This window comes from Typha angustifolia, chromosome 5 (assembly GCF_048772165.1).
Source record: "Typha angustifolia cultivar Huaian chromosome 5, ASM4877216v1, whole genome shotgun sequence".
Lineage (NCBI taxonomy): Eukaryota > Viridiplantae > Streptophyta > Magnoliopsida > Poales > Typhaceae > Typha > Typha angustifolia.
The window spans coordinates 2275010-2419188 of NC_133243.1; the positions used below are offsets into that span (position 1 = coordinate 2275010).

Genomic DNA, 144179 nt, shown 5'->3' on the forward strand with positions numbered 1-144179 from the left:
TATGGACGGAGTTTGTACTACCACCAAAGAAACAATAAAGTGCCTTCAAGTACATTATTCAAAGAACTCGTTGTAAATCCAGCAAGCCACAATTTCATAACATCAGCAAAGAGTAATAATTAACATGAAAAGAGAAGTGATACAGTTAGTATGAGAAAGAGAAGATTGACCATCAGGAGTGGGGCATAGAATGCGGATTCCCATTCGAAACAAAAAGGAAAAAGGAATATTTTTAGCATTACTATAACAAAGACCAAGGGACCAACATAGTAAAAATTGTATTGAAATTGTGATAACAATTTATCCAAGAAATGTAAGGCGACATAATTAAATTGACATTTGATGTACAAAGTACATAAAAATCTTACAGATAAAGCTCAAAATATGGATCACATGACAAAATTGGTAAGGACCTTGCGAACTAGATGCTCTCCATATACAACCTTTTCATATCGTAATATACCACCTGTCTTTTGTTTACAGAAATCCAAGGGCTCTATGCTTGCATCAAAGTTTGGCTGCATAATGTTATTCAAAACAATGAGGAAATTAACAATATCGAACAACGAAAAAGTTGCAGGGTTTAATTACCTCATAGAAGAATGCAACAGAAACTCTATACTTGGGAGAATTGTTGATTACTCTGTGTAAGGTTGGCTCATAGAGTCCATTGGACCACACCTAAAATTTCTAAAACCGATCAATGGGCATCCAAGTTAATAGAGAGAAAAACAGGAATGTATGATGAATAATAACCTTTAACATATCCCCAATATTACAAACAAAGGTACCAGGGATCGGCACAGCATAAATCCATTCACCAGATCGATTTCTTACCTGCAATTGAGCTCACACAACCAAGAACAATTTTTATAATCTGAGATATTCTGACTAATGCGTACCATGTACTGTTAATTCACACCATGGTTTCACACATAGAATCAGATGCAAGAAGTAATCTACTTTATGACAAATTAACAATTTCAATTAAACCTTGGGGACAATAATTTCTGAATCCCTTGGGTTCTGAGCTTTATGTTGTAGAAGATAACAGGAAGAATACAGCTACTACCATCTTCCTTGTAACTTCTAGGTGAAAGGTCTTTCTAGTGGCACACTACTAGATAATCAGATTTGATCAGTCTGCTTGCGCCTACCAAGATTTTGTTCCAGAATGGGGAGAATAAATTAGTGTTAACACTGTACTGGTTAATGCTATGATAATGGTATTGAAAAGAAAGGGTAAACTCACATGGGCACCACATGTTGCACTGTTAACTTGCACAAATTTTCCTACTAATGCTAGAAAGTGACTGAAGAGTTACATGCAAAAATGGATTCCACATTAAAAAAAAGGATGGGTGTCAATCATAAGGAATAGGTCCATGAATTCTAGATGTCGGCCTTTTGCTTGTAATCATAGTTCCTAAAATCAGTCGATCCCAAGTTAGATTGTGAGAACCGAAAAAAAAAAGGTTTGAGAGAGAAGAGGGTGCACGTGCAACCCCCTCCCCTCTCCCTTTTTGGCATGTGACGAGGCGCATTGGAGATCTCGCCGAATCCAAATCAAATTAGATTTGAATTTTTAACCAATAAATTAAACCCTAATTCTCTCTCTCTCTCTCTCTCTCTCTCCTTAACCCCCAGCCTCCTTTTCCACTTCTTCGTCTCCTTTGTTTTCTTCTTCCTTACCGTCGGATTCACAACGTGGGTTTGGTCTGTCGGAGCATCGCCGGAGTAAATAGGGACCCTTACGCTCCTCCTCGGTAAGCCCTCTCTCATCTCTCTAATTTAATTTCAATTTAATGGAGAAAATTAGAAGTACCTAATTTCGGTGTTGCAGCCTCATCGGTGAACCTTGTCAGCCGGCAGCTTCGGGTTGCTGCCGCTCCACCACTGGAGGCCTCTTACCGTTGGTCTCGTGCCGTCGGTATTCGCCTTTTGAGCCCTCGTGGCTCCAGTCGCCGTCAGCCATTGAATCGATCGTCTTTTATAATTTCTCCTCCACCTCATGAGGACGGCAACGTCGCGAGAGAGTCGAGGGGCTTGAGGTGCAGTTGTTGAACCATCAACGACGGACACTCTCTCCCTCTATCTTCTCTTCATCGCGTTGGTCATGTGAGGGGAAGGATTTGGTTGGGCTCAGGTTTAACCTGAGCCAACCATTTTTCTTATGATTTCGTGTTCAGATTCGGGTCTGGATTTCGGATCCAAAGACCCGACCTGAACCACTTAAATGGAGGGTGGGTTGCGGGCTAACCCACAGCCTAGTCCTTTATTTTTGGTTGGGCCTTGGCCCAACCCGATTAGTTTATTGGAGTGGGCCGGGCTAGGAGCAGCCCAGCCTAATCCAATAGATAATTTAACCCATTTTTTTTAGTTTTAAATTTTAGAAATATTGATATTATTCAAATTAAAAATTTTATTATTATTTATTATTAAAGGTGGTGATTTTTAGCACGTGAGCTAGAGATTTAAGATTTCAGTTGTCTTGCCTAGACTCAGGTGAGTGGGTTCACTCACATATTTATTTATTATACTTCGTATCTTTGTCAGACTATGTAATTTGCTATGTGCAAATTTATTTATTTTATTCTTACATGCACATTTTATTATTACATTTTCTGTGTGCATTTAATTATTACACTCAAAGCATCGCTATACCTTGTGCAAATTATAAGAAAAATAAAATTAGTATTGGTCTGACTTAGAGAATCAAAGGGCAAATTTCTACAGGATATTTTTTTAATAATGATATTGAAATCTTACTGGGAGTTAGAAAAATAATTAGTAGTTTAGAGCCTAACATTCATAAGTAAATCCTTTGCGATAGAAAGTTAAGTTATTATTCAATTAAATAATTTTATTATTATTTGTTTCAAATTTTAATATAATCAATTTCTTATAAAATGTATTCAATAATATATTTCAGATAGAGAAGTATAGATTGAGAGTTGGCCAATTCAGTACTGCTAAAGTTGCTGTTACTATATCTCATAACAGTCCAATTGAATGATAGTCCATTTATAGATGGAAGGATACACTAAATTTGACACTAATTGCAAAGAAAATCTTAAGTCAAACCGTCTTCATCATTGTGTGAAAGATATTTTACTAACTTTTTCTTGATACACACTAAAACACGTAATTAATTAACAATGGAGAGATTAGAAAAATTAGTGCTCTGCCATTATAATATGAGATAAAGGGAGAAGTTTAAAAAGAAAAATAGAAAATGATCAACTAATTGATTTAAATCATGTTTTTGATGAAGACCCCCTAACTCTATAGATCAGGAAAGTAAGATTATTAGATGATTAAGATAACCCATGGTTAGATGAGGCATTGGGTGAGACCACGACTAGAATAGAGACCGGTACGAGTCGTTCAGCAGCGAGAGATAGTATAGCTACCAATACCAGTGATAATCCTGATGATCTTAATAATACACCTAGTGATGAGATTGTTCCTTCCACATTTGATGAAGGAAGTCAAGGTATAGGGATTGAAAACAAAGAAACTGCGAATGTACATACATATCAATGATGTCGTTATCAAGATGTTGCTGTTTATGACTATGGTTATCAAGTATTTATTATTTGGAGCCATCACATTATCCATATGCTGGTTATTTTCCTCCTCAATATTCTCAAACACAAAATCCACATATAAATTATTATCCTCCTTCGAGACAATAAAATCTATTTAATATGAATAATATAATACAACCACTCTTTGGAACACTAGGCCTTAGACATCATTATTTTTCAAATTTATGGTGATTATGATGATGACACCACAAGATTTACAAGAGTCAGCTCAATATTCATCGAAGTTTTGACTTTCGAGTAAGTACCTTTTTTAATTTTTAGGGCTCATATGTGAATAAATTATTATTTTCTAAACTTTTAAAAAATCTTCTTGAATTTTTAAATAATATTTAAAATTTTATATAATTAAAAAAAGTCCGATCTAATTCGGGCGACTGATACGATTGACACGTATCGTTTTCTGGAAGGCCGATCCTTACACACAACAAAGATGGCATTCCGAATACACGACGGGCATTATGAGTTTTTATCGATGTTATTTGGCCTAACAAATGTGCTAATCACTTTTCAAGCCTTGATTAACATAGTATTCAAATCGGTCCTCCGAAAGTTCGTTCTTGTATTTTTTTTGACATTTTTATATATAGGACCTAGGAGTATGTACAATACTTGCATTTGGTCTTTGTTACTATGCAAGATCATGCACTTTTGTAAACAAGAAATGCTCTTTTGGTCACACCAAAATGGAGAATCTGAGTAAGGTAAAGACCAACCCAAGTAAGATTACATGCATGCTGGAGTGGACGACGACAAGGAATGTCCACGAACTACGAAGGTTTTTGGGGCTGACAAGTTACTACAAGTTCATTCAGCACTACGAACGGATAGCAGCTACCCTAAACAAATTACTACGGAAGGATAAGTTCCGATCAAAAGAGGCAACGGAGGCAACTGAGGAGTTGACGAAGGCAATGAGTACAACACTAGTCTTGACGCTTCCGAATTGTGAGCAACTATTCGTGGTAAAGGCTAAAGCGTTCGAATGCCCCTTTCTAGCATTCAAACACCTGATGATGAAGATTTATGTTATTTTTATTAGTTTGTGTTGGGTAAGGACTTGTTTTAGTTTGTTTCTTTTCTTAAGTGATTTAGTCCAATTGGGAGACTATTTATAGGTTGTTTAACTCTAAAAATCGTCACCTAAGTTGTGCGCATTGAGCTAAGCGAAATAAATAAGGGAAATAGCGAGAAAACGGCCCCCCACCCCCCAAAAAAAGAGAGTTTGGAAAGCAATTGAAGTATTTTTTTTTCTCTTTCCTTTTCTTTTTCAAGTCTAGCAAGAGGGCTAGGGTTTATAATTTCTTGTTGTGGTATTGTTTGATAGGATTCATTAGGTCAGATGCTATCAGTAGATAACAAGAAGAAAATCCAAAGGAAAAACCACTCTCAACCAAACTGAATAACTCTCATTCTCTCTTCTTTTCTCTCTACAAGATACACTCCGCTATATTTGGACTACCCCTCATATTTATAGGCTCTCATAGAGGGGAGACAAGGGAGTATAAATAGACTTGGGATAAACATCTTAGGTAGGTTTTCCTTTTCCTAAGGACAACCTCTAAAGGAAAGTCCTTAAAAGACAATCCTTAATAGAAAAGGCCTCAAAAGAAAACTAATGGTAATAGGAAAACTTCCCCAGTAAAAATCTTAAATAGATTAGGATGCCCAAATATTCCTAAAACCTAGGAATTATTACAACTTGGTAGGGCCGAGTCCAATTTGGTAAAATTTACATTTCTGGCTTCAAACTAAATGCGTTCATTTTTTATACTAGATGCGTGCCTTTTTATAATGAAATACACAAAATTTACATAAGAAATGCATACAAAGGTCTAATTCTCCTATTTTGAAAGTTAAAGAGCTTTTCTGTGCACATAGCCTAGCAATTAGCAATCTGATAGTGCACCTTTCATAGTGATATGAAAACAGACAAGAAAGCTGCAACAATAAATTGCAAAATAGATACCCAATAGAAAGAAGAGAGATCATGAACAGTCTAATTAATTATTTATAAGTACTAACTACTTTTAGTTGTTCTCTACACTAAATACCGATTAAATAAAATAGATAAATGAGAGGATAATAGGGTTTAATCTTTTCTTCAAAAAGGGCTTCCTAGTGCATGATGCTCCAACAATCTCAAAGTACAGGGAGTGCAAGACATACCCAGAGTGATGTGAACATCACTAACAGGACATAATGGTGTGTGTACTAGCATAGGTGACATCGACATTTGATGATCCCTCTGTATAGATTTGGTTCTAGTCGAGAGTTTATATAATTTTATTTCTGTGATATTTATGTTATTTTTGTATTTTTTATTTGTGTCGGGTGTCTTTTGTTTATTCTCATTATAAGTCTATATACAGACTAAGGTTCTCAGTTTCAGCCGATCCTAATGCTGGCCGAAACTGTTGGGAACGGGTCAGATCTAACCTAGATCAAACCCAAGGGATATCAATAATTAATTTTCCCCCACCTGCCTCTCTTTCTCCCTTTTCTCTTTCTCTTTTCTTTCTTTCTCTCTTTCTCTCTTTCTCACCAGCGGCCTCGACCTCTGGCGATGTTCTTTGACGACGATCCAATGACCTCAACCTCCGACGACTTTAGGTGAGCTTTTTCTTTTAGTTTCTAATTCCTCTCATTCTCTTTTTTTCTCTTCCTTTTGGTGGTGAAGCAACAGCACCTGCTGCTGCTAAGAACCTGAGCGAGAGAGGAGAGGAAAGTGGAAAGTGGAAACTAGAAACTAGAAAGAAGTAAAGAAAGAAAATTAGAAAAAATATTAAATTATTTTATATTTTATTTTGATTTTTGTTTTCTTTTTTTAGTTACAAAGTTACAGTTAAAAATATAAAATAAAAGTGGCTCCAAAAGAGAAGTCATATGATACCAACATTGGGTGGCAACATTGCAGCACTACTAGGAAAGATAAAAGATGTATTAAATGCAACTAGTGTCGAAAGAAAATAAGTGGTGGTGTCAACCGTTTAAAAGAACATTTAGCTGGAAAGGAAAGAAATGTAACAACTTACACTCAGATGTACTTAAAAGTTAGAAAACAGATGTTAGTTTATCTGATTGGCAAAAAGAAGGATAAACAATCTAAATAGCAGAGATAGTAAATTGTTCGTGAAGAATTGATGCATAATCATGTATACATTGATAATGATAGCAGTGAGCAAAGTGGGGAAGATAAGGAGGGCAATGAAAGAGAGCAGAATTATACAAAGAAGAGAGAAAGAGATGAGAAGAAGCACTGGTGATAACTTTTAAAGATCTAGATCAGTTTATATACAGGGAGAGAGAATATGGGAGTAGTAGTTCTACCTCTAGGACTCTTGATGTTATAGCAATTTAAAAATATTTGACCAATGGATATATATCTTCAGAAAAGAAAATGTCATATACAGACTTTTATCAAAATAGCTCTTAAAGAAATTAAAAATGGAAGAAACACATTGATAAAGTTATACATTAATAGGGCTATCTCTAAATTTTTCTTCTACAATCATATTCCTTTTAATGTAACCAATAACCTTTATTATCACACTATGATGGATGCTATACAATTAGTAGGACATAATGCTTCATCTCCTAGTTTAAATAATATTGCTACTATATATCTTGACTCAGAGGTAGATGAGCTTCATATTTACATTGAAATATTTAAATGGTATTGGGATGAATTTAGTTATACACTGATGTGTGATGAGTGGAGTATACAAAACAGAAAAAATATAATTAATTTCTTAGTGTACTTGGGCATGGGGACTATTCTTGATGTTTGTGGATGCTACTGCTTATTTCAAAAATACAAATTATATTTGTCAATTGATGCATGAGGTGGTATAAAAAATTGGTGAAAAAAAATAGTCCAAGTGGTTACTGATAATGAACCAATTATAAAGCTATTAGCAATTTACTTATGATAAAAAAACCTCATTTATATTAGACGTCATGTGCTGTACATTGTATTGATCTAATATTAGAAAATATTACAAAAGAGCTTAAAATTAACATAGTCATATATGAAGGTCAGAGGTTGACAAATTTTATATATAACTATGGTTGGGTTCTTAATTTACTTAGGTAGATGATTGGTGGTTCTTAATTTACTTAGGTAGATGATTGGTGGTAGGAAGATCGTCAAACTTGGTCGTCACTAGATTTGTCACTCATTTTTTAGACTTGAAGAGCATCATGCATTGTAAGGATGATATTATATGAATATTTACATCATAGGAGTGATCTATAAAAATTAAGAATATGATACCTAAAGATAAATTTAGGTGAAACTTTGAATATAGCTCTTGAAAATATAGTTTGGGATGATATTACAGTTGCCACTGTAGTATTTGAGCCTCTTGTTAAAATATTATAACTTGTAAATAGTGATGATAAGTATGAGATAAGTTTTTTATAAGAGGTAATTGACAAAATAAAAGAATCGATCAAAAAAAATATGGGCTAAAGTTATAGGAAATGGTGAAAGATAATTTATTCTAGATGGAACAGACAACTATATAGAGATATACACGATGTTGATAGGTATGCTTTTAAGTTTTAATTTACTAATTTACTTTTATTTATGAATATTTAAAATTTAAATATTTACAAATTTTAAATTGCTATAGGGTATTTTAAATTTCCACAGAATATAAAGAAGTGAGTTATGATTCAATTAAATAATTTTAGTATTATTTGTTTCAAGTTTTAACTTTCAATATAATCAGTATGCAATAATATATTTCTAATTTCAAATGGAGAGATATAGATTAAGAGCTGGGCAATATAATCTTACTAAAGTTGCTGTAGCTATATCTTATAACACTCCAGTCGAATAGTGGTCTATGAATGGGAGGAGACACCAAATTTAATATTAATAGCAAAAAAGATTTTAAATCAAACTATGTCTTCATCATAGTGTGAAAAAAATTTGACTACTTTCTTCTTAATTCATACCAAAACATGCAACCGATTGACAATGAAAAGATTAGAGAAGTTAATTTTTTATCATTATAATATAAGATTGAGGGAAAGAAATTTAAGAAGAAAGCCAGAAAATGAACTGATTGATTTAAATCATGTTTTTTATGAAGAAAATCCCTTTGACTCTATGGATCAAAGAAATAGAAGACAGATTATTAGATGATAGAAATAACCCATAGTTAGATGAGATACTAGGGGAGATCACAACGAGGGCAGAGGCTGGTACGAATTGTTCAACAGTAAGAGATAGTATACCTATCAGTATTAGTCATAATCCTGATGATATACCTGGTAGTGAGATTGTCTCATCTACATTTATTGAGGAAAATCAAAGAGGCATAAGGATTGAAGACAAAGAAATTAAGGATGTATATACATATCAGCAATGTCGTCATGAGAATGTTACTTTCTGTGATTATAGTACATTGAGTATTTATTGTTTGAAGCCATCACAAAATCCATATGCTAATTACTATCCTCAATATCCTCAGTATTCTCAAACACAAGATCCATATGCTGGTTATTATTCTCCTTAGACAAGTCACACAACAAAATTCATTATTTACAAACTTGGGTTTTATTGCTTCGTCTGAAGGAACCTCTGTCGGCCTAAGAAGCTCAAAGCTATTAATGAATGGCTTATGCTCTGTAATATAAGAGATGCAAGAAATTTTTATGGGATCGCTACCTTCCATTGTCGGTTTATTAGAGGTTTAGTACCATCATGGCTCTAATAACTGATTGCCTCAAGAAGAGTGAATTTGAGTGATTAAAGAGTGCTACCAAAGCTGTCAGAACCAGAAATAAAAAAAAATAAAAATTAAAAAAAGAATAAAAAAAAATATGGGTTAAGAGAGGAGGGTGCACATGCTCTGCACGTGCAGCCCCTCCCCTCTCCCTCTCCGGTCAGCGATGAAGCGCAGATACGGGTGGATTTCGTCTAATCCGAATCGGATTAGATTTGATCCTCTCCTAATCTATAAATTAGAACCATAATCTCTTCTCTCTCTCTCTCTGCTTAACCATCTCAGCCCTCTTCTCTCTCTTCTTCCTCCCTTTTTCTGCTTCTTCCTCACCGTCGAAATCGTCGCTGTGGGATCGGTCCGCCGGAGCGCCGCCTGAGCCATCAGAGACCACCACGCGACTCGTCGGTAAGCCCTCTCCCACCCATAAAATTTAATTAAAGTTTAATAGGGTAAATCAAAAATACCTAATTTGGGATTTCGGCTCCACCGGCAAATCTGGCCGGCCGGCGGCTTCGGGTCGCAGCCGCTCCGTCTTGAAGCATCTTGCCGTTGGCCTCGTGCTGTGGGCATTCACCGTTGGAGCTCTCGTGGCACCGGTCGCCGTCGATCATGGGATCGACCGCCGTATGCGGGTTTTCCCCCACCTCGCGATGATGGCGGCACCGTATGGAGGGGCTGGGAGGGGGGGGGAGAGCTAGAGTTGGCTAGCAACTGCCGACGACGGTGGTTGCCGATGGACTCTCCTTTTCTCTCTCTCTATCTCTCTCTCTCTCTTTTCCTTTCTCTCTCTTTTCCTCTCTTTTTCCCTCTCTCTTCGGCTTGGAGAAGACAGACTCGGGTTGCCCGAGTCTGATCTTCTCCCTTTTAGTGTTTGGATTCGGGTCGGGTTGGATCCGAATCCAACGAACCAGACCCGGTTCCATTAGCTAATTGGATTGGGCCTTGGCCCAATCCATTTAAGTTATAGTTGGGTGGGCTGTGGCCTGCGGGCCAACTACAGCCTAGCCCAACTGATTTGGGCTTATTTTAGCCCAAATTAATTATTCTTGGGTTAAATTAAAGAAAGATTTTTAATAATTGTTTTAATTAAAAATGTTATTGTTATTTATTAAGGTGGTGATTTTTAATACGTGAGGTATAGATTTGAGATTTCGGTTGTCTTGCCTAGACTCAGGTGAGTGGGTTCACTCACATGTTTATTTTATTGTATTTCGTATCTTTGTCAGACCATGTAAATTTTCTGTGTGCAATTTACTTATTTCACCCTTACGTGTAAAAATTAAATTGTTGCAATTTCTATATGCAAATTTATTTATTTCATCCGTACGTGCGAAAATTTAATTGTTATATTTTCTGTGTACATTTAATTATTATATTCAGTGCATCACCATACTTCATGCAAATATTGAAATTTGTGAAAAGAAAAATGAGACTAGTATTGATACGACTTAGAGAACAGTCCCGGTATAAATCGTTCGCGATTTTCCGTGGTGACTCAAGTCTATCTGGAAGCCCAGGGGAAAGTCCTAAATTAGATCACTGCGGTGACTTTCTTAGGTGACTCTAGCGGGGTTAGGGAACAGTCCTAGGATGAATGAGAAAATTTTCTAGGTGACTAACTTCTCTCAACAGTTAGAAGAAAAGACAGAGTGTGTTGATCACAAGGTGAAACCCTCTGATGACCCTAACCGGATCAACTATGAAGAAAAGTCCCGAGCGTCATCTCGAGGTGACTTTTAGTTGATGTGGATCCACAGGGTTTAGACCCATTGAGACATATGACAGTATAAATATCAAAAGATGTTAATATGTTGAAAACGTGCAAGGTTACAAGTTGTGACATCTCTCTATTATTATCATCGTTATTATTTAGAGAGCATGCCTATTGCATATTGTTATGGATATTGTTGCTTTTAGTTTAATTTATTCAGTATTAATATGAATTAAAATTTATTTGGTTTTCGAGTGGATTCCACTCACTGAGCTATAGTTGTTGGCTCATGGGTTCTATTGTTTTTGTATTGTTATTTATTTCAGGTAATAGTCAGCGAGGCGACTGAGCGAGATGTACCCGGACTCCACCTCCACTTAGGATTCACCTATTTACCTTTCCGCTCTTTTAGATTTTGTGCTTTAGATTAGAAGTTTTATTTATTTAATTTAGATTTTTATTTTTATTGCAATTAGTTATAAAATTTAATAAAGCACATTCTCATTTTATTTATTTATTTTGTCATCGTACACGTAGAGAGTATTAATAAGGCTTCGTGCATCTCAAGCATATTGAGATGCATGGCCAGTCATGATTCCTATTTTGGGTCGTGACAAGCTTTCGTTGAAATCAAGAGGAAAATGGTGAAAAAACCTGTCATGCAACTCTCGATTTTTCTAAAGTATTTGAGGTTGCATGTGATGCATCAGGAATTAGTATATCTGGAGCCCTGAGCCAAGAGGGTCATCTGATTGCTTATTTTAGTGAAAAATTGAATGAAACCAATCAGCAATACACCACCTATGATAAGAAATTTTTTATGGTGGTTCAATCTCTTCATCACTGGAGGCATTACTCCCTTAATAATTTGTTATTTTCTCTGACCATGAGGCCCTTCGCAATATCAACTCCCAGAATAAGCTTAAAGCCAGACAAGTTAGGTGGGTTGAATTTCACCAAGATTATACATACCCTGCGCCACAAATCTGGAAATAAGAACAAAGCCGTCGCATGACCTTTCTTTCAAAATTAAGTGTGGAGGTTAGGCTTTGACAAAATCAAAATTGAATACGAGTGTGTTCGGATTTTCATGAAGTTCACAAGCTGTTAAGCAGAGTGACTCAAGAAATAAATGGTTTCATCATGTAGGATGGCTCTATTTAAGTGTCAAAAGTCATGCATTTCTGAGACCTCATTAAGAGAATTATAAATTTAGGAATTGCATGCTGGAGGTCTAGTAGGACATTTTAGGCATGCAAAAAGCATTGAAGCCATTGAACGTTAATTTTTCTGGCCAAGTCTTAATAGAGATGTTATGAGACTTTTTGGTCAATGACACATATGTCAACTTACTTGTTACTATTGCTTTTGGTGAAGATGATTTTCTATCTGATTTGATAATCTGGATAGATCTCAACACAAAACTTGCGAAGACAATTGAGATCGATCCAACCGTTGGAACAACCTGAGATTCAGATATGTTGTTCCTCTAGAAGTTAGAAATCCAACGCAATCGGAATCTCGTCGATCAAGCTAGTAGATCGAGAGTTATATAGGAAACAATGACCAAAGGTTAGGAGATGGCGGGATGGACATAGATTATATGGTATTAGGGTTATAGAAGATGTCGATGGGTATGGTGGATAGATTAGTGTTTTGAACAAGATGAGATGGGAGAAGGGAGCTTCCAGGTATAGCTGGTTGTTAGATGGAGGATTAACCTCGGTTGTAGACGAGACCTCGAGTTGGATACTAAGGGGGAGGAAGGAGAAAGAAGTTGACTCAAGCCTAGACACAAAACAAGTTCCAATAATTAATAATCCAAAGAGGTTGTTTTTCTACATATTTGGAGGCTAGCAAATTATCTAAAAACCCTAAACAAATCCTATTACGACTCAACTTATCCATCATGTTCAAACACCCCCCAATTGCGTTCGAACGCCCAAAAACAGGGCTCTGAATGTACGAACGCGAGAATTATCTTATTTGCCTAAAACATAAATATAAAATGTGATACAACTAGGGCTAGATCAAGTTATATCGAAAGAAATAAATTTATTGGAAGAAAATGAGGCTTTTTGTCAAGGGGCGTTCGAACACCTGCACGCATTCAAAAAAATAGATAACGGGATTTGTGCGTTCGAACAGCCTTGGGCCCATTCAAACGCGCCTGTTCGAATGCCTGCGCGTATTCACAAAGACAAAGAACGGGAATTTCGCGTTCAAATGTGCTGCAACGAGAACACTTTGTTTTTAGGGCTTTATTTTTGTTGTTTGAGTCCAAGGGGTAGCCTCTAAGTATTGTAGAGTGCACCCTAGTTGAGTTATATTATAAAATCTATCTTCTTCTCCTATCTCTCTCTCTCTCTCTCTCTCTCTCTCTCTCTCTCTCTCTCTTTCTCTTCTTCTCTTCTTGCCCTAACTTCTTATCATCCCCTAGTCTACATTGGTTGGATCCTTTTCCTCTATCGTGGCTCTACTTCTTCTAAGAGCGACCTTTTCTTTCCCTTCGTCTTATTTCCTTCTCTAATCGCAAATATCCCTATCCACATATCATCTTCTTCCACCCCTTCCATCACCATCAAGAACTCCCTTCAATCCAAATACCCTACCTATCCCTCATCAGTCCGGTTTTGTAATAGTGGTATCAGAGCCACCGGTTCTCAGACTATGACTAACACAAAATCGATGGCAAAGTTTGTGACGAAGGATGCCAACTCAAAACCAGACCCAAACGCTTCGGTCACCGTGAGTCGCAATAGCAAAGCCAGCACCAGCGCCACGCCGAGTGCGCCTCTTTCCATGGCGCTCGATCCTAATGTGGCAACGGTCATTCAGCAAATGATGGATCAACAATAAACGATGATGGACCACCAGCAACAAATGTAAGAAGCCCTTGTGCAATCCCTACGAGAGGAGATTCGTATGATATTACGTGGAGGGCTGACACTGGAAGAACCCATCGTAACTACACCAGCAGCCAATCAAACTCCGCCAACAACGAGAGTTTTCCTAAGGCAGATAGACTCATTACTGTCCAACCCTCCTAGACCAACGATACCTTACTCGGCCCTACCAAGAGTGAACCATAGCATAAATGGAGGAAGAAATGAACACCATTAGGGTAGCGGCAAACTAGGAGCAGCGTGGCCATATGATGATGAACATGTGATTGCTCGTGAGAAAGAGGAAAGGAGACGATGTGGACCGGAGATTCACATCCTTTATCCACCTGTTGTCAGAATGGATCCTCTAATGGACAATGGACGCGATTATGGCCTCCGCGGACAATCCGCTCGGCTGGAATTTCCAAAGTTCAATAGAGGTAATCCTATTGATTGGATTTTTCGTGCCGAACAATACTTTTCATGTCATGGCACTCCGAAAGAAGCTAAGGTACCTATTGCGAGCTTTCATTTGGAAGATGCGGCTTTACATTGGCACCAATCAATGCGTGCTTGCCAATCGTTCGACAATTGGACAGCATTCAACTTTGTATTAGCTCGACTCTTTGGGACTATTGGATATGAAGATTATGGTGCTACGCTCTACAAATTAACACAAAAGACTATTGTGGTAACATATCAAAAAGACATTAAGCGTCTCAGCAGCCGTTGTTTTCCAAGGTGGTCACAAGAAGCATTGAAGAGCACATTTTTGGCAGGGCTACGCGAAAAGATAAAAGCCGATGTCTATTCAATGCAACTACGAACTTTGATGGAGGCTTTTGAAATTGCTACAAGAATAGACAGAAGTATACTGCTTTGAAAGAAGTTATGAAGACGAATTGGACGTCGAGGGACAGCCGATATATGCCATGGACAGCGTCCATAACCGGCGGTTCTGACAAAACCACCGGTACCCTCTTTTGTATAGTGGGGTACCCCAAGACCAACAACCGGATTCAACAGCTATGACGAAGAGGCTGAGGGAGACGTCAAAGAGGAGATAGTCGGAGAGGAGCTTGAGGAGATGTGGAGGATATGTAGGCCAAGATCTCAATGTATGCATACTCTGGTACTAGCGCCCAAAAAGACCCTACGGGTGGATGGGCTCATTCAGAAGCAATGTGTAAACATCCTCATTGACACGGGGAGCACAGAACTTTTTAAATGAGAGATTGTTACGGAGTATAGGACTCACGGCCGAGCCCACTATTAGATTTGATGTGACCATTGGTGATGATATCCGTCTTAGAGCCGACAGCGTTTGTCGAGGCATGGTGGTCCGAGTGCAAGGACATAGCTTCACCTTGGACTTGTACCCGCTAGCACTGCGAGGAGCTAACATCGTGCTAGGCACCCAATATCTACAGAGTCTCGGTCCCGTCACATTTAATTTTTCATAGATGACTCACATCTCGAAGAGATGGACGTGTGATATGACTTGAGGGATTTCGTACACAAATGAGCCCCTTTTTACAGCCGTTGGTTGGAGCTCCATGGATAGGCGAGGTTACCTACTTCTTTCAGCTGGCACCTACAGAGCCCGAAGTCATCTCTGACTTAGGTACTCATCATGACTTGGATTGCTTATTAGCTGACTTTTCTAGACTTTTTGAGGTTCCACGAGGGCTACCACCTACCAGGCATGCTGATCACAGGATCAAGATCGTACCGAGGGCCGAGCCGGCAAATGTACGGCCCTATCGCTATCCACACATCCAAAAGGAAAAAATATTGAGCCTGGCTGCGGAGATGTTGGAGCAAGGCATTATTCAACCAAACCGGAGTTCCTATTCATCACCAATTCTGTTAGTAAGAAAGAAGGATGGCAGTTGGCGTTTCTACGTGAATTACTGCGCGCTGAACGCCATAATCGTCAAAAATAGATACCCGATACCAGTCATTAAAGAGTTGCTGGACAAGCTAACCGGAGCATCATACTTGAGCAAGCTGGACCTTCGTGCAGGGTAACACTAGATCCGAGTGCATGTTGAGGACGTCCAGAAAACGACATCCTAAACTCATGACGAGCACTATGAGTTTCGAGTGATGCCGTTTGGGTTAACGAATGCTCCGGCGACCTTCCAAGGGCTGATGAACAACATTCTGTCCACTCTTACGACGGTATGTGTTAGTATTCTTCGATGACATTTTGGTATACAAAAAGAGTTGGGAGGAGCACTTGAATCATCTACGATCCGTGTTGGCGCTCTTAAGTGACCATTTCTTCAAGGTGAAGCAAAGTAAATGCCTATGGGGCGAACGACAAGTGGAGTACTTAGGGCACATCATTTCAGTAGAGGGAGTCGTGGCCAACGCAAGCAAGGTGGCGTGCATGCTCAGCTGGACACAACCGAGGACGATAGGGGAGCTATGCGGTTTCCTTAGTTTAACAGACTACTATCGCAGATTTGTGGCCAACTATGGGAAGATTGCAACACCACTGACAGCCTTGCTGAAGAAGGATGCCTTTGAATGGACTGATGCAGCGACAAAAGGCATTCGAGGAGCTGAAGATAGCAATGGCGTCCGCATCGGTATTGGTACTACCCGACTTCACTGAGCAATTTGTGATCGAATGTGATGCGTCGGGAGCAAGTATAGGAGCTGTATTGATGCAGACCAGGAGGCCCATTGCTTACCTTAGCAAAGCTTTGACTGGGAGGTCATAGTAGCTATCCACCTACGAGCGGAAGATGCTCGCTATCTTGCATGCTATGACGAGGTGAAGACCATAATTAATTGGGAGGCGATTTGTGATCTAGACAGATTAGAGGAGCTTACTTATTTTATGAGGCAGCGGATTCACATGCCCATGCAACAGAGGTGGGTCACCAAGCTATTAGGGTATGACTATGAGCAGTAATATAAGGAAGGAGCGGAGAACAAGGCAGCAAACGTGCTATCCAACCCGAACTGGCCGAACTGACGGCCCTGTCCGTGCCTGTCTTTCCTTTCATAGATGACATACGAGCCACAAGAACTAACAATCCAGATATCTTGAGAATCTTATAGGAGGAGGATGACCCCACGAGTCATCCTAGAATGGTGAGCCGAGGCGGATTGCTATTGGACCATGGGCGCATTCGGATACCTGCGGACCTACGACGAAGAGTGATGGAACATTTTTATTCCATCCCTGAGGCAGGAAACGAGGGACTCCTACGGACTCACAAGAGACTACTACAAAGCTATACGTGGTCGGGAGTATGACAGGAGCAAAGGGCGTTCGTACGTGCTTGCGAGGTATGCCAAAGGGCAAGGACCGACTCATTGAGGCCAACTGGACTACTCCGGTCATTGCCCGTGCCAAAGAGGATTTAGGAGGACATCTCTATGGACTTTATTGATGGCTTACCTTCTGTAAGGGGGTACTCGGTCATATTCGTTGTGGTAGACAAACTGAGTAAGTATACTAACTTATCAGCCTTAGCGCACCCATATTCAGCAAGGATGGTGGCAGAGGTGTTTATGCGCGACATTGCCAACCTTCACAGCATGCGGTGTTTGATTGTATCCGACCGATATCAAGTCTTCATCAGTGACTTTTGGACCGAGTATTTCACACTCTAGGGTATTCGGTTGAACCTTAATTCAACCTATCACCCACAAACAGATGGCCAAACGGAAGTGGTGAACCGGGTCATAGAGCAGTACCTGCAATTTTTTATGGGCGAAAGACCGAGGAGATGGCTCCACTACTTACCCTGGGTGGAGTAGTCCTATAATACTGCATTTTATAGCACCATTGAGATGACACCATTCAAGGCAGTGTATTGTAGACCGCCACCTACTTTGAGAACATACGACCCCGAGGCATCAACAGTGAGGATGGAGACAGAGATGGAGCTAGCAAATCGGGATGTAGTTCTATAGAGATTACGGGAGCACATGACAATGGCCCAGAACCACATGAAACAAGTGTATGATCACCGGCATTGGGAGTTGGAGTTTGAGGTCGAGGACCTTGTATTCGTGTAAGCCCAACCATATCGACAAGTTACCCTATGTCCTATATGCAATCCCAAGTTAGTGCATTGGTATTTTGGACCGTTCCGCATATTGGAACAAATGGTACCTATTGCGTACAGATTGGAGTTGCCAGAGGGATCTCGGGTTCATCCCATGTTTCATGTAGCGCTACTACGAGCGAGAGTAGGGGCGGATCAGGCAGTAAGCACACAGATACCCGATCTAGTGGAGGAGATACAGACATATGAGCCAGTGCATGTGTTGGCGAGACGGAGGCATCGTCGGGAAGGTCGACTAGAGATCGAGATCTTGGGGGAGTGGCTCGGACGGCATTCCGACGAGGCGACATGGGAGTCTGAGGAGGACATTATGGAGCTTTGTAGATTGATACAACTAGAGCTAGATCAAGTTGTATCGGAAGAAATATATTTATTTTGGAAGAAAATAAGGCTTTTTGTCGGGGGGCGTTCGAACACCTGGGACTGTGTTTAAACACACTATGCGAACGCTTGCATGCGTTCACAAAAACAAAGAACCGGATTTGTGCATTCGAAAGGCCTCGGACCCATTCAAACACGCCCGTTCGAACGCTTGCATGCGTTCACAAAGACAGAGAATGAGAATTTCACGTTTGAACGGCCTCAGGCGCGTTCGAACCCGCCACAACGAGAACACTTTATTTTTAGGGCTTTATTTCTGTTGTTTGAGTCCAAAGGGTAGCCTCTAAGTATTGTGAAATACATCCTAGTTGGGTTATATTATGAAATCTATCTTCTTCTCCTATCTCTCTCTCTCTCTTTCTCTTCTTCTCTTCTTGCCCTAACTTCTTATCGTCCCCTAGCCTACATTGGTTAGATCCTTCTCGTCTGTCGCGGCCCTACTTCTTCTAGGAGCGACCTTTTCTTTCTCTTCATCCTATTCCCTTCTCTAATCGCAAATATCCCTATTCATATATCATGTTCTTCCACCCCTTCCATCACCATCAAGAACTCCCTTCAATCCAAATACCCTACCTATCCCTCATCAGTCCGGTTTCGTACAAAATAATACAATTTGAAACGGTTTAATCTTATCTAATATGTATCTAAATCAAGAACTACAACAACCCACCACACTTTGCTCACCTTGTTCTCAAGGTGCAAAGTGAGAAAAACAATCTATCAAGTCATCCTTCATCTCCAACGTCATCTCGTCGATGATCCGTCCAAGCCACTCCACTAGAACCTCCTTCACGCTTTGGTGGTAATCCCTTAGGCTTCTCGGTCTCTCCATCAATTAGCATCACCGTACCGGTCGACCGTGCACAACAGTGTCCTAGGTTAAACTTCTCGTCACCTGAAGCACAACCCCTTGGCTCTTCACTCCTCTACCTCAGTAGGTGTTAGAGTTTGCATAGGGATCCTAGGGGTTATTTTCACATCATTAGAAATGCGAAAATGTGGCCGCTGTCCAACTGCATGCAGGTAATCCAAGCCATCAAGTCCATGCGTGAACATTGGATGTAGCTTGCTACTTAATGGTTGTCTCGAGTGCCCTCTAAGTGCTTGATATTATTTCTCCATGAGTAGAGCATCCTCTATGGCTTGCCCTAGATCTGTAGGTCGTAGCGCTCGTACATCAGCTTGAATGTCCTCCCGCGCAAACCGGCGATAAATATAGATTTGAGCTAAATATCCGATCATAGTGGTGTGCATAGGCTAGACACTCATTCAATTTCCTCTTGGTGGATCTCACCGTCGTCTTCTGGATCGTCTTTGTTAAGATAGCATGGAAGTCTTTGTAGCCTGACAATCCAAACCGTTTGTAGACCAAACGATGAAACTCCACCCATATTTTGGTCGGCCTATGGGTGGTAACCAACCAAAACCACCGTAGCGCTACATCCTCGAGGTGGAAAGAAGAAAGGAGAACTTTTGATCCTCTTTCGTGCCTTGGATACTAAAAAATTGTTCGGCACGTTAGAGCCAATCTACTGGATCTCCACCTCGAAAAATCGTAAACTCCAACTGAATAGTGCGCCCACGAATGCCAGTATCGCGGTTGGGATCAAATCTTGCTTCAACTCTAATCGAAGACGGGTGCTCCTCTAGCCATACATAATTCCTCCGACGTCCTCCATCAGCTTCTCAATCTTGCTCTTCATCCCTCTCAATCCAAGGATCATCATCATCTTCATCTACAAGTTGCGCTCGTCGGCAAGGCCCACCTTGCCTCCGCTTGGACGTGGTCTCTCTTTTGTTCTTGGCCAACTAGTGGAACCATCATGGGAGGTTCTAGTGTAGAAGATCTGGGTGCCTCATGTCCTCGGATCAACCATTCTCAAATTGCCTGCAACAAACTAGCATTCTGTTATGTGCTTGTTTGACTCAAGATTCCGATGGTTTGGGCAAGCAATGGTGGAGAAGGTCTGTCCCAAAACTTCAATAGACCTTGATACCATCTCTATGTTTAGATCTGTGAAGGAGGACGAAGAAGGCAGCGTTGTATGTGTATGATCCTCTTGCCCTTGGGTGCCCGTGCATGGAGGTGTAGAGTTCCTCTCTCTCGCGCGCGCATGGATGTCTACCCTTCTCTTCTTCGCGTTGCTATGGATCTAGTGGTTGACGTCATTATAGATGGGTGCCAAGGAAAGCTGGCTCTAGTACCAACTTATTACAGTCGCTTTTGGTGAAGATGATTTTCTATCTGATTCGATAATGTGGACATAACTCAGCACCGTACTTACAAAGACAATTGGGATCGATCCAATTGTTGAACGATCTAAGATTTAGATATGTTGTTCCTCTGAAAGTTAGGAATCCAACGCAACCGAAATCTCGTCGATTAGGTTAGTAGATCAAGAGTTATATAGGAAATAATAACCGAAGGTTAGGAGGTGGCGGGATGGACATGGATTATGTGGTTAGGGTTATGGAAGATGTTGATAGGTATGGTGGTTGGATTAGTGCTTTGAAACAAGATAGGTGAGAGAAGAGAGCTTCTAGGTATGGCTGGTCGCTAGAGGGAGGAGGGAGAAGCGATGGAGGATTAATCTCGGTCGTAGACAAGAGCTCGAGTTGGATATCGAAAGAGAAGAAGGAAAAGGAAGAAGTTAACTCAAGCCTAAATACAAAACAAGTTCCAAGAATAAATAATCCAAAGAGGCAACTTTTCCACATATTTGGAGGCTAGCTAATCATTCAAAAATCCTAAACAAATCCTATTACAATTTGTAGCGGCTTAATCTTGTCCAATATGTATCTAAATTAAGAACCACAATATTGCTTAGTGAAAGCAGAATACGAGATTGTACACACCTTTGCCTATTCCTGTCTTTGGCAAGATGTTAGTACGGATTTTGTACTTGGACCAAGGTTCCCAGTATCGGGATCGGGATCGGTATCAGCCGTCCAGAAAAACGATACGTATCGGCCGTTCGTATCGGATCGGACTATTTTTTAATTATATAAAATTCTAAATATTATTTAAAAATGCAGAAAAATTTAGAAAAATAACAAAAAATAAGAAAACAAAAATTACTCACATATGAAGTCTAAAAACTTAAAAAAATGTATTAACTTACTCAAAATTTAAAACTTTGTTGAATACCGAGCTGGTTCTCGTAAATTTCTATAGTCTTCATCATCATAATCACCATAAGTTTGTAAATATTGATGTCTGGGACCTGATGCTCCAAAAAGTGATTCCATCATACTAGTCATATTGTATGGATCTTGTTGTGTGACTTGTGTTTGAGGAGGATAATAACCAACATTTGGATCTTGTTGTGTGACTTGCGTTTGAGGAGGATAATAACCAGCATTTGGATCTTGTATCTGAGAATACTGAGTATACTGAGGATAATAACTAGCATATGGATCTTGTGATGGCTCCAAACAATAAATACTCGATGTACCATAATCATAGGAACCAAAATGCATCTCATGACGACGTCGCTTGTATGTATATATATCCTCAGTTTCTCTGTCTTCACTCCTTATGCCTCCTTGACTTTCTTCAACAAATTTAGATGGAACGATCTCACCACCATATGTATCATCAAGACTATGACTCGTACCAGCCTCTGCCCTCGTCGTGGTCTCTCCCAATATTTTATCTAACCATGGGTTATCTCTGTCATCTAATAACTTGTCCTCCATTTCTCTGATCCATGGAGTCAAGGGGTCTTCTTTATCAAAAACATGATTTAAATCAATCAGTTGTTCATTTTCTACCTTTCTTCTTAAATTTCTCTCCCTCAATCTCATATTATAATGACAAAAAACTAACTTCTCCAATCTTTCCATTGTCAATCGGTTGCGTGTTTTTGTGTGGATTAAGGAAAAAGTAGTCCAATTTCTTTCACACTGTGATGAAGACACAGTTTGACTTAAAATCTTCTTTACTATTGGCGTCAAATTTGGTGCCTCCTCCCATCCATAAATAGACCACCATTCAGCTGGAGTGTTATGAGATATAGCTGTAGCAACTTTAGCAGTACTGAATTGCCCAGCTCTCAATCTATATCTCTCCATCTGAAATCAGAAATATATTATTAACTTATTGATTATATTGATTATTGAAAGTTAAAACTTGAAACAAATAATAATAAAATTATTTAATTGAATCATAACTTACTTCTTTATCGCACAGGATTTGTTTATGAATATCGGGCTTAAACTTGCTGATTACCTTTCTAACCCCCAACAAGACTTCACTATCATTGACATTTTTAGAGAATTGAAATCTTGGATTAAGAAAATACCCTATAAAAATTTAAAAATTGTAAGCATTCAAATTTTTAAATATTCATAAAAAAATTTCCAGCAGCTTTATAATTTGCCCCATTATCAGTAACCACTTGGACTACTCTTTTTTCACCAATTTCTTGTACTACCTCATCCATCAACTGACAAATATAATCTGCACTTTTAAAATGAGCAGTAGCATCCACAGATGTCCCCATGCCAGAGTACACTAAGAAATTAATTATATTTCTTCTGTTTTGTGTACTCCACCCATCACACATCAGTGTACAACCAAATTCATCCCAATACCGTTTAAATGTCTCAATATAAGTATGAAGTTCATCTACCTCTGAGTCAAGATATTTAGTAGCAATATCATTTGAACTAGGAGGGGGAACACCAGGCCCTACTGATTGTATAGCATCCACCATAGTGTGATAGTAAGGGCTATCAGCTACATTGAAAGGAATATGATTGTAGAAGAAAAATTTAGAGATAGCTCTACCAATGTGTTTCTTTGCATTTTTAATTCCTTTGAGAGCTGTCTTGATTGAAGTCTGTGTACGACCCCTTTTTTCTAAAGATATGTATCCATTGGTCCAATATTTTCAGACTCTGCTGTAACATCAGGAGTCCTATGGGTAGAACTGCTGCCCCCATATTCTCTCTCTCCTCGTATATTAACTGATCTAGATCTCTGAAAGTTACTACCAGTGCTTCTTCTCATCTCTTCCTCTTCTCTATGCATATTTCTGCTCTCTTTCATTGCCCTCCTCATTTGTCTCTCCTCCTCATCCTCCTCACTTTGCTCACTGCTATCATTATCAATCTGTACAGGATTATGCATCAATTCTTTACGAATCATTGACTCTCTTTGTTATGCAGATTGTTTATCCTTCTTTTTGCCAATTAAATGAGCCAACATCTGTTTTCTAACTTCCAAAGACACTTGAGTGCAAGCTGCTACATTTCCTTGTCTTCCAGCTAAATGTTCTTTCAAACGACTGACACCACCACTCATTTCCTTTCCACACCAGTTGCATTTAACGCGCCTTTTATCTTGCCCAATAATGCTACAATGTTGCCACCCAATATCGGTATCATATGACTTCTCTTTTGGAGCCATTGATATTTTAGCTCTGCAAGACTGCAACTAAAAAACATAAACAAAAATCAAAATAAAATATAAAATAATTTAAAATAAGGCATAATTGCATAAAGCCATAAGCAACACCTGCAGCTTGCTGCTGCTGCAGCAGCAAGCAAGGTGCTGCGGCAGCACCTGCTGCTGCAGCAGCAGTGAGCAGCAGCAGGGGAGAAAAAAATTAAAAAACTGAAAAAAAAAACTTACCGAAGGTCGCCGAAGATCGAGGTCGTCGGAGAACGTCGCCGGAGGTCGAGGTCACCGGAGAGATGGAGATCTACTCAGTCGCCGGGGAGAAAGAGAGTAAGAAATCGGTGAGAAAGAGAGAAAGAGACTAAGAGAGGAAAAGAGAGAAAGAGAGAGAGAGAGAAAAGGGAGAGAGGCAGGTGGGGATGGGGACATCAATTATTGATGTCCCCCGGGTCGGATCCGACCCGTTCCCACCCGTTTCGGTCGGGATCGGCCGAAACGGCCGAAACCCCAACCGAAACCAATCAACCGATTGGTTTCGGCTGGGATCGGGATCGGCCGAAACTGAGAACTATGACTTGGACTTCTCAAGACTAATAATTATGTTAATAAGCCGGTAGGTTTAAGTCTAAATGAGGTAGTGTATAAAAAAAAAAGTAACAGAATTAATCAAAATATTGTCAATTATAAAATTTGTGCTAATCTAAGAAGATTTAAGAAATTTAATGTTGGAGACTATATGACGGTCTGAATACGTCCAGAACAGTTCCATCATGGAATTGTCAAAAAGTTGCATGCACGAAATGCTGAACCTCTAAGTGCCCATTTGCTTGAGCAATGAAAAGAACCTTTTGTAATGTGTGGTAAGTCTGTGACTATGTGATGCAAAACATAGTGGAGAAGAAGGTGAAAGAGAATGTAAGAAGACGAGGAATAGGGTTTCATACCTCCACCCTTAAAAATAGTTTCACACTAAATTTCCACAAAGGAGAGTAAGTTAAGTCAAAAAAATCTTTATTAACCTCAAAAGAAAACACAACGGGTCTATATAAAAACCTACAATGAGAATAAGCAAAAAGCAAAAGATACTCTAGACAAATAAAAAATATAAAAACAACCATAAATGTCACATAATAAATACAATGATATGAACTCTCAATCTGAACCATTTTCCTACACAAGGGATCATCAAATGTCAGCGCCTCTTTGTGCTAGTACACACATTATCGCGTCTTGTCAATGATGCCCATATTATTCTCCCCGAGTAGGAGAACTCAAGTCCGTTGAATGTGCCTCTCTGCTGCTCTCATACTACTCCGAGATATCAAGATGGTGCCTCTCAAAGTCATGCCGATCAAACCACATGTCATCAGATATAGGTCGTTCTTTCCAACGTATCAGATATTGTCGGGTTCCACCTTTTCTAGTTGAGATAATCTCATCATCTAAAATTTTATCAATTTCATCTAATGTGTTAGGTAGAATTTTTGGAAGCGGAGGTAAAGAGAGTCTCTCATAGATAGACTCATCGGTAGGCTCACTAGCTAGTGGATTATCTAAAGTAAAATCTGGACCTTTATAAGCTACTAGATCCTCAATATTAAAAATAGAACTGATGGCGAATTCATTTGGTAGATCTGAAACATAAGCATAATCATTAATTTTCTTGTGAATCTTAAAAAGTGCATCTAGGCATATATGAAATTAAGCAATGAGAAGCCTACAAAAGGATATATGCAAATTGCTCCTAGGAAAGTGAAGGTAAAACTAGCACAGCCATATTTACCATCTATTTAATTAATGTATTGCGAAACTTCTACATAAAAATCATTATTAATGTAAATAACCATCCATTATGAACCTAGACATGCCAACTGAAAAGTCTGAAATATGAAGTTACAAAGGAATAGTACCTCAAGAGCACGAATATCATCATCTTGGTTAACTAAGGTCAGCAGACCTATTTCAAATCATGCCATAAGATTCAAAGGGGAAGTTAAGATCTTCACTGAAAAGCATAATACTGAGAACTACTAACCAATCATATGAAGACAATAAAATAATGTCTAAATAACTAAGAGACTTTTATAAATCACACCCTACATTTTACCTATTTTGTTATTCACATCTCGTCTTTGAAGATTTTATAATCCGATTCTTCCTTTTCTTTTATAATTCTTATTTAACACCTTGGGTTAACTTAGATGGTACTAAAAAAGGAATGTTCTATTGTATACAAAATAATTTATAAGTACCTATATTGTCCCCGTCTTCTTTATCCTTTTTCTCTTCCCGAAGAAGAAGAAGAAGAAGAAAAGGAGGAGGGGCGGGTGGGGGGGGGGGGGGCAGATAGGGAAAAGTGGTAGCGGCGGCGACGACGATGGCGACAATGAAGGAGATAGGTGGGGAAGATGGTGGAGGGATATAGAAAATAAGAAAGAAAATTAGAAATATTTTAATAATTTAGTCGACGTTAGTTAGTTAAAATAACGTCAATGTATTAAATGAGAATTATAAGAAAAAAAAAGGGTCGGGTTACAAAATCCTGAAAGACGGAGTGCAAATCATAAAATATATAAAATAGGCTGTGATTTATAAAAATCCTAATAACTAATACCATAGTTTTATCAATATTAATTTGCTTCATTGAAAAAGTATGTCGCAAGCTACTCACCATAATCTGTATGAGCTCCACTGCATTTTCACCCGATGCATCGAGAAAGGCAAAAAAAGAATTTCAGAAATCAAATTGTATTCTTCATAAAAATATAGACCAAAAAGTCCATAGTTAATACCATCCTGTATCCGTGCGTTGTGATTCTGGAATATCAGCTGACACTGGATATCCAATTAATCTCATCACCCAAAAGGAATCTCCTGCTCTTTCACCTTCAAATGCATCAAGAGACCCACCCAATCCTAAAGCAATTCCACGCATAATCTTTCTTGAAAGATCTGCAATTAAATATAAACAGAAAATAGATACATGAAGTACATCAGAAAGGCATACTGCAGAAAGCATGGATACACATTGAAATGCAGACCTCTAACAAGACTGATATAATCTTCCATTAGTTCCTTGAACTTTGGTGGATGATCAGGCCTGTAATCCAAAAATATCTTTCTCGATTAATAAAGTATCTCCAGTGAATATCAGACACCAAAAATTGTCCTGACTAAATACCCTAAGAAACTTGAACAAAAGCATTCTGCAAACCAAAAGAGAACAATGAACTATCTTATGTGTACAAATAATTGAAGATGTAATGTTAGACCTAGTAAGATACCTTGAAACAAGTGATATCCCTGGACTAAAAATAAATACAATATGATCTCTAATGATATTCACTCTGTTTTGAGGACAAAACTTATTCTTATGTTGGTAGAATGTAGTAACCCTTAACACAGATAGTTCTCTATGTACCATGCTCCCAAAGTCACGTATGATCAAACTCATCTTTATGTCAGGCCTGTGCCTAACGAGAATTACTCAGTTTCAAGGATGAAATTTATTTTAACAGTGGTAAAATGTGGAGTCTCTTAATCGTTGATAAATCCTAGACTTACAAGAAGAGTACCTACTTGTTATAATCTCACCATTAAACCCTAAAGAGCTAGCTAAGCTTGGGAAGTGTCCGAAGAAATTGTAATGCTTCTTCTGGTTTCCTTTACACATTCAGTTAGTGTATTTTGCAACAATAAAAGAGAGTGTATTTTTCTAATATTGAAATCACCATATGATGCAAATCTAGTATGAATGCAATGTTTTGGAAAACAATTGACCCAAGCAAGTAACTAAAATAAAATATAGTAAGCAATAACTGACAATAAGTTAATTGATTAAAATGATCATTACTAGATGGAAAAAGAGAAAACTACTCAGATAAGGTAGTAACTTCCTCAACTCTCAAATAGGTATGTTGACACTAGAATGGTCTAAAATATGGTGTAAGGAAAGACTTTAGAGTTTAAGTTTACCAATAAATGGAATAGTAGTGTTTTTACTTTGAAACCAAGTCGTCATCTTCACGTTCGGGCACCCAAAGATTCTCTTTCACTACTGGAATCTTCTGGATAGCAATAATAACCAATGAAAAGTAGAGATTGAAGGAGAGAAATTTAGAGAGAAAATAGAAGAGATTAGAAAAGAATCTTAAAATGAAGTAGGAGAAAGGGAGAGAGAAGAAGAAGACCGCATGGGAGAAAATGAAAGATTTTAAATAAATCTTATTCAATCCTTGTTTCTCATGCAATAACCCTTAAATAGGTTAACAACTTTGATTCCAGTTGATTCTAATAGAAACTTATTTCCTAGTAGGACTCTAATTGATCATCTTACCTAAATTGACAAACCCAATTTAGGTAATAAATCAATGTGGACATCCCTTACATAGAAGCTTACCATAACTATCATTTGAGATTCTAATAGGAATTCATTTCCTAATAGAATCCTAATTGATTAGGTCTTACCTAAATTGACTAACCCAATTTAGGTAATAACTCAATGCGAACATCCCCTGCATATAGGCTTACCATATCTATCAATTAACTAATTCAATTGATCATTTGAATTAAAAATCAACTCAACAAATTAAATGCAAAAATAAGTTGAGCCTAATTAGATCAATTAGACTAAAATTGGACTCAAGCAACTTTATTTTGGTCAAATTGAAGATAATGCCCACATCACCATATTAGACCTAAAGGAATTTGCTAAGCATGATGAGAATCAAAGGAATGGTTATGTTTTCTCAAGAATATCATGTATGAAATTAGATTTTTGATTTAATGACTACATTAACACTAATGATTTGATTAGTGAGTTAATTGGCTTGATATTCTATGACTAAAAATAATCACCTAAGTGAGTGTAGTATTAATCTAGAACTTCATTATTTTATGTTTTAGTGTAGTTTAGTAAACCTAATAAGCTTAATATCTTATAAACTAGGTGTCACCTTACTAGGGTTACATGTGACACCTCATGGTAAATTTAAGGGAGGACAATTATGGTTATAGGAGCTACCATTTTAGAAGAGTTTCTCCTTAGAATAGAGAGAAGAAAAGAGAGATGAGAAGAAAGTAAATTAGGATGCTTCTATGACTTTTGGTTGCTCCTCATAAATTCTCATTTCTCAAAGGTATGTTCTATCATATATTCTTTTACCAAAGGGTGTATTTATAAAGGAAGGTAGAAAGAAAGAAGACTGAAGACTAAATTGGAGGCTCTTAAGCTAAAGGTGTGTTTTCACATATTCCTTTAAATCTCTATAAGATTGGATATATAGAGAATCATGGATAGTCGTGCCAGTCGGCATGCCTTGTATCAATAATGGCACGACACTTGGCACGGGGTTGCCAACGGCACACCCCTGTGCTGGTCGGCATGCATGTCGTGCCGAGCCATGCTGGTCTGACACGACTGCTTGTTGGTCACTGTGTCATGTCGAGTTTTTTAAAAAAATTCTATTTTCATCAATTATTATCAACTAATCATTTGACCATTTACAAGACTTAGATAAAATTAATAATGATGAGACTAGAAATGATAATGATGATGGTGATAGTGATGATGACGAGACTCAATTTGGTGGTAGTAATAATGAAAATGAGGCATGCATCCCTATTACAAAATCTTCTCAAATAGATATTATTTTTATAGAGGACTTGAGTCTACAAATTGTAAGACATTAGGAGAGGTGCACCCATAGGATGATATGAGTTCATTATCATTATCATCATAACAATCATACCCACCAGAGCCATAACACCCTTATTATATTCTATATCCATAATCTGCATATGCTTATAATGTGTTTGTGCCAGTGTCAATTATTCCCGTGCATATTCAATATTCATATCATATCATAAGACAATTATAAGATTCTTATTTGTATGAAGACTATGTGAAACGTTAGAACGAGCAATACTATCAATAGATGAGTTTTGAATATTATCGACATTATTTAATGCAACATTCTCGTGTTATTCTTGTGCCGTCAAATGAAGTCTTTGATCCTCCTCATCAATATACATTCAACTAGATATTAGTTTTAATTATTGAACTATTATCAATTAATATTATGTGTTCAAATTTATTATGGAGTATTCAATTATATTACGGAGTGCTCAATCATTAATATTAGTTTTAATAAATGTATTCAATCATATTATGTGTTGAATAATATGTATATTTTAACTATTGCTTTATCTTAAATAAAAAATGTCATTTACAAAAATAATCTAAAGATAAAAATTTATAATGTAGGTTTTAATACATATATTTAAACTAAAAACCAAAGATTGATATAACGAAAATTCAAAAACATCTCTAAATATCTTTAAAATATTATAAATGCGTGCCAGTGGCATATAGGGGTGTTGGATTTATGGATTCAAGAAGATTCCAATGCTCTTTGGCACTTTTTGTGGAAAACTGCAAGTTATGCGAGGAATTTATTACACAGATAAGTATGCAATGTTTATATTGGAAGTCTAAATTTCTTAGAGATTTCTGAGAACGAGGATCAAAATAAGTGGAGTTGCGGGATACTAAGGGCGGAGAAAGGAGCAGGACTATCACAAAATGTTGATTCTAAGGAGGGTTCTTCTATTATTGACCACAACCCTATGGTCATTACCCAAAATTTAACTTGAGTTTGCCACATCCTAAATCCATTAGACCATTGAGCTTTTCAAGCTTAAGTACCAAAGAATCATTTTTTATTAAACTTCTCAGGTCCATGACAAAGTAAGCTTTGACTACTAATATGTTCTATGATATATTTAAGCTATTCCATGACTTTTCATTTAAGAGAACCGTAAATAAAGCTAATAAGAATTTGCAATTAGAAGTAAAAATTTAATATTCAGGATATGAGGGACTAAAATGTAAATAACAAAAAAATAAAGGTCTATACTATAAAATGACAGAAAAAATGGTATTACTAACAAAGGTACACTATTTTCTTGTGCCGTAGTTCTTTCAGAATATTAGTCCTAGTTCTAAGGCGATTTCCATGAGAAAGTCCCCTGGTTATTGGCTGTTTTGGTCTTGTTAGTTTTCGAATGGTAAATTTGGGATTCTTTTACTCATTTAGCCCTTATTGAAAGCATACATTTAGATGTGTATCTTGGCAAAATGAAAATGTACATTTTGCATACTCTTTGCGTATTATTTACATAGGTACTGCATATCATTTTTTACTATATTTGGAGACGTATCTTAGCAAAACTGAAACCATACTTTTTGCATAGTCTTTACGTACGACACGGCAATCATTTTTTACTTTGTTAGAACCAAAAAAGAATAAAAAATTTGGGGGTTGAGAGAGGAGGGTGCACGTGCAGCCCCTCCCCTCTCCCTCTCCCTCTCCGGCACACAACGAGGCACAGAAGAAAAAAAAAAAGGATTTCATCTAATCCGAATAGGATTAGATTTGATCCTCTTCTAATCTATAAATTTAACCCTAATCCTCTCTCTCTCCTCAACACCCTCCCCAGCCTTCTCCTCCACCGTTTTCTTTCTTTTCTCATCGTCGGAGTCATCGCTGTGGGATCGGATTGCCGGAGCATCGCCGGAGGAAATTGGGACCACCACAACTCCTCCCCGGTGAGCCCTCTCTCATCCCTCTAGTTTAATTTAAATTTAAATAGGTAAATCAGAAATACCTAATTCGCGGAATTCAGCCTCGTCAGCAAATCTGGCTGGCCGGCGGCTTCAGGTTGCAACCGCATCGTCACCGGAAGCTTCGTGCTCCAAGCCGGTGTCAGTGATGTCTTCTAGGGAGCCCTCGTGGCTCCGATTGACGTCGACTTCGATTTCGGCCGTCGGTGGTGAGTTCACCTCGTAAGGACGACGAAGTAAAGAGAGAGAGAGAGAGTGGGAGCCGGTCGTGACCCGCCGCCGGCAGAGTCACCGGCGACCACTCTCTCTAGTTTTCTCCCTTCCTCGTGTCGGATGCGAGAAGAGAGAAGAAGGGGTGGGTTGGGCTCGGGTTTAACCCAAGCCAACCCCTTTTCTTTTAAATTCGAGTTTGGGTTCGGGTTTGGATTTTGGATCCACAGACCCGACCCGAACCAATTAAATTGGATGGGCTGCGGTTTAGCCGCAGCCCAATCCATTTTCTTGGCTGGGCCAAGTTAGTTTCTTTTGGCTGGGCTTTGGCCCAGCCCGATTAGCTTCATTTTTTGGAATGGGCCGGGCCAGCAGTAGCCCAGCCCAATCCAATGGGTAAATTTAAATCCATTTTAATTCTTTTTGGTTTTTAAATTTTAAAAATATTGTTATTATTCAAATTAAAATTTTGATTATTATTTATTATTTAAGGTGGTGATTTTTAGTACGTGAGCTAGAGATTTGAGATTTCGGTTGTCTTACCTAGACTAAGGTGAGTGGGTTCACTCACATGTTTATTTTATTGTATTTCGTATCTTAGTCAGACCAGGTAAATTTTCTATGTGTAATTTATTTATTTCACCCTTACGTGTAAAAATTAAATTGTTGCAATTTCTATGTGTAAATCTATTTATTTCATCCGTACGTGCAAAAGTTTAATTGTTTTATTTTCTGTGCATTTAATTATTATATTCGGTGCATCACCATACTTCGTGCAAATATTGAAATTTGTGAAAAAAAAATGAGACTAGTATTGGTACGACTTAGAGAACAGTTCCGGTATAAATCGTTTGCGATTTTCCGTGGTGACTCAAGTCTATCTGGAAGTCCAGGGGAAAGTCCTAAATTAGATCACTGCGGTGACTTTCTTAGGTGATTCTGGTGGGGTTAGGGAACAGTCCTAGGATGAATGAGAAAATTTCTTAGGTGACTCTAACTTCTCTCAACGGTTAGAGGAAAAGACAGAGTGTGTTGATCATAGGGTGATACCCTCTGATGACCCTAACCGGATCAGTTATGAAGAAAAGTCCTAAGCGTCATCTCGAGGTGACTTCTAGTTGATGTGGATCCACAGGGTTTAGACCCATTGAGACATATGACAGTATAAATATCAAAAAATGTTAATATGTTGAAAACGTGCAAGGTTACAAGTTGTGACATCTCTATTGTTATCATTGTTATTATTTAGAGAGCATGCCTATTGCATATTGTTATGGATATTGTTGCTTTTAGTTTAATTTATTCAGCATTAATATGAATTAAAATTTATTTGGTTTTCGAGTGGATTCCACTCACTGAGCTATAGTTGTTAGCTCATGGGTTCTATTATTTTTTTTTTGTATTTGTTTATTTATTTCAGGTAATAGTCAACGGGACGATTGAGCGAGATGTACCCGGACTCCACCTCCACTTAGGATTCACCTATTTACCTTTCCGCTTTTTTGATTTTATGCTTTAGATTAGAAGTTTTCTTCATTTAGTTTAGAGACTCAAAAACATTAACATTGTTTTATCTTTATTGCAATTAGTTATAAAATTTAATAAAGCACATTCTCATTTTATTTATTTATTTTGCCATCGTACACGTAGAGAGTATTAATAAGGCTTCGTGCATCTCAAGCATATTGAGATGCATGGTCGGTCATGATTCCTATTTTGGGTCGTGACATACTTTGTTAGAGCTAAATGGGTAGAAGATGTCCCAAAGTGTAATTCAAAATCTGAGAAACCCTAAACTGCTAATATCACATAACTAAAGACCCTAGTAAGGATTAGACCAGGACTTGGCTTGGGTTTACGCTTGGGTAAGGCCCGAACACAATTCAGATCAACAGGAGGGCTCTCGGGTTGAACTTTGGTGTGTCTCAGCCTGACAAGAGTGTCCTTAGCAAGTAATGGGCCGACCTGGAAGTGGGAAGGCCTGAGAGAGGTCGAACAAAGGCTCAACCCAATTGTGATAGTAAACCAAGGTTGGATGCCGCTATAAAACCTCCAGTCTAGTCTAGACACCTGCACAAACTAACCGGTTCTCAGGCCAAACAAAGACTTGGCCCACTTGTGCTAGTGGGCCAAGGTTGGATGCCGCTATAAGACCTTGAGTCTAGTCTAGGTTGGGCTTTAGGCTAACAGGTTGGGACTCTAGCTCATTCATGCTATTGTGCGCATCTAGAAGGGTCAAGTAGTTAACTAGGATGTAACCTTGAGAAGGGTTGGACCAAGGCTCTACTAACCTCTAATAAGGCTGCCATAGATCGGTATATTCATCCCATAGACATTGCGCAACTCCGTGACCGTGAGTGCACAATATTTGCCTATGGATGTGTCAGTTGCCTTTTGATTTGGTATGACCTCAATGGTGCTTAGGGTTGTTGTGTGGATGGAGAAGGCATATATCATACAGCAATGGATATAGCAGAATAGAACTACGAATAGACATGGCCTCTATAGCTATAGCCACGATCCAATTGTAGGTCAAAATCTGCTATTGCTTCTCATCTCGTAGAGCACCTTCGTGTTCTCCTCGATGGCCACTCTCACCCCGAAGATGGCAAAGTGAAGCACCGCCTAGTCAGCTGGGTTGACATATTGTATCAAGGAACTCTAATCCATTGTATTTCTCCCCATAGACTTGACTCTAGTGGTGGGCTTGCCAAGAAACATTAGCTCTGACACCAAATTTGATGATACCCGATGAAGGATTGTAATCGACTCGAACCTAGGCAATAAATAAGGTCTTTTGCTGCTATCCGGAAGTGGCGCACAAACCAAGGAGGGTGTGCTCCAATCTTAGTCTGGGCCTCATGCTGCTTACGTATTTTTGGAAGTGGTGCGTACCAAGTGCCGAGTACCGAGGGTGTGCACCGATGAAGGCTAATGAGTGCCTAGACAGGATTTTAAGTGGCACTTCCAGGTATTGTAGGGAGCTACAGGGTGGTGTTTGGACTGAAGAGAAGGTTGTGAAAAAGCTTAGCTAGGAGATAGGATAATACAGGCTATTGTGGATGATGGAGGAACATAGCTAAAGCTGAGGATATGATGCGACTAGTGATAGAGGATAGCCATATAGTGGAGGTGATGATGGAATGGAAGCCAAATAGTTGATAGATATGGCTTGACAAGATGTTGCAGTGATGGCTTGCAGATGTGGTAGATGGCTAAGGGCTATGATTAACCTACAACACGGCAATAGCAAAGAAAAGAACCATACAAGAGGTAGAGATGGTTAAGACAAAGAGAGACAAAGAAGACGGTTAGGGCCAAGAGAAATAGAGAGATAGAGAGAGTTCGAAGAGAAGAGTTGTCTATTAAATAATTCAATGGACACCAAAGATACAAGTTATAGGGCTCTACTTATAGGAAATTAGGGGTGGCAAATCTTGACCCGACCCGATAAACCAACGCAATATTAGGTTTGGGTTTAACTTAATTGGGTTCGGATCATAAACGAATCAACCCGCCTAACCAGATTAATAATCAAATTGCGTTCGGGTTTATATAGCTAACCTGTTTTGACCTGTTTAACCCGTTTAAGTATATGGGTCGATTTGGGTCGGATCAACCCGCTAACCTGCACTATATATTTTAAACTAAATAACCCTAATTCCCACTCTCTCACACACTCTCACACACTCGGACTCCCTCAACTCATCTCCCATTCATTTTCTTCCCCCACGCCACCACCGCCCTTAGCTCTCTAGTCCCCACGCTGCTGAGGCCGCCGGCATCATCTCCCCACGCAGTCGCCGGTGTCATCTTGACATTTCCCCTACTCTAAGGCCTAAGGCTCTCGGCATCTCGACATTTCCCCTACTCTAAGGGCTAAGGCTCTCGGCATCTCCCCACGCTGCCAGCTCCTCTCCTCCCGAGTCCCGACTTCGAACCCTAACAGCCGCCGCACTCATCTCCCTAGTCCCCATGCCGCTGCGGCAGTCGACCATTATCTCCCTAGTCCCCATGCTGTTGCAGCCACCGACCATTATCTCCCTAGTCCCCATGCTGCTGCAGTCGCCGACCATTATCTCCCTAGTCCCCATGCTACTGCAACTGCCGGCGTCATCTCAGCATCTCCCCTACTCTAAGATTATCGGCATCTCCCCACGCCACCGGCTCCTCCCCTTCCGAGTCCCGACTCCAAGCCCTAATAGCCATCGCCTTCATATCCCCAGTCCCCACATCGTTGCGACCACCGCCTCATCTCCCCTACCTCTAACATCCCCTACCGGCTCCTCTAAACTGTGTTAGTTTGTTATAATAATCTAAACTCTAAACTTTGTTAGTTAGTTATATGGATTTTGTTATGATGAATTATTAAAATTGTAATTTTGATGTTGTATGAATTATTGAAAATAGGTTATTTATTTTTATGATAAATCAATAAATATTAAATTTATATAGGATTTATAAAATGAGTTAGATAGATCGTGTTAATGTGTCGGGTTAACATGATCCATTTATTGAACGGGTTAGGCGGATCATGTTAACTTGTGGTGTTAATGTGTCGTGTTAACCCAACCTGTTTATTAAACGGGTTAGGCGGATCATTTTATGTTACCCGTTAAATAATCGGGTCGTGTTCGTGTCTACCAAATGCAACTCATTTATTAATCGGGGCGTGTTCGAGTCAGAGTGAAGTTGACCCGACCGGATTGCCACCCCTGTAGGAAATAAAACAAAGAGTCCTAAGATCGAACAAAAAACAAATTACTAAGCTAATCTAAACAATCTCGAAATCTCCCTTAGATTGGTTTTTTGTTTCGCAAATGGAGTCCGAATCTAAAGATGTCTAAGGAAAAACGTAGATCATGACATCACTGATCTAATATATATAATATCATATTTTTTGGATATGGTATGAAAATTTGCTAATTATTTTTTCAAAACTGAAACTGTAAATTTCAGCAATCTAGGAACTCAGATTAATTCTGACTCAGACTCAATTCAAACTTGGATCATATCATTGTAAGTAAGAGAGACTAGATTCTAGATGAAAACATCATATATCCAAAATGAATATAAATGATGGGGCTTATGGATTAAGTTAGCAAAGCTATTGCAATAATTAAATTAGAAGAAATTAGTTACAGATTTTGAGGTGCATAAAATAGTAGCTTTAGTTATCTTATTGCACTTTTCAGGTATAGAGAATCTTATCCTCCAAATCTAGCATTTAGATGAGTAGGACTACTTATCATATTTATGTAATTAGCTAAAGGGAAATATGTTGCGTACCTTGTGAGTGAATAGAATTGATTTTCATAATGAAATGGTGTGTTTTGTGAAATATTATATGAGCAATAGGATTTGGATTTGACATGATTTCTCTATATCTGCTACTTAGTTACATTTCTTATTTGATGCAAAGATTCACATCTAATTTATGCAAAAGTTCAATTTTGTCGATACCTTGCTTTGATTTGCATGAATGCACTATAAAAAAATTGTTATCTTGAAAGCGCTATATTTGTTGATTTCAGACTCAAAATGAGCTTGATAATTGAAGTTTTTGTGAAGTTATATATTGGACTATAGGCTTAAAAGCCATCATTTGAGCTATTTGACAGGAACCATGCATTATAACGGTTGGTCAGTAGATGAACTAACATGTGATAGCACGGATAGAAATTCGAAAACTCTAGTATTCCGGAGTATAAATGGGATGGATCCTAGTATCTCGGAGGTTAATAAGGGTGGGCTCCATTAGTTGACCTAATTCATTGATACTATATATATATATATATATATATATATATATATATATATATATATACTTGAGATGTTAAGTATATCCTAGTATCCTAGTTATGTGATATATGATGTAGTTTTGTTTATGCTACATGCATTGGATTTATGCATTGAAATTCCATTTGGAATTATGGTTATTTGCGTACTCTGATATGATTTCAATAGCATATTCAGTTTTTAAACTCATTATATTATTCCCCCCATTTCAGATAACACAACACATGTACTTCTTTAACCAACTTGCATCTCCACCTCTGCCAGTGACACAATAATAACAGCACAATGATTGTAAAGCAAAATAAGAAGCCTACTGTTTCATATTTGGACTAGATTTTCATTTAGGGGTTGCTAGATTTTCCTTTAGGGGATTGCATGAGTCCGGACTGGTGATGTTACTCATCATCTATATAAGGACCTCAGCAGGTTTCTCAAGGCATCCAAGTGGTCCCTCAAGTCTAAGGAGTAAAAAACATCAATTGTGAGGAAATCAATTGTTCGAGAGCAAGTCTACATCACCATACATTATCAAGAACCTTAGAGGAGCTTCATTGACTACTATCGGTACTTAAAGTGATCTAAATCAGACCAGCAGTGAAAATTGTAAGTTTTCTTATAATTACGATTTTAGTGTAACAGATTGATCACACATCCATGGTATTTTCTTCTCTACATTGAGTTTTTTTTCACGTTAAAAAATTGTTGGTATTGGTTTTTGATTGGTTTTCCATATCTTGTGGGCCTATGCAGTATTACATGTCCCCTATTCCAGAATTCCATTTGGTATTAAAGCATATTTCTCTTATTTTAGAGAGAAAACTAGATATAGATTTACCTAGAAAGAGACAGTCTACAGTTAAAACCCCCATTTTTAGATGGCACTAATTGTCAGAATTGGAAGCCTAGGATGAGGGCATTTCTCAAATCGATAGATTGTGAGTTTAGCTTGCTATAATTAATGGTTAAACTCCATGTAGGCAAATAGGATAAAATTGACTTCAGCGAGTTCCAGTTCGAACAGAAAAGTTATTATCATAACTTTTAGTCACGTCTCTTAGGATGAACTCCGGAGAAATTCTACATGTGAGGAAGCTAAAGAAGCTTAGGATATTTTTACAGACGACATATGAAAGTGCAGCCACTGTTAAATTGTCAAAACTTCAGAGATGACTGCCCCTTCAGTTGGAAGAAAATGAATAACTTGATGAGTTCAATGCAAAATTGAGTGATACTGCAAATTCATGTTTCAATCCTGATGAGAAAATTTTTGAAAGTAAAACTGTTACAAAAATTATGAGGTCCTTACCCGAGAGATTTCTAAGCTAAGGTTACTACTATAGAGGAAAGTAAAGATATTGATTCTATTAAAGTAAAACAATTATAGCAAATCTTCAAACTTATGGATCTACTCTAAGGTTCCCTAACAAATGAAAATGCATTGCATTGTCATCTGTCAAGAAAGATGATTTTGATTCTGATGATGATATTAATTGTAAGATGTTTGTCTTATATATTAAAAAAATTAAGAAAATTTTTAAGAACACTAACAATTCTGCAGGGAAAATGAAAGGAAAGAGTCTTGAAAAGGGAAAAAATTCTATTAATTCCTAAAATCCTCTACTCCTAAAGGTACCAAGCCTAAGAACAGAACTCAAGGGGAGAAATTCAGTGCTATGAGTGTCATGGTTTTGGGCACATTGCTCAAGAGTGCGTTGGTCACAAGAAAAAAGGCAAAGCTATGAAAGTTACTTGGAATGATTCGGATGATTTTAATGAAGAAGAATCCAAGTCCTACCAAGATAAATATATTGTCTTTATTATTTCTTTGATACCTGTTAATGAATGCTGTGAGATGTCATTTATAGATGAGCAGGTTGAAAGTGAGAATGATGAGGACATTGATATGGAAATCCAAACTGCCTATAACACACTGTTCCAAGAATTCTACAAGATAAAAAGGTCAAACGTGAAACTAGTAGGAAAAATCAAAGCAGCAAGCAATTAAAAGAAGTCCTATTAAACCAAGTTGAAGATCCGAAGGTGGAAATTAAGACAATACTAGACAAGAATAGGACACTTCATGAGAAACTGGATAACTCATTCTCACTCTTTTGACTCATGAAATACTGTTTTTAACTTTTTATTGGATAAAATTCGGCACTTGGAATAAACATACATGAAAAAATGAACCAAAAAGACAATTTACTTAAGAAAATTAATGCTTAATTTTGAATTACACAAGTCTAACATTTGCTTAAAATTGAATCAATTACAAGTTCATGACTTCCTATTTAGGAAAAAGTCGTGTTTAGAGTAAGAGTCTAAGGCTATGTTTTTCTGACCTAAATGATGGATAGACAATATTTGTAGATTAAAAACTACTATAAAACCTCCTGATTGAAAACTATTTTATGATGTTAAAAGATAGTAGGTTGTCTTAATATGACACAACTTGGGTTTATATATTTTGAAAAGATAATACAACTTGAAAGTCATTAATAAAACACCTAACTAGGAAAGGAAAGTTGATGAACTTCTTACATGGTAGACTTGTTATTTATGATGCACTATCTAAATCTCCTAAAACCATGAGGAAATTCTTCAAATGTCTTAAAGCATGAACCTAAAGATCCCAATGGATGAAATTAACATTAAGAAAGTGTAGCATCAATGCAGGGCATGTAACATAAGAACCCATACCAAGTATCATATATAAATCATAGCATAGAATGAAGTTCAAAACAAAAGCAAATGAACCACCAAAATCCTCAGCTGAAGTAGAGAAAGAACAATAGGCAATCAAAGCTACTACTCCACAATACTGCTATAATAACTCAATTTTGGAGCATAATTGACATACCATAAGTTATGCCCTTCTAGAGGTTTACCTAGAACTCCATAAGTTCCAGATTCCACAGGTCTATAGCACTGCATTATTATTTTATTGATGAGTTTCTATATAGATATTTATTAGTAAGATGTTAAAAATGAAAACAAATATATCCAAGTACATGGAGAAACAGAAACTTACATCAATAGCTTCATGCATATCAGGTTTTCCTTTAGTAATATTTTCTCCAACTCCCTGATATCCTCTGATGAGCAAAACCAAGAACAAGTAAACAGCATCAGATTCCACATGCTTTTAACTGATTAGGTATAAGATCTGCCATTTGTTGCAGCTAATCTAATAAATTTGTTTTAGATTAAAGAAGCATTACCTGTATCCACTCTCTGGGGTCATCTTAACCCTAATCTTTTCCTCATAAGGAAGATCAAAGAATTGATGTGTTATATCTCTAACGTCATTGACAAGTGAATCAGGAATGCCATGACCTTTCTGTTAATGATAGGTGGTTAAAAATAGTTGAAACATGAAAAGAACTGTGCATATATTCCTCTATTTAATTTAATATAACATGGAGAACAAAGACACCTATTTCACTAGTCAGTAATGTCGTAGCAGGAGTGAACTACATTTCAGTTTTCGTATGATATAGTACTGTAATATAGCCTTTCTTGTACAACATATTGAGTATGACAGATTGAAGATAAATAGAATCTAGTGAAAGCAAAAATAATCTATCTCAGGGCTCATGCCATGTAAAAGTAACATAAGCTATCCCTTTTGGAGCTTCAGATAACAAAACTATCATGTAGGAGCAATAACAAGGATAAAACAAACTTTCACCAGTGTTTGTGGTCTCAAAACAAACTTTTAGCGGGCATCCGGAACAGATAAAAAATGCATGAAAATATCATAAATGCAGGAAAATTACCAAGGGATTCTTTCATTTGGCTACATGATGTCTTAACTAAGGAAGATACAAATTAGACGTGATGTCATTACAAGAATTGGAGGTTTCGACCGTCTGACATCATAGAAACCTAATGCCGAAGCATAGTGATAAATGTGAATTTTAAATGCTAGAGATCAAGTAGTTGATCTTTGAAGTCAAAATTGAGTCAAGACCAGCTAGACTAAGTTTATTGGGGCCATTCTTCTATTTTTGTCATTTATTTGACATACTTAGATGTATTTTCTTAACTTTTGTATTTAGGTATATTTTAGGCTTAATTTAAAGGTGTATGGGTTAATAAGTTAATAGTTTATTAGGCCTTGTTTGCTTTGAGTTTAGAAACCCCCCCCTGAACTAGTTCAAGGACCCCTAAAGACCTAAACTAGTTTAGTAACCAAACATTTTATTTTTTATTTTTTTCATATCTAATCAAATTTACTCTCCAAAAAATCAAGACTATGAAATGAGACTAACTAATCGAGTTCGGTGCTTAGTCTCAAACCAAACATTAGCTCGCTTGTATCGGGTGGCCATGATAGCATATCCATAACTCAATTCTCCATTCTCTTTGATACAAACTAAATCTGATTGGATCACATCATGGGGATATTAGGCTCGATGGATCAAGTATATTTATCTTTTAATTAATTCATGATGTAAACTTTTGATATAGATCTAGTTAAATCATGTAAGCCCTTAAGGCAAACCTAATTAAGTCATATAAATTCTTAAGATAAATCTGGTTAAGTTAAGTAAGCCTATAAGACAAGTCAAATTAAGTCATATAAGCTTTTAAGATAAATCCTAATTTAAGTTGTGCAAAGTCTTTCGAGCTAGTCTTAATGGGACTTATTGTACCCGACATTTATATAAGAGGAGTTGGACTCCTTTGTTTAATCATTCAATCATTGAGAAATTATTTTAGTCTTAAGTTATCTTAGGAGTAAGGGTAAAATAATCTAGGAGTAAAACTACATTAATCTTCTTTCTCCACCATCACCACCGCTATCATCCCTTCTATAACCTAGATCCACCACCTTCCATCCTCTCCATCAACCATCATTCACTCTAACCGAAGCATAAACTCTCTTGTTGCGAATCAAATAATTGATCCGTAACACTCTTCCTACACACTATTTTATAGTCATATCGAAGTAGCTTAAATACCCATCATTGTTATGCCAATGTATGTATTCACTGACCCAAAAAGTAAGATAAACTTCATTGATCAACGAGAATAGTGAAGCAACGACCAATAAGATATGGGCGCCACTTTGTCACAACATGAATAATGGCCAATATCTCTTGCTCATATGCAAACAGTTGCTGAGATTTGGGTGAGAGCCTTGTTGAGATAGGTCAGGGATCGACCTTCTTGCATGAGCATAACTCCAATGCCAACCCTCGAAGCATCATATTCGATGACGAATGTCTTCAAAAATATCAAAACGGGTAGCCTTCCACTTCTCGAAAGCATCTCGTGTCTTAGCCATCCATATAAACTCATCCTTTTTCAGTAAGGAAGTCAGTAGGGTAATAATCTTATCATGCCCAATAAGATGACAATAGTTGCCCATAAGACCACAAATTCGTCAGTAAAGGTCATCTCACCCAGGGTTCCTAGTTTCGGTCGATCCCGAGTGGGATCGGCCGAAACGGATCGGGATCGGCCAGCCGAAACTAATCGGTTGGGGTTTCGGCCATTTCGGCCAAAATGGGTGGGAACGGGTCGGATCCGACCCGGGGGACATCAATAATCGATGTCCCCATCCCCCACCTGCCTCTCCCTTTTCTCTCTCTCTTTCTCTCTTTTTCTCTCATTCTCTCTTTTCTTTCTTTCTTTCTTTCTCTCTCTCTTTCTCATGGATCTCTTACTCTTTTTCTCACCAGCGACTGAGTAGTGAGTAGATCTCCGTCTCTCCGATGACCTCGACCTCTGGCGACGTTCTTCGACGACCTCGATCCGGCGACCTTCGGTAAGTTTTTTTCAGTTTTTTTTTCCATTGTATAGCAACTGCAACAATGCTGCTGTAGCAGGTGCTGCAGCAGAGACTTCTTTGCTAGCAGAGCAGCAGCAGAAGCAGCAGCAGCTTTTCTACTGCAGCAGCACCTGGTGCTGCTTATGCAATTATGCCTCATAAATTTTAAATTATTTTATATTTATTTTGATTTTTGTTTATGTTTGTTAGTTGCAGTCTTGCAGAGCTAAAATATCAATGGCTCCAAAAGAGAAGTCATATGATACCGACATTGGGTGATAACATTATAGCACTATTGGGCAAGATAAAAGGTGTGTTAAATATAACTGGTATGGAAAGAAAATAAGTGGTGGTATCAGCCGTTTGAAATAACATTTAGCTGGAAGATAAGGAAATGTAGCAGCTTGCACTCAAATGTCTTTGGAAGTTAGAAAGCAGATGTTGGCTCATTTAATTGGCAAAAAGAAGGATAAACAATCTACACAACAAAGAGAGTCAATGATTCGTGAAGAATTGATGCATAATCCTGTACAGATTGATAATGATAGCAGTGAGCAAAGTGAGGAGGAGAGACAGATAAGGAGGGCAATAAAAGAGAGCAGAAATATACATAGAGAAGAGGAAGAGATGAGAAGAAGCACTGGTAGTAACTTTCAGAGATCTAGATCAGTTAATATACGAGGAAATAGAGAATATGGGGGCAGCAGTTCTACCCATAGGACTCCTGGTGTTACAGCAGAGTCTGAAAATATTGGACCAATGGATACATATCTTCAGAAAAAAGTGGTCGTACACAGACTTCAATCAAGACAGCTCTCAAAGGAATTAAAAATGCAAAGAAACACATTGGTAGAGCTATCTCTAAATTTTTCTTCTACAACTATATTCCTTTCAATGTAGCTGATAGTCCTTACTATCACACTATGGTAGATGCTATACAATCAGTAGGGCCTGGTGTTCCCCCTCCTAGTTCAAATGATATTGCTACTAAATATCTTGACTCAGAGGTAGATGAACTTCATACTTATATTGAGACATTTAAACGGTATTGGGATGAATTTGGTTGTACACTGATGTGTGATGGGTGGAGTACACAAAACAGAAGAAATATAATTAATTTTTTAGTGTACTCTGCTTTGGGGACAATATTTTTGAAGTTTGTGGATGCTACTGCTCATTTTAAAAATGCAAATTATATTTGTCAGTTGATGGATGAGGTAGTATAAGAAATTGGTGAAAAAAGAGTAGTCCAAATGGTTACTGATAATGGGGCAAATTATAAAGCTGCTGAAAATTTACTGATGATTAAAAGACCTCATTTATATTGGACGCCATATGCTGCATATTGTATTGATCTGATGTTAGAGGATATTGCAAAAGAGCCTGAAATTGACATGGTCATATGTGAAGGTCAGAGGTTAACAAATTTTATATATAACTATGGTTGGGTTCTTAATTTACTCAGGCAAATGACTGGTGGTAGGGAGATCATCAGACCCGGTTGGGTTCATATGTCATATGTGAAGGTCAGAGGTTAACAAATTTTATATATAACCATGGTTGGGTTCTTAATTTACTCAGACAGATAACTGGTGGTAGAGAGATCATCAAACCCGGCGTCACTAGATTTGCCACTCACTTTTTAGCCTTGGAGAGCATCATGCACTATAAGGATGATATTATGCGGATGTTTACATCATAGGAGTGATCTATGAAAATTAAGAATATGAAACCTAAAGATAAATCTTTAGGTGAAACTTTAAAAAATATGGCTCTTGGAAATACATTTTTGGATAATATTACAATTGCCACCGAAGTATTTGAGCCTCTTGTCAAAGTATTAAGACTTGTAGACAGTGATGACAAGTCTGAGATGGGTTTCTTATATTAGGCAATGGACATAGCTAAATAATCAATAAAAAAATGTGGGCTAAAGTTATAAGAAGTGGAAAATGATTAATTCTAGATGGAACAAACAACTACATAAAGATATACACGCTGCTGGTAAGCATGCTTTTAAATTTTAAGTTTTAATTTACTTTTATTTATGAATATTTAAAAATTTGAATGCTTACAATTTTTAAATTTCTACAGAGTATTTTCTTAATCCAAGATTTCAATTCTCTAAAAATGTCAATAATGATAGTGAAGTCTTATTGGGGGTTAGAAAGGTAATCAGCAAGCTTGAGCCCGATATTCATAAACAAATCCTGTGCGATAAAGAAGTAAGTTATGATTCAATTAAATAATTTTATTATTATTTGTTTCAAGTTTTAACTTTCAATAATCAATATAATCAATAAGTTAATAATATATTTCTGATTTCAGATGGAGAGATATAGATTGAGAGCTGGGCAATTCAGTACTGCTAAAGTTGCTGCATCTATATCTCATAACACTCCAGCTGAATGGTGGTCTATTTATGGATGGGAGAAGGCATCAAATTTGACGTCAATAGCAAAGAAGATTTTAAGTCAAACTGTGTCTTCATTACAGTGTGAAAGAAATTGGACTATTTTCTCCTTAATCCACACAAAAACATGCAACCGATTGACAATGGAAAGATTGGAGAAGTTAGTTTTTTGTCATTATAATATGAGATTGAGGGAGAGAAATTTAAGAAGAAAGACAGAAAATGAACAACTGATTGATTTAAATCATGTTTTTGATGAAGAAGACCCCTTGACTCCATGGATCAGAGAGATAGATGACAGGTTATTAGATGACAGAGATAACCCATGGTTAGATGAAATATTGGGAGAGACCACGACGAGGGCAGAGGCTGGTACGAGCCATTCAGCAGCGAGAGATAGTATACCTACTAGTACTAGTCATAGTCCTGACGATACATATAGTGGTGAGATCATTCCATCTACATTTGTTGAGGAAAGTCAAGGAGGCATAAGGAGTGAAGACAGAAAAACTGAGGATATATATACATATTAGCGACGTCGTCATGAGATGCATTTTGGTTCCTATGATTATGGTACATCGAGTATTTATTGTTTGGAGCCATCACAAAATCCATATGCTAGTTATTATCCTCAGTATCCTCAGTATTCTCAGGCACAAGATCCAAATGCTGGTTATTATCCTCCTCAAACGCAAGTCACATAATAAAATCCATACAATATGACTAGTATGATGGAATCACTTTTTGGAACATTAGGTCTCAGACATCAATATTTACAAACTTATGGTGATTACAAGAACCAGCTCGGTATTCAACAAAGTTTTAAATTTTGAGTAAGTTAATACATTTTTTTAAGTTCTTAGACTTCATATGTGGGTAATTTTTGTTTTCTTATTTTTTGTCATTTTTTTAAATTTTTCTGCATTTTTCTGCATTTTTAAATAATATTTAGAATTTTATATAATTAAAAAATAGTCCGATCAGATACGAACGGCCGATACGACTGATACGTATCGTTTTTTTGGACAACCGATACCGATCCCGATCCCGATCCCGATCCCGATATTGGGAACCTTGATCTCACCAAGTTTGTAATTTTCTCAAGGTCCGCCTCTAGGAAGCACGAATACTCCATTTTGAGCAGAGTATCCATATCTGATACTTATCAGATACGATATGGCCCGAATACATATTCAATATGTTTTTAGAGTATCCGGAATTAAAATAATTAATTTTTGTTTTCGAATATGGGATGGATACAATTGGATATGGTTCGAATACGTTTGGGATACGGCTCGAATATGTTTTGTATACAACCCGGATATATTTTTGGTTTTAATGGGTAATCAATGCAGGTTTAATTTTATAAACTTGTTACCCTACCCGATTACCCATTAAGCTTATTACCCTTTCGTCTCCTGATACGATTCGGACTTCACCGACGTCGTCTCGAGCATGGATTCACTTTAGGAGTGTTTTTGTTTCATGTTTTAGTGTTTAATTTCCATTAAAATAAGTTTTCTATAAGTCGCGTTCAAACGCGGGTGGAGTGAGTTCGAACGCGGTTTGTGAACGGGGTTGTGCACGTGGGTGAAGAGAGTGCACTGTGCGTTCGAACGCCTGCATCACGTTCGCAAATACCGAGAGGCGCGTTCGATCGTGCGTTCGAACGCGGTCAGGCGAGTTCGAACGCGGTCGAAGAAAATTGTATTTTTAGGGTTAATTTTGAGTTGTTGGTTAGCCTTAAAAAGGATGTGAATGGCAACCAAAGTAAGAATTGATTATTGATTATTGAGAATTGAGTTTGCCTTGCCTCCTTCGTCTTCTTCGCTCCCGTTCCCTCAATCCCCGGCGATGTCAACCTCCCTCGACCGGCCAATCACCCTAGTCCCTTAGGGGTGGCCCTCTCCTCCCCCTTCTTCCAATCTATCCAACACTTGCCCTAATCTTTCCATCATCCATAACCTTTCCACCATCACTTTTTCACCGGTGCCACCCCATTAATGCCGGTCCTCCATCAACCACCATTACCTAGGATCTCGTGCCTCCATCCACGGATCCAAAATAGAGCATCCTGACGTTCGTCCACTAAACGGACAATATCTCGAGATCCCCAACTCCAATTCGCCTGAAACTTGATTTGTCGGAAAGCTCTTTTTAAGGCAACAACATATCAAAATTTCACGTCGATCCGATGGCGGTATCTTTCGGGATCTTATTTCAAAGTTCCGTGCCAGATCTAGTCCAAATCAGGAAATTGGAAGAGATCGAACCTTAGCCTAAAGGGGAGATCGTATCAATTTGGTATCAGAGCTCCATAGCCCTAAAGGAGAGATCGTATCATCTCCCCTCCCCCATGCGCCCCTTTTGTTATCCGGCTCTCTAAAAAATAACGTGCCCTAGGCCCTCTCTTCGACAACTGAATGGCATCGCTCCCCCTCTCTCTCGACGAACTAGCTGATGACGACACCATCAACACTGATCTTCCTCTCACTTTGAAATCGACTGAAACTCCAAAAAGTTTCATTTTTTTTCTAGAGGTGAAACTAAAACCAAAACTGAAATGTCGATCCAATTATAGAACAACTAAATAAAACATTAAATGCATGTTCCATAAATTAATGGGACTACTTTCAAGTTTTACATACTAGGAAATATGGGACAACAAACATGTATCGGGATTTATTGCGATGATGCAATATGTGAATGATAAAAGAGCAAGAAGACATGCATAATGCCAACAAACACATAGCTGAAATGTACCATTTAACAACAAGATAACCTGCCTAGATTCCTCAATGCTGACTATCATGATGTATTGTAAAACAGAGAAATTAGTTCATGTAAGATGGTTTCAACATAAATAGTGCACAGGAATTTCAACCATACCACATAAAAGAATCCAGTATCTTTACAAGCCTCATCCAACAATCTAACAACTTCCAACAGATCTTTGTCTTGAACCATATTTGGATCATCAATCTTATTGACAAGTGGACTAACATCTGAAGATAAAAACAAACTACATAAATGAAAATATTATATAAGAGACCGAAATTATTTTGTAGTAGTGAGGTAGAAATTTCATTCAAGTGAAACTCACTGTCATGTCTTAATAATTCCAACTTGTGCCAAGAATTGGGAATTATAAACATTTCACTTAGTTCCATGATTCTAACTTCTTAAACTAATCTTCCCAAACAAAATTTGAGTATTTGACAATGATGCGCAACTTATAACAAAGCTTCTTATGCTACTCCCTTACAGTTTCCAAATGTTCCTTCATGTTCTGTTTAGTATATTATTAATCATTTCTTAGAAAGTACAACTTACTACGGCAAAAGGCATGACACCACTCACTATAGTGTCATGGGCTCCAATAAGAGAACTTTTCCCTTCCCAGTGCCTGCTATAGCGAGAGCATTATGCTCTGGAAGCATTAACCATTCAACCAAAAATATTGACAAAATTTGCACTCATAAGCAACCCATAAAATATTCTGAGAAAAGAATATTCAGACATTCACTTAATTCTATTTTAAAATGTTTTTGCAAAAGCCACAACTGTAAAGAGAATGCTCATACAACAGTGCTTGTTGACTTCTCAGCATCTTGCCTTCACTTAATGTGATATACTGAGATGAAGATTGTTCTTCAAGTTAAGATGGCATTTCCAAGGCTTTCAAAAGTTGTGATGCTCTATAGATTGATGGTCAAGACAGCAAATTCACACATGAGGCTCTGTTGTTTATATTGTTTAGTTATGAACGTAACCAAAACTAAGTTGTATATTATCACCATAAACTTGTTTTTAGATTATGTACTGCAGTATTGTTTAATACCCGATATATGCTCATATCCACTTAATACAACAAGAATAATGACTCTAGAAGAGATTATGTTCGCCAAAATTTAACAAAGTGGGGCTTTAATATGTTGGAAATTATTCTTAGGAAGTGGAAATGAAGAAGAACAAAAACCTAGAAGCAAGCAATTAATCTCCCTCTATATAAATTGCTTACAATAGTAAGAACACAGTGGTATCAAATTCATATCCCAATCTAATTTCACCCCAAAATGGTAATTGGTAATAAAAAGTTGTGTGAATAGCGTAAGATTGCTGCCATGTGATCTATGCAGTCTAACGGATAGAAATCGAAAGAGGATAAATTTCGAGTTGTCTCACTAAATTAAAAACGAATTATTATCAAGAAGATGAAAGAAGAGAAATCTATACCTATTACGGGTATGGCCTTGAAGTCGGAACCCATTGTCGCTGATCAGTAACACTTCGGAGAACAGCCGTGCGATCGAGCAGGAGACAAGTGATCACCGACGCATACGACTTGGAGGCTTTTAGTGAGTCGTTTACGTATATAATAAGGATTAAGGAGCGCTAAAAGACACAGCACTGAGCACTCCGTAAGCCGTAATGACTAACGAGGCATTTAGTAGGACCTGAGACGTGCACGTGACCTGAACGTGGTGGAGAGATGTGATGCCTACTCGATCTGCAGGGCGGTCGTAGAAATCCGAAAGTGACACGAGTAAGTCTTAGCTACTGTGACAGTAGCGAAAAAGAACCGGACGGTGACAACCATTTCCGAGTCTATATTCTTTCCGGGATAAATGTGATTGTTCTCTTACTAGCCTTAGGGCTATACACAACAATATACCTTTAGGAAAGTGAGTTCCTATGATATGATTCGAGTAGATACCTTATGGATATTAGGCTCATGGAATAAAACATTAGTGTAATGCACTCCTGACCCCACCCCTGCCAGGCATGTGCCCGCACGGAGTATGCTATAGGATAGGCAGAGCCCGTCATGCGGACATACACTTATACGTATATAATCTATTTTAAAATAAATCTTGTTATCATCCAAATAAACATGTTAACATATCAATATTATCCATAAAAATTGTTCAGATTACTACATAATTTGACAAGACCCATACATACCACAACAAACGATCAAGATACCACACCGTCCAACCTGTATAATATTTCTTATTATATAAAACACGATCTAATACAATAGAATACAAAAATATATATTGGTACATTTCAAATAAGCTAATTTCTATACTATCTTACATCTAGCCACATCATCTTTGCTCTAAAGATGTCTCTTCATGATATCTCAAATCGCATCATATCTGAAGGGAGGGAGTTAGAAAAGAAAGAAATAGTCATGAGTTAAAGGCTCACTGAATAGACCTTACTCTGAATTAGTGATGTTAAATAGAGAATAAATTATGTATTAGACAACATGAATTAGAAAGAAGTATTATGTCATGAATGAGTATAAACATGTATGGTACATATCATGTCATGACTGATCAATTATATAATTCTTGATAATATATAAATAAATATCAAATCATACCATCATATCATCATCATAACTCTCTCAAATATAATACATATGATATATGTCAATTGACCATGATCATATTATGATATCAAATGCAACTATATATGATGCATGATGACTACTCAATAGTTAGTTAAATCAAAGAATAATGGAATCATATGTATTTCTCAATATCTCAATCATCAACGTTAACTCCAAATAACATAATCATCATACTAGACTATTGTGCACAATCAACATCTGGTACGTAGTCTCAAATTCAGCTCAAATGGTTAGAGCATACCTATTACAAACCAGCTTAATCCGATTCGTAGCAGTTGAGATTCAGATATGCACGAGATCTGAGATCCTTAGGTTGAGGCATGGATTCCTAGGTATAGGATGGAGGTGATGATGGATTGGAGACCGATAATTAATGGAGGTGACTCGACAATAGATGATGGGGATGGTGGCTTGTAGATATGGATGCAATAGATGGTTAAAAGCTATAATTGGCCTATAACTGTGGTAGCGGTAAAGATAAAAATTGTACGGGAGGTAGAGACGATTAAGATAGAGAGATGAAGGGGGAGAAGTAAGTCTGCCATAGAGGACTAGAGGGATCAGTGGAAGAAGGAGATTAGAAGCTAGATGAGAGAGACTATGCCAATGAAAGAGGTGGCGCTAGTTGGTAAAGGAGGAGGAGGGAGATGTAGAGGCCGGTGGCCTAGTTTGAGAGAAATGTCAAAACAAAAGCCAATTAATCTTTCATTCCAAGCATATCTAAATACAAGCCATAATGATACGAACCGAGTCAAATCAGATCACATCAAGGGAGATTGGGCTTAATGGATTGAGTCTAGTTATTTTATTTGCTTTAATTATAGTCTTATTAAATTAGAATTTATTAGTTAACTAATTCAACTATGCGTAGTTTTAGGAAAATGTTCAAAGGATATTCCATAGACGACCAAATATTACAAAATTACTTGGAGAGGATTGAAGATGTCCTGATCTACAACTTCTGTTTACAAAGGTTTCTCCAGATTCAGACTCTATCTATGGCAGAATAAAGAATCAATCCGAGAAGGATAAGGAGTGCTGATTTAGCTAAGTCTAATTAAGTTATGTAAACCACTAAGGCAAGTTCGGTTAATTCATGTAAAGCACTAAGACAAGTTCAATTAAGTCATGAAAGTTTCTAAAGCAAGTCCTAGTTCGAGTTGTATAAGCCTTTAGGGTTAGTTTAAGGCAAGTCATAGTTTGAGTCATATAAGCCTTTAAGGCTAGTCCGAGTAGGACTCATTGTACCCGACTTCTATATATAAAGGGGTCGGGCTTCTTTGTTTAGGCATGGAATTGAATAGAAGGAATATTCAGTTTAAGTTAAGTTATTTTATTTATCTTGGCATTACTTATCATCCTTATCTTTTACCGTAACCATTAGATCATCATTATCTTTTTAGGAGTAGATCTAAGTTAGAAACTCTAATTCTACTTCCAACCCATAGCCACCATCACCTCTAGTAACCACCCTATCTTAGAACTGTCCACCATCACCCTTGGTCGTCCACCACTTTCCGATGACCACCGTAACGTCGGATATTTACTATTCTGACCTTGCTCCACTATTTTAATTATATCTTTCTATGATATCTGATTAACGTGAAACCAAAGCCATTAGAACTTTATCTCGTAAGCTACTACCACCTAAATTTTCATAATCATCCTACGGACGGATCGTTCCAAATCTGATCTACAACACATAAGGCCCTATTTGATAGAAATTAAATCAAAAAGTCTAAAACAAATTTAACTAAACCAGTCTTATCTTCTTGGATTAACTCTTCATTTTTCTATAGATAGATATAGAATTTAGAGAAATCGTGAATACCAAAGTTGTAGATCTAAAGGTTCGTGATCTTATCCAACTAGTTTGATATTATTCAGATTTTTATAGAATATTTTTCCGAAACTACGCAGAGTTAAATTTAGCTAATTAAATAAAATCTTAACCTACTAATGCTCTAACTAAACCAAATAATCAAATAAGATAATTAGACTCAATCCATTAAGGTAATATCTTTTGAGGTGATCCGATCTAGTCTGAATCATATCATTCCACCATGCTTCCGTTCACTTTGTCCTCAAGGTGTCCATAGTGGTTTCCAAACCTTTTGTATTTGCCAAATCATTCCCATCAACATTCAAGCCGAGTCCAAGAGCACAAAACTTGTGGAGGAGGCCATGGCTCGGCCAAGTGTAACATAATGTAGCCCGCTGATTGGTGCTCGACTAATTAGTCCAAGGCTAAGATTTATGTTACAAACCGGACTGATGAGGGATAGGTTGGATATTTGGGTTGAAGGGAGTTCTTGATGGTGATGGAAGGGGGTGGAAGAAGATGATATGTGGATAGGGATATTTGTGATTAGAGAAGGAAATAGGACAAAGAGGAAAAAGAGGTCGCTCCTAGAAGTAGGGCTGTGACAGATGGAAGAGAAGGATCTAACAAATGTAGGCTAGGGGACGATAAGAACTTAGGGCAAGAAGAGAAGATGAAAAGAGAGAGAGAAGGAGAGAGATAGAAGAAGAAGATAAATTTCATAATATAACCCAACTAGGGTGTACTCCACAATATTTAGAGGCTACCCCTTGGACTCAAATAACAAAAATAAAGCCCTAAAAACAAAGTGTTCTCACCACGGCGCATTTGAATGCAAAATTTTCATTCTCTGTCTTTGCAAACGTGTGTAGGCATTTGAACCGGCGCGTTCGAATGGGCTCGAGGCCGTTCAAACGCACAAATCTTGTTCTCTATTTTTGCGAATGCGTGCAGGTGTTCGCATAGTGCGTTCGAATGTGGTCCGAGGTGTTCAAACGCCCCCAACAAAAAGCCTTATTTTCTTCCAAAACAAATTTATTTTTTCCGATACAACTTGATCCAGGTCTAGTTGTATCAATCCACCACGCTTCCGTCACCTTGACCTCAAGGTGAGAAGTTCGGAAAGTGTTCCATGATGTCCTCAGATTCCCATGTCGCCTCGTCGAAATGCCGTCCGAGCCACTCCACCAAGACAACCTTCCCAATGACGCCTCTGTCTCACCAACACACACACCGACTCGTATGCCTGTATCTCCTCCACTTGATCGGGTATCTGTGTGCTCACTGCTTGATCTGCTACTCTCACTCGCAGTAGTGATAGATGAAACATGGGATGAACCTAAGATCCCTCCGGCAACTCCAATTTGTACGCAATAGGTCCCACTTGCTCCAATATGCGGAACGGTCCAAAATACCAATGTGCTAACTTGGGATTGCATATAGGATGTAGGGTAACTCGCTGATATGGCTAAGCTCACACAATATAAGTCCTCGGCCTCAAACTCCAACTCCCAATGCCAGCAATCATACATAGTTTCATGCGGTTCTGGGCCGTTGTCATGTGCTTCCGTAATCTCTATAAAACCACATCCCAATCTGCTAGCTCTATCTCTATCTCCGTCCTCACTGTCCAGTAACTCTTCAATGACTGGTATCGGGTATCTATCCTTGACGATTATGGTGTTCAACGTGTGATAATCTATGGAGAAACGCTAGCTGCCGTCCTTCTTTCTCACTATCAAAACTGGTGATGAATAGGAACTACGGCTCGGTTGAATAATGCCTTGCTCCAACATCTCCGCAACCAGCCTCTATATTTCTTCCTTCTAGATGTGTGGATAGCGGTAGGGTCGTACATTTGCCGGTTCGGCCCTAGGTATAATCTCAATCCTGTGATCAGCGTGCTTGGCAAGTGGCAGGCCTCATGGAGCCTCAAAAAGTCCAGAAAAGTCAGCTAATAAACTATCCAAATCATGACGAGTACCTAAGTCAAAGACGACTCTAGGTAAAACAGCCTAATTCGGAGTTAGCCACCTATAAATTGTGGTGTGCAGCTTTTTTGCTTATTATGAAATGAATCAGCTAGTTTTAGCCCTAGGAGTAGCTATAATCTAAATTGCCTCCTCCAACACCTTCAAAATTTCCCTCTACACCTCCATTGCAGCTCTCCTCCACCGCTTCTCCACCAGGTCGTGGCTACGCTCTCTTGACCCCAAATGAGAGAACTGCCACAACTAAAAGCATCTGCAACTCCTTCAAATCTAGATATGCTTTTCTAGAAATTGGGACACTACAATTGGTATCAGAGCCCTTCCTTCCTTGAAACGTTTCCATGGCGCAAACTAGATCTAGAGCAGCAAGGGCAGCAGCAGATGAAGCTCCCCACACCTCTGAATCATTAGGATTGAAGACACCTCTCCCCTAACATTGACACCATCGAGAGACCACACAACTCTGACCATGGTGGTACCACCTCCGATCGCACCACCAACACCACCTGAGTGGCTGGCCTTCCTTTTGCAAGAGCAGGATATGAGAGAGAAGGAAAGAGAAGCACCATTGGAAAGAAAATTTGAAATAATGTTTTCCCTTATTTTTGGTTGTCAAGGATCTCCTTCCACATTTGCACCAGCAGCAGCAACAGCTGCAACAAATACTCAGGAGCCCCTAGGATTTCGTGCAAACCAAGACCTAGGGTGCACTCCCCAAGGCCCAGCCCAAGATGCACCTGGTTCATCTTATCGTGTAGCCTATGAGCCAGATCCAACCACTAGGGTTCTTAATGAACTAGTTAAGTCTTGGGTTCGCTCTACTGAACTAGACACGCAGATTGAGCCACAAGTTGCATGGTTCAACATCGAACCAGAAGAAGCAGATCTGTGGGCAAGAGGGCCAAAACGACAATCGGGCCAATGGAATCCACACCAAAGAGTTCAACTAGTTCAAGGGTATAGAGCGTAGAACCACCCTTGGGCTCAAGTGGGTCAAGATGAAAACCAGATTCCTGGAGTTCAAGTTCGTACTTTGCAACTTGAATTTCCTACTTTTTCAAGTGGAGATCTGCTGAACTGGTTGCATCGAGTCGAGCAAGTATTTGACTACTAAGGGAGCTTGGCGCACCAACAAGTTAGACTTGTGTTGTTATACTTACAAGATGAGACGTGTGATTAGTTCTGGGTTGCCAATCATACCCAACCATTTCAGACCTGGGCTGAGTTCGCTGATGCCATATGTAGGCGATATGGTCCAATCCACTACAAGAACTTTGATGAGGCTCTACACCGACTCCAGCAGAAAACCACGGTGCAAGTGTACAAAGCTCAGTATGACCGAATTAGCAATTGAACAAGAGGATGGTTTGACTTGCAGCACGCTCAGCTTTAATTGGGGGACTCAAACCTGAAATCCGAACTGAAGTGAGAGCCATGAATCTGATGACCCTCTTGGATACCTATACATGTGCAGAGGTCATGCCGGAGAAGCTGCAAGAAATGGGGTCAACTAGCAGATCACGAATTGCCTCGGATTGGAAGAGCACACGTCCTACATCAAGCTCGACTCCGTTCAGACCTAGCCCTAGGTTTGGAATGGGATCGAGTTGAGGAGCACCGAGTGCACACCTACCATCACCTCGAGCACCCTTGACCGATGGTGAAGGGCAAAGGAGTAGCCAGCGGCGACTTACACTTGCTGAAGTAGCTGATCGCAGATCCAAAGGCATATGCTTCTACTACAAAGAACGGTTCACACTGGGCCATAAGTGCAAGAAGCAACATGCGGCGATCTACTTGATGCCACTGAAGAAGAGGAGGAAACTGAACAATGGGAAGATGAGCATGAAGACCATGAAGAGGCCGCGGAAGAAGAGGAGATGATGCACGCTGAGTTGAGTCCCCATGCCAATTCAGGCTTATGTGCTCCTAGGACACTACGGGTAGAAGTAATGATCAAACGAAGCCAAGTTGAGATTTTGATTGACTCGAGCAGGACCCACAACTTTGTAGAGGAGAAGATGGTGCAGCGATTAGGCTTGACCATAACTCCTATTATTGGATTCAATGTCGCAATTAGAGATGGCACGGTTCTTAGGACTAAAGGAAAATGCGAGCGAGTCAAGGTGCTGGCACAATAGTACGAATTTGAGCTTAATCTATTACTCCTCGCTCTCAAAGGTGAGGATTTGGTCTTAGGAGACCAACGGCTCCAAGTGCTCGGTCCCATCACATTAGACTTTGGTACAATGCGAATGGAGTTCAAATCCAAAGGCAAGAAGGTGCAACTAGAAGGGATCAAACCGAGCCCAAAAGCATCATTTCAGGCCCTAGAAGTACTTCCACAAGCTGGCTGTATGGCTTGTTGATGTTGTTTGTTTCAACCCGAGAAGGACCCAGAGCATTGAGTAATGAAATTAAGGCTGATTTGAATTCTTTCTTGCGTGCCTACCCACGAGTATTTGAAGAACCAAAAAGGGCTGCCCCCTGTTCAAGCTTGTGACCACCACATTGAGATCATACCAAGAGCTGGTCTAGCTAATGTATGGCCCTACCGGTACCCTCATGTTCAGAAGGAGGCAATCACAAGGCTGGTGCATGAGATGCTAGATCAAGGGATCATCCAACTGAGCCATAGTGCATACTCTTCACCAGTACTTCTTATGCGCAAGAAGGATAATTCATGGTGGTTCTGTGTGGACTATCGCACCCTTAACTCGATCACCATTAAAGACCAGTACCCTATTCTGGTCATTGAGGAGCTCTTAGATGAGTTGGCAGGTGCAGCAATCTTCACCAAACTGGATCTGTTCGCAGGATACCACCAGATCCGAGTCCGAGCTAAAGACGTTCACAAGACAGCCTTCTGGATTCATCTGGGCCACATAATCTTAGCCAATGGTGTAGAGGCAGATTCAGAGAAGATAATGGCCATGGTGAGCTGGCCTAAGCCGAGAACACCCAAGGAGCTTGGAGGGTTTCTTGGTTTGACTGGACGGTTTGTTTAGAGATATGGATGGATTGTGGCACCTTTGACTGCACTCCTGCACAAGAACTGGTTCAATTAGAGTGAAAAAGCTGAATTTATATTTTTGGAACTGAAACAAGCTATGATGAGTGCACCAGTCCTTGCCTTACTTGACTTCACTAAGACCTTCGTCGTGGAATGTGATGCATTGGGGACAGTCTAGGAGTGGTTTTAATGCAGGAAGGAAGACCAATGGCATACATGAGCAAGGCTCAATTGGAGAGATCGCGCCATCTCAGCACCTATGAGTGCGAAATGTTAGCTGTGGTTCATGCAATTGAGAAGTGGAGACCTTATCTACTTGGGTGCTGCTTCATTGTGCGCCGCATTGATCAGCGGTCGCTGCCATACCTCCTAGGACAGCGAATCCATACTCCAGCGTAACAAAAATGGTTAACCAAGTTACTCGGGTATGAATACGACTTGGTCTACAAGAAGGGCAATGAAAATGGTGCTGTAGATGCTCTATCAAGGGAATCAGAACCGGCTGAACTAGCAAACTTGTCTGGTCCAACATTTCCTCTCTTGTACAGAATCATGACTGCCATAATTATAAGGGATGGCCTGATTCTGATCCAAGGTCGCATTATGGTGCCTACAAATGCTGAACTTAGAAGAGATTTAATCAGCTATTTCCATGACTCTCTAGCAGCCAGCCATGAAGGTATGTGACTAGAACTTATCTCCGTCTTAAACGCAGCTGTAGATGGACAGGGATGAAGAAGGATACGCGAGCCTATGTCAAGGTTTGTGATACATGCCAATGGGTCAAGATTGAGTCAACCAAGCCCACTAGCTTGCCGCAGCCCCTGCCCATACAAGATCAGATCTGGGAGGACCTCTCACTTGATTTTATCGAAGGCCTGCCAACGGTTCAGAGAAAATCTGTGATCATGGTTGTGGTTGATCGGCTCCGCAAGTACGCGCATTTCATCGCACTAAGTCATCCTTACACGGCTCGGATAGTAGTAGAAGTTTTTATATGCAAAGTGGTTCGTCTCCATGGGGTTCCATGCTCTATTGTGTCCAATTGAGATCCTATCTTCACCAGCAAGTTCTGGACTGAAATGGCATATCTCCAAAGGACAGAGTTGAAGATGAGCTCCACCTACCATCCTCAAATTGATGGGCAAACTGAAAGAGTGCTACACTACTAAGCAACCACGAAGATGGCTGAAATTCCTCCCATGGGTGGAGTGGGCATACAACACGAGCCACCATTCTGCATGTCACGCCTTTTGAAGCTGTCTATGGAAGACAAACCACCCACTCTTGTGGCATATCTTTCAGAACGACGTTTAGAGAGGACAGAAGTAGAAGAAGATCTAATGGAGTGGGATGAGCAACTCAGAATTTTGAAGTTATATCTAACTCGAGCTCAGAATCAGATGCTTGCTTCAAGTTTATGATCACAAACACACGAATCGAGTTTTTGATGTAGGAGATTGGGTCTTTGTCAAACTACAACTATATCAGCAAATCTCAGTTTGACCGGTGCCCCAACCAAAAATTAGTTCACTGTTACTTCGGTCCATACCAGGTTGTGCAGCGAATTTGTGAGGTAGCATACAGATGTGAGGATACATCCTATATTTCATATGTCAGTTCTACGAGCGCGAGTTGGAGCTAAGAAGGTCATGCTAGATCGACTTCCTGAGCCTATCACAGAAGACCATGATCTGGTTCCACTTCGGACTCTAGCCAAGCGAAGAACATGGGTGGGAGGTCGACTTGAGACCCTAGTCCTAGTGGAGTGGATCGATGGGCCAGTTAAGGACCCGACATGGGAGTTGGAGTCAAGCTGATGCAATGCTTTCGAGAATATTCACCTTGAGGACAAGGTGAATGGAAGTGTGGTGGAATCTTATGACCCAAGCCTAAGCTGATCTAGCCTAGCTAAGGAAAATCACTTGATCTACTATTGGACTCACACACTATCCATCTTAGATTTGCTTATTTCCTTTAAGTTGTTCAATTAAGACCTTATTGCTTATTAGACCTAGTTGGTCTAAGTTTGCTTATTGGCATTAGTCGGTCCAGATGAGGGTAAAATAGCCTAATTCGGATATAGCCACCTATAAATTATGGTGTGCAGCTCTTTTGCTCATTACGAAATGAATCACCTAGTTTTAGCCCTAGGAGTAGCCATAATCTAAATAACCTCCACCAACACCTCCGGAATTCCCTCTACACCTCCATTGCAACCCTCCTCCACCAGGTCGTGACCACCCTCTCTCGATCCCAAACGAGAGAGTTACCACACCTAGAAGAATCTGCAACTCCTTCAAATCCAGATCTGCTTTTCTAGAAATTGGGCCACTAGAGAGATAGAGGAGGGAGGAGGATCATTGGCGTCGGTGGAGGTGGCAGCGGTGGGTTCCAAGGACAACAGTAGCAAATCTATAAGAGAGTAAGAGAGAGAGAGAGTAAGAGAGTAAGCGAGAGAAAGAAAGAGAGAGAGACCTAAACAGAGAGGGGATTTATAGAGAAAGAATGCGATACAGGAAGGGGAAAGGCAGCGGCTCTATGGTGGTGCTGGGGCTCGTTGTGGCTAGTTGGCTGCAGCAACGGCATTACGGGGTGCCTGGAACCCCCATGCCCCATGCAAACAGCATGGGCACGAGGTCAGCCATAGTGTGGCCGGCCACATCGTGCCCATAATAATAATAAAAAAAATTTAAAAAATTATTATATTTTTTTAGGTTGGGTTGTTACGGTTGTTTTGGAAGGTATGCCACAAGAGTGGGTGGTGGTCTTCCATAGATTTCGGCTATGGTGAGCTAGCCTAACCCAAGAATAACTGAGGAGCTTAGAGGATTTCTTGGCTTGACTGAATACTACCGGCAGTTCGTTCAGGGATATGGACGGATCGCAGCACCTTTTAACGTGCTATTGCACAAGAACGAATCCAATCGGAGTGAAAAAGCTAACTCTGCATTTTTGGAACTGAAATGAGCTATGACGAATGCACTGGTGCTAACCTTATGACTACACTAAGACCTTTGTGGTGGAATGTGATGCATCAGGGACAGGTCTAAGAGTGATTTTGATGCAGGAAGGAAAACCAATGGCGCATACATGAGTAAGGCTCTATTAGAGAGATCACACCATCTTAGCACTTATGAACGCAAGATGTTAGTGGTGGTCCATGCAATTGAGAAGTGTAGACCTTATCTACTTGGGCGCTGCTTCATTGTGCGCACTGATTCAGTGGTCGCTGCCATACCTCATTAGTGGACTCAGGTCCGACATACAAGCGGAGGTCAAGGCCATGAGGCCTAGGACATTGTTGGAGGCCTTTTCTACAGCGGCCATAATGGAGGAGAAGGTCAAGGAGCTACAAAGAAGCACCAAGATGCCATGGAGCCCTACAGACTGGAGAGGATCTCGGCCCGTTCCATCAAGCAATGCTGGATTTGGTCCTCCCACTCGGTCTCAAGGGAAGTCCCTACCACCTAGTGATCCTCTCATTGACTTCGGAGGGCAACGAAAGAGCTTTCCCGATGGCTAACCCCAACACAAATCAAGGAAAGGAGGGCCAAGGGTTTGTGCTTCTACTACGATGATTATATTCCTCGAAGGGGATGTGGAGAGCGAAATGGAGCCATGGGGTTATGAAGAGGAGGTAGCAGATATGGAGGCCGGGGACCACGAGGATGAGGTGCACGCCGAGTTGAGCTTACATGGCTATTCGGGCTCGTGAGCACCCTGAAACCTATGGGTAGAGGGTTCTATCAAGAAGCACTGAGTTGAGATACTAATTGACTCTAGTTGTGGTCGAGGAAATGGCCTTGCACCCGTTGACCTTGGCGATCCTGGCAGCACATTGTGTGTGCAGTTGCGGTTTGTCAAGGTGCTCCTTGGGCCTCTGTGGTGTTCCAGCCCCCTTTTGCTGTTATCTAAAGCTCCCTAAGCTTCTCTTGCATCACTCGAGCTGTGGTGAAAGCCTCAAGCAAGGTCGCTACCTGAGCAAGATAACCTAGGAGTAGAAGTAAATTAATACCCCTTCATCACCATTGCTGCCCATCATCTTCCTCACCATCATCATCGCCATAATCCCTCCTTCCACCCTCTCCATCTACCATCATTCACTCTAATCAAAGCCTACACTCCCTTTTTGCGGATCATCTCTAGTGGTTCATAACAATTTGATATCAGAGCCATCGTTATCCTCAGACCAGATGACAATCCCCCGAGGGATGGCAGCAAGAATAACTAGTGAGACTTCTATGGTCAGGGATCCACCACCAGCGATGCCTACCTGAGAGCACAAATCCACCATTGGAACCACCGACCCCACCACCCTCGACATCTCAGTCGGAGGTGCTTCAATCCTTGCAATAAATACAAGCATTCATGGCTGAGATGGTGTCCGCTATTCGCGAACTCTGTGATAAATGGACTTCACGAGCACAAATAGAGAGGAGTGTTGCGACTCCCGGACCAATGAACGCGAAACCGATTAAAGAGGAGGATGTCGTAGGGTTTGGGGTGGACCCATCCCTTAGCCATGCACACCAATGGACGAACGCACCAGGGTTAGGCGCACGAGATGGAGTTTGGCGTGCTGAAACTCCATCCCATCCAACAGCTAGCGCTTGGATCGAGCCACCGGCAGCTAGGGTCTTGCCCAAAATAGAGCGAAGTAGACCCAAGCATGAACCGCCTACACCAAGACTAGGGCTTGAGCGACCCGCAACCAGAGATTGGCTCGAGTCACCTATGGCTAGGGTAGGAAATGGTCCGAACCAATGGGTCATGGAGCTGACATGAGCAAGGCCCTCTCACAATGGTCACACCAATTGTCGACGTACAAGCGAGAGATGCTAGTCGCGGTCCATGCTGTTAGCATGTGGCACCCATACTTGATCGGAAGGTGGTTCATAGTGTGCACCGATCAACACTCAAGCGCAACAAAGGTGGCTCTACAAGTTGCTCGGGTATGACTATGACTTGGTTTATTGAAAGGGTTCGGAGAACGACGCAGCCAATGCACTCTCGAGCCAACCTGATGCCACTGCGCTAGCCACCCTATCGATTCCAACCCTCCCCTTGTTGGACCGGATAAGGGATGCCACCTTGAAGGACCCAAGCCTAGTGGAACTTGCGGCTCAGGTGACTCAAGACCCATAAAGTCAAATCGAGTACAGCATAAGAGATGGACTAGTGCTCAAGGGGGACCAGATCATAATCCCAACTAATGCAAACTTGCAAACCACCTTGATTAGCCACTTCCAGGACTCAATCCTCACGGGCCATGAGGGCATCTTTCGGACCCAAAAGCGATTATGTCTCAATTGTTGGTGGACCGGCATGAAGAAAGACGTGTGCAACTACATCCGCACATGTGAAGTCTGCCAACGAGCCAAAGCAGATTCGACTCGACCAGCCGGCCTTCTCCAATCCCTTCCCATGCCCGAGCAGATCTGGGAAGATATTTCAATGGACTTCTTTGAAGGCCTTCCGACTGTCCAAGGGTGATCGGTTATCATGGTGGTGGTCGATCGCCTCTCCAAGTATGCTCACTTATCAGTGCTCGCAACGTGGCTAAACTTCACGGGATTCCACGATCTATTGTGCCCTTTCAAGATCTGGTGTTCACTAGTCAGTTCTGGCAAGAATTATTTCATCTACAGGGCACAACGTTCTGAATGAGCTCAGTATACCATTCACAAACGGATGGACAGACAGAGGTCTTTTTTGCGAGTCTTGTCCTTTTTGCGAGTCTCCTTTAACTCATTGAGTTGTTGTGGGGTGAGTGTCGTCACGTTCTCTGGCTCAGCATAGCCTTTCTCTATGATATCCCATAGATTTTGGGATCCATAGAGAACCTTCATTTGGATACTCCATTGGTTGAAATTCTTCTCAGTGAAGCGAGGAAGTTGAGGTTGCAACAAGCTATTGGAAGCCATCGTATTTTAAGGAAAGCTAACTTTGATACCACTTTGTTAGGAGAAGGTGATGGAAAATTGATACACTTAGTTAGGATATTTTCTTATTGCATTAATTATTTATGTGTTTGGATCAATACCTATGGAGCTATGCCAGAGACCAGCCAAGGCGGTGGCTTGACTTCTTACCATGGCGGAGTGGGCCTACAACACTGCCCACCACTCAGCCATAGACACCATGCCTTTTGAAGCAGTTTATGGTAGGCCGCCTCCTACCTTGGTCTCCTACGCGTTGACTCGACGGACGGAATGCCCGGACATCGAGGGAACCCTTGTGGATAGGGATGCTCAGATCTGACGACTAAAGGCCAACTTTGCAATTGCATAGAATCGGATGAAGCAGATCTACAATTGGCAACACCAAGAGCGGACGTTCGCAATAGGAGATTGGGTCTACATCCAGCCCTAGTGCTAGTCCTTGGTTTGACCCATCATGAACCAAAAGCTAGCACATAGTTACTTTGGGCCATACCAAGTGATTGAATGGGTAGGTGAGGTGGCCTTCCAACTTGATCTTCCAGATGACTAGTGGGTGCACACAGTGTTCCATGTTTCAGCTTTGCAAGCCCAACTTGCAGCGGAAACAGCTGTTGCAGCCAACATATGCGATCCACCCACACATGACTAAGAGCCTATGCCACTTTGGGTTCTAGCCAAGAGAAGGATTCGGGTAGATGGAAGATTGATCACACAAGTACAAGTGGAGTGGTCCAACGGACCAATGGGAGATCCCACTTGGGAGTCTGAGTTTGAGTTGATGCAGCACTTCCCAGACTTTTCACCTTGAGGACAAGGTGGTTGGAAGCGTAGTGGAGCGATATGATCCAAGTCTGATCGGATCAATTCACGGGGACATTGGGCTCGATTGATTGAGTCTATTTATCTTTTAATTATTTCATGATGTATGCCTTTTAGGCAAGTCTAGTTTACTCATGCAAGCATTAAGGTAAGTCGAAATAAGTCATGACAATCCTTAAGGCAAATCCAATTAAGTTATGTAAGCCTATAAAACAAATCCTAATTCGTAACATAGAAAATTATGAAATTAGTTGGGTTCGTTGTATAACTTCCTGTCCTACAATGTTGATATTTACGCCCTTCCAATATTTTGGAATGTAGATTGGGCAAAGATTGGCAAACTTCTGATGGATGTGTTGATGACGGTTGGTGGTGGTGAAAGTGGAGATGGAGTGGATGTGGGATATATGTAGGGTTTTGCATGAGCTGCTGTAGGGTGTAGGAAGAGGAGGGAAGAAGGTATTGGTGTCCCAAGGAATAAGGGTTCGTTCCAACAAACAAAAGAGGGTAGAGGTAACTAGCGGCCAGACGATGTGAGGCAAGGGATTAATGATGGATACTAGATTAATGGTGGCAAAGAGACAACTCGAGGGTTCCCCACCACTAAGAAGGCTCAGCCTCTGACATCCTAAAAGGTGAGACCGAGCACACTGGGTTGGCAATAGCGTGTCCTAGCTGACCAGCATCGATTGGAGCGGATAACGTGACAGATGAGATCTAGGACATGTTTTAAGTATTGATGGTCAATTAGATAGTGTGCAATGTGATCACGCCATGTTGAAGGAGTAGATCATGAACCGATCAACCATATCTACTCTTTGAAAAAGTCTAGAACCACAAGGGAGACCGACAGACACACCACTAGCCCAAGTACAGCATCTTCATGATAATGAACCTATTTTACCTTTTCCACCTCATCCTCCCCTGGTGGTGACCCAAAGGCCAACAGCGGTGGAGCATCATGAGCTACTATGCCAAGTGCCCGTCCGTTATGTTGGTGATGATGATTGGCAAAGCATTGACAACCTTGATCCATTCAGAGATGACCAGGGGCATGTTCGAGAATACCGGAGGGTAGAACAACACCGAAATTTCCCTCTACACCTGCATTTCATCCGTCCTCCACCACTCCTGCATCTTCTTCAAATCCAGATCTGCTTTTCTAGGATTTGGGCTGCTACAGCTAACATATCCACATCTAAATCCACAACAATCATACTACATTAGCAGATCTAATCTGGTAGGGCTAGTGGAAATCACACCAGAACAAGTAGATCCATGGGCTAGAGGGCCAAGATCGCAATCGGGCCAGTGGGAACCCACACCAAAGAGTTCCACCAGTTCAAGGGTATAGGCGCGCGCAAGCAGCCTTGGGCCCAAGTGGGTTGAGATGAAAGGCAGATCCCTGGAGTTCAAGTTCGTACTTTGAGACTTGAATTTCCTAATTTTTCATGTGGAGATCTGGTGAACTGGTTGCATCGAGTCGAGCAGCTATTTAACTACCAAGGCGCAGTAACAAGTCATACTCGCGTTGTTCCACTAACAGGATGAGGCATGTGATTGGTTCTGGGCTTGCAATCGTAGCCAACCATTTCAGACCTGGGCCGAGTTCGGTGACGCCATATGTAGGCAATTTGGTCCAACCCACACTACAAGAACTTCGAGGAGGCTCTACACCTACTCCAACAGAAAACCACAGTGCAAGCATACAAAGCTAATTTGACCGAATCAGCAATCATACCAGAGGATGGTCTGACTCGCAGCTACGCTCAGCTTTCATTAGGGGACAAACCTGAAAGCTGAGTTGAGGTGAGAGCCATGAATCCGATGATCCTCTTGGACACCTATACATGTGTAGAAGTCCTGGAGGAGAAACTGCAAGGGATGGGGCGGACCAATAGATCAGGAATGGCCTCGAATTGGAAGTGCACACATCCTACATCAAGGCTGACTCCATTCAGACATAGCCCTATGTTTGGAGCAGGATCGAGTCGAGGAGCACCTAGTGCACACCTACCACCACCTGGAGCACCCCTGACCGATGGTGAAGTGAGGAGTAGAGCCAGCAGTGACTTACACCTGCTGAAGTAGTCAATCACAGATCCAAAGGCTTATTCTTCTACTGCAACAAATTGTTTACACCGGGCCATAAGTGCAAGAAGCAACCTACAGTGATGATGCTACTTAATGCCACCAAAGAAGAGGAGGAAATTAAACAATGGGAAGATGAGCATGAAACCCATGAAGAGGCTGCGGAACAAGAGGAGGAGATCATGCCTATCCGGGCTCATGTGCTCCTAGGACACTACGGGCAAAAGGAATGATCAAACTAATCTGAGTTGAGATTTTGATTGATTGGGGCAGCACCCACAACTTTGTAGAGGAGAAGATGGTGCGACGATTGGACTTAACCATAACTCCTACTGTTGGGTTCGATGTCGTGATTGGAGATGGCACGATTCTTAGGACTGAAGAAAATGCGAGTGAGTCAATGTGCTGGTACAGGGGTACGAATTTGAGCTCGAACAGTATAGTCATCTCCAATCATCTCTATATATCACCAGTATACTCATATCGAAGATCAGTCATATTGACTGAAAATATCTCTAGATAAGATCATATAATCATGCTGAAGGTCGAAACATGTATATACATTATAAAATAGATACTAAATGCATTAGCAACATAAAATAAAATCGAGTATTACAACTAGGAGAGAGCAACCAAGTAGCGGGGAGAAGAAGAAGAAGAGAAAAAAGAGAATGAGGGGCACCATGCCAGCAGGGAGGGGCTGCTGGCAAGCCAGCGATTGGCCTCTCACCGGCGAGTCCGAGCCCGAGGCAAGAAAAAGAGAGGGAGAGAGAAAGAGAGAAAGAAAGAAAAGAAAGGAGAGAAGAATGAGAGAGAGGAGAGTGAGAGAAATAGACTATTCCCTTGGGTGCATACAAGGCCCAAGCTAAAAACTCATCTCATCTGACAATTAGGGCTTTGACAAAACCACCTACGACTATGATTTGCCCTGAGCCACCCATGGCTAGGGCGGACTATGACTTGACCAGTGGGACCTATAGAAGAAACCACCGGGACCCTCCCCCCTCCATATTGCAGAGGAGACCCAAGCAGACATCGAGGACAAGTAGTTTGGGAGTGATGGAGGGTTTGAAAATCACCATGATCAGCATGAGGATAAGGGGGCCAGAAGCGTGGTAGATTAATATGAACCAAGTCAGATCAGATCAAGTCATAGGGACATTGGGCTCGATGGGTTGAGTCTAATTTACCTTATTTAGTTTAGCCAACTAAATCCAGCTCCGCATAGTTTTGGTAAACTATTCATAGAATATTCATATGACATCCAAATATTAGAATACTAATTGAATATGATTGGAAATGTCATGACCTAAAACTTTCAAATTCACAGTTTCTCTAGATTTGGACATTATCTATGGCGGGACAAAGAAATAATTCGAGAAGGTATAGGGAACACTGGTTTAGCTAAGCTGATTAGTTTGTTTAGGACTCTTTTATTTTATTCTCTATAATGTTCAGAACTGGCTTGATCTGATTCATAACAGTTTCCTGATAGACTTTCGGATGGGACATTGTATCACCTTCCTAACCACGATCACTGCGAGTCCAAATCCAAAGACAGAACTAGATTTTGACTCATTTAGAGAAAGTTAGCGTTATCATGGTTCTCCAAAGTTAAGAGGGTAACTCAAGATCAAATGGTTAGATGGTTGAGTGCTTTTTGGATTGGGATAGATTCAGGATGGAGAATGAGTCTATTAGGATGTATTTTGGAAATGGGAGGCTGAAGATGACAATGGTGGAACACGAGGTAGTCGGTTGGAGAGGGAAAGAGAAGAAGTAGGGTCATTCCTTAGGTCAAGAGGGTTTGCTAGAGGAAAAGGAAGGCAGCAATGAAGATCCTAGATGGTGGCTAGGATTCCAAAGCTCGGCTAAGGCTGTCATGACTTATTTTGTCTTGTCTTAATGGCTCACATGACTAAACTAGATTTACCTAAAAGGCTTAAATCATGAAATAATTAAAATATAAATAGACTCGATCAATCGAGCCCAATGTCCCCATGAATTGATCCAATCAGACCTGGATCACATCAAATATAGATCAGACCAAAGAATACCATATGCCAAGAGGAGCGTCACTGCCCAAGATGACTTCCAATCTAATAATGATCTCGACATTAGAGAGCCCAGGTCCAGATATCAATAAGTTGATAGATGACCTCGACGACACCAAGATAGAGGCCACTCAATCTGTCTATAGTTTCCTAAATACCATGATGGGGATCCTTTAGATTGGATTTTTTGAGTGGAGCAATTCTTTGAATACTTCGGAACACCTGAGGACCAGAAAGTACTCTTATTATCTTTCCACCTAGAAGAAACAGCACTAAGATGGTATCAATCGGTCGTACCAGTCCTTTTATTGGTTGGACCGATTTTGCAGAGTCGTTATGCTGCTATTTTGCTCCCACCGAATATGACAATTTTCAAGTATTAGATGCTTATCAAGAAGACTTTGAAAGAAACAGCAAATGAGCTAAAGGTTGGAGTGATTCTGCAATGAGGAGCACCTACATTAGCTGTCTACTCCCCAATATACAAGCCAAAGTCAAGACGTTGCGGCTTTGATCACTTAAAAAGCCTTTACCAGCCCCTAACAGAGAGGGGGCTGGACTGGGGCCAACGACCATGGGGCGGCACTAGACAATCGGCCCGAGGTTTGATTGTCTGCAGCAGGTTTGACCAGCCCCTAACAGACCTCATGCTCCTTGATCCACCTAACCAGAGGGTCTAACCAAGGACGATTGGATGTCAACTATCACCAGAAGAGTAAGAGGAACGATGCACTAAAGGACTATATTTTTATTGTGACGAGTGCTTTGTTTCCAGGCATAAGTGTGCTAAGCAGCTAGCTGCTATCTTGCTTATGGAAGAAGCAAATGAGGATGATATCGAGGGCGACATTGATTACCAAACGGAGGAAGAAGCATACAATATTGAAGAGGATAGCGACCAATAAGTTCGTGCCGAGTTATCATTGCATACCTTCACTGGCAAAACCAGTCTGAAAACTCTTCGAGTGGAAGGTATGATTAAAAAGCATAAATTTCTAATCCTTATTGATTCAGGTATCACCCATAATTTCATGGATTTGTGGATGGTGAGACACTTAGGATTTGAGTCGCAGAGTTCCATAGGCTTCGATGTGGCAATAAGAGATGAATCGGTACTAAGAACAAAGGGCATATGTTGCAAGGTTCAACTACACATTCATGCCATATCTTCTACAGCAACTTATACCCGCTGTACCTTTAGAGGAGCTGACTTAGTCTTGGGCGTGCAAGAGCTTCAAAAACTTAGACCAGCCACCCTCTACTTCACAACCATGGCTATGGAGTTCATTCATGAAAATGGCCCCATCAACCTGCTTTGAGCACCACAAAGAAACGTCGAAAGCACCATGCTTTCCCTTGAATTGTTGCCAAGAGTCGGGTGCCAAGGATGATGATGTGTTACCTTCTTTACCGACTGATTTGAGAGTTTTTTTTCATCCACGACGGACACTATGAGTTTCTCATTACGCCTTTTGGACTTACTAATGCTCTAGCTATATTTCGGAGCTTAATGAATGATATTTTTAGGACTTTGTTATCGGAAGAGCATTTACAGCTTAATGAATGATATGTTGCGGTAGAACCACTTGAAATAATGAGCCTTCACAAGCTCCAAAAGGAAGAAATAAAAAGAGATTAATAGCCTTTGTTTGATAAGTTTGGAACGCCACAAACAAAATCTGTTAGGATAATTTGCCACAGTCAAGAAGGAGAAGAAGCTAAGTGATAAGAATTGATAGATTCGCCACTCAACCAAGGTTTAGATAAGAATTTCATAACACTTAATCAAGAGAAATTTCTGAACTCCTTTCATGTCCATTCAACTTCCAAAACAAGTCTGTTCAAAGGAACTAAAAAAACACTAAAAGATGAATGAAAATGAAAACTTAATCCATATTCTTCTGGTCCTGAAATGGGCTGAATCATGCACAAATGTAAACCAAGTTAATTACTCTCACAAATGAGCAAAGTGGTCCCTTTAGGCTTTATTTCCACTTCTTTATTTGCTGAGTCTTCTATACGGCCAATTTTCTCTACAAAGAGTTGCTGAAGAGTAGTTTGGAAAGACTTGGACATAGAATGAGTAATTGGCCTAGAACTAGGAGCCAATGATCCAACATGAGGCACATCATCTTCCCCAGGTTGATTTCGATTTGTCCTCAAATCTGAAAAGTCATTATCCTCAAAATATAGAGTTAAATCTCTAACATTGAAAGTTGTAGATATCTTGTAGCCCTCTGGTAATTGAATCTTGTAAGCATTCTCATTTACCTTTTCCAACACCTTGAAAGGTCCTTCGGCTTGGGGCATGAGTTTGGATTTTCTCTTGCTTAGAAATCTTGAAACTAAACTGTATACAAATTAAATTTCCTGGATCATGGCTAACTTGAATCCAAATCTGGAGAAACCTCAAATACGGAAGTTGTAGATCAAGACGTCTTCGATCTTCTCCAAGTGGTTTTATAATATTTGGTCTTCTGTGGAATATCCTTCGAATATTTTCCCGAAACTGCGCAGAACTGAATTAGTTAAGTAACAAATTCTAACCTAATAAGACTCTAATTAAAAGAAAATAAGCAAATAAGATAACTAGACTCAATGCATTGAGCCCCCTTGATGTGATCTGATCAGACCCGGTTCGCATCACAAGTGCTCGGTCCCATCACATTAGACTTTGGTTCGATGCTGGAGTTCAAATCCAAAGGCAAGAAGGTGCAACTAGAAGGGATCAAACGTTGCCCAAAAGCATCATTTCAGGCCCTAGAAGGACTTCCACAAGCTGGCTGCCACGGCTTGTTTCAACCCGAGAAGGACCCAGAGCACTGGATAATGAAAATTAAGGCTGATTTGAATTCTGTCTTGCAAGCCTACCCACGAGTATTTGAAAAACCAGAAGGGCTTTGCCTGGTTGGAGCCTGTGACCACCGCATTGAGATCACACCAGGAGCTGGTCCAACCAATGTACGGCCCTACTGATACCCTCACACTTAGAAGGAGGCAATCACAAGGCTGGTGTGTGAGATGCTAGATCAAGGGATCATCCAACTAAGCCATAGCGCCAACTCTTCATCTGTACTTCTTGTCCGGAAGGACAATTCATGGCGGTTCTATTGCGGACTACTGCACCATCAACTCGATCACCATCAAAGACCACCCTATTTCGATCATTGAGGAGCTCTTAGATGAGTTGGCGGTTGCAGCCTTCCTGGATCTATGTGCGGGATACTAACAAATCTGAGTCTGAGTAGAAGACGTTCACAAGATATCCTTCCGGACTCACGATGGGCATTACAATTTCCTCGTGATGCCTTTCGGCCTCACTAATGCCGTAGTGACATTTCAAGGGCCAATGAGTAATTTGTTTCTTCGCCTACTAAGGCAGTATGTTTTGGTTTTCTTTGACGATATTCTTGTCATAGCAGAACCCAAGAGGAACAAATGGACCTCCTATGCACAATTATGGGGATCTTGGACTAACATGGCCTACGAGTCAAGAGTAGTAAATGCACTTGGTCTCAGCCTCGAGTTGATTATCTAGGCCACATAATCTCAGCCAAAGGTGTAGAGGCAAATTCGGAAAAGATTACGGCCATGGTGAGTTGGCCTAAGCCAAGAACACCCAAGGAGCTTAGAGGGTTTCTAGGATTGACCGGATACTACCGGCTGTTTGTTCAAAGACATACCTCCTAGGACAGCGAATCCATACACCAGCACAGCAGAAATGGTTAGCCAAGTTAATACGACTTAGTCTACAAGAAGGGCAGCGAAAATGGTGCTGCAGATGCTCTATCAAGGCAACTAGAACTGGCTGAACTAGCAACCTTGTCTTGTCCAACATTTCCTCTCTTGGACAGAATCAGGACTGCCACCAAAGAAGACTCAGAGCTCTAGAAGATCAAACTTCAAATTGAGCAAAATCAAGCTGAACCGGACGACACCATGAGGGATGGCCTGATTCTAATCCAAGGCCACATTATGGTGCCTACAAATGCTGAAGTTAGAAGATTTAATCAGCTACTTCAATGGCTCTCGAGTAGCCAGCCGTGAAGGTACGACTAGAACTTATCTCTGTCTTAAACGCAGCTATAGATGGACAGGGATGAAGAACGATACACGAGCCTATGTCAAGGTTTGTGATACATGCCAACAGGTCAAGACTGTCAACCAAGCCCGTTGGCTTGCTGCAGCCCCTCACTTGATTTCATTGAAGGCCTACCAACAGCTCCAAGAAAATCTGTGATCATGGTTGTGGTTGATCACCTCAGCAAGTACACGCATTTCATTGCGCTAAGTCATCCTTACACAGCTTGGACAGTGGTGAAAGCTTATATACATAGAGTGGTTCATCACCATGGGGTTCCACGCTCTATTGTGTTCGACCGAGATCCTATCTTAACCAGCAAGTTTTGGACTGGAATGTCACATCTCCAAAGGACCAAGTTGAAGATAAGCTCTGCCTACCATCCTCAAACTGATGGGCAAATTGAAAGAGTGAATTGTTGCTTGGAGCAATATCTACATTGCTACGTTGGTGAGCTACCACAAAGATGGTTGGAATTCCTTTCATCGGTGGAGTGGGCATACAACACTGGCCACCATTCTGCTATTGGTGTCACACCCTTTGAAGCTCTAATAGAGCGGGATGAGCAACTCAGGAAATTGAAGCTCAATCCAACTCGAGCTCAGAATCGGATGCATCAAGTTAATGATTGCAAACACACAGATCAAGTTTTTGCTGTAGGAGATTGGGTCTTTGTCAAACTACAACTATATCACCAAATTTCAGTTCAATTGGTGTGCCCAACCAAAAATTAGCCCACCGTTGCTTTGGTCTATACTAGGTTGTGGAGCGAATTGCTGAGGTAGCATACATATTGGACTTGCCCAATGACGTGTCGGCTCTACGAGCGTGAGTTCGAGCTGACAAGGTCGTGCTGGATCAACTTCGTGAGCCCATCAAAGAAGACAATGATCCGGTTCTACTTCGGACTCTAGCCAAGAGAAGGACACAGGTGGGAGGTCGACTTGAGGCCCAAGTCCTAGTGGAGTGGATCAGTGGACCAGCTGAACACCCGACATAGGGGTTGGAGTCAGAGCTAATGCAACGCTTTCTAGAATATTCACCTTGAGGACAGGGTTAATGGAAGTGTGGTGGAATGTTATGACCCAAGCCCAAGCTGATCTAGCCTAGCCAAGCAAAATCACTTGATCTACTATTGGACGCATGCACTATCTATCTTACGTTTGCTTATTTCCTTTAAGTTGTTCAATTAAAACCTTGTGGTCTGTTGCATTTACTTATTTGACCTAGTTAGTCTAAGTTTTCTTATTAGCAATAGTCAATCCAGATGAGGGTTAACCAGCCTAATTCGGAGTTAGCCACCTATAAATTATGGTGTGCAGCTCTTTTGCTCATTATGAAATGAATCAGCTAGGTTTAGCCCTAGGAGTAGCCATAATCTAAATAGCCTCCTCCAACACCTCCGAAATTTCCGTCTACACCTCCATTGGAGCCGTCCTCCACCACTCCACCAAGTCGTGGCCACCCTCCCTCAACCCCAAACAAGAGAATTACCACACCTAGAAGCATCTGCATCTTCTTCAAATCCAGATATGCTTTTCTATAATTTAGGCCGTTATAGGGTTTGTTCACCTAAGAATCATTACATTTATTAGTCAAGTAGATTTGGTATATTAATTATAACAATCTGATGCTCTATTACAGTAATCATTATGATCACTATTCCCTTAATAATTATCAATTGATAGTAAATTAAAAATAGAACACATTTAATTAACTTACTTATTGAATATTAAAGCACGTTAATATGATTTATCATTTATTAATATTGATTTATAACAATTATTATAGCTAATCAAACTACCCCCTAAAAATGATAATGAATGAGACTCAAATTGACAAGTAATTAAATTAAGTGAGTAAATTATCGTAAAATAAATTAAAGATCAGCTAATCTATTTGGTTGGCCCAAAGCAATAGTTGGGCTGTAGCTAACCCATTGGTTAGGCCTGACCCAACCAAACCCATGCTGGGCTAGGCCGTACCAAGCCTAGCCCAACCACACAACAACCCCCTTCGTCACCCAAAGTAACCCGAGGAGGGGAGTGGCTGCCGGTGAACACCACCGCCGGCAACCGACCAACACATGCCTAATCCCCTTCTTTCAAGTCAAGGGAGTGTGCATAACCTATAGGCCGGTCCGGGTGGCCGGTGATGAGGAGGAAAGCTCTTCCATGTTCGACGACCATGGAGTTGGCCTACACTATCACTCAGGCTATGAGAGCCCCAAAGCAATGTGCCATCGACTTCCCATTGTGGAGGTGAATCTTCCCAAATGGCCAAGGGGAGGGGAAGCCGGCGGCTGCTGGAAAGAATGGCTCGAAGCCGATGATGGGAGGCTACCACGTGTAGCCTCTACTAGGTAAAGGAACAACCGACCAAGGGCTTCACCAGTAAGAGGCGAACAAGAGGGAAAATTAGGACTGGTGGCCGGAGGCACGAGGCTGCCGATCAGTCAGATTTTCAGCGAAACTAAGAGGAAAGAAAAATGGGAGAAAAACATTAAATACATTATTAAATCCAAAACTATTCATACCTAGTTGAAGAGGACGTTCCGATGCATCATTCCACGTGGTTGGCATCCTCCGGTGGCTCTTTGGTGTGATAAGAGAGAGAGAGAGATGGTTTGGAGGTGGTTACTAGAGAGATAAGCGAGGAAAAGAGAAGAGGGAGGAGGAAGACGACATGGGAGTGTGGCACGTGCCCCTCACGTGCATTATTTTATTTATTATTATTATTATTATTACTATTTTAAACTGGTATGGGATGTTACATAGACAATGTCAAATGTGTGTAGAAGACTATGTTAAAGAGTTTAAAACTTTTACGATGAGGTGTGTAGAGCAAGAACCACAAAAGCAAACCATTGCTACATTCTTGGGAGGATAAAAAAAAGAAATTGCAGGTACATTGCTACATTTTGTTACTTGAAGATGTCATCAAGCTACTTGTGAAGGTGGAGAGACAAAGAAATAGGGTCCAATTAGGGTTGTTCCATCTGGTCCCACGGGGAGTAAATAACCTTCTTCACGAAATTCTAATGGTTGAGTGCCAAGAGAGCAGCAAAGGGGTCTCCAAGTAAACCCCTAGTGGAACCGTTGAGGGAGAAAGAGAAGGTGACCGAAGCAAGACCTCCCAAAAGAAGCCATGATGTTAAGTTATCAATCTGTCGAGATTTGACATTCTCACTTTTTCGTTTTTTTCTTTTCACATTGATTTTAAATTTACGTGAAAACAAAATCATTAAGATCCATATCTCATGATGCTACCACTCATGAAAATCTCATCATTTTCTTATATCCAAATCGGTCTAGATCTGACTCGTAACAGCGGTATTAGAGCCACCATTCCTTGGTCATCGGTGAATATGCAATTACAAGACAAATTCGAGGGAGATCGCTCCAGGGAGGACCAAGATGACGAGCGGCAGTGCCACCACCAGCAACAACCACTGCAGATGACGAGCGACAGGTGTGGACAATGATGATACTTGAATCTGTGGAGGAATACGCAAGATCTGCCAAAGAGAACGCCAAGAGGATCGAAACGGCTATCCAAGCCTTGCCGGCAGCCCTATTAAACCAGCACCACCCATCAGTGCCGCCACTGCCTCCGACCAGTATGGAATAGCCGCCACTATCACTGACCACTTTTGAGTAATGGTCAAGAAGATCTTATGAGAATCGAATATCTTCGCATGGAAGATGTAAAACAGATATTGGACACTCTACAGAAGAATTTCGCAATTGATTTACCTAAGAATAAGTTCTCATTTTAAATCCATTGTAATTTTTAAATCAATTTCGCAATTGATTTACATAAGAATATGTAACAGCCGCCGTCACCACCTTCAAGACCAAGCCCTTCGCTGCAAGAACACCAGAGCAGCCCCAAATGGCAGCCTTGACACCATCTTCCCTACCCGTGGTGGGATCTCGGGCCCAAAACCTGTCTTTCAGTAGTGATCCAAACCCTCTCGGTCCAAGCCACCATTGCCAACCCTGCCCTTTGACCACTCGCACTTGAACAATAGCCGTCATTCGTGCTAGCACTAACTAGAAAGCTGCCTTCAATAACCCTCACGACTATAGTGAAATTATAGCTCGTGGCCTTGAGTCTAAGCCTTGCATGGCTACTGGTGGCCACGACTAGCCTCCCTAGCTTGACTACCATCCAATGGTGGCCGTCATAGCCACCAGCAACCATTGCATAGCAAACTTGATTGCCATGCTCGCGGTGATATCACCCAAGCCAAGCCACATTGCGGTGGCTTTTGCAAGCATCTCTACTGCCACGGCTCTACTACAGTTGGGCCATGGCCACCAACTACAACCAACGGAGGCTAGTGTACTCGTCGGCAACGTGCCATGGCTATCACCATTGTATACCGAGCTCGAGTTTGATTTTGGCTTCCACCACCTCTCACTGCCGCAAGGACCCACCAACCATCGACTGCCACAGGCCAAAAAGCTTGCTCAACTGCCGTCGGTACCAATGAAGCCTATGATGGTGCCTGTAGGCCAAAAAATTATTTTCAGCCCTAGGGTTAGGGTTTGGGCTATTGGGTGGGAGAGATGAAGTAAATGTATCTTAAGGTGTGCTGAAGTTTTGCAAACCGGCTCGACCACATCACGTGAACCAGTTGAAAGCTCATGAGTGCAACTCAGGGCCCAAGTACAAGCCCAAATGACTGGTGGAACAACTCGGTGTACCTGTTCTAGCTAATTGAGCTTGACCTACATGTAGACCCGTGGGCCTACAAGCATGACGTAAGCTAGGAGATCTAGCTTGCATACTAGACACCTTGAGGACTAGATGTTGGAAGCGTGGCAGATTATTATGATCCGACCACATAGGTTGAGTTAATTGAGTCTAGTTAGTCTAATTTGCTTATTGTCTTTAATTTTGAATTAAAATGAATAATTTGCATGATCCGATCATTTATGATTGTATCTACTATCGTGGAATGAATATTGCGTTTAGCTAATTTTATTTTTATCTTTATCTTTAATTGTAGCAGTTAAATCATCCTTATCTTTATATGAATAGATCATAATCCTAGGTCCATTCAAAACGCCCAATCCCTAGCCACAATCGTCCATCATGAACTAACCTATTTAACAGCTTTCTACCACCACCCTTGCTTGGCTGTCTACCATGACTATCGCAATGTTAGATAATTTTCAATATGTCCAAATTCAACCTTCTCTCACTGTTTTATTTTTAACTTTTCATGTCAACCTCAAATTCATGTGAAACTAAAGCCATTAGATCCGTAACTCATAACGCTACCTGTAATGCTCATCCCCCACCTTCGCTCGACTCGAGCACATGCACGCCCACGCACCAAAACGGCGTGCGCGATGTACACGATAGGATGAACGGGGCCGCCACACACAGTACACCCCTGTGCTCACATAATCCATCACAAAATAAATTATGACAACATTAAGTTAAACTTATTAACATATCTATATCTGGCATGTCATAATTTGATAGGGCCCACACAGGCCACAATAAACTATCATGATACAACTAAAACAACTAATACATGAGTACACTATAATTCAACCTGTATTATATCAATTATCGTCTAATACAATGGAGGACAAATATCAAATAATCGTACAACTCAATTTCTATATAAACTATTATCTATACCGCTCACATCTATAGCTCACCTTATCATCGCTCTAAATATCTTATTAAGATATCTTAAGTCGCTATCACATATCACATATTTGAGGAGGTTAGAAAATAGATTAAAGAGAGTCATGAGCTAAAAGGCTTAGTGATGGGCCTTCACAAGCTTCAAACGGAAGAAACAAAAAAAGAACTAACAGCCTTTGGTTAATAAGTTTGGAACACCATAAACAAATCTTGTTAGGGTAATTCGCCACACTCAAGAAGGAGAAGAAGGTGAGAGAAAAGAATTGATAAATTCGCCACTAAACCAAGGTTTAGATGAGAATTTCGTAACTCTTTTGTGAGAGAAAACTTCTCAGTGAATGGAGGGCACTATCTAATCAGAATTTGACTAACTAATGATATATTCAAGTGGTGCAAGGTCTTCTATCATATAATTTATGTCGTGGTTATCAAGATCTACACATATACAACAGATTGATGCATAAGAGTGTTTCATACAAGAGATACACAATAATTAGCAACTAATAAGTAGTAACAAGCACTCACAACTCATATGATATAATAAAGTAGATTATCAAACATTCACATTTTAAAAAAGCAATATATAAGAAATGCAAACTTAATATAAATGATACATTCAAGTTACGAATGTATCAGAGTTTAATTGGTCTTGACGTCAATTAGATACAACTCAGTTGCATTGGATCCATTCGTAGCACATTGGGCTCATAAGGTTGAGCCTATTTATCTCGTTATTTGTTTGCATTCTTCTTGGCAACTGCCTTGTTAGTTGAGCCATGAACTTGTGTACTTGCAAAATGTGGATTCAACTTGTTATATGGATAAATTAATTCTAGTCAAGTCAATTAAAATGTTTTAGTTGAGTCATGAGTTGTATTGGGAACTTGAGCTCAACTCAGGCTAGTCAAGTTGTATTGGTTGGTCGATTCCATATCTTAATTGATCTAGGGTTAGCTTATATAAATGTGGAGGAAATCTAATTTGGGGATTATCTCATTATTAGATTGCTTTGCCCCTACCCTTATTATCTTTATCTCTTGGTCATCAGCCTCATCTGCTCCACCTTCCTCCTAGCTAACCGCGCCACTGTTGTTTGTTTGGTCTCTTATAGCCTCTAGCCTCCCTCTTCTCCTTCTCTACTTTTCATTCTCTTCAGTAACCCTATTACAAAAGCAAGGCAGATCTACACTAGAACAGAACAGCAATCAAGGGCAACAACATGTGAACCAATCCAAGTTGATGTGATCTCGATTCGTCAGGTTATCATCCTCCGATCTTCATCTACTCGTTTGAAGATATCTTCCAATCTAGCCAACCGATTGGCATGAAATTAGATTCAATAGAAAGATCTCTCCAAGGTCTACAAAGTATCAAAATTTCACAAAGGAAATGGTTAAATCTATTGGAAAATCTCTAGAAATTTCCGTACAAAGTTCATCCAAAATCGATAGCAAGACAGATCAAATGTTTTTGAGGGGACATCATATCAGAATTCTCGAAATTATGGGCGATTGGGCTTAAGGCATGGAATATGATTTTTGTGATGAAATCAGGCGTATGAGTAGGATAAATTGATGAGAAGTACGAGAGGAATATGCTGGTGGTGATGATTTGGAGAAAGGACATAGTTTGGTAGATGATAATCCTGGGTAAAGGCTACGTGGTATTTAGAGTGTGTCGTAGGGTTTGGGTTGGACCCATCCTTTGGGCGTGCACACCAATGGATGAACCCACTAGGGTTAGCTGTACTGAAACACCACCCCATCCAACAGCTAGGGCTTGGTCTGATCAGACGGCGCCCAGGGATTGGCTCAAACCACTTGCACTAGGGCTTGGACCGAGCCACTCACAGCTAGGGTTTCGCTCGAAATATAGCAGGGTAGAGCCTGGCATTAACCACCTGCACCAAGACTAGGGCTTGAGCAGCCCGCGGCCAGAGCTTGGCTTGAGCCACCTACGGCTAGGGTAAGCAATGGTCCGAACCAATGGATCATGGAGCTGATGCCACAGTGGGGCCCCCCTCCACATGGTAGAAGGGACACATGCGGGGAACGAGGACATGCCATCCATGAAGATGGGCCATTTGTTTCAAGTTTGGACCATACAACTCGATTTCCCCAAGTTCACAGGAGGCGATCCGCTAGACTCTCTCTATCGAGCGGAACAGTTCTTCTCCTACCAAGGGACCCCAAACCACTAGAAGGCCTACTAACTTGATCTTCCAGATGACTCGTGGGTGCACCTAATGTTCCATGTTTCAGCTTTGTGAGCCCAAGTTGCAGTCAAGATAGTTGTTGTGGCCAACATACCCAATCCAGTCACATATGACCAAGAGCCCATGCCACTTCGGTTTCTAGCCAAGAGAAGGATTCGAGTAGATGGAAGATTGATCATGCAAGTACAAGTGGAGTGGTCCAACGGACCAACGGGAGATCCGACTTGGGAGTTTGAGTTTGAGTTGATGCAGCTCTTCCCAAAATTGTCACCTTGAGGATAAGGTTGTCAGAAGCTTTACTTAACTGGATTTGCCTCAAGAGACTTGCCTTAATTAGACTTGCCTTAATGGCTCACATGACTAAACTAGACTAGCCTAAAAGACTTACATCATGAACTAATCAAAGGATAAATAGACTCAATCAATTAAGTTCGATGTCCCAGTGAATCGATCCGATAAAATTCAGATCACATTGCTCCACTATGCTTCCGACCATCTTGTCCTCAAGGTGAGAAGTCTGGGAAACACTGGATCAGCTCGAACTTAGACTCCCAAGTAGGATCACCCATTGGTCGGTTAGACCACTCCACTTGTACTTGTGTGATTAATCTTCCGTCTAGTTGAATTCTCTTTGCTAGAACCCGAAGTGGCATGAGCTCTCGGTCATGTGTTGCTGTATTGGGTATGTTGGTCGCAACAGCTGTCTCAATTGGAACTAAGGTTCGCAAGGCTGAAACATGGAAACACTGGGTGCAATCGCAAATCATCTGGAAGATCAAGTCAGTAGTCCACCTCACCTACCCATTCAATCACTTAGTACGGCCCAAAGTACCTATGTGCCAGCTTTTGGTTCATAATGGGTCGAACCGAGATCTGACGGTATGGCTGGAGTCTAATGTAGAACCAATCTCCTACCACAAACGTCGAATCCTAGTGTCGCCATTGTAGATTTGCTTTTGTGCAGCCGCCAAGTTGGCCCTCAACCATCCCGATCTAAGCATCCCTATCCACTAGGGTTTTAATCGATGTTTGTGTGTTCTGTTTATCAAGTCGATGAGTAGGGGACCAATGTAGGGGGCGGCCTACTGAAAACGTGGTGTGTATGGCTCAATGGTGGGCAGTGTTGTAGGCCCATTCTGCCCATGGTAAGAGTTGGAGCCACTACCAACATAGGTACTGCTCCAAATACTAGTTCAAGACCTCTATATGCCCATCCGTCTGTGGATGGTATGCCAAACTCATCCCGAACATTGTGCCCTGTAGATGAAAGAATTCTTGCCAAAACTAAGTAGTGAACACTGGATCTCGGTCAGACACAATAGATCGTGGTATCCCATGAAGGTTAGCCACATTGCGAATGAAGACCTCTGCGACCTTCTGTGCTGTGTAGAGGTGGCCGAGCGCTGACAAGTGTGCATACTCGGAGAGACAGTCGACCACCAAGATGATAACCGATCACCCTTGGACGGTTGGTAGAACTCCAATGAAGTCCATTGAAATATCTTCCCAGATTTGCTTGGGCACGGGCTGGCAGGTCGAGTCAAATTTGCTTTGGCTTGTTGGCATACTTCACAAGTGCGGATGTAGTTGTTCACGTCTTTCTTCATGCTGGTCCACCAGCAATTGACTTTGTCACTTATGGGTCCGAAAGATTGCCCTCTTTGCCCATGAGGAATGAGTTGTGGAAGTGGCTAATCAAAGCGCTAGACAAGTCTGCATTAGTTGGGATTAGGATCTGGTCCCCCTTCAACACGAGTCCATTGCTCATGCTGTACTCGATATGACTTGATGGGTCTTGAATCACTTGAGCCGCAAGTTCCACTAGGCTTGGGTTTTTACGGACTGACTAGAGATGATCTGCAACAAGGGAGTGTAGGCTTTTATTAGGGTGAATGATGGTAGCTGGAGAGGGTGGAAGGAGGGATGATGGCAGTGGTGATGGTGAGGAAGATCATGGGCAGTTGGCAGCGGTGATGAAGGGAGGTTAATTTACAAACTCCTAGGTTATCTTACTCTTACACTTAAGATAAACTCAATGTTTGGAAGTTTAACAAGGAGCCCAACCCCTCTTATATATGTATAGAAGTCGGTTACAACAAGTCCCACTAGGACTAGCCCTAAAGGCTGACACATCTCAAATTAGGATTTGCCTTAAAATCTTACATTACTGAATTAGATTTGCCTTAAAGGCTTACTTGACTTAACTAGACATGCCTTAAGGGCTGTCAAAACTTATTTCGATTTGCCTTAATGGCTCACATGACTAAACTAGATTTCCTTAAAGGCTTACATCATGAAATAATTAAAAGATAAATAGACTCGATTACAGCGAGTCCAATCGGGCCCAGATTACATCACTCCACCATGCTTCCGACCACCTTGTCTTCAAGCTGAGAAGTCTAGGAAGCATTGCATCAACTTGAACTCAGACTCCCAAGTCGGATCTCCCGTTAGTTCATTGGACCACTCCAGGATTACTTGTGTGATCAATCTTCCATCTACCCGAATCCTTCTCTTGGCTAGAAACTGAAGTGGCATGGGCTCTTGGTCATGTGTGGCTGGATCGGGTATGTTGGACACAACAACTATCTCAACTGCAACTTGGGCTAGTAAAGCTGAAACACGGAACATTGGGTGCACTCGCAAGTCATCTGGAAGATCAAGTCGGTAGGTCGAACCGAGGTCTGGTGATAGGGCTGGATTTGATATAGACACAATCTCCTATTGTGAACGTCCGATCCTGCTGTTGCCGATTGAAGATATACTTCATTTGGTTTTGTGTAACCGCAATGTTGGCCTTTAGCCGTCGAATCTGAGCATCCCTATCCACATGGGTTTCCTCGATGTCTGTGCGTTCCGTCCATCGAGTCAGTGCATAGGAGACCAAGGTAGGAGGTGGCCTACCATAAACTGCCTTAAACGGTGTGATGTCTATGGCTAAGTGGGGGCAGTGTTGTTGGCCAATTTCGCCCATGGTAAGAAGTGGAGCTACCATCTTGGCTGCTCTCCAGCGCAGCACCGTAGGTATTTCTCGAAACACTGGTTCAAGACTTTTGTCTGCCTGTCCGTCTGTGGATGGTATGCCGAACTCATCCGAAACATCGTGCCATGTAAAATGAAAGAATTATTGCTAGAACTTACTAGCGAACACCGAATCTCGGTTGGTCACTATAAATTGTGGTATCCCATGAAATTTAGCAACGTTGTTAACAAAGACTTCATGACCTTCTGCGCGGTGTAGGGGTGGGCAAGCGCTGAGAAGTGTGCATACTTGGAGAGGCAGTCGGCCACCACCATGATAGCCGATCGCCCTTAGACGGTTGGTAGGCATTTAATGAAGTCCACTAAAATATCTTTTCAGATTTGCTCGGGCACGAGAAGGGGTTGCAGAAGTCCGGTTGATCGAGTCGAATCTACTTTGGCTCATTGGCAGACTTCACATGTGCGGATGTAGTTGTGCACGTCCACCAGCAATTGAGGTATAGTCGCTTGTGGATCCGAAAGATGCCCTCGTGGCCCGCGAGGGGTGAGTCGTAGAAGTGGCTAATTAAGGCGGTCCGCAAGTCTGCATTATTTGGGATTAGCATTGTCCCCCTTGAGCACTAGTCCGTCTCTCGTGCTGCACTCGATCTATAACCTTATGGGTCTTTGACTCACCTTAGCGGCAAGTTCCACAAGGCTTGAGTCCTTCAAGGTGGCACGGGAGGGTTGGAATCAATAGGGTAACTAACTCGGCAACATTAGGTTGGCACGAGAGTGCATCGGCTTCGCTGTTCTCTAAACCCTTTTTGTAAACCAAGTCATAGTCATACTCAAGCAACTTTGAGAGCCACCTTTATTGTGTAGGAGTGTGGATACTTTGGCTGAGTAAATACGACAGACTTCTTTGATCGGTGCGCAGTACAAATGCGCGTTCTGCCTTGTCATCCCACTCAAACCTGCCTTTGCGGAGTTGGGCAATCAGCGGGGCTGCAATCTTCCCGTTGCCCTGGATGAATCGATAGTAGTAGCCGGTGAGGTCAATGAACCATCAGAGCTCCTTGGGTGTCTTTGGTCGTGGCCAATGCAACCTGCTATCCACCTTTGCGGGATCAGCCACTATACCTGCGGAAGAGATGAGTGCCCTAGGTACTCAACTTGTGGCTGCAGCCAAAGGCAGTTGCTTTTTCTTCACCATCAGCCCATGCGCCTGTAATATCTCAATGACTATCTGTAGGTGTAGGTTTTCCTCTCTCGAACGAGTGTAAATGAGGATGTTGTTAAAAAACACTAAAATGTTCATACGCCCTTTAAAAGTGTAAAGGCATTACAACGAACTCATAATGCCTGTTATGGGTTCAATAGGCTATTGTGAACACCGGTTGCCCGGGCCCTGATTTGGTGACAGCCAGCCCACAAATCTAGCTTGGTGAAGATGGTGGCACAAGCTAACTCGTCCAATAATTCCTCGACAACCAATATCGGATATCGGTCCTTGATGGTAATGGTGATGGGATTTAGTGTTCGGTAATCCTTGCAGAATAGCCATGAGTTGTCCTTCTGCACTAGGCGCTATGGGTTGGCTGGATGATGCCTTGGTCCAACATCTCTAATACCAGCCGTGTGATCTCATTCTTTTCGCCATGTGGATACCTGGTAAGGATTCACACTCGCTGGTTCGACACCCAGTGTGATCTCGATCTGATGATTGTGGTCTCGGTTCGATGGTAGTCCATGCGGCTCTTCAAAGACTTGATCAAACCCTTGGAGAAGTGAGTCCAAATCCGCCACTATTGTGTTACCTGGGTTCAGTTCCTCTGTGGTTGAGATCAACCGCATCAACAAGCCACGCTAAGCGGCTTGTGGTAACCCAATTAGGGCTTGAAGGCTCCCTAGGGTTCTACTACCACCCTTCAAGTATGAGTTGGTCTCCCCTCATATTCGAAGTCTATCCAGATCATGCCAAAATCAACTAGGATTTGACCTAAGCCTTGAAGCCAATGAACTCCTAGGACGATGTCAGCCCACTAGAGCGCCAAAGGGTGCAAGTCCAACCAGAACATCTCACCTTTGATCTGCATGTCAACTCTGTCGCACCTACTATCATAGCAAGACTGTGCTATCTCCGATGGCTACATCGAATCCGATGGTTGGAGTCAACTCCAATCCAATTTGACGCACCAACTTCTCATCCATGAAATTATGTGTGCTTCCAGAGTCAATTAGTATCTCGACGCGGTGCTTCTTGATTGAACCTTCTACACATTGGGCTCGGGGTGCTCACGAGATCGAATAACCATGTAAGCTTAGCTCGGCATGCACCTCATCCTCGTGGTCCGCGACCTCCATATCTTCTACCTCCTCTTCATTGCCCCCATGACTCCATTTCGCCCTACTCGTCTCCTCCGAGGAACATGATCATCGCAGGTTGTTTTCCACACTTGTGTCCCGAAGCAAACTTCTTGTTGCAGTAGAAGCACAAACCCTTGGCCCTTCTTTCCTCGACTTGTGCCGAGGTTAGCCATGGAGAGAAGCTTTTCCATTGCGCACCGAAGTATAGGTGAAAGGACCACCACGTCGTAGGGACTTCCTCCCTTCCGGTCGAGTGGGAGTACTAAATCCAGCATTGCTCGATGGAGTTGGTCGGGATTCTCTCCAGTCAGTAGTGCTCCAGGGCACCTTGGAGCTACTTCGTAGCTCCTTGGCCTTCTCCTCCATGGCCGCTAAAGAAAAGGCCTCCAACAATGTCGTAGGCCTAATGGCCTTGATCTCCGTTAGTATGTCAGACCTGAGTCCATTGATGAAGGTGCTACGGAGGGCTGAGTCTGTCCAACCCGGTACGCAATTGCAAGTTCTTTTGAACTTATCTTGATAAGCTTGGACCATGGTCCGTTGAGTTAGCTTAGTCAAGATTGCTTGGAAGTCTCCAAACTCAGTTGGATTGAATAGAGTACATAGGGTGGACGCAAACTCATCCCAATACGGAAACGGTTGAGTTCGTTGTGCCACTTGGAACATGATCACGACAGCCTCCAAGTGGAATGAGGCTATTAGGACCTTCTAATGGTCTCGGTTCCCTTGGTAGGTGAAGAACTGATTCGTCCGATAGAGCCAGCTAGTGTATCGCCTCCCCCGAACTTGGGGAATTGAATTCTTATGGTCCGAACTTGAGCCCCTGCAAATTACCCTTCTTCATGGATGGCATGTCTTCCCCGCATGGGTCCCTTCTGCCACGTGGAGGAGGGCATCATTGTAGCATTGGCTCCATAACCCATTTGTTCAGACCATTTTCTGCCCTAGCCGTAGGTGGCTGATACGATTCGGACTTCACCGACGTCGTCTCGAGCATGGATTCACTTTAGGAGTGTTTTTGTTTCATGTTTTAGTGTTTAATTTGCATTAAAATAAGTTTTTTGTAAGTCGAGTTCGAACGCAGTTTGTGAACGAGGTTGTGGATGCCTGCATCGCGTTCGAACGCCTGCATTGCATTCGCAAATCCAGAGGAGCGAACTCGGTGCGTTCGAACGCGGTTGGGCGAGTTCGAATGCGGTCGGCGAAAATTGTATTGTTAGGGTTAATTTGAGTTGTTGGTTAGCCTCTAAAAGGATGTGGATGGCAACCAAAGGATTATTGAATTGAGAATTTAGTTTTGCATTGCCTCCTTTGTCTTCTTCACTCTCGTTCCCTTAATCCCCGGAGATGCCGCTTCTAACCTCCCTTGACCGGCCAATCACCCTAGACCCTTAAAGGCCGCCCTCTCCTCCCCCTTCTTCCAATCTATCCAACCCTTGCCCTAACCCTTCCATCAACCATAACCCCTCCACCACCACATTTCACGGGTGCCACCCCATTAATGCCGGTCCACCTTTAACCACCATTACCTAGGATCACGTGCCTCCATCCAGGGATCCAAAACATACCACCCTGACCTTCATCCATTAATCGGATAATATCTTGAGATCCCCACATTCGATTCGCCTGAAACTAAATTTGTTGGAAAGATTTTTTCTGGGGCTACAACATACCAAAATTTCACGTTGATCCGACGGCGGCATATTTCGGGATCTTATTTCAAAGTTCCGTGCTAGATCTTGTTCAAATCTGAGAATTGGAAGAGATCGAACCTTAGCCTAAGGGGAGATCGTATCAATCTTGGTATCAGAGCTCCATAGCCAAAGGCGAGATCGTATCAAGTTTGGTATCACCGTTCCTAGATCGTATCAAGTTTGGTACCAGAGCCAGATCGTATCAAGCTGGTATCAGAGCCACCGTTTCTAGATCGTATCAGTGGCTTGGGCCAATCTCTGGCCACAGGTTGCTCAAGCCCCAGTCTTGGTGTAGGCAGTTCATGCCAGGGTCTACCTTCCTCTATTTCAGGCCAAACACTAGTTGGTCCAAGCCCTAGACGTAGGAAGTTCAGGCCAAGCCCTAGGCACCGTCGGGACAAACCAAGCCCTAGCCGTTGGATGTGGGGAAGTTTTAGTGCGTCAAACTCAATCTTGTGTGCCTAGCCCTGGTGGGTTCGTCCATTGGTGTGCACGCCCACCGGATGGGTCCACCCCAAACCGTACGACATCATCCTTTTCAATCGGTTCAGAACTCATAGGTTCGGGAGCCACAACACTCCTCTCTATTTGTGCTCGTAGAGTCCATTCATCATGGAGTTCGCGAATAGCAGACACCATCTCTGCCATAAATGCTTATATTGATTGCAAGGATTGAAGCACCTCCGGCTGAGCTGTCGAGGATGGTGGGGTCGGCTGTTCCGTAGGTGTACTTGTGTTGTCAAGTAGTTGGGTAGTCATCGTTGGTGGTGGATCCCTGACAGTAGAAGTCTCCCTGATTACTCTTTCTGCCATCCCTCGTGTCCGAGGATAACAACAGAAATTATTATGGACTGACTAGAGATGATCCGCAACAAGATAGTGTAGGCTTTTTTATTAGGGTGAATGATGGTAGATGGAGAGGGTGGTGGGAAGGATGATGGTGGTGGGGGTGATGGTGTGGAAGATGATGGGCAGCTATGGCGGTGATGAAGAGAGATTAATTTACTTCATGTCCTAGGTTATCTTATTCTTACTCCAAAAATAAACTCTAGGCTAGAATACTTTCTCAATACTTGGATGCTTAACAAGGAGCCCAACCCGTCTATATAAAGAGGTCGGTTACAACGAGTGCCACTTGGACTAGCCCGAAAGGCCAATACGACTCGAATTAAGATTTGCCTTAAAGGCTTACATGACTTAATTGGACCTACCGTAAAGGCTTACTTGACTTAACTAGACTTGCCTTAAGGGCTGTCATGACTTATTTCAACTTGCTTTAATAGCTCACATGACTAAACTAGAATTGCCTAAAAGGTAAGCATCATGAAATAATTAAAAGATATATGGAGTAGATTAATCAAGCTCAATGTCCCTATGAATTATATTCGATCATACTCAAATCACATCATGGGTCCTTCAAGGTGGCTTCTCTGATCCAGTCCAACAAGGCGAGGGTTGGAATCGATAGGTTGGCTTGCTTGGCAACATCAGGTTGGCGCAAGCATGCAGCAGCTGTGTCGTTCTCCGAATGCTTTTTGTAAGCTGAGTCATTGTCATAACCGAGAAACTTGGAGAGCATGGCTTTGTGAGAGGGCCTTGCTCATGTAGGCTATGGGTCGCCCTTCCTGCATCAAAATTGTGCCAATCTTGGACCCAGATGCATCACACTCGACAACAAAGGTCTCGGTGAAATCTTGTAGAGCTAACATGGGCGCCTTGGTCATGTGGGGCTAAAATCTTCCCGTAGCCCTGGATTAATCAATGGTAGTAGCCCGTAAGGCCGAGGAAGCCTCAAGGTTCATTGGGCATCTTTGGCCGTGGCCAGCACACCATGCTAGCCACCTTCAAGGGATCGGCCTCCACACTTACGGAAGAGATGAAGTGCCCTAGGTACTCAACTTGTGGCTGCCCCTAAAGGACTACTCGTAGGTGGTGTAGGTTCTCCTCTCTTGATCAGCTGTAAACGAGGATGTCATAAAAAAACATCAAAACATACCATCGAAAGAGTGGCCAAAATACATCGTTCATCAGCCTTTGAAAACTGGCTGGGGCATTAGTCAGGCCAAAGGGCATTACAGGGAACTCGTAATGCTCGTCCATGGGTTAGAAAGGCTATCTTGTGAACATCAGCCACCCGATCCCTGATTTGGTGATACATGCAGCAAATCTAGCTTGGTGAAGATGGTGGCACCAGCTAACTCGTCCAATAATTCCTCAATAACCGATTTCGGATACCAATCCTTGATGGTGATGGCATTTTGTGCTCGGTAATCCATGCAGAATCACCATGAGTTGTCCTTCTCCTGCACTAGTAGGATCGGTAAAGAGTAAGCGCTATGGCTTGGGTGGATGATGCCTTGGTCAAACATGCCTCGTACCAGTGTGTGATCTCATCCTTTTGAGCATGTGGATATCAGTAAGGCCTCACGTTCTCTGGTCCAACTCCTGGTATGATCTTGATCCATTAATCATGGTCTCAAATCAACGGTAGTCCATGTGACTCTTCGAAGACTTGATCAAACCCTTCAAGAAGTGAGTACAAATCAGCTGCTATTGTGTTACCAAGGATCGGTTCCTTCGTGGTTGAGACCAGCTGCATCAACAAGCCATGGCAGTCTGCTTGTGGTAACCCGGTTAGGGCTTCAAGACCACAACCCTTTGAGACGAATTGGTCTCCCTCATACCGAGATCAACTAGGATTGAGCCTAAGCCCTGAAGCCATTGAATTCCTAGGACCAAGTTGGTCCCCTTGAGTGCCAACAGGTGCAGGTCCAACCTAAACTCTTACCTTGGATTGGCACCTCAACTCCATCGCACCTACTATGACTGTGCCATCTCTGATGACTATACATCAAATCTGATGGTTGGAGTCACCACCAACTTCTCATTCACGAAATTATGTGTGCTGCCTAAGTCGATTAGTATCTCGACTTGGTGCTTCTTGATCCAACCCTCTACCCGAAGGGTTTGGGGTGCTCGCAAGCCCGAATAGGCATGTAAGCTCAACTCGGCAAGCACCTCATCCACATCGTCTGTGGCCTCCATATCCGCTACCTCCTCTTCATCGCCCCACGGCTACATTTCTCCCTCATCATCTCCTCTAACGAACATTATCATCGTAGGTTGTTTTCCACATATGTGGCCAAGAGCAAACTTCTTGTAGCAATAGAAGCAGAAACCCATGGCTCTCCTTTCCCTGATTTGTGCTGGCGTTAGCCATCGAGAGAAGCTCTTCCTTTGCCCTCCGAAGTCAGTGAGAAGAGCACTAGGTGGTAGGGATTTCCCCCCTTGTGGCCGAGCGGGAGGACCAAGCCCATCATTACTTGATGGAGTCGGCCAAGATCCTCTCTGATCCGTAGAGCTCCATGGCACCTTGGAACTACTTCATAGCTCCTTGACCTTCTCCATCATGGCCACTGTAGAAAAGGCCTCCAATAATGTCCTAGGCCTCATGGCCTTGACGTCCGCTTGTATGTCCGACCTAAGTCCACTGATGGAAGGTGCTGCGGACGATTGAGTTTGACCAACCTGGTACACAATTGCAAATTCTCTCAAACTCTTCTTGACAAGCTCAGACTGTGGTCAATTGAGTTAGCTTAGTCAAGATGTTACAAACTAGGCTTACGAAAGGTTTAGGTTGGGTACTGTGATTGAAGGAAGTTCTTTAATGGTAACGGACAAGACAAGGGGGAAGAAAGGACCCTCCCAGAAGAATTAGGGCCGCAACAGATGAGGGGAAGGATCTAACCAATGTTGGCTAGGGGTCGATGTGAAATTAGCATTCAAACGGGTACGTTCAAATGGGCCCAAGGCCGTTCGAACGCGCAATCCTGTTTTTGTCTTTGTGAAGTCGTGCAGCTGTTCGAATTGTGAGTTTGAACGAGGGTCCCTGGCATTTAAACGCCGCCCCCCTTAGCAAAAAAGGTCATATTTTCTCAAGCAAATTTATTTCTTCTGATACAACTTGATCCAGCATTAGTTGTATCACAAACTAGATAAATAGGCTCATCCCAATAAACCCAATACATTAGTGGATCCGATCTGACCGACTTATATCACTCCACCATGCTGGATAGCGGTCCATGAAGTCGGATTCAGGCATCTAAGTCGCCTTGTCCACAGTACGTCTACACTACTCCACCAAAACCTCAATCACCAACCTGCCCTGGACTCAAGTGCGTCGTCTGGGTAGAATCTGAGATGGAATTGGGGTACTCGGCTCAGCTTTCGATTCATCCGGATCAGCCCTTATTGGCTCAGGTGGAACAACTCCAATTGCCTCGGCAAGAGGAACTCGAGGTTTAAGGCTCGAGACATGAAAACCAGATGAATCGACACCTCCTCGGGTAGGTCTAGGCTACTATGCCACAGATCCAATCTGCTCAATCACTCGATAAGGTCCATAGAATTTTGGAGCCAACTTCTGCTTAAGGATGATGGGTCTAGCCGAACTTTGCCGATATGGTTAGAGCTTGACGTAGACCTAATCCCCAACCAAAAAGGACCTCTCCTAGTGTCTCTGATCATAGACTTGCTTCATTCAGTTTTGAGCAGCCAATAGGCATCTTGAGTCTCCTCAACTCGATCTCGCAAATTGCATCAACCTCAGTTCAGTCGGCTCAAGCCGATGGCAAGTATGTGGGCAAGGTTAGAGGCGGACGACTATAGACGGCCTCAAACAGAGTCATGCCAATGGCCGAGTGGAAGGCCATATTGTATGACCAATCTGCCCATGGCAAATAAGATAGCCATTATCACAGTCGTTCGCCAATAAAGCACTGTAAGTATTACTCGAAACATCAAATCAACCATCCGTTTGAGGATAATAGGCTGAACTCATATGGAAAGTTCTTGCCAAAATTGTCTCCCGAATATAGGGTCACAATCTGAAACAATTAATTTTGGCATACCATGTATCTTGGCCACGTTGCGCACATAAACCTCCGCAACCTTTTTTGCCGTGTAGGGATGCGGCAAAGCCGAAAAGTGTGCATATTTGCTGAGGCGGTCTACCACCACCATCATCACCGCAGTCTCTAGCCTTAGGTAGACCGTCAATGAAGTTGATGGCGACGTTCTACCATACCTGCTTGGGAATCAGGAGCGGTTGAAGCAAGCCGGTGGGTTTAGCCGATTCAGTCGTCGCTCTTTAGCACACCTCGCAAGATTGGATGTAGGCTTGCACATCCTTCTTCATTGCATCCCATGTGCAACTCTGGTTCAACCATTTATAGGTGTGCAACACTACTTCATGTCCAACCATAGGGGTATCATGGAAGCAGCCATCGGCTGGAACGACCACCTTACCATGGTGTACCATAAGTCCGTCCTTCACCAAAACTCCTTGCATTCTGCTGGGATCTGCAGCAAGGTCGTCCATCATACTCATGGTGTCAGGATCCTTCTTGTAGGCCTCTCCCAGATGCTAGAAAAGCTGGAAAACCGGCGCCGATATTGCAACCAACTTGGCTGGATTCGGATGCCTTGATAATGCATCAGCGGCGCTATTTTTCGGTCCCTCTTTTGTACACCAATTCGTAGTTGTATCCAAGTAGCTTGGACACTTGTCTTTGCTAGGCTGGTGTATGTATGCGCTGCCCAAGGAATTATGGCAAACTCCTTTGATCAGTGCGGATCGTGAAGCAACGCCCGATGAGATAAGGCCCTCCACTTGGTGATCACATGGATGATGGCGAGCATCTCCCTTTCGTAGGTAGATAGCAGCTGTGAACGCTCCGACAGAGCCTTGCTCATGTAGGCCAGGGTCTGCTTCTTGCATCAAAATAGCCCCAATGCTCGCACTCAATGGTGAATAGTTTGGTTAAGTCAGCTAAGGCAAGGACCGAGGCTAAGACCATCGCCTTCTTCATGGCTTTAAATGCTTCCCTTGCCTTGTCCATCCAAGTGAATTCACCGTTCCACAGCAAAGCCGTGAGGGGAGCCGGAACTTTGCAGTAGTTTGCCACAAACCGACGGTAGTAGCTGGTTTAGCCAAGGAAGCTTCTTGGGCAGCCTCCACGCCATCCTAAGATATGATGTAGCCTAGGAAATTGACCCTTCGCTGCCCCCATGAACACTTGGTGTCTTTGGCCTTCAATTTGTGTTGTCGCGATAGGCCAAGTACCATCTGAAGATGTCGCATGTGCTCCTCCCACGTGCGATTGTGTACCAATATGCCAACAAAGAATATTAGCATATATTGCCTCAAATGACAACAAAAGATGTCATTCATTAAGCTCTGAAAGGTGGAGGGAGCATTGGTAAGACCAAAGGGTCGAGGAACTCGTAATGCCCATCATGTGTTCGAAACGTCATCTTGTGCACATCGGACGGTTCCACTCTTATTTAATGATACCCTGCCCTTAAATCAAGCTTTCAGAAGTAGCATGCACCTGCCAATTCATCTAGCAACTCTTCGATCACTAGTTTGAGATATCGGTCCTTGACGGTGATGGAATTGAGAGCTCGGTAGTCCACACAAAACTGCCATGAGCCATCCTTCCACACGAGCAAAACCAATGAAGAGTAAGCGCTTCAACTTGATCTTATCACCCCGCTGGACAACATCTCTTGGACTATCTTCATTATAGCGTCCTTTTGAATGAAAGGGTAACGGTATCGTCTAACATTTGCTGGACCCGCCCCGGGTATAATCTTGATACGATCTCCTCTTTTGGGCTAAGGCTCTGATACCAAGCTTGATACGATCTCCCCTTTAGGCTAAGGTTCGATCTCTTCCAAATCTCTGATCTGAACTAGATCTGGCATGGAACTTTGAAATAAGATCCCGAAATATGCCGCCGTCGGATCAATGTGAAATATTGAAATGTTGTAGCCCTAGAAAAGAGCTTTCCAACAAATCTAGTTTCAGGTGAATCGGATGTGGGGATCTCATGATATCGTCCGATAAACGGACGAAGGTCAGGGTGGTATGTTTTGGATCCGTGGATGGAGGCATGTGATCCTAGGTAATGGTGGTTGAACGTGGACCGGCATTAATGGGGTGGCACCGATGAAAAGTGGTGGTGGAAGGGTTATGGTTGACGGAAGGGTTAGGGCAAGTGTTGGATAGATTGGAAGAAGGGGGAGGAGAGGGCCGCCCCTAACGGACTAGGGTGATTGGCCGGTCGAGGGAGGTTAGAAGCGGCGTCGCCAGGGATTGAGAGAACGGGAGCGAAGAAGACGAAGGATGCAAGGCAAACTCAATTCTCAATAATCAATAATAACTTTGGTTAACCTCCACATCCTTTTATAACCACAACTTAAAATTAACCCTAACAATACAATTTTCGCCGACCATGTTCGAACTCGCCCGACCGCATTCGAACGCACTGTGTTCGAACTCACCGAGTTCGTTCCTCTGGATTTGCGAACGTGATGCAGGCGTTCAAACGCGCGATCGAATGCGTCTATCGGTATTTGCGAATGCGATGCAGGCATTCCCAGCGCATTCAAACGCACAGTGCACTCTCTTCACCCACGTTCACAAACCGCGTTCGAACTCCCTCCACCCACGTTCGAATGCAACTTACAGAAAACTTATTTTAATGGAAATTAAACACTAAAACATGAAACAAAAACACTCCTAAAGTGAATCCATGCTCGAGATGATGTCGGTGAAGTCCGAATCGTATCAATCCACCACGCTTCCGCAACCTTGCCCCCAAGGTTTGAAATTTGGGAAGCGATCTTTGAACTCTGACTCCAGCTCCTCCATGGTATGATCTTCTGCTTTGGTTCCAGACATATCTGAAAATAGATGAAATGTTGGTGCTGAAGAAGAGGTAAGCTCACTTGTGTCCAGTTGGCGCAAAAGAGCATCAGCCGCTCGATTCTCGATCAGCAAGTTCCAAGTCAAGCTCGGTCCTATCCGTCGCCGCGAGTCTATCGTAGGCACGCAAGACAAGGGGAGTGCGACCATAACCGCCTCAAAGGGGTTCATCCTTAGTTGAGCTTGGATACTTGTACTCCTACTAGCCCAAGGTGGAATTCGGGTCCATCTACATTGAGTCCACTTGGTCTCGGGTGGTCGAACCACTTGACTCAATGTCAGTTCAGCAATAAAAATCTGGTGCATCCAATTGCGCTCGGGAGGTCGAGTCAGATGCAGTTGGTGGATCCGGATTAGGTCCTCCAAATGACTCGAGTTAGGTTCAGCGACAGCCATTTGCAATAGTAGAGCTCGGTCCCTTGCACAAGGAGGGCACAAGTGGTTGCAATGTTGGCCCCTGCTGCGGTTGATTTCCATCCAGCAACACCCTACATCCATTCCTCCGAAATGTCAGTGTGAGGTTTGAGAAATCAAAGGTTATAGGCGCTAAGCTTTGAAGCCATTGAGTCCCCAAAACAATGTCGGCACCTCGCAAGGCTAAATGATAAAGGTCCAATGTGAAAGTTTGGCTTTGCACCTTCAATTCCACACCTCCACAAACAAAAATCTGCTCGCAAATATGGTGCCATCTCTAATCGTCACATCGAACCCTTCCGTGGGTTCCGGCTCGAGCCTAATCTTCTTAAGGAGCCTCTTATCAATGAAGTTGTGGGTGGACCCGATGTCGATCAAGATTCTCACTATAGATGTCTTGATTACACCGTTCACCTTCAAGGTCCTTGGTGCGGCTGTCCCGGAATAGGCATGGAGGGAGATCTCGGCTCTCATGTCCTCCGTGGTTTGCTCCTCAGCTTCTTCTCCTTGATGTCCAGTCACACCTTCATTTTCAGCTACAAACTCATCCTCGGCTCCCTCCAATCCATCGATTAGCATCACTGATCCCATCGGTTTAGCGCAATGATGCCTGGGTACAAACTTTTCATCACAATGGAAGCATAGGCCCTTGGCCCTTCATTCCTCCACTTGGGCAGGTGTGAGTGCTCGTCCCAGACCTCTAGGTGCGTACTTCACATCTTGGGATGGCTTCAAGGTTGCTCGAGGAGGTACCACTACAGCATCAACTCTTGGTACTCTAGTGATATTTCCTGCCGCTATGGTTGGTTGAGATTGATTGCGGCTTTCTACGCTCATCCATAAGCCCTATGTTTGTCCTCCATAAGCACTGCATCTTTGAAAGCCTCCTTTAAGGTTCTAGGCCTTAAAGCCCTCACATCGGCTTGTATGTCACCCCGCATCCCGGAGATGAAGGTGCTGCGTAGTTGCTGATCCGTCCATGGTGGATGACATCGGCTACTAATCCTCTCAAATTCTTCTTGATATGCCCCAACCATAGTCTTTTGCACTGTCTTGGAGAGGAGAGCATCAAAGTCTTTATACCCCGACACTCCAAATCGCCGTGTGATGTCAGCACAAAATTCAGCCCAAGTTTCGATAGCCTCAATGGCATTAGCTGCTCGAAACCAATGAAGCACCGCATCCTCAAGGTGAAAGCTCGCAAGCGTCACCTTGTATTCTTCCGCCATACCTTGGTATGCAAAGAATTGCTCCGCCCTATACAACCAATCAATCGGATCGCCACCTTTAAACTTGGGGAATTCGAAACGCACGGCTTCTCCACGGATGCCGTTGTCTCGTTCTGGATAATGTCCAAGTCCTTGTCTAACCAGGGGACAATGCACCATGAAGGTTTGATCATCCCTCCGGTTTTGATTAACTCGCCGTGGTTCCGGTTCGTATTGACCCACCCACGGATCTTGATCTCCATAGTGGTTCGCTCGTCGGATGGGTTCACCAGCAACTAGACCTGGTGTAACCATCCTTGCTTGCCTCTGCCCATAGGGTGGTGGTAGCAACGGCTCTTGTGGTTGCAAAGGCTGAACTGGTGGCTGTAGGTTCAAGGGGGTGGACTCGCATCGTGGGGTCGAGGGTGCGTTCCCGTTCGCCATTGCTTCCCTTGTCGCCCGTAGTTCCCGCATCATCCCCATTATCATTTGATTACTGATGGCCATTTGCTCGGAAAGAGACCCCAACACGGCTTGAACGCTAAGTTCTTCCGTATTCCGATTAGATCGAGCGGTTCCACGGGTGGAAGTCCTCACAACCGTTTCTCCCTCCTCTATTGGAAGAATCTCTTCTTCATCATCTTGCCATGCAGCCATGGATCTAGTGGTTGTCATAGCGCTTGTCCGAGGAACAGTGGCTCTAATACCAAGTTGATACGATCTCGTCTCTGGCTATGGAGCTCTGATACCAAGTTGATACGATCTCCTCTTTTGGGCTAAGGCTCTGATACCTAGCTTGATACGATCTCCTCTTTTGGGCTAAGGCTCTAATACCTAGCTTGATACGATCTCCCCTTTAGGCTAAGGTTCGATCTCTTCTAAATCATTGATCTAGCACGAAACTTTGAAATATGATCTCAAAATATGCCGTCGTCGGATCAACGTGAAATTTTGATATGTTGTAGCCTCAGAAAAGACTTTCCAACAAATATAGTTTCAGGCGAATCGGATTTGGGGATATCGAGATATCGTCCGATTAGTGGACGATGGTCAGGGTGGTCTGTTTTGGATCCGTGGATAGAGGCACGTGATCCTAGGTAATGGTGGTTGGTGGAGGACCAGCATTAATGGGGTGGCACTAGTGAAAAGTGGTGGAGGAAGGGTTGTGGTTGATGGAAGGGTTAGGGCAAGTGTTGGATAGATTGAAAGCAGGGGGGAAGAGGTCGCCCCTAAGGGACTAGTGTGATTGGCTAGTCGAGGGAGGTTAGAAGCGGCGTCGCTGGGGATTGAGAGAATGGGAGCGAAGAAGACGAAGGAGGCAAGGCAAAACTCAATTCTCAATTCAATAATGACTTTGGTTGCCATCCACATCTTTTTAGAGGTTAACCAACAACTCAAATTAACCCTAATAATACAATTTTCGCAAACCGCGTTCGAACGCACCGAGTTCGCTCCTCTAGATTTGCAAACGTGATGCAGGTGTTCGAACGCGTGATCGAATGTGCCTGTCAGTATTTGTGAACGCTCCTCTAGATTTGCACTCTCTTCACCCACGTTCACAGACCGTGTTCAAACTCACTCCACCCGCGTTCGAACACGACTTACAGAAAACTTATTTTAATGGAAATTAAACACCAAAACATGAAACAAAAACACTCATAAAGTGAATCCATGCTCGAGACGACATCGGTGAAGTCCGAATTGTATCAAATCTTGATTCAATGGTTTTGCATCCTAGGTGGAGGCAATCCATATGGCTGCTAGAATACATCTTCAAAGCCTTGCAAAATAGCTTTTAAATCAATGCGTAAATGCATTGGATCGTTCACGTCTTTAGCCCCTTCAATGAGTTGCATGAGGTATCCGCGGCACCCGGGTTTCAGCAACCCTTCAAGGGACTGCAGTGCGCCCTTGGCCTCCTTGCTTGGCGCTGCTAGTACTGGATTGGCTGGCCTTCATGGCTGAACTCCATCGTCGTGGTGGTGAAGTCGAAGGTGACCAGTCCAAGATCCTGAAGCCATTGCACCCCGAGCACCAAGTCAGCCCCTCGTAGAGCCAACAGATAGATATCAATCTAGAAGACATCGCCCTTAATTTGTAGCTGGACTTTACGGCATATGCCCTCTGTTCTCAACATGGTGCCAGCACCGATAGCCACATCGAAGCCGTTGAAAGACTCCGACTCCAATCCCAAATGCCTCACCATCCGAGAATCCACAAAATTGTGGGTACTTTCTGAATCAATAAGGACTTGGACTTTATTCTTCTTGATCATACCTTCGACCCGAAGAGTTTTCAGAGTTGTCTCGCCGGCGAAAGTATGATGGGACAGCATGAGCGCTAGGGTTTGTGAGAGATCTGGAGGGCCTTTCGTCCAACCTCGCAAGCAAGGTGGAGATGGCAATCTTGATGGAGTTGTGTGGTCCGTCTCCATGCCTTGCTCTGATGTTTGAGATGATTGCCTCGTTTGCTTTGCTTCCTTCGATCTTGTTGTAGCTATGACTGTCCGAGGATCATTGGCTCTGATACCAGTTGTTACGAATCGGACTGAAGAAAGGTTTAGGTTGGGTACTTGCATAGATTCATTCATAACATGACCCAACTAGGGTGCACTTGACAATACTTAGAGGCTACACTTCTGACCAAAACAACAAAAGTAAATCCCTAGAAACGAGCGTTCTCGCCGTGGTGTGTTCGAACGCGCAAATTCCGTTTTGTCTTTGCGAATGCGTGTAGGCATTTGAACAGTCCCGAGGCCGTTTGAATGCGTGCATACATTCAAACGTTCCAGAGGCCGTTCGAACAAGCAATTTCCATTCTCTGTCTTTGTGAACACATGTAGGTGTTCGAATGGTCTGTTCCAACACGCGTCCATGGTGTTCGAACGCCCTCCAACAAAAGTCCTTATTTTCTCAAGTAAAATTATTTCTTCCGTACAACTTGATCCAACTTGATACGATTCGGACTTCACCGACATCGTCTCAAGTTTGGATTTACCTTAGGATAAGATTGAGTTTTAGGATAAGATTGTGTTTTAGGATAAGATTGAGTTTTAGGATAAGATTGTGTTTTAGGATAAGATTGAGTTGTTGGTTAGCCTATAAAAGTATGTGTAGGGCAACCAAAATTAGGATTGAATATTGAGAATTGAGTTTGCCTTGCCTCCTTCATCTTCTTCGCTCTCGTTCCCTCAATCTCCCCGGCGACGCCGCTTCTAATCTCCCTCGACAGGCCAATCACCCTAGTCCCTTAGGAGTGGCCCTCTTCTCCCCCTTCTTCCAATTTATCCATCGCTATCCCTAACCTTTCCATCATCCATAACCCTTCCACCATCACTTTTACACCGGTGCCACCCCATCAACACCGGCCCTCCACAATCCACCATTACCTAGGATTTCGTGCCTTCATCCACGGAATCCAAAACAGAGTATCCTGACGTTCGTCCACTAAACGAACGATATTTCGAGATCCCCATCTCCGATTCGCCTGAAACTAGATCCGTTGGAAAGCTCTTTTCCGGGCCTACAACATATCAAAATTTCACAGCGATCCAACGGCGGGATATTTCGGGATCTGATCTCAAAGTTCCGTGCAAGATCGTATTAATCTTGAATCAGAGCCATAGCACCAAAAGAGGGTTCGTATCAATCTGGTATCAGAGCCTATAGCCGAGGAAGGATCGTAACAAGCTGGTATCAGAGCCACCGTTCCTCGGACAAGCGCTTCCAATGACGATCACTCGATCTAATAGGAATACGGAAGAACCTAGCGTTCTATCCATGTTGGGGTCTATTTCCAAACAGATTGCCATCAACAAGCAAATAATGATGGAGATGATGCAGGAAATACGGGCATGGACGAAACCTTTTTCAACAAGCAAGGCAATCACAAGACAGCATTGGGAACCCTCCACAACATACCCAACATCCTCCACGGCCTCCCCGTTCATCACAAAAATAGGGGAAAGTTCGGCTATCCAGCAAGAGCGAGATTCTACACCTCGACCTATGGTCAGCCGCAACGAACTGCCACCAACTACAATGAGATCTGCAACCATTGTAGCAGCCCTCGGAACCTCCACATCTTCCCATGCACCGGAGACCTTGTCGACAAATCGCGAAGTGCTGGCTACGCCACACCTGGTCACTGGATATCCCTCATCAGGAATCCTCATCGGTGGTGAAGGAGATGATCCGAAACCGCGAATTTCGACACTTGGGCGGCCTTTCACCAGCTCCCTTTGCAACCACCGTGAGTCGGCAACTAAGAAGAAATCGCATATGGCCTCCAGCGATCTTCTACCATTCTCCTCGGTCAATCGACAGTCGACCACGACAGCTTCGTCACCGGTGATGACGTTGCAGCTCCCTGCCAAGCTACAACTCAAAGGAAAAGGCCACGATCTTCCACCCATGGCAGCTGAAGGTGCAGATGTGGCTGGACATCGAGGAGAAGAAGTTGAGGAGCAACAACACGTGGAGGACACGAAGGCCGAAATCTCCCTCGACGCCTATTCGGGGACAGCCGCGCCAAAGACCTTGCGGGTGAACGGTGTAATCAAGAAAACCACAGTGAGAATCTTGATTGACACTAGGTCCACCCACAACTTCATTGACATGAGGCTCCTTAGGAAGATTGGGCTCGAGTCGGAACCCACGGAAGGGTTCGATGTGACGATTGGAGATGGCACCACCTTGCGAGCAGATTCTATTTGTGGAGGTGCAGAATTGAAGGTGCAAGGCCAAACTTTCACATTGGATCTTTATCCATTGGCCTTGCAAGGTGCCGATATTGTTTTAGGGACCCAATGGCTTCGGAGCTTGGGGCCCGTGACCTTTGATTTTACAAGCCTCACATTGACTTTTTGGAGAGATGATCAGAGAGTGTTGTTGGATGGAAGTAAACCGCTGCTTGAACTTCCAAAAGAAAGGGGGCTCGCTTCTTTCTCGGCACCCACTTTTCCTTTCTTTTCAGATCTACGAAGAGCCAGTGCAGAGGATAGTGATCTGGTCCGACTCATGGAGGAGTTGAGAGAGAACCCCTCAAGCAACCCCGAGCACGAGGAGCGCAATGGGTTAGTACTAGAGCACGGGCGAATCAAGGTACCCCGAAACGAAGAGCTACGGAGGCTATTGATGTCACACTTCCATGATACTCCTATAGCAGGTCATGAAGGGGTATTACGTACTTACAAGCGGCTAGCCCAAAACTGTACTTGGACTGGGATGAAGACGGACGTGAAGAAGTATGTGCGTGAATGTCAAATCTGCCAACGAACCAAATCAGAGGCACTCAAGCCTAGCGGGCTGCTGCAACCACTACCTATACCAGAGCGTATTTGGGAGGATATCTCCATGGACTTCATTGAGGGGCTGCCGGAGGTTCGAGGACAATCGGTGGTGTTTGTTGTGGTGGATAGATTGAGCAAGTATGCACATTTCATAACATTGTCTCACCCGTTTTCAGCAAAAAGGGTTGCTGAAATTTTTGTTCGGGAAGTGGCACGCTTGCATGGGATGCCTAGGACGATCGTGTCAGACCGGGATCGCATCTTCATAAGTGAGTTTTGGTCCGAGTTCTTCAGATTGCAAGGGACTCAAATCAATCTTAGTTCAGCTTATCACCCCGAGACGGATGGCCAAACCGAGGTGGTGAATCGTGGACTAGAGCAATACTTGCGATGCTTTGTGGCGGATCGACCAAAGGATTGGGTCAAATTTCTTCCCTGGGCTGAGTGGTCATACAATACCGCTCATCACTCAAGCATTGGCATGACCCCATTTGAGGCGGTTTATGGGCGCACTCCCCCTGTCTTGCGTGCCTACGATAGACTCGCGGCGACGGATAGGACTGAGCTTGACTTGGAGCTTGCTGATCGAGATGAAACATTGAGACGGCTCAAGACTCACCTAGCCACAGCACAAAACCGCATGAAGCAAACGCATGACAAAGGCCGACGTGAGCGAGAATTTGAGGTGGATCAATTGGTGTTCGTTCGAGCTCAACCGTATCGACAATCCACATTGAGACCCATTTTGAACCAAAAGTTGGGATACAAGTACTATGGTCCGTACCGAGTGCTACAACGAATCGGTCCAGTAGCTTACCGATTGGACCTACCTGAAGGAACCAGGATACATCCCGTCTTCCATGTCTCGGCATTGAAGGCCCAGATCGGGCCTAACCATGTAGTGGGTTCGACCTTACCCGAACCAATGGAGGAAGATGGCTCCAATGAGCCGGTTCGAGTCCTAAGTCGTAGGAGAAGACGCCAAGGATCCAGATTAGAGACTGAAGTGCTGATTGAGTGGCTGGGCAAACCTACTGACGAGTCTACATGGGAGCTAGAGACAGACATCATGGATCGCTTCCCAAATTTCAAACCTTGAGGACAAGGTTGCGGAAGCGTGGTGGATTGATACGATTCGGACTTCACCGACATCGTCTCAAGTTTGGATTTACCTTAGGATAAGATTGAGTTTTAGGATAAGATTGTGTTTTAGGATAAGATTGAGTTTTAGGATAAGATTGTGTTTTAGGATAAGATTGAGTTGTTGGTTAGCCTATAAAAGTATGTGTAGGGCAACCAAAATTAGGATTGAATATTGAGAATTGAGTTTGCCTTGCCTCCTTCATCTTCTTCGCTCTCGTTCCCTCAATCTCCCCGGCGACGCCGCTTCTAATCTCCCTCGACAGGCCAATCACCCTAGTCCCTTAGGAGTGGCCCTCTTCTCCCCCTTCTTCCAATTTATCCATCGCTATCCCTAACCTTTCCATCATCCATAACCCTTCCACCATCACTTTTACACCGGTGCCACCCCATCAACACCGGCCCTCCACAATCCACCATTACCTAGGATTTCGTGCCTTCATCCACGGAATCCAAAACAGAGTATCCTGACGTTCGTCCACTAAACGAACGATATTTCGAGATCCCCATCTCCGATTCGCCTGAAACTAGATCCGTTGGAAAGCTCTTTTCCGGGCCTACAACATATCAAAATTTCACAGCGATCCAACGGCGGGATATTTCGGGATCTGATCTCAAAGTTCCGTGCAAGATCGTATTAATCTTGAATCAGAGCCATAGCACCAAAAGAGGGTTCGTATCAATCTGGTATCAGAGCCTATAGCCGAGGAAGGATCGTAACACAACTCTAATTGTATCACAAACTAAATAAATAGCTCATCCCAATGAACTCAATGCTGCGAGTGGATCAAATCTGACTGAGTCATATCACAAGATTGCTTGGAAGTACATATGGTGAACGCACAGTCATCCCAAGACGAAAATGGTTGAGTTCGTTATGCTGCTTAGAACCATCTGATCGTGACATCCTCCAAGTGGAACAGACTATTAGGACTTTGTGGTGGTCTCGGGTCCCTTGGTCGTGATGAACTGATTTGCCTAATAGAGCCAGTCTAGTGGATCGCCTCCAACAAAGTTAGGGAAATCAAGTTGTATGGTTCGAACTTCAACCCCTACAAATGGCCCATCTTCATGGATGACATGTCCTCGTTCCGCACGAGGGTCCCTTCTACCACGTGGATGGGGGCCCACTATGGGATCAGCACCATGACCCATTGGTTCGGACCATTACCCTAGCTGCAGGTGGCTCGGGCCAATCTCTAGCTGCAGGTTGTTCATGCCTTGGTCTTGGTGCAAGTGGTTCATGCCAGGGTCTACCTTGCTCTGTTTCGGGCCAAACCCTAGATGCCAATGGCTCGATCCAAGCCCAAGGCATGGGCGGTTTGGGCCAAGGTCTAGGCGCCATCAGGTCAGACCAAGCCCTAGCCATTGGATGTGGTCAAGTTTCATGCACCAAACTCCATCTCGTGCATCTGATCTTAGTTTGTTCAGCCATTGGTGTGCACGCCTCAGGGATGGGTCCACCCCAAACCCTAGGGCATCCTCCTCTTCAACCGGTTCAGCGTTCATCGATTCTGGAGCGACAACATTCCTCTCTATTTGAGCTCTTGGAATCTGTTCATCACAGAGTTCGTGAAGCTTGTATTGATTGCGAGGATTGAAGCACCTCCGGCTAAGCTGTCGAGGGAGCAGGGGTTAGCAGTTTGGGTGGTGGACTTGTGTTCTTGGATAGTCCGTGGTAGCGGTCGATCCCTGACTGTTGAAGTCTCCCTAGTTACTCATGCCGCCACCCCTCGTGTGGTTGTCATCTGGTCCAAGGATAATGATGGCTCTAATACCAAATTATTACGAGCCGACTAGAGAAGATCCGCAATTGGGTTAAATGACGGTAGATAGAGAGGGTGGAAGGAGGGATGATGGCACTTGTGATGGTGAGGAAGACGAAGGGCAGCATTGGCGACGGTGAAGGGAGATTAATTTACTTCTACTCGTAGATTATCTTACTCTTACTCCTAAGATAAACTCAAGTCTAGAATAACTTCTCAATGCTTGGATCCTTGCCTTAGAGCTATAAGAGAAATGGCCCACTCCAACTAGCATTTCGAAGGTAAGGAGCTTTCATGGTTTGGCTTCTTTGTATCAAGATTTGTCAAGAATTTTAGTTATATACTTGCTCCATTGGATGAATGTATCAAGAAGAACAGAGAATTCGCATGGAATGAAGCAGAACAAAAGAGTTTTGAACCAATCAAGGAGAAGCTCCGAACTGTACCAGTACTAGCACTTCCAGATTTTTTGAAGATTTTTGAGATCAAATGTGATGCTTCAGGGATGGGAATAGTCCTATTGTCAAAGAGACTGATAGCTTACTTTAGTAAGAAGTTAAATGGTGCTTACTTGAACTATTCCCTTTACGATAATTATGCACTAATTCGAGCATTGGAGACCTGGCAGCATTACTTACTTCCAGGGGAGTTTGTCATACACACAGATCATGAAGCTTTGAAGCATTTAAAGGGGCAAAGCAAGTTGAATCGAAGGCATGCTAAGTGGGTTGAGTCCTTAGAGTCATTTCCTTATATTATCAACTATAAAAAGGGAGAAGTAAACATAGTGGCTGATGCTCTTTCAAGGAGATGTGCTTTGGTTTCTATGCTTAATGTTAAATTGTTGGGGCAACTTGGACGATCCAGATTTTGGCATTATCTATACAGCTTGTGAAAAGCGGGCTGTGAAAGGGTTCTATAAACATGAAGAATTCCTCCTCAAATCAGAAAGGCTATGCATTCCAAGGGGTTTAATTCGGGAGCTCTTAGTAAGGGAGGCACATGGTGGTGGATTGGCTGGGCATTTTGGAGAAAAAAAAGATGCTGAAGATGTTCAAGGAACACATTTGTTGGCCAAGGTCAACTAAAAATGTCCACAAGATAATTGAGTGTTGTGTTATATGCAAGAAGGCAAAAGGCAAAGAGGCTTTCTACGGGTTGGATATGCCTCTTCCAGTTCTGGACCAACCTTGGATGGATGTGAGCAAGGATTTTGTGTTTTGGCTGCCACAAACTCAACAAGGAAGAGATTCAGTTTTCATTGTTGTGACAGATTTTCAAAGATGTGGCACTTCATTCCTTGCCACAAAACTGATGATGCTTCTCTTATTGTGGATTTGTTGTTTCGGAAGATGTTTGCTTGCATGGAGTTCTAAGGAGGATAGGATGCCAAATTCTTGAGTTATTTTTGTAAGACCTTTTGGGAAAACCTAGGCACCAAACTTCTCTTTAGCCCCGCATGTCATCCTCAAACGGATGGCCAAACTGAAGTGGTACATCAAACTCTTTCTTCTTTGCTTTGTACTATTGTTCATAAACATTTGAAGAATTGGGACGAGTGTCTGCCTTCGGTTGATTTTGCTTACAAGAGAAGTTTGCATAGGACTACTAAACATACTCCTTTTGAGGTAGTTTATGGATTCAACCCAAAATACTCCACTTGATCTATTACCGATTCCTGCTATCGTAAGAGGTTGTCTAGATGGCACACAAAAGGCAGAATTTATCAAAACATTGCATCAGAATGTTAAGAAGGCTGCCAACAAAGGAAGAAAGCAAGTAAGCTATGATCCAGGAGATTTAGTTTGGATACTCTCACTAGAGGGCATTTCGAAATAAAGTCATAACAATATATAGTCATCTGCAATCGTCTCTATATATATCAATAGCATATTCATATTCAAGATCAGTCTAACCAAATGATTGTATTGTGAACCAGCCCAGAGCTGGTTGGTCTAGTTGAGTCAGGGTTAGTCTAGTCGGGTTGAGTCTAGTCTAGGGTTGCTTGGAGAGCAAGTAACCCCAGCATGGGGTAGCAACTATAAAAATGGTGTGGTGAGCACCCCAAGGAGCCAATGAGATTTACCCTAATTTTCCATCTCTCTCTCTCTCTCTCTCTCTCTCTCTCTCTCTCTATCTCTCTCTCTTCATCTAGCGGCAACACCAAGACGACCAGTTGAACCCACACACGCCAGCTCCCCACCTCACTTCTTCCCTCAGCTCATGTAACACACCACCCACCTACTACCTAACCCAAATGGCTCACCCTCCACAGCTACCATCTCCTCTCCATTAAGCTTCCCAAAGCCTCCACCTCCACTGCCAGTCTCCACTTCACCGAGCTGAGACAAACTCAATCACCAAATCAACCAAGCGATGACCCCACAACATGTGTATCAGAGCCTCCAACTGCCAGCACTAACAACCACGCAAGCATGACGAACCAGCAAACTGCTGCTGAGACTACGATGGATGGCAACCCTGTGACCACCGCCAATGTCGCTGCTTCAATTGAGGCAAGGCCTACGCAAGCGCGCCGAGCACACCACCAACAAGAGGAGGGGCACAACTCAAGCTTGTAGCGAACTTTCTCCTCCAATGACTGCTCAATCGCCAAGAGCGGTCGCAAGAGGAGATCTGGGGTCTAAGGGACGACCTGCAGACCTTGATACTCAGCAGACAGTTGCGCGAGCCCTCCCCTCCACCAGTCGACCGCCGAACCTGCAGTAAGGAACCGGTCGACCACCGAACCTGCAACAATCCTCGCCGCCGGCTATTTTCAGTCTACAGTAGAGAAGCCGCAATGAGTAACATCCACTACCGAAGATTCATGGCCTGCAGCCATTGCAACCAGCCACCCACGATTGGCAGCTGTCGCCACTAGTCCTTGGCTTGCAACCACACCCTCCAGCCCTCAGCCCACAACACTACAGCCCAGAGAACTTCGTGCCAAAGCCAACGCCAACATGAGCAGCCGCCAGTTACGGTGAGCCCTTGCTGCCATAGCCCCTCGGCCTAAAGCTTACCTTCATGCCTTTCCCACCAGGGAAGATGCCGGATTAATTCACGGACCCCTTCATGAGCAGGCCACACCTTGGCCTACCTCCACGAACTAGTTTTCCTTGGGTGGCTGCCGCTAGGCTAAAGCGGGGACCACCCAACCCACCAGATCCTAGGACTCACCCTCATGCCCACTATGGACTGGAGGGAGGAGGATGGGACCATAGCGTCACACTCGAGGGCCCTTGGGGGAATCAAGAGGACTTCGGACTACAACACGATAGAGACGACCAGAGGCGATGTGAAGTAGAAGAACAGATCAGACACCCACCCATGATTAGACCCGAGGCGGCATATGACCCCAACCGCGACAACGGGCATCCGCGGTGCACTACTAGCCTCTATTTTCTAAAGTTCTAAGGAAGTAACCCGTTAGATTAGATGTTTCTAGCTAAGTAATTTTTCGAGTATCAAGGCACAGCGGAGGATGCAAAAGTGCTGTTGGCGAGCTTCCATTTGGAAGCGGTTGCCCTACACTGGTACCAGTCGGTGAGCACCCATTAGATGTTCGAGTCGTGGACCGAGTTCATAGAGGGGCTCTCGAGACGATTTCGGACCTCTGGCTTCAAGGACTATCATGCCACACTCTCCAAATTGTTTCAACAGACATCCGTGGCCGCATACCAAGAGGAGTTTGAGTGCATGAGTAGCCGTTGCCGACCCCTTTTGCCACAACAACTGTTGATCAGCACGTTCATCTCCAACCTATGTGAGGAGGTCAAGGCCGACATCCTCTGCTTACGACCTCGGACCTTGAGCAAGGGCTCTGAGGACGCCACACAAATGGAGCAGAAAGCACGTGGCCCCAAGGAGTGCCTTGAGTACCTCATGGACTAGTCGGGACAGCTAGAATTTCCCACGTGCACCCGACAGCCACTCCGAGGGCCAATCATGCCCCCTTTGGGATGTGGACAGCATAGAGACCAGCAGCGGGACCCATTAGAGGAGGGGCCCAGCCCGTAGTCTGCACTCCTATGCCTACATAGGTGGAAGAGCAACGGGCTAAGGAGTTGTCCTTTCGATGAGACAAGCGGTTCACTTTGGGCCACCATTGCGCTAGAGTCAGCGGGAGTGTGATGTTGATTGACGGTCAAGAGACGGGCAAGGAGTTGATAGAGGATGACGTGGCCACCAAGGATCTAATAGAGGACGAGGACGAGGGCTTAGAGGACTATATACCCACCGAGATCTCCATGCTCGCTTAACTTGGGAACGAGCACCCCGAAAACCCTACAGATGGACGGGGTGGTCATGAAGCATAGCATACACGTACTCATTGATACCAGGAGTACGCATAACTTCTTGGACGAGGAGCTCGTGCGAAGGATTGGCCTAGAGGCAAAGCCCACCATCGGCTTTGAAGTGACCATTGGAGACGGCACGAAGCTTCGAGCGGAGAGCATTTGTCGTGCGGTCTCATTAAGGGTGCAAGGCCACAACTTCAGAGTGGATTTGTACCCCCTAGCACTGCATGGAGCAGACATTATTTTGGGCACCCATTGGCTCTAGAGCTTAGGCCCGGTTACATTTGACTTCTCATGCATTGACTCACCTTTTGAACGAATGGATGGAGTGGTAAGATTAGATGGAGTCCAGACTCAGCCACATCCAACACCACTTAGTCGAGCATTCCATGAGAGTGAAGCAGAGCAAGTGCTCGGTAGAGTACCTCGGATACATCATTTCAGTTGAGAGTGTGGCGGCTGATCTAGGCAAGATTTCTTACACGATTAGTTGGCCACGACCGAGGACCATCCAAGAGCTTCGCGACTTTTTGGGCCTGACAGGTTACTACCATCGATTTGTGGCTGGTTAAGGCTAGATGGCAGCCCTGCTCACCTCCTTACTAAGGAAGGATGCCATCAAGGAGCTAAGGGCCACCATGACCACTGCCCCTGTGCTAGCCCTGCCAGACTTCCCTCAACAGTTTGTGGTGGAGTGTGACTCCTTTGGGGCCAACATCGGCGCTATACTCATGCAGAAGGGAAGACCTATAGCTTATCTCAGCAAAGCCTTATCGGAAAGATCAGAACAGCACGTAGCACCACCCATGATGCGTTATCATGACAACCCGCACCAGTGGAGTTCGCGGCCATATCGATGCTGAGTTTTTCATTCATTAAGGACCACCGGCTAGCAAGTAGCGCCGACCTAGAGATATTGAGGTTGATGCAGGAATTGGTGGACAGCCCGGCGAGCCACCGCAAGTTCAAGAGCCACGATGAACTATTATTGGACAGAGGGCGCATCCGGGTGGCCAGCAAATGATGGGTTGCACGCACAACTCATGGACCACTTTCACTCAACTCTAGAGGTTGGACATGAGGGCATGCTAACAACATACAAACGGTTCTCACTAAGCTGTACGTGGGCCGGGATGAATAAGGCAATGATAGCAAACATGAAGGTGTGCAAGGTGTGCCAATGGGTAAAGACTGATTCCCTCAGACCAACAGGATTATTACAGTCCTTACGGATCCCTTATTGAGTTTGGGAGGACACCTCTACGGATTCATCGAAGAGCTACCGGTGGTGTGGGGGTACTCGGTCATATTTGTGGTGGTAGACAAGCTGAGCAAGTATGCCCACTTCTCAGCCCTGGTGCACCCATTCTCGGCGAAAATTGTAGGGAGGTGTTTGTGCACGACGTCGGGGAGCTCCATGGCATGCCATGCTGTATAGTATCAGACAGAGACCGGGTCTTCATTAATGACTTTTTGATAAAGTTCTTTGCACTTTAGGAGACCTGATTAGACCTAGGTTCAGCTTACCACTCGCAGACTGATGGCTAAATAGAGGTGGTGAACCGGGGCATTGAGCAATATCTTTACTGCTTTGTACGAGAGCGCCCCGGGAGATGGCTCAATTACTTGGGCAGAGTGATCGTACAGGACTACTTTTACACTAGCATTCAGATGACACCCTTTGAGGCAGTGTATAGTAGGCCATCACCGACCTTGCGGACATACGACACAGAAGCCTCTACGGCACAGACGAAGACGGACCTAGAGCTGACTGATCGAGATGCTACCCTGAGGTCTATGATCGCAACCATCGTGAGCAACAGTTTGCAATCGGCAATCTAGGCAGGTGGCTCTACGACTAGTGCGTAACCAAAAACTAGCGCATAGGCACTTTGGGCCATTTCGAGTGCTCGACTGACTTGGTCCGGTAGCACACCGATTGGCATTGCCTGAGGGATCCCGCGTCCACCCAAGTTTTCCATGTTTCACTCATAAAGGCTAGAGTCGGAACAGACCAGATTGTGGACAAAGATATACCCCGACCCAGTGGAGGAGACACCCAATGGAGCAGATGAGGGTTCTGGCCAAGAGGCGATAATGTAGAGAAGAGAGGCTACAAATGGAGATTCTGGTAAAGTGGTTGGGACGACATTCCAATAACGCTACATGGGAGCTTGAGTCCGAGATAGCCGAGCGCTTTCTGACTTCACACTTTGAGGACAAGGTGGTGGAAGCGTGGTGAATTTTTGTGAACAAGTCTAGAGCTGGTTGGTCTAGTCGAGTCAGGGTCAGTAGTCGAGTCAAGGTCAGTCTAGTTGAGTTGAGTCTAGTCTAGGGTTGCTTGGAGAACAAGTAACCTAGCATATGGTAGCCACTATAAAAATGGTGTGCTGAGCACCCCAAGAAGCCAATGAGAATTACCCTAATTTTCTATTCTGCTCTCTCTCTCTCTCTCTCTCTCTCTCTCTTTCTCTCTCTCTCTTCAGCTGGCAGCAACACCAAGGCCACTAGCTGAACCCACACACGTCAGCTCCCCACCTCACTCCTTTCCTCAGCTCACATGACACCACCCACCTACTTCCCTGTATCGCTCACCCGCGACAGCCACCATCTCCTCTCCATTAGCTTCCTAAACCCTCCAGCTCCACTGTCGGTCTCTACTTCACCGAACTAAGACAAACTCAATCACCAACCCGAATCAGCAATGACCCCACTTCCTTCACCAACCACAACATTGGTATTAGAGCCTCTGACCGACAACCATGACCACTGCCCAAGCGACAGCAAACCAGCAAGTTGCTGCCGAGATGACAACGGATGGTGACCCTACGACCACCACCAATGTCGCTGCCCTGACTGAGGCCAAGGCCTACGAGAGAACACCGAGCACACCACCGGCGGCAGGAGGGGCGCAACCGGAGCCTATAGTGACCCTTCTCTGACAGCAACTACTTGATCTCGAAGAGCGGTCGCAAGAGAAGATGTGAGATTTGAGGGCCGACCTGTGGACCTTGATACTCGGCGGAACCACTACAGCCTCCTCCCGTCCATCAGAACCACTACAAAGAACCGGGTCAACCTAGGTACTGCCCTCAACCGTCCCCACCCCCCTTTCTTCAACATCCACCTACCCCGAAGGCCACCTTCACTTCGATAGGCCATGGATGGGAGGAGGGTAACCAGCCGACCATCGAGCTTGCAGCGACCCTCGCCGCCGGCTGTTTTCGATCTGTAGCAGACAAGCCACGACCAGCAACATACACTGCGGAGATTCATGGCCTGCAGCCATCATAGCCGGCCACCCACGGTCAGCAACCGCTGGCTCTAGTTCTTGGCTTGCAACCACCAACTCCAGCCCAAAGGGCTTCGTGCCAAAGCCAACGCCAACATGGGCAGCCACCGATTACTATGAACCCTTGCTGTCACAGCCCCCCAGCCCAAAGCTTACCTTCATGCCTTTGTCGAACAGGGAAGACGCCAAACTAATTCACGGACCCCCTCATGAGCGACCACACCTCGGCCTACCTCCAAGGATGGGTTTTCCTTGTGCGGCTACCACCAGGCCAATAGGGGGGCCACACAACCCACTGGATCCTAGGACTCACTCTCAAGGACCGAAGGGAGGAGGACGGGACCACAGACGTGGATGGGATCTAGAAGGAGAAGACGTCACACTGAAGGGCCCTTGAGGGAACCGAGAGGACTTCGAAATGCATCGCGGTAGAGAAAACCGGAGGTGGCGTGAACCGGAAGTGCACATCATACACCCACCCATGATTAGACCCAAGGCGGCATATGACCCCAACTACAACAACGGCATCTACGAGCTTACTACTCGGCTTGATTTTCCAATGTTCCAAGGAGGTAACCCATTAGAGCAGTTTTTCAAGTATTAGGGCACAGCGGAGAATGCTAAGGTGTTGTTGGCGAGCTTCCATTTGGAAGGGGTTGCCCTACACCGGTACCAATCGGTGAGCGTCCATCAAATGTTCGAGTCGTTGATCGAGTTCATAGAGGGGCTCTCGAGACGATTCAAGACCTCCGGCTTTGAGGTCTATCATGCCACACTCTCCAAATTGAGGATGCCACATGGATGGAGCAGAAGCATGTGCCCTGAGGAGTGCCCTAAGGACCTCATGGACTAGTCGAGACAGTCGGAATATCCCACGTGCACCTGATGGGGGCGTAGGGCCAACAGCCGATCCGAGGGCTAATCATGCCCCCTTTGTTATGAGGACAACGCAAAGACTGACTACGGAACCCGGAGGAGGAGGGGCCCAAATCGTAGCTCGCAATCTCACACCTACATAGGTGAAAGAGCGACAAGCTAAGGGGTTGTGCTTCTGGTGCGACGAGTGGTTCACTTCGAACCACCGTTGTGCCAAAGCCACCGGGAGTGTGATGTTGATTGACGGTCACGAGGAAATGGGCAAGGAGTTGATAGAGGCTGACGTGGCCGTCGAGGATCTGATGCTGGGGACGAGCACCTAGAGGAGGATATACCTACTGAGATCTTCATGCACGCTTACTCGGGAACAAGTGCCCCGAAAACCTATGAGTGGACCGGGTGGTCAAGAAACATAGCGTACACATACTCATTGATACCGGGAGTACACATAACTTCTTTGATGAACGGCTTGTGCGAAGGATTGGCTTGGAGACCGAGCCCACCATCAGCTTTGAGGTGACCATCGGAGATGGCACGAAGCTCCAACCAGAGAGCATTTGTCGCGGGGTCTCATTGAGGGTGCAGGGCCACAACTTGATAGTGGATTTGTACCCCCCCTAGCACTCCTTGGAGTAGACATTGTTTTGGGCATCCAGTGACTCCAAAGCCTAGGCCTGATTACATTTGACTTTTCACACATGCGGCTCACCTTTCGAAGGGATGGATGAGCGGTGAGATTCAACGGGGTCTGAACTCAACCACATCCTACACTGCAGCCACTGATTGGTGTGCCGGGCACCGGAGAGCTCTCCTATTTCCTACAGTTGGTCCCAACGATGCCTGAGCCCGCTCTAAGCTCAAGTAAACTTGCTGATCTAATCCAATTGCTTACTAACTTTGCTGGGTTGTTTGAAGTCCCAATGGGTCTACCCACTATCAGGTGCACCGACCATAGGATTGAGATTGTGCCGAGGGTCGAACTAGCCAATGTTCGACCATACCGATACCCGCATGTGCAGAAGGAGGAAACCTCGAGGCTAGTCACCGAGATGCTAGAGCAGGATATCATCCAGCTGCGCTAGAGAGCGTATTCTTCATCGGTCCTACAGGTGAGGAAGAAGAACAGGAGCTAGCATTTTTGCATGGACTACCGTGTGCTAAGCACCATCATTGTCAAGGATCCGTACCAGATACCTATTATTGAGATGCTATTAGACGAGTTGACAAGGGCATCCTGCTTCAGCAAGCTCGACCTCCGTGCAGGGTACCATCAGATCCAAGTTTGACTCGAAGATGTGCATAAGACAGTGTTCCAGACTCATGACGGGCACTACGAGTTCAGAGTCATGCCATTTGGACTAACAAAAATGCACTTGCGATATTCTAGGGCCTGATGAATGACATATTCTGGCCACTTCTCCAGTGATACGTGCTAGTACTCTTTGATGACATTCTTGTATACAGCAGGACGTGGTCGGACCACATGGAGCACTTGAGAGTGGTGTTGACCCTAGTAGCCAAGCATTCCATGAGGGTGAAGCAAAGCAAGTGCCTGTGGGGGGAGCACTTAGTAGAGTACCTCAGACACATCATTTCAGCTAAGGGCGTGGCAGCTAATCCAGGCAAGGTCCCTTGCATGGTCAATTGGCCACAACTGAGGACCATCCGATAGCTTCGTGGCTTTTTGGGCCTGACAAGCTACTCCTCCACTAGGTTGGGGCCACCCTCTCTCGACCCTAACAGCTATAATTCTCTCGTTTAGGGTCGAGAGAGGGTGGCCACAACCTAGTGGAGGAGTAGTGGAGGATGGCTGCAATGGGGGTGTGCAGAGGGAAATTTCGGAGGTGTTGGAGGAGGCTATTTAAGATTATGGCTACTCCTAAGGCTAAAACTAGCTGATTCATTTCATAATGAGCAAAAGAGTTGCACACCACAATTTATAGGTGGCTAACTCCAAATTAGACTGGTTAACCCTCATCTGGACTGACTAATGCTAATAAGCAACTAGGTCTAATAAGGAAATGCAACAGACCATAAGGTCTTAATTGAACAACTTAAAAGAAATAAGCAAATCTAAGATAGATAGTGTGTGAGTCCAATAACAGATCAAGCAATTTTGCTTGGCTAGGCTCAGCTTGGGCTTGGGTCATAACACTCCACCACGCTTCCATTCAACTTGTCCTCAAGGTGAATATTCTGGAAAGCATTGCATCAACTCTGACTCTCCAACTCTCATGTCAAGTCCTCAGCTGGTCCACTGATCCACTCCACCAGGACTTGGGTCTCAAGTCGACCTCCCACCCGTTTCCTTTGCTTGGCTAGAGTCCGAAGTGGAATCAGATCATGGTCTCCTATGATAGGCTAAGCAAGTTGATCCAGCACGACCTTCTCAGCTCCAACTCGCGCTCGTAGAGCCAACATGTGAAATACAAGATGTATCCTTACATCATTGGGCAAGTCTAATCTGTATGCTACCTCACCAATTCGCTCCACAACTTGGTATGGAGCGAAATATTTAGCTAATTTCTTGTTGGGCACCGGTCGAACTGAAATTTGGCGATATGGTTGTAGTTTGACAAAGACCCAATCTCCTATAGCAAAAAACTTGATCCATTTGTTTGCGATCATAAACTTGATGCATCTGATTCTGAGCTCGAGTTAGATTGAGCTTCAATTTCCTGAGTTGCTCGTCCCGCTCCATTAGAGCTTCTTCTACTTCTGTCCTCTCTGAACGCTGTTCTGGAAGATATGGCACAATAGTAGGTGGTGGTCACAGTAGACAGCTTCAAACAGCATGGCACTAGTAGCAGAATGGTGGCCAGTGTTGTTTGCCCACTCCGCCCATGGGAGGAATTCCAGCCATCTTCATGGTTGCTTGCCAGCATAGCAACATAGATATTGCTCCAAGCAATGATTAATTCTTTCAGTTTGCCCATTAGTTTGAGTATGGTAGGCGGAGCTTATCTTCAACTCGGTCCTTTGGAGATGTGCCATTTCAGTCCAGAACTTGCTGGTGAAGATAGGATCTCGGTCGGACACAACAGAGCATGGAACCCCACGAAGACAAACCACTTCGCATATAAAAGCTTCCGCCACTGTCCGCACCGTGTAAGGATGACTTAGCAAAATGAAATGCAGATACTTGCTGAGGAAATCAACCACAACCATGATCACAGATTTTCTTCGAACCGTTGGCAGACCTTTGATGAAATCAAGTGAGAGGTCCTCCCATATCTGATCTGGTATAGGCAGGGGCTGCAGCAAGCCAGCGAGCTTGATTGACTCAGTCTTGACCCATTGGCATGTATCACAAGCCTTGACATAGGCTTGTATATTCTTCTTCATCCCTGTCCATCTACAGCTGCGTTTAAGACAGAGATAAGTTCTAGTCATACCTTCATGGCCGGCTGCTAGAGAGTCATGGAAGTAGCTGATTATAGCTCTTCTAAGTTCAGCATTTGTAAGCACCATAATGTGCCTTTGAATCAGAATCAGGCCATCCCTCATGGTGTGGTCCGATTCAGCCTGATTTTGCTCAATTTGAAGTTTGATCTCTCTCTCTCTCTCTCTCTCTCTCTCTCTCTCTCTCTCTCTCTCTCTCTCTCTCTCTCTCTCTCTCTCTCTCTCTCTCTCTCTCTCTCTCTCTTCAGCTGGGCCACCAGCTGAACCCAGGCATGCCAGCTCCCCACCTCATTCCTTCCCTCAGCTCATGTGACACACCACCCACCTACTTCCCCAAATCGCTCACCCTCCACAGCCACCATCTCCTCTCCATTAGCTTTCCAAAGCCGCCTCCACCTCCACTACCGGTTTCCAATTCACCAAGCTGAGACCAACTCAATCACTAAACCGACCAAGTGACGACCCCACTTCCTTCACTGACCACAACAGAATGATAAAATATGCTCAATTGAAATCATCTTTAGATAAGATAATATGATACAACTAGAGCTAGATCAAGTTGTATCAAAAGGAATAAATTTGATTGAGAAATAAAGCTTCCTACCCGATTGCATTCGAACACAATACCTACAGCAAAGACAGAGAACGAGATTTGCATGTTCGAACGATCTCGGGCCCATTCAAACGCTTGCACGCGTTCACAAAGATAGAGAATGGGTTTTGCATGTTTGAATAACCTCGAGTGCATCCGAACACACCGTGGCAAGAATGTTTCATTTTTATGGATTTATTTTAGTTGTTTGGGTCCAAAGAGTAGCATCTTAATACTGTGGAGTGCACCCTAGTTGGATTAGTTTTTGAAATGAATCTTCTTTTCCCTTCTCTGCTCATCTCTCTTCCTCCTCGTGCCCTAACCTTCCCATCGACCTCTAGCTGACCGCAGTTAGATCCTTCCCCCCTTGTATGGCGCTGCCCTACTTCTAGGAGCGACCCCTTCTCCCTCCTCGGCCTATTTCTTCCCTATTCACTCGCATCCCCATCACCATATTCATCCCACCTCAACTCCTTCCATCATCATTAAAGAGCTACCTTCAATCCAAATACCCAACATAATACCCACATTACGGTTTGTAACAATGGTATTAGAGCCACCGGTTCTCGGACCATGACTAACACAAGGACAATGGTCAAGCGCGAGACAATGGATGTCAACTCAGACCCAAACCCAAGCTCACTGGCAACCGCTAGCAGCACCAGCCACGCTAGCACGAGCACCACGTCGAGTGCGCCTCTTTCCACGCCGCTCGATCTTAATGTTGCAGCAATTATCTAGCAAATGATGAATCAACAACAAAGGATGATGGACCAGCTGCAGCGAATGCAAGACGCCCTTGTGCGGTCCTTATGTGAGATCTGAATGATATCGCACGGAGGACTGGAGCTGGAGGAACCCACCACAATTACACCAACAACCAACCCAATTCCACCAACGACAAGAGCTTTCCTCGGGTAGACAGACGCGTTGCTACGCAACCCTCCTAGGCCAAGGATGCCATACTAGGCTCCACCAGGGGTGAAACATGGCATAGATGGAGGAAGAATAGAGAGTAGCATGGCCATATGATGACGAACATGAAGCTGCTCACGAGGAAGAAGATAGGAGGCGTCATGGTCCGAAGAATCACATCCTTCATCCACCAACAGTGAGGATGGATCCCCTAATAGACAATGGATGCGACTATGGCATCCGCGAGCGACCCACTTGGCTGGAATTTCCAAAGTTTAACATAGGTAATCCAATTGATTGGACTTTTGGTGTCAAATAGTACTTTTCATGTCATGGCAAGCCGAAAGAAGCTAAGATTATTGTGAGCTTTCATTTGGAAGATGCGACCTTACATTGGTACCAACTGGTACATGCCCACCAACCATTCAACAAATGGATGACATTAACTTTCGCATTAGCTAGACGGTTTGATACAGTTGGATACGAAAATTATAGAGCTACACTCTCCAAATTGACACAAAAGACTATTGTGGCAGCATATCAATAAGATTTTTGAACACCTTAGTAGTTGTTGCTTTCAAGACGGCCACAAGAAGCATCGGAGAGCACATTTTTTGCGAGGCTGCGTGACGAGATAAAAGCCGACGTCTATGCTATGCAACCACAAACTTTCATGGAGGCCTTCGAAACTGTCACAAGAATGGAACAGAAGTATACTGCTTTGAAAGGGGCTATGAGGACGAGTTGGACGTCGAAAGATAGTCTGCATATGCCACGGATGGCGCCCTTAACCGGCAACTCCAATTCCATAGCAAGACCACAGCAAGGTATCCCAAGACTGACGACTGGGTTCAAAGGAGGAGGCATGCAGCCCAAAGGCCAATCCTTGTCACAAGCGCTATACTCCGGGGCATCGATGCACCAAGGCTACGAGCAATGTCATGTTGATTCACAGCTATGACGACAAGGCTGAGGGGGATGTCATAGTGGAGATAGTGGATGAGGATATCTAGGCCGAGATCTTGATGTGTGCATACTCCGGCACTAGCGCCCCAAAGACCCTATGAGTGGATAGGCTCGTCCGAAAGTAGTGTATGCACATCCTCATTGACACGAAGAGCACACATAACTATTTGGACGAGAGATTGGTATGAAGTATAAGGCTCAAGGCTGAGCCCACTATCGGATTTGATGTGACCATCAGCGACGGCACTTGCCTTAGAGCCGATAGTGTCTATCGAGGAGTGGTGGTAAGGGTATAGTTTCACCTTGGACTAGTATTTGCTAGCACTTCGAGGAGTGGACATCGTGCTAGGCACCTAGTGGTTGTAGAATCTTGGCCCTATCACATTTGATTTGTTACAAACTAAATCTGGACCGATCCATCCATTAGGATGATTATGAAAATTTAGTGTGGTAGCCTCACAAGATAGGGTTCTAATGGCTTTGGTTTCATGTCAATCAGATGTCTAGATGGAAAGATATAATTAAAATAGTGGAGCAAGGTCTAAACAGGGCAGAGTAGTAAATATCCAACATTGCGATGGTCGTCGAAGGGTGGCGGACGACCAAGGGTGGTGGTGGATGGCCGTAGGATAGGGTGGCTGCTGGAGGTGATGGTGGCTATGGGTTGGAAGTAGAATTAGGGTTTCTAATTTAAATCTACTCCTAAAAAGATAATGACGATCTAACGGCTACGGTAAAAGATAAGGATGATAAGTAATGCAAGGTAAATAAATTTAATTTAACTTAATATTCCTTTCATTCAATTCCATGCCTAAACAAAGAAGCCCAACCCCTTTATGTATAGAGGTCGGGTACAATGAGTCCTTATACAACTCAAATTAAGACTTGCCTTAGAGACTTATATGACTTAATTGAACTTGCCTTAGTGACTTATATAACTTAACTAGACTTGCCTTAAGTGATTACATAAAAGATAAGCATGACCTAAAGATAAACATGATGACTTAGCTAAATCAGCCTTCATTATCCTTCTCATAATGATTCTTCATTCTGCCAGAGATATAATCTAAATCTAGAGAAACCTTGAATACGGAAGTTGTAGATCATGACGTCTTCGATCTTTTTCTAAGTGGTTTCATAATATTTGGTCGTCTGTGGAATAACCTTCAAATATTTTCTCGAAATTACGCAGAGCTAAATTAACTAACAAATTCTAACCTAATAAGACTCTAATTAAAGCAAATAAGTAGATAAAATAACTAAACTCAATCCATTGAGCCAATCTCCCTTTGATGTGATCCGATCTGATCTGGTTCACATCAATCCACCATGCTTCTAACCACCTTGTCCTCAAGGTGTCCATGGTGGTTTCCATACCCTCCGATGCTCTCGAATTATATGTCCTCGATCTTCATGTGGATCTTGTTTGCCATGAGGAGAGGGGCCCCATAATAGGTTCTATAACACCCTCGCCCAACACGGGCACGTGCACACCAACGCGCCCACACAGCACATGCCACGGCATGGGATAGGTCGTGCAGGGCTCATCACACACAGACACTCTTGTGCTCATATAATCATGACATTATCAAATAAAACCTGCTAACATATCCATGCTCACATAATCCATCACCAAATAAGTCATATGATTAACTAAATAAACCTGTTAACATATGAATATCTAAGTCCACAATAATATACACTAGACCACTACATAATCTGGTAGGGCCCACACAGGCCACGACAAACCATCAAGATACAACTAAAACCATTGACACAGGAGTACAATATAATTCGACATATATTATATAAATCATCATCTAATACAAAGGAGCACAAATATCAAATAATAGTACAACTTAATATCTAGATAAACTATCTTCTATACCATCTCATGCATATAGCTCATCCCATCTTTGCTCTAAAATATCTTCTCAGGATATCTCAAGTCACTATCACATACCATAATATTTGGAGAGGCGGTTAGAAAAGAAATAAAGAGAGTCATGAGCACAAAAAAAAAACTCAATGAATAGACCTTATCTCAAATCAGTGATACCAAATAAAAAGTAAATCATGTACTAGATAATAAGAATCACATAGGAGCATCATGTCATGAATGAGTATATGAATATATTACTATATAAATGAAGCGTAGGTATCATGTCATTACTGATCAAAGTATATAATTCTTGATAATGTATAAACAATCTCCATATCATACCATTATCATAACTCTCTCTCAAATATGACACATATGATGCATACCGACTATGACTATGTTATGATATCAAATGCAACCACATGTAATGCATATTATCCACTCAATAATCAGGTATATCAGATGATGATAAAAATCATATACATTTCTTAACATCTCAATCATTAATGTCATCTCTAAATATCATCATACTAGACCACTATGCATAGTCAACACCTGATACCCGGTCTTCTCAACATGTCTGAAGACTCAGAGCATACCCTGCCATCCGCAAAGGGTATCTCAACCATAATCATACTCTGCTATCCGCTAAGGGTATCAATATCCATCCAGACCGAGCACCCTTCTAGCTAATAGAAATATATGAAGATAACTTGCCACATATGCTATAGTGATGTCTGCTGCGCACACAGACTAACGACCTTATACATAAGGCTATAGAATCGCGACTATGTCGAGCGATCAATCATCCACCAAGCGCGTCCTAACTCTTGCACCCACTTAGGTATGTATCCTCACGCTTTCAACTATCCTATCAATTAGATTTCATGCTTTCCTTCTAAATGACAGATCATATGCATTTTATCCAATACTATAACAAGTCATGATATTTGGAATTTAGGTGAAAATGGAGTCAAAATGATGCGATGAAATCTCCAATGGTACATATATTACATGCATACTCATGCTACATATCATCTCGATATAAAGTCATAACAGTATAGTCATCTCTAATTATCTTTACATATATCATCAACATACTCATATCCAAGATCAGTCTACTCACATGAATGATAAAATATGCTCGACTGAAATTATCTCTAAATAAGATCATATAATCATGTTGGAGGTCAAAACATACATATACATAATTATATAATATATTCTTAAGCATCTAGGGGATAAGACTACTCAACACATGTATCCCTCACTCATCGCTAATAAGGTCCTCAGGGTCTCAAATAAGGGGTTTAGGATCTGAAAATGTTTAGGTAACATAGAATTAGTTGTTTATCTAATTAAAATCCATTCATGTAAAATATGATGATTTATTAGGTTTTAGAATTTCTACTTATCATTATAACTAGTTAGATTTATAATTATAAATAAAAATAAAAATATAGATAAAAATCTGATTAAAAGTAATTTATGGTTCTCACTCTATCTTGAGTAAATAGGGACTATGTAGTCTTTACTTCATAAAATTATAAAATAAATAAATAAATAAGCCTAGTGTTTCATTTGTTACAAAATAATAATATATAATAAACTATTAGAATTACTTAAAATGTATATCATAAGAATATTAATATATAAATCTAATAATTATAATTACAAATCTATCTATTAATCTAATATAAATATAAATAAATAAATATAAGTATTACCTATATCTATGTGTAATAGTTTATAACCTAATTAATCATTAATTAATACTAATTAAAATTAATAATGATCATATTGAAGAATATATATTATTATTAAAATAATTAATATCTAAATAATCTATTTGCATTAATTAAGATAGAAATAAATAATAAAAAATGCAATAAGACCACTGCCATAGTGCTAGGCTTGGCCTAGCTCTGCCCGAGCCCAGCACTATTGCAACAAGGAGAAAAAAGAAAAAAAAAGAAAACAGCAGAAGAAGAAGAAGAGAAGAAGAAGAAGATAAAGAAGGGAAGGGAAGGGAAGGGAAGAGAGGGGAGTGCAAACTCGAGCCAGCGGGGAGGGTACCGATCGCTGCTGGCTGATAAGAACGGAACGTCCTCTTCAATATTTGGATCAGGTGTAAGAAAGCAGTCCGCGCAACCGATGGAAAATATTCACTAGATATTCTTTCGTAGTTAGAAAATTATGAAACCAATGGTGATCGATCTGTAACTTCGTTATCTACATTTTTTATACTTACGCCCTTCACAGATTCAGACTACAACTAGGGTGGAAATATGCAAAAGTGGGGCTGATGGTGGTGGTGATGGGTGGAGGTGATGAGAAGGTTGGGATGATAGTGGAGACGAGGGTGGATGGTTTGTAGAGTTTAGGGGATAAGGATGAAGAGAGAGAAATGGCTGAAATCCCAAGGAAGAGGGAGGACTCGATAAAAGAGGGAAATTAGAAGATAGATAAGACCTTACCAATGGAAAAGTGAGCTAGTTGGTAAAAAGGGAGAAGACAGATTAGGGTAGAGACACAAGAGAGAGAATAGAAGGAGATAGAAACTAAGATTTCATCATAATAATTTTGGTTGTCATCCACACCTTAAGAGGCTAACCAAATAAGCCAAAATGATAATTATTAACCTTAGAAATAGTAAACTCTTACTAATCGCGTTCGAATAGGATCGACCGTGTTCGAACGCACAAATTACCTTCTCTGTTGATGCAAACGTATGCAGGAGTTTGCATGCTAGCGTTCGGATGCAGCTGAGTGCGTTCGAACGCATAATTTGCGTTCTCTATCAATGTGAACGCCTACAGGCGTTCACAAGGGCGTTCGAACGCGCCCCTCCTGCGTTTGAACGCAACCTATAAAAACCTTATTTTTTTTTTGGAAGTAAACAACTAATATAATAAGAAAAGACTCCAGCAAGATGTATCACTGGCCAGCAAGCGACCGGTCTCTCGCCGGCAGCCCGACTCCAATGAACATGAGCCAAAAAGGAAGAAAGAGAGAGAAAAGAAAAGGAAGAAGAGAGAGAAGGAGAGCTCACCGCGTCGATGGAGGTGGCGACGATGGCGACGGCAGCAGCAGGCCGGCGCCAACAAGGAGGAGGAAAAAGAGAGTTTGAGAGAGAGAGGGGAGAGAAGAAAAGGAGAGAAAGAGAGAGAGAGAGGCAGTAGTGGCGGGGCCCGCCGCGCTAGCTAGCCTAGCCAGGTTGGCCGGGCCTATGGCTGGCCATATCATCGTGCCAACACTATTGATTTTGAAATTTTTTTTTAAGGATAGGTTGTTACAGGTTCTGCTCTAGGGCCCACTTATTCAAGTCATAGTCTGCCCTAGCCACGGGTGAGTTGAGCCAAATCCTAGCCACAAGTGGTTCGAGCCAAGGTCTTAGTGCATGTGGTTTAGGCCATGGCTCGGGCGTAGGTGATCCAAGGAAGGGGCTAATAGTGGTGGCTTAGAGCGAAAGTGCCTAAATCACCATCGGTGAAAAACTAGGGTTTTGACCTTTATTTTCTCCCTTGACCAGGGAAGATGACGATGGGGCTGTCACTAGGGGCTGCTCTGGCGTTGCTACAATGGAGGGCTCCATCTACGAGGATGAAGGTGCTCCACCGCAATCAGAGAAGGGATGGTCACTATGGTTTGGATAGTCTTCACGGTTTCATCATTATTAGTACTTGAAGGTGGAGGTGGTTCATGCCAGGATTGGAGTTCGAATGCACCATTCAAATGCCTGCATGTGTTCGCAAAGACAGAGAATAAGATTTATGCGTTCGAATAGTCTCGGGCCCGTTCGAACGCCTAAATGAGTTTACAAAGACAAAGAATAGGTTTTACATGTCCGAACGGCCTTGAGCGCATTTCGAATGTGTCGTGACGAGAATGTGTGGTTTTTAGAAATTTATTTTAGTTGTTTGGGCCAAAAGGGTAGCCTCTAAGTATTGTGGAGTGTACCCTAATTGGATTAGTTTTTGGATATGAATCTTTTTTTCCCTTATCTCTCTTAATCTCTCTTCCTCCTCGTGCCTTAACCTTCCTGTCGACCTCTAGTCGACCCCGATTAGATCCTTCCTCCTATCATCTATCGTTGCCCTACTTCTTCTAAGAGTGACCCCTTCTCCCCCATCCTCCTATTTCTTCCCTATTCGCTCCCATCCCCATCTCTATTCATCCCACGTCATCTCCTTCCATCATTAAAAGAGCTACCTTCAATCCAAATACCCAACCTAATATTCACATTACCCCAGTTTCTAATATAATATAATCATGCTAGAAGCCAAAACATGCATATACATAATTATCTAATATATCATAATTTGAAAAAGGCATCTAAGGAATAAGACTACTCACATTTGATCAGAAGATACGTACCACATATCCCTTACATCCATCAATTGAGTGTCAACTATCTTTAGCAAAGTCCACGAAGTCTCAAATAAGGAGTTCAGAATTTGAAAATATTTTAGTATGAAGTTAGTGGTTTATCCCATTTAGTATTCATTAGTGTAAAATATAATAATTTATTAAATTTTATTAAATAGCTGGGTTTATATTTTATATATATATATATATATATATATATATATATATATATATATATATATATATATAATTATGATAACCTTATTCTAATTATATATTAGGCATATAATAATTAATATCTTTTGATACAAAACATAAAAGAATCAAATTTACAATAATATAATTAAAAATACATGTACATACAATAACTAAGTATAATTCAATTATTTTGCAATTACTACTCTTACTTAACTAGTCACTAGTTATACATAAAATAGTTATTATCTGTTTATATAAAAATAATTATCATAGCTTAGTATTTCATTCTATACAAAACATTATATAATAATAAAATGCTAAAATAGTTATATATAATATAAACATGGATATTATATGTTAATCTAATAACAATGTATAAGCTATAGCTATATTTATATACAGATATTGATAATTATAATTCATTAATTATTTTACTAATTATACTTAGCTAATAACTATGTTAATGAGTATATATATATATATATATTATTTAAAAATAATTACTTATCTAATTCCTATACTTTACATTAATAAAATAAGCCATTAAGGAAAGAAAAAGAAGAGCTCTATGTTGTAGTGCTAGGCCAAGTCCACTGCTGTCTATGCTTGGCCTAGCACTGTAGTTAGCAAAGAGAGGAAAATGAATAGAGGAGGAAAGGAAAGGAAGCAGAAGAAGAAAAAGAAGAAGAGAAGAAAGAGAAGTAGGGAAGAAGAAGAAGAGAAGAGGGAAGGGAAGGAAGGTCAAATCCGGGCTGGCGAGAAGGGTACCGGTCACTGCTGGCCAGCCAATGGCTCAGCTCTGGCAAGCCAGAGCCTAAGTGAAAGAAAGAGAGAGAGAGAGAGAGAGATAGAGACAGAGATAGAGAGAGAAGAGAAGAAGAGAGAGGAGGGAGAAAAAAAAAATTTCTGGGCACGACGCGACCGGCCACACTGTGGCCGGCCTCGTGCCCATGCAAGCTGCGTATGCAGCTTGCGTGGTGGGGGCGCCACGTGCCCGCTGCCGCTGCCGTAGCCAATGGGCTGCGACCAGCTGGCCGCGGCGGGCCCCGGCGCCGCCGCAAACCGCCCCCCCCCCCCCCCCTCACCGCCTTCCCTCTCTCTCTTTAAATCTCTCTCTCTCTCTCTCCCGTTTGGTCTCTCTCTAAACCTCTCTCTCTCTCTCTCTCTCGCCGAGGCCGGACTATCGCCGCCGCCGCCACCTCCACGAACGTCGGTGAGCTCTTTCTCCTCCTCTCTCTTCTTCTCTCTTCTTCTCTCTTCTTCTCTCTCTCTCTCTCTCTCTCTCTCTCTTTTTCTTACCTTGGGCTCGGGCCCGTCGGAGCCGAGCCGCCGACGAGAGGCCGGCAGTTGGTTGGCCACCAGCTGCCGGTGCCCTCCCCGCCGGCCCGGGTCCGCACCTCCCTCCTCCTTCTTCCCTTCTTCTCTTTTCTTTTCTTCTCTTCTTCTTCTTCTTCCTTTCTTCCTTCTTCTTTCTTCTTCTTCATCTTCCTCAGCTATTTCCCTTCTGCAATAGTGCTGGGCTCGGCCCAGCACTATAGCAGACAGTGCCGAGCCCAGCACTGTGACAAGGGATTGCTCCCTTTTTAATTTGTTTATATTAATTATATGATTTAGTTTTTAAAATTTAGGTGAATCAGTTATCTGGATGATAGATTATTTTAATAATTTATACTCTCTAGCATAAGTATTAGTTAAGTATTATTAGTATAATAATTTATTAATTATAGTTATAAGTACTTGCATATGATTATATATTGTATAACCACTGTTTATTAGATTAATACATGTAATCATATAGATAATAATCTTATATTTTATATAGTTAGTTTTATTAAAAATAATTAAATTTTATAAGTTTCTATTAATGTTTATGTATGCTTATACATGCATATATTTAATACATTTGAGTATACAATGTGTTTCTAGCAACTTATCATTATTATTATATATTATTTTCTATGCAATAAAATGCCGAGCTCAGATAATCATTTTTATTTTTATGAATAATGATTAATATATGTATGATTAGTAACTAGTTAAGTAAAAGTAATAATTGCCATATAATTGAATAAGGTTATCATAATTATATATATAAGGTATATCAAGTTATTTAATAAAATCAAATAATTTATTATATTTTACACCAATGAATTCTAAATGGGATAAACGACTAACATCATATTATTTAAATATTTTCAGACTCTGAACCCTCTTATTTGAGACCCCGTGGACCTTGCTAGCGATGAGTGTCACTCAGTTACCTGACGGACGTGAGAGATGCGTGGTTTGTATCTTCTGATCAGATAGTGAGTAGTCTTATCCCCTAGATCCCTCTCTCAAATTAGGATATATTGTATATTATGTACATGCATGTTTTGGCCTCCAGCATGATTATATGACTTTATATAGAGATGATTTCAGTCGAGCATATTTTATCATGCACTTGATTAGACTGATCTGGGATATGAGTACATTGGTGATATATAGAGATGATTGGAGATGATTATGCTGTTATGGTTTTATGTCGGGATGATTTCTATCATGAGTATGGATGTGATAGATTAGCATGAGTATGCATATGTTAGATACATGGTTGGAGTTTGCATTACATCATTTTGCTCTTGATTCCTATTCCACCTAAATTCCTATTATGTATTGACTTGTTATCGTACTGGATATATGCATATGATTTGTCATTTTAAAAAGGAAAGCATGAAATGTGATTGATAGGATAGTTGATAGAAAGCGTGAGGATACCCGAGTGGGCGCGAGGGTTAGGACGCGCTTGGTGGATGATTGATCGCTCGACATGGTCGCGATCCTGTTGGCCTTATGTCCGAGGTCGTTAGTCTGTGTGCGCAGCAGACATTCGGACACATGCCGTTCGCTAGGGCATATGTGGCGAGTTATCCTCACGAGATTTCTATCAGCTAGAAGGGTGCCCGGTCTGGATGGATGTTGATACCCTAGCGGATGGCAGGGTATGGTTATATTTGAGATACTCCTTGAGGATGGCAGAGTATACTCTGAGCCTTCGGGCATGATATTGAGACCGGGTACCGGGTGTTGACTGTGCACAGTGGTCTAGTATGATGATATTATATCGAGATGTCGGTGATGATCGTGATGTTAAGAAATGCATATGACTTCATTATTACCTGACATACCTGATTATCGAGTGGTTAATATGCATCATATATGGTTGCATTTGATATCATAGCATAGTCATGATCGGCATGCATCATGTGTCATAATTGAGAGAGAGTTATGATGATAGATGACATGGAGATTTGTTTACTCATGGTCGAGGATTATATACTTTTATCAGTTATGACATGTTATCTACTTTTCATTTATATATTATTGAGGATACATTCATATACTCATTCATGACATGATACTCTTTCTGATTCATATTATCCAGTACATGATTTACTCTCTGTTTGGCATCACTGATTCGGGGTAAGGTCTATTCACTGAGCCTTTTGCTCATGACTCTCTTTATTTCTTTTCTAACCCCCTCAGATATGTGGTACGTGATAGCGACTTGAGAAGATATTTTAGAGCGATGATAAGGTAAGCTATAGATGCGAGATGGTATAGATGATAGTTTATATAGAAATCGAGTTGTACCAATATTTGATATTTGTACTCTTTTGTATTAGACAATGATTTGTATAATACAGGTCGAATCATAGTGTACCCTTGTATTAGTTATTTTAGTTGTATCTTGATGGTTTGTTGTGGCCTGTGTGGGTCCTGCCAGATTATGTGGCGGTCTAGTGTATATTATTGTGGACTTTGATATTCATATACTAACAGGTTTATTTGGTTAAGAGTATGATTTATTTGGTGATGGATTATGTGATCATGGATATGTTAGCAGGTGTTATTTGATGATGTCATGATTGTATGTGCACAGGAGTGTATCTGTGCGTGGCGGGCCCCGCCCGACCTGTCGTGTGCGCCGCACATGCCGTGTGGGCGCGTGTGCGTGCACGTGCCCGTGCCGGGCGAGGGCGTTACAATAGAGGTGGTGGCGACAAGTTCCAAGGACAGCGACAGGCCAGCATCGGCAATAGGGAGAGAAAGATAGAGAGTGTGAGAGAAAGGTGAGTGAGAAAGGGAGACGGAGAGAGAGAGACCGAAAGAGAGAAATTTAGAGAGAAAGGGAGATGCGGTGGGAGGTGCAGCAGTGAGGCCACCGCGACAAGCTGACCGCAACCAGTTGGACACGGTAGTGGCGGTTGAGGGCGCATGGTGCCCTCAGCGTGCCCGACGATGCATGGCATGAGGCCTATCACACCGTGGCCAGCCACGTCGTAACATGTACATTTAAAAATTTTCTTTTCTTATCTTTTTAAATATTAATTTAAATATTTTATTATCATTAAATATTAATTTATTAATTATCATTATAATATTATTTTATTTTATTATTAGGTTTGAGTTATTACAACTGGTGGCCTCAGTAAGAGCGTCGCCATTTGACGTGAGCTTCGCGAGATAGAGCATAGGAGAGTAAAGAGAGAACTAACTAGTAAAAGCTAAATTAGAGTAATTTTCATTATCCTTCTCGGATCCTTACCATACCTTATATAGTGGCTACCCATGACTTAAGTGACTTGTCCTCCAAGTAAAACTGAAATAGATTAGACCCAATCCAACTAGCACTAAGTGGTGACATACATGACTCGACCAAACCAAATATCTCATGACTCAACCCAGCCCAATGCAGAAAATAATAATGCAGGAAATAAAATAACTCGATCTAACTAACTAGAGCCAGGTCGAGTCAAAACATAATTTGTTTTGTTTGTTTGAAAGGAGGTATATATTTAACACTTATAAACTTTTTTCCCCTAAATTATCATGAACTTTATGCACTTTTGTTAAAAGATTTGTAATTATATTCCTACTTATAATTTCTGGCTGATGAATATTAGTGTTTTGTTATTTGTTTGGTGGACAAGTAGTGTATATTCAATGGTTCTAAGTCATATGTAAATTATCACGATTATACATTTATACTCTATTTTTCTCTAGCAACGCACACCTATTCACCTCTCTGTGTAGTAGTGGCTTCGCAAGTATTGCATAACTATTAGCAAAGCATTGCATATAACAACCTAGCCGTAAAAAAAAGAGAAAAAATATTAGGCACGATGTGATCGGCTTTGTGTGCATCGCTGATGCAACCAATCGGTTGCAGCCAACTGGCTACGACAACCTCGCCGCTGCCGGCTCTCCCACCGCCTCTCTCTACTTATTTCTCCCTTCTCTCTTTTTTAGTCTCCCTCTCTCACTCTTACGGGCGCTAGCTTGCCGTTAGGTGAGCTCCTCCTCCTCCTCCTCTCTCTCTCTCTCTCTCTCTCTCTCTCTCTCTCTCTCTATTGCGGCTTAGCTAGACTCGAGTCGCCAACAAGAGGCTGGCCGCTGGCTAGCCAATAGTGGTCGAGCCCCTTTCTATTAGCCCGGCTCCCCTCCCTTCCCTTCCATTCTCCTTCTCTTCATTTCTTCTTTTCTTCTTCTACTTCTTTCTTTCTTTTTTCCTTCTTCCTTTCTTTTTCTTCTTCTCCCTCCTCGATTCCTCTGTTTTTCCTTTCCTTTTGCTTTTAATTAGATATTTTATGTTAGTTAATGCAATTAGTTTAATTAGGGAGTTAATTATATTGATTTGTATGTGTGTATATATATATATATTCGGTTATATAATTATTAGCTAATTATAATTAGTATAATTAATGATTAATTATATTATAAACACCTAAATATACCTATTATTTACCTATAAAATTACTTTCACATAATAGATTAATACTTAGCTTCATTAATTATAGTTATGAGATTTATAGATATAGCCTAATATTCATTATAAATATATAGCTAGTATGTAATTCTATCATTAATTTATACTATTTTGTATAGAAATGAGATAATAGGCTTCTTATTTATTTATTTATTTCTTATATGATATAATTAAGTAAAGACTATGTAGTTTCTAATTCATTAAGAAACAGTAAGAATCTTAAATTAGTTGTAATTATATTTTTGACTACCTTATATTTTTTAGGGAACTTTGCATATATCACCCTAGATTTTAATAAAATTATGGTTTACATCTTATATTTTCACTATTTGTAAATTGAGCTATATATTAGAACACCTTGAGTTAGATTTGATCTAACACATTAGGTTAGATTTGAACTAATACCGTTTGATAAAAATATTTTGTTAAATTATTTTTAAATAACTAAAATATCCTCAAATTTATTAGGTAAGTATAATTTAGCTGAGGGTATTTTTATAATTTTTTTAGTATAGTTAACTTAACCTGGGGATTTGGTTAAGTTTAACTAATAGATCTATCAGATATTAACGGCAGGGTGCTTTCTACACGTATTCGCTAAATTATATAGTTTGATTTGCAAAATAGTTGTAAGGTGTAAACCACAATTTCATTAAACTGTAGGGTGTTATATGCAAATTTCTCATAGTTTTATTTATAATTAGACATATTAGCCATTTATTTTATAATTACATATTTAGAATATTTTTATAAAAAGGAAAGCGTAACCCTTTTTAATCATATTTCGTCACTAGCATTTTAATAATAAAAGGATATATTTATAGTATTAGAATTATATCCACAATATAGATCTATTTATTATTAAATATAGAGAAGTTTGTATAAAACATCATGCTTTATAACGTAATTGTGGTTTATACCTTATATTTTCACTATTTACAAATCAAACACTATGATTTAGCAAATATGTGCAAAAAATACTCTAGGTTAAATTTGAATTAACACCATGAGAATATTCCATTAAGTAGATATATTTTATTTTTAAAATGACTAAAATGCTGCTATTTCTAAAATGACTTAAATGCCCCTTAGTATGACTTGGTTGATGGTATTTTCGTACTCTTCTTAGTATAGTTAACTAAACTCAAATATTTGAAGTTCAACTAACTAATCTAACGGTAAGGTATTTTCTATACATATTCACTAAATCATAGGGTTGATTTGCATATAGTAAAAGTATAAAGTGTAAACTATGATTTCATTAAAAGATACAATGTTATATGCAAATTTCTCTTAAATATAAAGGGAATAATTTTAAATCTAATAAATCATCGTATTTTTACATGAATGGATTCTAAAAAAAATAACTAACTTTATGTTACCTAAATATTTTCAGATCCCGAACTCCTTATTTAGGACCTCAATAATCTTACTAGTGATGAGTTGATAATTGATTCACGGATGAGATGAATAATTGGTTTCTCTCTTCTAAACAAATAGTAAGTAGTCTTATCTCGTAAAATGTTTTCCCATATTATGATTATATGTATGCATTTTGTTTTGGCCTCCAACAAGATTAAATAATTTTATTTAAAATGATTATAGTCAAGTATATTTTATCATTCATTTAATTAGATTGATCTTGGATATATATATGCTGTTAATATATAGAGATGATTGGAGATAACTAATTATATTGTTATGACTTTATGTCGAAATGATTTCTCTAGCATGAGTATACATATAATAGATTAGCATAAGTATTTATATGATAGATGTATGATTAGAGATTGCATCGCATCATATTTCTTTTGACTACCTTATAACTTAAATTCCTAATGTATGACTTGTTACAGTACTGGATAAATTACATAAGATCTACAATTTAAAAGGAAAACATAAAGTTTGATTGATACGATAGTTAATAAAAAGCGTAAGGATACATGAGTGGGCACGAGGGTAAGGACACATTTAGTAGATAATTGATTGCTCGATATATTGGTGATTCTATAGCCTTATATCCAAGGTGGTTAGTCTATGTGCACAGTAGATATTTGGACACATGTTGTTTGCTAGGGCATATATGATGAGTTATCATCACTTGGTTTTTATTAATTAGAAGGGGTGTTCGGTCTAAATAGATGTTGATATACTCTTTGTGAATGTCAACGTATGATTATGACTAAGATACCTTTAGCGGATGGCGGGGTATGCTTTTAGTCTTTGGGCATGATGATGAGATTGGATATCGAATATTGATTGTATATAGTGGTCTAGTATGATGATGTTATTTAGAGATGACATTGATGATTGAGAAATGTATATGATTCCATTATCATTTGATATATATGATATTCGATCGGTCACATACTTTATTATGTTATATTTGATATCATAGAATAGTTATAGTCGATATACATTATATGTGTTTTATTTAAGAGAACTATGATGATAGTATGACTGGAGATTTATTTATACATTGTTAAGAATTTAATATTTGATCAGTCATGACATGATATTTATCATATTTTTGTATAATATTAATGATACATTTATATACTCATTCATAATATGATACTCTTTTTTTATTTATATTATCCAATACATGATTTACTATCTGTTTGACATCACTGATTCGAGATAAGGTCTAGTCACTGAGCCTTTAGATCACGACTTTTTTATTTCTTTTCTAACCTCTTAAATATATGGTATGCGATAACAACTTGAGATATCTTGAGAATATACTTTAGAGCATAGATGAAGTGAGCTATAGATATGAGATAATATAGAAGATAGTTTATATAGATATTGAGTTGTACTTTTATTGGATATTTGTACTCTATTATATTAGACGATGAATTGTATAATGCATGTCGGATTATATTGTACTTGTCTATCAGTAGTTTTAGTTATATCTTAATGGTTTATCGTAGCATGTGAGGGTCCTATTAGATTATATAGCCGCCTGGTATTATTGTTATTGATATAAATATTGATATGTTAATATATTTAATTTAATGATGACATAATTTATTTTGTGATAAATTATGTGAGCGCATGTGTATATCTAAATCTGTGTGCATCACGCGTGCCGTGTGCGCGCGTGGGTGTGCATGTGCTCGTGCTAAGCAAGAGTGTTACGGCACACCTAGAAACAAACTCTCAAGCATTACATTGCTACCTCTAAAGCATTGCATACCTAACAACGAGCTTTCAAGCATTACACACCTAGATGATCTCCGGAGTATTGCCACCTATACAAATCATTAGCATATAATGTTTTGTAGTCCATTAATCCCATCACTTTACTTTGATTTAATACTTTATATTAAATCAAGAGATATTTCAGTAATTTTATAAATGACAAAACAATAATAAAGACCTAAAAGTTTCCGGAATAGTAATTCCTATTGAGCTTCCTAAATAAGCATAGGGATGCCCAGCGCCTCTGATGTATTACACATTTATCCCCGTCACGTATCGTACGCGCAACAAAAGTCGGTAGCACTGCTTTGCGATTCGTGCTTATTCTTCATCGTCCTCATCCTCATCCTCGGCTGGGATAGTTGAGCTGCCTCCGTTGGAAACCCTACCATTAAAAAACAGAAAGCCCCAAAGGGAAACCCGTCCGACCCAAAACCCTCTTCAAATCCAACCTCTTACCTCATCTCCCCTCCTCGATTCGATTCACCGCGGTCCTCCGTCTCCCGAAAAGGTCAGATCTTTCTCCGATTTCCTCACTTTGTAATGTTTCCTTTTGCGCAATATGGAAATCTTAAGCTGTTTCGATCAACCTCGTGACTCTAATCTTTCGTATATCGAGTTGATAAGAACTTTCTTTATATCGATTAAAGGAACAACTGGTCGTAGAATTTTAAGTGAAAAGAAGCGCTTCTGATAGGGGGTTATAAATTGGTCGGAAGCAGGACATGTATCCCTCGAAGGGGAGCAACCCATACGGGCAGCAGCCCTATGGTGCGCAGCAGGCGTATGGGCAGATGGTAAGCTTGCAATTTTTGTTTCTGCGTTGCCGTAGAAAACTTTTCATCTGATGAACAAATGAATAACTTGCTAAACCATCGTAAATCTACTTTGATCGATTTCTTGTTACCTTTTGCAGCCCGGCAGTGCTTATGCTGTTGGTGGCATGGATTCAGGGCCTCAACATGCCCTTGCGTCTCGGCAGTCTTCAATGATGGGTCTTGGTTCTGCTCAAGAATCAGATATCAGTGGATATAGGAGCCATCCTTCGCAAGCGTCCCAATATGGAGGGCCATATGCTAATATTTATGGATCTTCATCCTTGAGTAGTGCTCAACAGGTATGTTCCATTGTTTCTGACTGCAGGATATTTGGATATTTTAGCTATTCAAACTGTATAATTGCTGTATGCCAATCTGTAAGTCACTGGTTAAGTTAATCTTCCAATTGTCGTTTATTGAGAAACTATTAAGTATACGGTCTCGAATTTGCAAGTGCAGTATTTTGTTCTAATTGTAATATATTATTATTATTTCTCAAGACTGGATTTTACTATTCTTGCACAACCAATGTAAATAATGACACAGGATGACCTAGGAATTTTTTTATGTTTGTTAGAAATATCAAATCATCATTGATGAATGCTATTCACTATTGGTTCCTGGTTTGTTAATTATTATGTTTGTAGTCAATATTGTGATAACTATTCTTCATTTTTGGGCTTTCTTGATCTTTGGCCCTTGACGAATGAGTAAGGGCCAGTTTGGTTCCATGAAAAAAGAACATACTTAAAATATGTATCCTAAGATTAACCGCCTATTAAGTCACCATTTGGTTGATATGGTGATAAGGTGTAGTGAACTAGTAATTAATGGAATGCCACTTTTAGAGGTGAAATTCTATTGTTATCCTCTTAGAGAAAATAGATAGGAGAAAAGGTAAAGGACTGCGATGTCCTTCAGTTTCAATTTCTTAGAGTTGGTTCTTATCAAATCCCCCTCTAAGGGTGTGGTTTGATCATAGTCTGCACCATTTTGGATCTAGGTGGCATTTGGCTGAAACTGTGATTAGAGGGATAAACCCCATGTTTTGGAACTAATTAGGCTCTAAAATTTCCATAGCCCTTAGTAGATACATATCACTAAAATCATTTGGAACATTGTTTTTCATTATTTACTTATTTAAGAATGCATAAGATATAGCCTTCCACTACACAAGATATAGCCTTCCATCTCCCGCTCAAAAACCCTAGCCGGAAACCCTAAATGAGACCTCATCGTCATGTAAGCTCTTATTCCTCTCTTAATGGAATTCTAAGCTTGTTTGTTGATCAGGTAATGGCCTGATCCGATAAGAGATTGTGTAATGCGATGAGGATTGTGCAGATCCTCGTCGTTGTTGCCAATGCCATTGGCTCCTCGTCATTAAGCAACGGTGAACGCTCAGGGCGCCTAGCCTAAAAGAGCATGCTTGAGGTCCCCGCAGTCGCGGCGTGTCGTGGAGAGGGTGTTTGGTTAGGCATGTTTGACACGGTCGAGAAGGCGGCCACCGCGTAAGACCGTGCCACCATGGGCATGAGGGGCGTGAAGGTTGTCACTAACTTTCGTAGCGATAACCCGATGGCCATGGCGAAGCACTCCGATGAGGGCAAGTTCAGTGGTGAGACCTTGTTGATGTCGGTGTTGGGCTTTGATGTCGGAGAAATGCTCCGATACTAAAGCTGATGCAGGGCAAACTCCTTGATTGCAGATTTGAGAAGAAACGTAATAAAAGTAGCTAACCCAAGGAATCCACTAACCAGGGTATTGAAATCTATCAACGAAATACCCAATATATCAAAACTCTTCAAAAATTTATTAATTGAAAAGAGAGGACTACAAGCCTTTATATATGCAAAGTAAAGCAGAAGACAAAAATAGCCTAATAAGCAAAAATGATAAAAATAGTTCTGCAAGGCTAGTCAAAACCCTCATTAGAGAGTCATATGTGCAACTCTCTTGTGCCTATGAGAGTAAATGTGACGAATAGTGGTGTCTACACCAATTAGGCTCTAAAATTTCTCTAACCCTTAGTAGTTATGTATCACTAAATCATTTGAAACATTGTTTTTCATCATTTACTTATTTAAGAATGCATAAGATATAGCCTTCCACTTCTGACTGCACCTCTAGTATTTGCAAATGCGTCTGAGAAGAGTTTCTATTGTTTATACCTAACTGTGACAAGTTGTAAGGTAATCATACTATCATGTAATTGTCTAGCACATTATACTATGATTGTCCTCCCTTACGTCCTTTTTGCTTCTGTTTTGCTTTTGCTAGTTTTCCTAATTTTGTCTTGACTTCTACAAGCTATATAATGGCCATAATCTTGTTAAATTCTTGAAGGAAAGATGACAAATTGACACAGCAATATCCTAAATCTATGGTCCATATTGATCTATTGGATCAATAAAATTGTGCTATTATTAGTATTTTTCTTTTTACCTCACAATGTGAATGTAGAAGCTCCATGTAAGTAGGGGCCTAAAACGAGCTGATGAGCTTTTTTGACTCTTCAACATGTAGGGGCATGCATGGGTTGGGAGTCGAACTTTGAACAAGGAAGTGAATTTTAGGACCTGTGTTTGGCCTCTAAACCTATTTTGTAGCCTTGACTTGACCCTGGTTTTAATTGATCTAGGTTTGAGATTTGGATTAAGGCTAGCCTAAGTGGTTAGGCTCGGGTGTGCCTCTTTACACCCTTGTTTTATTATTTCCATATCTTTTAATTGTAGCTTGAAAATCAAATCTCTTTGCAACTAATGATATTGAGCAACATGTTGTCAAAGATGATTCATTTCAGTTCCTTGGCTTCATTTTATAGAGGCTCGCAATAGTGATTCTTATATTATAGTTTTAATTCTACAATTCCACTCACATGCATGTTATTGGATTTCAATGGAGTCATGATAATATGGGGTTATGGTATTATTGCAATAGAGGCAATTGCAAAATGGAAACTAAATATATTATTATCATTGTAGGATGAGTCCAAGGGTAGAAGGTAATCCAAAATTAATACACATGTTTCATGTGTTCTATTTGATTCTTTTGTCTTATTTGGCAATTCTCAACGTTGTTCGCCATTCTTATCTTTTCTTCTTTATTTATGTTATCACTTATCAATGCTTGTTCTCTGGTTACATGAGCCAATTCTTCACTAGTAGATAAACCTACTAGCTACTCAATATTTTGGCAGCACATCCTGGAGGGTTTATGTCAAGTGATGGTTGCAACTGCTGAAATATGTTATTCTTCTCATAGCCCTTCTTAAGTTTAAGTTTTTTTGCCGGCCAAAACCCTATCATTGGAAATAGGGTTCGATGACATGAAAGGGAATTTCCAGAATAGTTTTGATAACCATGGACAGTTTCTACATGGAAGAGAGCAAGATGTCGACTTTTATGATGGTCACTAAGTTATCATGAGTAGGGCTGACACTATCTAACTTGGTGTCTCTGTTTTTGCCGCCTGCTCCTCTGCCTACTTCTCTTGTCTTCTCACTTCCCTTCCATTCTTCTCTTCTATTGATTAACTCATCCTTTCTCATCTCTCCCTTTCATTTCCTTTTGTGGCTGAAATACCCTTTGTTCTAAAAAAATATGTCTACCGTTACTATACCTATGCTACTTCTTTCTCAAGCCATTTTTAAATTTCCTCAAGTCTGCGTGACCCACATAATCCTTCAGTCCTATCAAATGAATTAACAGCTCACAAGGAGCTGATGACTGTTGTAACAATCTCACATTCAGCAGAGAAAAAGAAATATTATGCATCTAAAATCCATAGAGCAGAAGAATGAGAGAAACAGAAAATGATTCAGTGATAAAGATTGAACTCTTCATGTGCTTGAGTGGCTATATGGGGAAAAAAATGGACAGCAGATACTGGTAAGCAGTGTGTAATAGAAATATGCTGTTGTATTTCTGTATCACCCACCAACAAATTCATGGAGTACTGACAGTAGGGTCTCTATATGATTTCTTCATTCGAGCTATCTCAAAAATTCCCAAATAAAGTCTGCTCATATTTATAGATTATGATTTAAATGTCCTAGAGAGTTACTATCAAGGAGATGATACTATATAACAAATATTCCATAGATTATATTCTATTTTCCATTTATCTTGGTTGATTATCTAGTTGTTACATGTGGGATTTCCTTAGCTCTATAGCAACTCCTTGAGTTCTCTTGCAATTGGTTTGTAGTTTTCTATGTTCTGATAGACATATTATAATTGAATGGCTTCATTTATGTTGCTGTATGTTCTTTTGACCTTGTTGTTTCTCCAGCGTCTGAATTTGTGGAACATATGCTAGACAGTGTTATAAATTATTAGTTCTGCATTACTGCATCGTCCCTAAATAACATTTATTCTAATACAGGTTGCGGGAGTTAGTGGTAAAGGACCAATTTCAACCAGCTTGACTGGTCGAACAACTTATCCGTCAGCGCTGCCTGAGCCATCTAAATTTTCATCTGGAGCATTGGGCTCTAATTTGGGGATGACTAATGATGACTATGTTTCAGCATCAAATCGTGGATTTAGCCAAAAAGCTGAGCAGTATTCTTCATTGACAAATATGGACTATGCCTCATTGGATAGGAGGAATTATGGTGAAAATCAGGGTAGTTATACAGGTAGGGACTTTCAGAGTGATACCGGTAGGAGATACCCAGATTCAGTTTCTCTAAGCCATCAACATCAGGTGTGCCAACTGATATTTTTTTTCTAGTTATTTTTGTTACCTTACTTTGATTATTTATCTATCCTGGACTTTTAGTAAAATCTGATTCTTTTTCTTGGTTATTGATGCAGTCTGAATTTCATGATCACATGGACCAGGTACTAGAATTACTTTTCTGTACTTGTTATTGTCATCATATAGTCAGAAATGTTGATCACCCTTGTGGAATTTTTACTAGACGTCACTGCTTCGCCAACAACAAATATTGAAAGCTCAGTCATTGCAGTCTGGTTCAGATATGAGGTAGTTTATCATCTATTTTCTTCGCATTAGATTACTGTGTCTACTAGACTGCAAATTATTCCGTATAGTTCCATGTCAAAAGTTCTTATAACCAAATGAATGGTTTATCATGCGCATTCCTTTGAAATTTTTCCTCAGTTTTTGGGTTTTGGTGGTGAATTTGTCTCAATGCCTGTTATAGGTAATCTACTAAATATTAATCACTCAGTAATGACAGTTCCATGCTTTCCTCTGTTAGAAGTTACAACTATTGCACTGAGTAGAATGTACATTTCTGGCAGACAAGCCGACTACTTTGCAGCAAGGGCTGCTCCAACCCATCATGGGTCTCAAGATACTAGCTCATATGGTGGACGATTGGATGCTGATCCTCGTAGCTTATCCATTCTTGGTAGCGCTCCATATGGCGGACAACATGCAGCTTCCTTGTTAGGGGGAGCTCCGAGGAGAAATGTTGATGACCTTGTATATGCACAGGGGTCATCTAGTGCTAGTTATGGGGTGGGTTTACCTCCTGGTCGTGATTATGGTGCAGGAAAAGGTCTTCATGGCCCAACCATTGAGTCTAATTATCAAGGAAGTGTTATGTCACGTGGACATCCAGGCTTTGGTGTCTCGATGGATGATGAAAGGAAGGATGACAGAACTGCCTATCGTCGAGAACTTGAGATAAGAGATGAGGAGCGTCGTAGGGAGCTAATGCGGGAGAGAGAGAAAGAACGAGAAAGGGAGGAGCGCCAACGTGAAAGAGAAAGAGAACGTGAAAGAGAACGCCTTCGTGTACGCCGCGAGAAGGAGAGAGAACGGGATCGTAAGCGAGGACCTGATTCTAGGCGGGAAAGGACTCCACCAAGAGCAACTAGAGAACGCAGAGGTTCTTCTTCTATAAGGGATGAGAAACCTTTGCGTCGAGTTTCTCCACGACGGGATGCTGTGCATAGGTTGACCTCCATGTTTCCTTGTGCCCACTATGGCTTCAAATAGGTTGCTGCTTCACTTGGTGAAGCATTCTGAACTAACTATTTATTCTGTTGTCCTGAAGGCACCATTCCCCTGTCAAAGAGAAAAAGAGAGAATATATCTGCAAGGTAAAAAAAGTCATAGGTTTTCTGATCAGTGTTGACGTAGACTGGATAACTCGCAACTTTTTGTTGCTGTCCCGTTACCATAGATTCTTCTGTTCTATTAATGTTCTTGAAGTCTCTCAGCTGCTCTCATGTCTGCTTGTCACAGCTTGATAAACAATTTTGTTCATGACACTATCCGGATATGACCTTGAACTTTCTTGGCTTATCGTCCAAGTTTACTGTTCACAGATTGTTGCCTCTTTTCATCTTCTCATTTCTAGCTCAATTCTTGCAGTGTCTTTTAATTCTGACAGACCGTTTCTCAATTCTAGTTCAGAAATATTCTCTATCAATCTCATCCTTTTGGAGGTCTTTTGGAATTTGAGTATATTCTCATTTTTCCTAGTGTTGGAAAAGGCTCATGTGATATTATTCTAGTTTATTTCTTTGTAGCATGCTTATTTATTTCAATGTGATGTTCTTTCTTTGTTCGATGTGCTTTAATTTTGCTTATTTTCTGCCACTTTGTACATCTATTTGCAATCACTAGCTGCTGCAGATAAGTTTGCTGAGTTTAAGAAACATTATCGCAATGGCTTTTAGTTATTGCATATATTGATTAAAGTGGTCTTGGCAGGTCTTCCCATTCCGCTTGGTGGATGTTGAAAGGGATTACCTATCTTTGAGCAAGCGATATCCCAAGCTAACAATAGCTTCAGATTTTTGCAAGGTGCATTCATATTCGATTAAAGTGATAGTACTCTTCTTTTGTTAATTGTCAAACTCTATGCTTTTCTGTGGTATGTACTCCAATTGCGATCTCATGACTAAAGCTTTTTATCTTAACTAGTTAATAATTAGTAAGATTGCTTCACTAGTCACACAAATTGATAAATTGTTAAAATTGCATCACTAATCTTATTGGTAAACTTCATCACTTATTTTTGACATTTAACTTAACTTTGGACCCTAATTATTTCTAGGTTATTTTCAACTGGCCAAAGGAAAGGTTAAGTCTTTCGCTTCATACTCCTGTGAGGTATATATATATATATATTTGCTTACTTTTTCTCTTTTAACTAGTTGGTTATTGTATGGGGGATTATTGATGGCATTTGCTTCAGTTTATTATTTATATCTTCTAGCACATCTTAGTGTCTTCAATGTCTGTGGCTCACAATTCTTACATGGAGCAGCTTTGAGCATGGTTTTGTAGAAGCAGTTGAGAAAGCTGATGAAAAAGGAGTAGTTTGCTCTGATGGATCACTAAGAGCCAAGGGTGGAGATACAGTTTGGAATGCTAAGGTATGAAGTAGATACTTAACACTTATTTATGTAATTTGTGGACATTTTGTAGCTCGAATGAATTAAACATTCTTTATAGCATATCTTTGACTCATATATTGTTTGCTCAACTGCTCTTCGTGGTCTTATATTCAGTTCTATCATTGCCACCAAAAAGCATTTTTAATTGTGCTGTATTTAGTTGTCTGTGCTGCCAGTATTCATCACACAAGTACATGAAGTTACAAGTGTGAGTTTTTCCAAGCATTTATGATTTCTGTTGCCTGTTTGTTGAAGTTGTACCACCTAATGTGCTGTATTTCTTGACCTACTATTGGCCAAACTACCTGGGCTGACCAGCGACTACTAGCCATTCCGGCTTCGTGGAGGCAAGTTGCAGCGGTTGGCTGTTAACTGACTGATCGTAGGTTCGAATCCATGAAACCTTTGCATGCCTCCGTTATCTTTTGGGAGGCCTACGCCCCATAGAAAGAATGGATCCGTAGGGTCCCAAATGAATTGGCTTATTCAAAAAAAGCCCGTATCCATAATTATGATCTTATATATGGACAATTCCTCAATATCTTGTGGTCAACCAGCTGTAAGAAGCCTTTACTTGAGGAGGTGCTACCGGGGCAGATTTGGATTCCTATATATCCACTCATGTGGTACTTCATCAGGATCCCATGATCCTGAACTGATCTTGCTTGGGATTGCAAATCCCTCGTGGTATTTGGTTTGGTATTGCTACCGCACATGACTTTGAGAGTCTGCTTCTCTTTGTTCTTTCGAACATTTCCTCTGGCTACTAAGATATTTCAGTTCGCCGG

At 41.8% G+C, this 144179-nt stretch overlaps 3 protein-coding genes across 4 annotated transcripts in view; 2 read left to right on the forward strand and 1 right to left on the reverse strand.

The window, feature by feature from the left end:
• Positions 1-267: 267 nt before the first annotated feature.
• LOC140760187 (homoarginine-6-hydroxylase 2-ODD-233) lies at positions 268-50040 on the reverse strand. The gene is made up of 12 exons (XM_073097033.1): positions 49880-50040; positions 48533-48648; positions 40673-40791; positions 40483-40546; positions 40312-40379; positions 26860-26918; positions 26611-26770; positions 26490-26509; positions 25729-25775; positions 757-837; positions 592-681; positions 268-518 (listed from the first exon to the last, which is right to left on the reverse strand). Exons 1-12 carry the CDS (start codon positions 49911-49913, stop codon positions 390-392), a joined length of 987 nt encoding a protein of 328 aa, XP_072953134.1. The 5' UTR covers positions 49914-50040; the 3' UTR covers positions 268-389.
• A 50305-nt stretch (positions 50041-100345) lies between these two features.
• On the forward strand, positions 100346-103735 carry LOC140760307 (uncharacterized). Its single transcript, XM_073097223.1, has one exon. It carries the CDS (start codon positions 100913-100915, stop codon positions 103571-103573), a length of 2661 nt encoding a protein of 886 aa, XP_072953324.1. The 5' UTR covers positions 100346-100912; the 3' UTR covers positions 103574-103735.
• A 31806-nt stretch (positions 103736-135541) lies between these two features.
• The window catches only part of LOC140759923 (protein SHORT ROOT IN SALT MEDIUM 1), a 15532-nt gene continuing 6894 nt past the window's right edge, over positions 135542-144179 (forward strand). The window contains exons 1-11 of one of the 2 annotated variants that reach the window (XM_073096630.1): positions 135542-135699; positions 135839-135985; positions 136105-136305; positions 140393-140716; positions 140827-140853; positions 140934-140998; positions 141280-141939; positions 142041-142086; positions 142703-142795; positions 143049-143104; positions 143262-143370. In XM_073096630.1, the coding sequence (XP_072952731.1) occupies positions 135914-135985; positions 136105-136305; positions 140393-140716; positions 140827-140853; positions 140934-140998; positions 141280-141939; positions 142041-142086; positions 142703-142795; positions 143049-143104; positions 143262-143370 (1653 nt within the window). In that variant the 5' untranslated portion in view covers positions 135542-135699; positions 135839-135913. The remainder of the gene's footprint in view (positions 135700-135838; positions 135986-136104; positions 136306-140392; positions 140717-140826; positions 140854-140933; positions 140999-141279; positions 141940-142040; positions 142087-142702; positions 142796-143048; positions 143105-143261; positions 143371-144179) is intronic. The other variant, XM_073096631.1, reaches the window with a different exon arrangement.

Coding starts and splice junctions, on each gene's coding strand:
- LOC140760187 (XM_073097033.1), bottom strand. CDS start 49,913: ATGGGTTCCGACTTCAAGGCCATACCCGTAATAG. Junction 48,649..49,879: donor CAAGGCCATACCCGTAATAG/GTATAGATTTCT, acceptor TTTTATCTTCAG/ATGTTAGTCCACTTGTCAAT. Junction 26,510..26,610: donor CAACGCACGGATACAGGATG/GTATTAACTATG, acceptor GTGAAAATGCAG/TGGAGCTCATACAGATTATG.
- LOC140760307 (XM_073097223.1), top strand. CDS start 100,913: ATGACGATCACTCGATCTAATAGGAATACGGAAGAACCTAGCGTTCTA.